Source organism: Gobio gobio (assembly GCF_949357685.1).
Source record: "Gobio gobio genome assembly, chromosome: 20".
NCBI lineage: Eukaryota > Metazoa > Chordata > Actinopteri > Cypriniformes > Gobionidae > Gobio > Gobio gobio.
The window spans coordinates 44,009,853-44,154,031 of record NC_137113.1 but is presented as its reverse complement, the minus strand read 5'-3'; the positions used below and the strand labels follow the sequence as shown (position 1 = coordinate 44,154,031).

Here is a 144,179-nt window from a genome sequence, read left to right as displayed (position 1 = left end):
TGTTTGACGTCAGATTGTGCGCCGTTATATCTTTTATTTACATGAGTGGAGTCTATGCAATGGCGGACGTAGCTTTTAACTCTGCTAACAGCGCTTATCATGTACAGATACATGCGCAGTTATCTCATTGTATTGCAGAACAGAGGCGCCAGAATTCATTACAAAATAGTAAGGCAAGTGTGTGAAGCTTCAGTCCACTTGGGCCCTGCCTCTGTGTAGTTACCTGTCACTGAGTCCAGTAAAGGAACTTGTAGAAGGGTTTCACTGAGCCCATGGCATCCCTCAGTGCATCAGTGCCATGGATGGGACCCATGTGGAAATCAGGCAGCCAATCCTAGCGTGGTGTTGCGTTTTCATGTGGACAGAGATTTTTTTAAAACCGTGCTTGTGTGGACACGATTGTTTTTTAAAACAGAGGAGGAAAAACTCTGGTTATAAAAATACCCGTGTACGTGTGGACTAGGCCTAAGTTCTTGTCGATGAAGACGGCGCTCTTGATTGCTTTGGCCTCCATCAAGAGGGTAGGGGACCTGCAGGAATTTTCGGTTGAGGAAGCGTGCATGGAATTTGGGACGGCTAACTCTCACTTGATCCTGAGACCCCGGCCTGGAGGCATGCCCAATGTTCCCACCACTCCTTTTAGGGACCAGGTGGTGAACCTGTAGCGCTGCCCCTGGAGGAGGCAGACCCAGCCTTGGCACTGCTCTGTCCAGTACGCGCTCTTCGCGCGTGCGTAGACAAGACACAGTGTTTCAGGACCTCAGACCAGCTCTCTGTCTTTTACGGAGAGCAGCAGAAAGGGAAGGCTCTCTCCAAGCAGAGGTTGTCTCACTGGATCGTGGCATACCATGTTCAGGGACTGCCATGCCCCCTAGGGGTAAGAGCACTCTCCACCAGGAGTGTGGCTTCTTTTTGGGCTTTAGCGCATGCCGTTCCTCCAGCACTGTTGCCCTCTCGGTCAGCCCTCATGTTAGGCTAGATGCCTCCATGTGCATGGTTCCCCCATTGGGAACCTAACTCGTAGTGGACTGACTGAAAGGAAACGTCTCGGTTACGTGTGTAATCGTCTTTCCTTAAAGGAAGGGAGTGGAGACGTTACGTCCCCATGCTGTGGCTCCTCAGCAGGTAACATAATGCGGGATTGCTGTGTGGCTCCTTTTATACCCAAAAGGTGGGGCGGAGTCGCGCTATGCAAATTCCGCAGACCCATGGGATTCTCATGCCATTGGCTCGTTTTGTAGAACTCGAAGGCGATTGGCTTCTAAGCAAAACCCCCATTCCATCAGTCACTGACGTAACGTCTCTATTCCCTTCCTTCAGGGAACGAGGGTTACATATGTAACGTTCTGTGTAGGGGAAACATTTGAGTTCTTAAAGGGTTGTTGTCATTTTTTATTTTTCTTTCCTCTGGGAAGCTTTCTTCAGACAACATGTGTTCCAAATAGCTTATGTGGTATCTTTCAAAATAATATTTTATATGAATTCATGAATGAGTTCCTTTCTTTCATTTTTTAGGGAGATTCTGGGGGTCCATTACAGTGTAAACAGGGTTCTGTGTGGATCTTAGCTGGTGTCACTAATTTTGGGGTTCCTTGTGGCACTGGAATTACGCCTGACGGCTATGCTAGAGTATCCGAATTCCAAAAATGGATCTTGGAAAATGTTAATGGACCAGACATTGGATTTGTGACTTTCCAATCTGAAGGTGAAGACAAGGACAGCAGCTTTCTTTGCAATGGAGAAGATACAGGTAGGAGTGGAAAGGGGGAACAAAACGGATCCTGTATGTAATAGCTAGCATGAAATAAAAATCAACAATGCTTTTACAGCATTTATTAAACTTGGGAAGTGTTTATTTTACATATACATTTGTAATGTTAAAAGTTGTGTGGATTAAAGAGAAAGTTCACCCAAAATTGTGGAGTAAGCAGTTAACAGATGGAAATTTCAGTCAGTTCATGCCATTTTTGAGTGTATATGCATCATGCTGTCAGAGGCTGTAAGTGACACCTAACAATTTGGGACATTACATTTGCTACATAATAATCATCTGAATTTTGTTGTAAATTGTAGTTAATATGCTGTAAAAACTGTAGTTATACAATTTATACATATATTTATTTGATAGTTTCAGGCCTTTTCTACCCATTTGGAAATGGAGACATAGAGAATCCCTCTGAAGATGATGGAAGCTCTCCAATAGTATTCTTGGAAAAGCCCTTTATATATTTTGGACATGTTTATCGACAGACTTATGTAAGCACTTTGTCTGCATAAATTGTGTGTATGTAGTGCATTCAGAAGGTATTCAAAATTCACTCCATAACACAATGACAAAGCAAAAACCAGATTTGAGATTAAAAAAATCTATGTTAACAAATTGCAAAATATATACTCATATAAAATAATTTTGAAATAAAACAATTGAAATAAATCAACTTTAGCTTTTTAAGAGTTTCAGTCTCTATTTTGTACTGCCAAATTGCTTTTATAATAGTGTTTTATCTCTGCTTCAGGTTAACAACAATGGGCATTTGACATTTGATGATCCTCTTTCAGAGCCAGTACCCAATTATTTACTGTCGCAAATCAACAGAGACATCATTGCTCCACTTTGGACAAACATCGACAACACTGTCAATGGAACCATCTCCTACCGTCAGGTCACCAGAGGCGGACTCTTACTAGCAGCCTCAAACAACATAAACCGGTATTTTCCCAATCTGAACTTCACTGCCTCATGGCTGTTCATTGCTACTTGGGATAAAGTACCATACTTTAACAACTCACAATCGGTAAGCTAGCCTATATGTTAATGGTAAAAGTCTTTTTTGAATTTTTGTGTTTCAAGCATTCAATTAATTTGGGGTATATCAATTTAATTCCAATATCTTTTGGTGTCTCTAAGCAGATGACGTTGATCAGAATGATCAAGGTTCAGTTTCTCTTACATGTTTTTATTCCTCAAAGAATGCAGGTAAACCCATGTTAGGCCAACATAACTATACAAATTGTTCCAAATGAAGATAACTTTTAACTATAGTTGTAAAATGAGTAACACTGTGTCTACACCGGATGCGACCATTGATGCGTTGCGTTGCGGCAAAACAGCTAGAAGCTGTCAACGCAGGACAAGACAAAGCGACCGTAGCAAAGCATTTGTCCTTCATGTCAGTACGTTATGAATAGAACGAGGCATCAGTTTACTGTCAGGGATTTGTCGTTTTGCATCAAGGTAAAGTTGTGGTCACGTTTTGTCGTGTATTCCCAATATTGTTTAACCTTATGTTAAGTACTGTTACTTTCTTGGAGGCGGTCTTGGCCTAATGGTTAGAGAGTCTGACTTGTAACCCGAAGGTTTCCGGTTCGAATCTCAGGTCCGGCAGGAATACTACGACTGAGATGAGACCCTTGAGCAAGGCACCGAATCCCCAACTGCTCCCCGGGCGCCGCAGCAATATGGCTCTGGGTGTATGTGTTCACTACTGTGGGTGTGCACTTGGATGGGTTAAATGCAGAGCACAAATTTCACGTCCCTTCACTTCATGGTTCCTTGTGCTTTGTTTCTTGATTTCTGGTTCTTTGTTTTGTTTATTGATTTAGTAAACTCTACTGCATTTAGTAGCCCTCTTGCCCTCATTTCTGAGTTTCACCAACGTTACACGTTTACCATTGCTTGGCGAAATTTCACAGGCGAAATCCAGTCCAACAGAAATCTAGAGTGATTACGCTCATTTTCAAGTTGGTCACGCTGTCACGTTTTGAGTTTGTTTGTTCGTTTTTAAAGTATGTTTTTGATCTTTCTCTTTTTCTGTTCTGTTCGTGTCTGAGGCCCCGTCCACACGGAGACGCGTTTAGCTGTAAACGTTAAAATTTTCAACTCTTCTTCTCAGTTTTAGTAGGGATAGCTGACGCGAAACTGACGTTTCGGCGCTTTGTCGAGATCCCGAAGCGCAGATGTTTCGAAACACTGCTCCGAACTGAGCTTCGAAACACCCATGTCACGTGACTATGGCTAAATGAAGCTTCAAGTGTTTCATCAGGTGGCGCCTGCCGAAACTGCATTTGATTGAAAGGGACGCGAACAAACCACACAGTCACACATCTGTATGAACCTTAATCCATCTTCACCTCGTGGGTTTTTGTGAGAGGAGAGAGATTGTGTGATAGCAGTGATTTTGTGATCGCAGTAAATTTCCCTCATTTGTATGTACTTGCTAAAATATATTTGTGCATGCCAGCAACAAGTGTCCCTTGTGAGAATATTTTTTCAAAGACTGGAGAAGTTATATGTAAAAAAGAAGTCGGCTAAGTCCTTCAACAGCAGAGCAAATAATATTTTTGATTAAATATGTTATGTTATAAATGTGAAACATTGTGGCTTTATTTATTTTATTAAAATATAGTTATTCACAATGAGGAGGCTACAGGTTAGAAAACCAAGATCATGTAGTTGTCAGACAGATGTTAAAAACATTTTTTTTACATGGATCATTGTCACATGCAGGTGACCACTAGGTGTCTCCGTAGAGACGGGTGTCAGATTGATTCAAAGCTTCGAAACAATATGGCACATTTGCTTCAACTGTTTCAGTGCTTCACAAAGCCTCGGTCTGCCCATCACTAAGTTTTAGTGTATTTCTGTGGCCGAATTACAGTGCCACACATTGGCCTGGCATGTATACTACATAGTTTTGAGTCGTTTTCATTGCTCTCGTGTGTACGCAGATATTTCTTGAAACAAGGGGAAAAAAAGATTGGATAGGGAAAGCTCTGGCTTCGTGTGGACAGGGCCTGAGTTTCTTTGATAATATCTAGATTGTTAATTACAACCCCAAATCAGAAAAAGTTGGGACAGTATGGAAAACGCAAAAAAAAAAAAAAAAGAAGTGATTTCTAAATTTACTTTGACTTGTATTTCAATGCAGACAATATGAACAAAAAATATTGCATGTTTTGTCTGGTCCACTTTATGTCATTTGTAAATATGCATCCTTTCCTGTCATTCAGACCTGCAACACATTTAAAAAAAAAGTTGGGACAGGAGCAATTTAGGGCTAGAAATGAGGTAAAATGGTTAAATAATGATGTGATTTGAAACAGGTGATGTCAACAGGTGATTGTAATTATGATTTGGTACAAAAGCAGCATCCAAGAAAGGTCTAATCCTTTAGGAGCAAAGATGGGCTGAGGATCGCCAGTTTGCCAACAAATACGTGAGAAAATTATTGAAATGTTTAAAAACAATGTTCCTCAAAGAAAGATAGGAAGAGATTTGGATATTTCACATTCAACAGTGCATAACATAATTAAAAGATTCAAGGAATCTAGAGGAATTTCAGAGCGTAAAGGACAAGGGCGCAAGCCTAAGCTGAACAACCATGATCTCCGATCCCTCAGGCGGCACTGCATCAAGAATCGTCATTCATCTATAAGCGATATCACCACATAGGCTCAGGACTACTTTGGCAAACCTTTGTCAAGTACCACAATACATAGATACATCCACAAATGCCAGTTAAAACTGTACTGTGCCAAAAGGAAGCCCTATGTTAACAGTGTCCAGAAGCGCCGTCGACTTCTCTGGGCTCGGAGGCATCTGGGATGGACCATCACACAGTGGAAACGTGTACTGTGGTCAGATGAATTAGTATTTGAGGTATTTTTTGGGAGGAATGGACGCCATGTGCTCCGGACCAAAGAAGAAAAGGATCATCCAGACTGTTACCAGCAACAAGTCCAAAAGCCAGGGTCTGTCATGGTATGGGGTTGTGTCAGTGCCCTTGGCAAAGGTAACTTGCACTTCTGTGAAGGCACCATTAATGCTGAAAAGTACATAGAGATTTTGGAGCATAATATGCTGCCTTCAAGAAGACATCTTTTCCAGGGACGTCCATGCATATTTCAACAAGACAATGCAAAACCACATTCTGCACACATTACAAAGTCCTGGCTGCTTAGGAAGAGGGTACGGGTACTTGACTGGCCTGCCTGCAGTCCCGATCTGTCTCCAATAGAGAATGTGTGACAACGAAGACCCCGTACTGTTGCCCACCTTAAGACTTGTTTGCAGGAAGAATGGGGCAAAATTACACCTGAAACACTTCATCACTTGGTGTCTTCAGTCCCTAAACGTCTTTTAAGTGTTGTGAAAAGGAATGGCAACATTACAAAGTGGTAAATGCTTTACTGTCCCAACTTTTTTTGAAATGTGTTGCAGGTCTGAATGACAGGAAAGGATGCATATTTACAAATGACATGAAGTTGACCAGACAAAACATGAAATATTTTTTGTTCATATTGTCTGCAATGAAATACAAGTCAAAGTAAATTTAGAAATCCCTTTTTTTTTTTTTTGCGTTTTCCATACTGTCCCAACTTTTTCTGATTTGGGGTTGTAATTCAGTCTTCCTCATCCCCTGCTTGTTTGTCTCTATGGTTACTGATTGATTTAGTTCTGTTCAGGTGTGTCTAGTTAATTATCCCCCTCTTGTTTGCTGTGTATTTAAGCCCTGTGTTTCGTTCATTTCATTGTCAGTTCTATGTTGCGTTAGGTTAGGTTGTTAAGCTTGAGCTTGTATTGTGCCTGAATTTTGTGTAAATAAATACTAAAACTGCTTGCGTTTCATCCTTCATTGCAACCGACCGTGGCACAATCAACAGAAAGTTGGTTTGAAAATTACTTGAAATGACAAAATTAATCAGTATGGTATCAGTATGATTGAAAAATTAATGACATTCATTGAAAATTACGCTACTGATATTAGACAGTGAACCTTTTATGCCCACAAATTTCGCTGAAATGTTGCTGAAATTCAATAATTTGCGTAAAAGAAATGGGAAATCTGTTTATTTATATCAAAGCACAAGGTGGGAAGATAAATATCTTTTATTTAAGGCACTGCAGAATTAATCAAGCATAAAGGCATTACTCTCTGTCTGTGAGCCATTAGGATCATTTTCTTTTTCTGTTACAGAGTTCATCTTTTCAAGTTGTTTTGGTCTCTGGTGGCTCTCTGTCTTTTGTCATGATGAACTATGGAAATATCTCCTCTATGGATCAAAGCTTTCAGGTTAGAAAGAATCAGAAACGTATCTCTGAACTTTGCCACTAAAATAATATTAGAGAACTTTGTGCAGCAAAACTTTTTTGATGATGATGATGATGATGATGATGATGATGATGATGATGATGATGATGATGATGATGATGATGATGATGATGATGATGATTGTTTTTTCTACTCAGGCTGGCTATGGCACAATAAACTTAACAAATTATTCCTCAATCCCTGTGACTGATGAAAATAAGCTCTCCAATTACAGCAATGTCAATGTCCCGGGACGCTGGGCTTTCCGTGTTGATGGTGGACCCGAAGAGGGTAATACTTTACTCTGTGTAACAACTTTTTGAAACCATGTACCACTATTTGATAAAATCAGATCAATTACAACTTACAAAAGAAGTAGAAAATCTTTATGACAAGTGTAATAAGTATGAATTTAAATCGCTTTAAGAAGTTGGAGTACCATACATAAAATATCTGATACATTTTGTACAATTTTAATTTAGGGATTTGTGCAGTTGGGCTTTGTTAAAACCCTCAACCATTATAACCACTAAATAATTTACAATTTAATTTTACTTTTTTTCAATGGCAGGAATTTTTTACCCATATGGAGATGAGGATACAAAGAACCCTGCGGAGGATTTTGGAAGTTCTCCATTGATAACCCTGGTGCAGCCATTTGTCTACTTTGGGCTTGTTTATAATCAATTATACGTAAGCAGCATTGTCACATTCATGGAATTGGAAACTATCTCAGTTTTATCAAAACAAAATGAGTAGCTTTATATTCCACATTAAGAATGTTACTTGAAAGTCCAGATGACTGAGCTTTCACTGTTTTTTCTCATAAAAGATGAATAACAAGGGGTACCTGACTTTTGAAGGACCTTTTCATCAGTGGTATCCCTATCATTTTCCTGCATACTCGACTAGAGACATCATTGCTCCACTGTGGACATATATAGACATTACACGCAAAGGAACCATCTCTTACCGACAAGTAACAGATGGTCATCTCTTGAATCGGGCCTCTAGAGACATAAACCAATATTACCCCAACTTGAACTTTTCTGCCTCGTGGGTTTTCATTGCAACATGGGACAAAGTACGGTATTATGGATACAGGGGGACAGTAAGTCTCTTTTTGGTTAGATTGAAATAGCAGCAGTTTCTTTAGCACATACATTTGTGATAAGGAAACAGTATCCCATGTTCTCTGTATTTATGTAGTTATTCCCTTTATCTTCCAGGAGTCGACCTTTCAAGTGGTTTTGGTATCTGGCAAAAACATGTCATTCACACTTATGCATTATGGTAATATTGCCCCAGCCGTGTATCCTGTTACGGTAAAGTAATTTGAAAAATAATGTGAAATCTATTTTTTTTTTTTTTCATTATGATAAGTGTAACTGAACTTTTTGTCTTGTTATTTGATTGACAGTCTGGATATAACACAAGTGATTCAACTGATTTCTTTTCAATTCCTGTCTCTGATACCACAAACCTGCCATACACAAGCAATGTCAACGTCATGGGTCGATGGGTATTTCGAACTGACACTACATCAGAACATAATGGTACAGTATTTAAATAATTAAAAATACATGGCATTTATTTTATATAATTTTTTTATAGTTGTTTATTGTTTAAAACGTAGAACAATTAATTGGGCAATTAATATTTTGTGAACGGTTGATAAATTAAAATGCTGTGCTGAAAAATAAATGTTTTTGCTTTCAGGACTGTTTTATCCATTTAGGAATGGGCGCAAACCTCAACAGTATCCTGAATTTGGATTTCCGGTCAATTTGCAAAGACCATTTTCTTACCTCGGGCTCACATACAGCAATATCTATGTGAGGGCACTCATTAATGCAACTGTATTTTGACTTTCTTAAGCAATTTATCTCTTATACTAGCCATTGAAAGTATTTGTCTGTTTTATTATCTGTTATTTCAAACCCTTTTAGGTTTACAAAAATGGATTTCTTACTTTCAAACGGCCATTGTTTCCATCAAGTCCCCGAACTCTTCCTGCTTACACAGATGTAGACATCATTGCTCCACTATGGGCAGATGTTGACAACAGTGACTTTTACTTCCAAGAATTCAGTGGTGTCCGAGTACTACAGCGAGCTACAAATGATATACGTCAAAATTCTCCTCAAACAGATTTCACTGCAGACTCAGTTTTTGTTTGTACTTGGGATAATGTGAGATATTATAACACTTCAGCACAGGTAAGATTTGTTTCATTATTTGTTTTCAGTTGTCTAGTGACTGTGATGATTTGATGTTTTGTTGTTTTTTCTTCAGAATTCCTCTTTTCAAGTACTGCTGATCTCAGGTTCTGGTTTGTCATTTATTGTATTTAATTATGGCAAAATTCCACAAACTGAGCATATTGCAATGGTGAGAAAGCTCTGTATTATTTATTTTAAAATGTAATAACTTGCAGTGTTCTGGACAGTTCAAATGTATTTGTAGAGATAATTGATGTAATGTGAGATTATTTCATTGTAGAATTAGCTACAGCTCTTCTTATCCATAGACCTGTAACAATCATGTTTGTAATCATTATCTAGGCTGGATATGACACTATTGATTCAACCGGTTATTATACAATTCCTGTGTCTAACATCGCTAACCTGACCCACTCCACAAATGTCAATGTCATGGGCCGTTGGGCTTTTCGTGTCGACACTTTTTCAGCAAAACTTGGTAATACATTTGTTCTTTCTTCTCCTAAATGTACTTAAAGGTTAACCTTTGTACTAAGGCATGCAACAACATTTTTGTTCCAGGTTTGTTCTATCCGACTGGCTTTTCGGACTCTCCCTGTCAAAGTAATGCAATCTCATCACCTCTGCGCTTGCAGTATCCTTTCTTGTACTTTGGACGCAAATACCAGAACATATATGTAAGATGTTAAACACATTACATTTGAAGTACATTGATCATGTATTCTTTAGTTAAATCTTTTAGTTAAATCTTCATTTCTGTACTATAGGTCAACAATAATGGACATTTGACGTTTGATGAACCATTTTATGAAAGACTCCCCAAGGCTTTCCCTGCCAACTCTACTAGAGACATTATAGCTCCACTCTGGGCAATGTTTGACTGTAGTGCCAATGGAAACATCTTCTACCGCCTGATAACTCAAGGCCGAATTCTGGACTGGGCGAGAAATGATGTCAAACAGTATTTCCCTCAGTTTGGGTTCTCAGTACAAACAGTCCTCATTGCTACTTGGGATAAAGTGCCCTACTTGAACGGCTCCTTGACAGTGTGTTGATTGAATGGTTACACTAATCTTCTTTAACCTAAGTTTAATATAAATGTAGCCAGAGATTTAAATATTTTTAAAAGTATTGCATTTAGCATAATTTTGTTAAATGAGGTTTGTTTATAGATCATTTATAACTGTGTTTTCTCATTGAAACTCAATGTTTTTATTTGACTTCTCCTAGGAATCCTCCTTCCAAGTCATTCTAATTATTTGCAGGACTCTTTCCTTTGTCATAATGAACTATGGAAATATCTCTTCAACTGATCAAAGTTTTCAGGTTGGACAGAATAAGAATCTTTTTACAAATCTTTGAGGCTCAGACCTTAAATAAATGTCTTGGTCTACTGGCTGATTAATTATTATTATCATTATTATTATTATTGTTTTGTTTTGTTGTTTACTCAGGCTGGCTATGACACAGTAAACTCAACAAATTATTTTTCAATCCCTGTGGCTGATGAAAGTAAACTCTCCAACTCCAGCAATGTCAATGTCCCGGGACGATGGGCATTCCGAGTTGATGGCGGGTCTGAGGAGGGTAACGTCACTGTTTAATATAGAATATTAAATTTTTTGATAAATAGCATGAAATTAAATATTTAAACACTTATAATAATACTGTCAGAAATATTAGGAATTTTCTACCCATATGGAGATGCAGAGGATGAGAAAAACCCACAGTCGAATGATGGAAGTTCTCCACCGATCCCCTTGCGACAGCCATTTGTGTATTTTGGCCATGTATATGACAAAATATTTGTAAGAAGTATTCATTAATGACATTCATTAATATGTGTTCCACATAGAGGATAACATATCCAGATAACATATTTTGATCCTACAGGTGAATAATAACGGAGACCTAACCTTTGATGAGTCATTTTACCAGCGGCATCCCAATGATTTTCCTGCATACTCGACTAGAGACATCATCGCTCCACTGTGGACAGATATTGATAATAGTGAGAAAGGAACCATCTCTTACCGACAAGTAACAGATGGTCATCTCTTGAAACGGGCTTCAAGCGATATAAACCAATATTTTCCCAACTTGAACTTCTCTGCTTCATTGGTTTTTATTGCTACATGGGATAAAGTACCGTACAGTGGAAACAGTGAGGCAGTACGTATTTCTTTCAATTAGCATGCACTTTTATTGCATAGTGTTTTCATTTAACTGAGATTTATGGCATATCTAGAATGATGCTTGTATTAATGAGGAAATGCCTGTCTCTTCCAGGAGTCGACCTTCCAAGTGGTTTTGGTGTCTGGAAAAAACCTATCATTTACACTCATGCATTATGATCATATCACCTCCACCTATGATGTAGAGGTAAAGAAGTCTGGAAAATGCATTAATAGTTTATGATCTTTAGTAGTGTGACATGTTTTTGGATTTAATGGATTGTTTTCTTTGTGTTTTCTTTATTAACAGTCCGGCTACGACACAATTTACTCTACACATTTTTTTTCAATTCCTGTTTCTGACATCACAAACCTGCCGTACACAAGCAATGTCAACTTCACGGGTAGATGGGTATTTCGTGTTGACAATTCATCAGAAGGAAATGGTAAATATGTGTCTTAATGAAATGTGCCATTTACCTCAATTTCAGATGTCTAATATTATACTTAGTGTCTCAAAACATGCATTTGCTTGTTTCTTTAAATAGTGTTACAGAGTATAGGTATGTATGTAACATCTGCCTCTGATTTGTTTTGCAGGATTTTGTGACAGAACTAATCCTCAAGGTACAGAATCTATTAAAATAATTGATCCCTCTGCTTTTGGTAAAAACATGATGCAAAAAACATATCTATAGCATTCAATCTATACTGTCCCCTGAGATTTTTTAATGCAACTTCCATAACAACAATATATATTTTTTACCATTTGAATGATTATTGTTGGTGAACTATCAGTGCTGAAAACTCTCCACCATATAGTGAGATTTGCTGTTTTGAATCTTTTGATTTTACATGATTTGTGCAGAAGTCTTTGTTGGTGGGTATTTCCATCCAAAAAACAATCACTCTTAATCACTTTATGTACTTATCAATAACTTATAAATATGTATCATTTACTTGAGTTTTATTATTTATTGAGATATATAATAATCAAACCCTCAAAATCGAGAAGCTTGGTCCTGAAGTGGGGCCGTGTCCAGGACCCCTTCCGGTTTAAGATCGGTGAAGATACCATCCCAACAGTCACAGAGAAGCCGGTAAAGAGCTTAGGGAGGTGGTAGAGAGCCGATCTGACTGACAAAGCAAGCGTGAAGGAGATGCTCAACCAAGAAGAAGAATGGCTGAAAGCCCTGGAGAGGAGTGGCCTGCCCGGAAAGTACAAGGTATGGGGCTATCAACACGGTATCCTTCCAAGGCTCCTGTGGGCACTGCTTGTGTACGCGGTCCCATTGACAACAGTAGAGGCTTTGAAAAGGAGAATCAAAAACTTTCTCAGGAGGTGGCTGTCTGTCCCCAAAAGCTTTTGCTCTATAGGGATATACAGCTCCGGGAGCAAACTGCAATTGCCAATTATATCAGTCGTGGAGGAATTTAAGACAGCCAAAGTCCGGTTGGCCATGATGTTGTGCGACAGTGATGATCAGGCTGTGTGCGACAGACAAACATCGTAGTGAAGATCGGAAGGAAGTGGAAGGCTAGCGTAGCTCTGAGGGAAGCAGAGGAGCGCTTACAACATGCAGACATCATGGGCATGGCTGGGCCTTGGAGTCATCCCCTGAGCAAGCTGGAAGGAAGCAAGGGCAAAGGACTGGAAAGGGATGGTGCAGAAGGAGATTTGGGCTGTGGAGGAAGAGAGCAGACAAGCCAGGGCAGTAGCCATGAAACAGCAAGGCAGATGGACCCAGTGGGAAAGTGTCTGAGGAAGATCCCTCAGTTGGAAGGACATCTGGAACATGGAGGGGCATCGGATAAAGTTCCTCCTTAGCTCTGTGTACGATGTGCTGCCAACACCAACAAACCTCCAAAGATGGAGACTGACAGAGGGTCCCTCCTGTGCGCAGTGCAAGAGACCAACAAACCTGGAGCACATTCTGTCGTCCTGTTGGGCAGGCCTGACTGAAGGGAGGTTCAGGTGGCGCCATGACTAGGTGCTGGCACAACTGGTTGATGGACTTGAGAAGGAGAGGAAGCGGAAAAGGCCCAAGATAAAGGCTTCCTCAAGCCTGGGGAGAAGGCAGGCAAGGAGGAAAGATGTTTAGAGATCCTTGGTACGACAGAGGACAGGGAGATGAGAGTTGATCTCGGAAGGCAACTCAATTTTCCAGAGGAGATTGCCGTCACCAGCCTCCAACCAGATATCGTACTCTGGTCCCAAGCAACAAGGCAGGTGGCTCTAATAGAGCTGACGGTACCCTGAGAGGAAAGGATCGAAGAGGCACATGAACGCAAGCTAGGGAAGTATCAGTCCCTCTTCTCTGAGAGCCAGCAGAGGGGTTGGAGAGCCTGGAATTTACAGGTGGAGGTGGGTTGCTGGTGGTTCCCGGGACAGTCACTTTGGAGAGCATTGGGGATGCTTGGGGTTAGAGGGGCAACCCGCAAGAACCTGGTGAACAAGATATCAAAGCAGGCAGAGACCGCATCCAGATGGCTGTGGTTAAAGAGAAGCGAACGGTGGCTAAACCAGGCTGGCAGAGGGGGTGGGGGTCAGAGCTGAATGGTGAAGTCCTGAATAGCCGAGGGAGCAGTTCAAGGTGGTTCTGCTGCCAAGCCCAATTGAGGTGTCGTGGGCTAGTTGATGAAACACCGGTGAGGTGGGATGCCCACTTGAAAACCCAGTGAAGTCAACGGGTCTGAATCATTCAGCTCTGCCCTCAGTTGAAGACGTCTGAGGGGAGCGACTTCAATGCTAGCCACCCACATAAGGAGCAGGACATAACTCCTGCCAAGTGTGGTGGCTGCAATATACCGTATCATTTAAATACAGATTATATATATACACTGATCAGTAACCTAATATTGTGTTGGTCCCCCTTGTGCTGCCAAAACAGCCCTGACCTGCAGGACCCAAGGTTTCCCAGCAGAACATTGCCCAAAGCATCACTGCCTCCTCCGGCTTGCCTTCTTCCCATAGTGCATCCTGGTGCCATGTGTGTCCCAGGTAAGTGACGCACACTCACCTGGCCATCCACGTGATGTAAAAGAAAACGTGATTCATCAAACCAGGCCACCTTCTTCCATTGCTCCGTTGTCCAGTTCTGATGCTCACATGCCCACTGTTGGTGCTTTCGGCGGTGGACAGGGGTCAGCATGGGCACCCTGACTGGTCTGCGGCTATGCAGCCCCATATGCAACAAACTGCAATGCACGGTGTATTCCCATCAGGACCAGAATCAACTTCTTGAGCAATTTTACACCTGATCGGTGTATATGTATGTTTAAAGTCATCTTATGTGAAAAGAGCCTTTTGATTGGCAGATTGAATTGAAATATCAGTCATTTATCATATTTATCAATATTTTATGTGGGGTTGGAAATAATTATTTTTTCATCATGCTTTTTTGAGAATTTTATTTGAGTAATCACTATAATGTAGGCTACATATTGAATCAGAATTAAAAATGGGTCCCCTTCATCAAATGAGGTGCATGGTGTTGCTTGAAAAGCTCTTGGGTAAAACAACATTGTGTCTTTTGCATTTGCAGCTTCAGATGATCTTCCCAGCGCTCAAGTGTGTGGAAGAACCACATTTACCACCAGCAGCAGGATAGTAGGAGGTCAGAACGCTTTAGCTGGATACTGGCCGTGGCAGGCTAGCCTTCTTCTGAGCGGCGGACACATCTGTGGAGGTTCTCTCATTAACAAAGAGTGGGTGCTGACCGCTGCCCACTGTGTTGAGAGGTAAACTCATTCAACTAAATACTTCATATAATGTAGATGCTTTGAGTAGATTACATTTGAATTGTGGAATTGATTTAACCCTATTAAAGCCTATTGTATCATATATTGATATTCAAATTTCTAAGGCCAACATGATCAAAATGTTGCTTAAAAATCATTTGTACACAATCTACTACTTTTGCTGTGAAAGCTTTACTGGTTTTAGGAAAGTAACTGTAAGAATAACTTTGGTATTGTTAGTAATATTTCAAGATGAACATTTACTGGACTAAAGCTACACTATATTGCCAAAAGTTTTGGGAAGTCTGCCTTTACATGCACATGGACATTAATGACATTTGCAGTTATAACAGCTTCAACTCTTCTGGGAAAGCTATCCACAGGTTTAGGAGTGTGTTTATTGGAATTTTCTGCAGAGTACTGCTTCCTGGGGCTAGTCTAAAGCTTGAGGGCTATCTACATACCTCCCTGATAGATCAGTGATTTCTAGGGTCACTTTCTAGGGTCCTATGTAGAGTACCCAGCCTCCACAGTGCTTTGGTGCTCTGGGGAAACTCCTTCGGGGTGAGCATTGTAACTCCCCTTGGTTGCATGGGTCGGTATGCTGAGTCATACTCCCCAGGATACCCGTCTCCTTGTTGTGAGACTCTATTTAAGAAACAGACAGGTTGTTGGCTAGTTAGCCTCCCTGGTGACACTGGGGGTTGACGTATGTCCCCCTAATGGTGACTGGCCAGGGCCTTTCGACCCATGGCCGTTTTCTCTTAAAGGAACCTCTTCCCAAAGAGAGAATGAAGATTTTGGTACCAAGCCTTGAGCACCCTTGAACAAGTCCTTCTGTTTACCCTGTGAAGGTACTTTTTCATTGAGCCTTATAGCTCGGGCAGTTGCCGTAGGGAGTAATATCACTGACAGCCTGGTGAGGCCAGAAGGGGGAGTGGGTCTGGGACTTCAGTTGAAACTGCTAGTATTGGTGCCTTCTCACAGCCATTTCTTAGCATGCACTCCCCTCAGCATGGCAGTGTGGGTATTCCATTCCCTATAGCGCTCTGATGCAGTGCGAGTTCCCTTTCGAAAGGGAACATCGCAGGTTACGCATGTAACTATGGTTCCCTGAGAACAGGGAATGAGACACTGCGTCTCTTAGCCATGCCTCCGGGCTGCCTGCTGAACAGTCCCTTCAGACGAGGGGATGACATGTTCTCTAGGCGCTCCTTATATACTTCCTGGTCGCGCTAGTACTGACATCATGGGCTGTCGTCGGCCAATACGATTGCTGTGATTTGACAGGTACTTCAGACATCAGTCACGCTGAGGTGTTCCCCATAGCGCTCTGACGCAGTGTCTCGTTCCCTGTTCTCGGAGACGTTTTTCTTGAGATATTTTATCTAAAGGCTCAATAAACAGTTACATTTTTTTTTTTCAACGTTTTTTCTGACTTATTTTATATGTCAGGTTTTACAGGTTTAAAACTCTTCTTGACTGCTTTCTCTATCTTTTTATTTTTATTTCTATATTTCAGTTATTACATCTTTTCTTTAACTGTGGTTTTGGGGCGACAGACCCAGGAAGGCTTCAACCCCAATGAAGTGTTCAGAAATGTGAGGACAATCATCAAACATCACAGTTACAACAGTCTTACGGGAAACAATGATATCGCTCTGCTCAAATTGAGCTCTCCCGTCAACTTTACTGACTACATCAGACCCGTGTGTCTAGCAGCTGATCGCAGTGTGTTTAACAGCGGCACAGACAGCTGGATCACCGGATGGGGAAACATTGCTGAAGGAGGTGAGAATTAATTCCTGTTTAACTTATTAGTTACATTAATAATAATAATGATACATTTATTTTATATAGCGCCTTTAAAAGTAGCTTTCTCAAAGCACTTTACAAGCATACATAACAGAGAAAAACAACACACTTTAAATACAAATACAGCAATTAAAAAAAATAATCAAGTAAAAGCAATCCTAAAATAGAATGTTTTGAGAAGAGATTTAAAAGTCACTTATGTATTTGCTTCCCTGATATCGCCCGGGAGAGAATTCCAAAGCTTAGGAGCATAGGATGAAAATGCTCTATCACCCATAGAACGAAGCCGTGTCTTGGGAACAACCAAGTAACCACTCTGAGAGGAACGCAACATGAAAATAACTTCTTATGTCTTTCCTACAGTGTTCCTCCCGTCCCCTAATGTTCTACAGGAAGTCGAGGTTCCAGTAATTGGTAACAGACAGTGCAACTGTCTCTATGGAGTTGGAGAGATAACAGACAACATGATCTGTGCTGGCTTACTGGAGGGAGGCAAGGACTCATGTCAGGTACACAAACCCTGTTCAACTTTTGTTTACAAGGTAAACACTGCGTCTGATACTGAATACTTCCCTACTATGTAGCATGCGGACAAATTACGCCAGCAGAGTTGTCACATGTCTAGTCTGTTTTGGTTGTGTTTTTGATTTGTCACATGTTCCTTTGTTCTTTTTCCCGCCATTTCTGTGTTTCCCTGATTACTCTCATTAGTTCATTTATCCCAGCTGTGTCTTGTTAATTATCTAGTTTCTGTTCACTATTTAAGTTCCTCTTGTTCATTCACTCCTTGTCTGGTCACAGTTATGCAGTTATGTAATGCGTGTATGTCTTGTGTGGTTTACTTGTATTGTGAATCCTTCACCAGTAAACTTTGTTTGAATAACGGATTTACCTGTCATTGCCTTTCTGCCTGAGCGACTCGTAACAGTAGTATGTCCGAATACATAGTATTAGTAAAACAGTATGTAGCAGGGCGGTCTAGGTCCCGCCCTATTGAACATAGTTGTCACCTGAATGGTGGGTGTGACAGCCTATCACTGCCATTCCTGGCATATTTAAGGCGGAGTTTTGTCACCTGGGTGCGCATCATACCATCTTTGTCGTGTGTGGGTGTGTGTGTGCGCGCAGCTCTGCGGGAGCCAGGTTACAGCTGGTGTGACTTTGCCGATGGGTACAGGCTCTCTTTAACCCCAGCCTAGGTGTGTGCTCTTATGCAGCGTCTGCATATTTGCAGTTTCGTCTTCGTTAAATACCTACAGATAACGTTGTGAGTGATTGAACCCGTGTGCTTAGCAATCTACTTCTGGGAGCTGAAGGCCCCCAGTGAGGGAAGCTAGCTGCTTTTGCCCTGTGGTGGTGGTGTTTCTCACAGAGTGTTTGCCATTTTGACCCCTGCGTCTTCCTCACTTAGAGTGTGTGTGCAGTGTGAGTGGAGCATAATTGGGTGAGTGGTGTGTCGTAAGATGCTCACTGTCCAGCTAGCTGCCCACTGGTAAGCCTCAGCCTGAAGGTTCTTTTGTTTTTCTTTTACTATTATTATTCTCTTTTCTTTGGTCAATAGTTTTCTACATTTTATGTGAAATAAAATCATTTTTGTATTTATATCTACGTCTCGTGTCGGTAGTGGTGACGAACCTGTGTGCCCTATATTGGGTTTGAATTTCCCCGTTTATAGAATCGGGGTGGCGTAGTCGTGCATTAGTGTAAACGATTTTTGCTTCCTTCTCCATACTCTGGCGTAGTTATACTTCGGGTAAATTTGTGTCTGCCCATCACAGGCCCGCCACAAGTAGGTGAAAAGTCCCTAGGCGATCTACTACTTCCGGCAAGATTCTGAAATGCGCATACGATGGACACTTTACTATCCCATGAGGCCATTTGAGAATTTGTGAATGGAGGTGAAGCGTAGGGGTGAGCAGGGCACAACCTAATGCGGGGCTAGTTGTACCAAACATGGTTTAAAACTTTACACTTAAAACTTTGCTATTCTATACTTTAATTCTATTGAGAAACCATGAGCAAAATATGAATAAGACTAAGAGCCAATGTTCAGAAATTATTAATTTTTATGTTTTTAACTGCGGTATAGCTGTGTTTTGCAGTGTTGTCAAACTCAAAAATTTGTTTATTTATAATAAAATAATGTAATTATTTTATTTGATAAAGTTACTGATTGTATTTTATTGACAATATATTTTAGTTTGTCATGGATATTTTTTGATTATATCAGATAACATTTTAAGCTGTCATGTGGTCATATTAAAACGTTGCCCTCACGTGTTACAATGTACCCCACCTATGGGGCATGTTTTCACATTTCACTTCCCTTCTTTCAGGGTATATCAAGAAAAAAAGATACACGAAGCAAACAGATGAGGGAGGGAGGGAGGGTGGGGGCTTTGAAGGAGGGTGAGAAGTTGGCGAAGGGCTGATAAGAGGAGCAGGCGATGGGATGGTGAGAGCAGGCAGCAGAAACCAGGGAGGAGCAGATGGTGGGAGCATCCATAGTGATAATGGGAGTGGCCAGATGTTGCAGACCCAGAGCTCAGCAAGGATGACAGCCCACAGTGGAGTTGATGGAGGGAGGAGCCATGATGGTAACTTGGCTGACGACATCCGGGGGATGACCGACGAAAGTGAACCCAATGGAAATGGAGCCCTAAGCACAGATGGAAGGCAGAGGGAGTGATGGGATGCCGATGAGCTGAGTGAGCCTGAGATGGGAATGGGGATTCGGAGGGCTGAGGTTGAGCTGGAGTGACTGAGGGCGCAGGTTGAGCCAGAGAGCAGCGAACAGCCCGTCAAGTCCGCAGCAGAGGCATGCGGCATGCCGATATCCAACCCAGGTGGAGCTAACGTTCCGAGGTGACTCTGAGGGACCTATGGGAGATGATGACGACTGGGTGGCAGGAGTGGCAGGAGTGGCTGAGGGCGGATGAGAATGGATATCAGCACAAAAACCGACAAAAAACAAAGTGTTCCTGATGGCATGTCTGAAGAGGTGGTGGTAGAGGGAGCCTGGGTGGGGTCAATGGAAGAAGACACATATACACATTCTGGGAAGATCAAGGGACATAAGGAATTCATCTTTCCGCACACACATAAACTGTCCAGTAAGTCCAGCCGGTAATCACTCTCAGTGGCGGGAGTGTGGGCGGCGCTTGCTTCCATACCCTCAAACTCCTGCGCTCCTTCCTCTCTCAATTTTTGCAGTGACCATCAGACTTTCGGCCACGCCGGGCTCCCTCGGACTGTTGGCTTCACCTGGGTCAGACATCACCACGCTCCACTGTGGACTTGCAGGCCATTTGCAGCTCTCCAACTAAAGTCGCGTTTCCACCGCAGGAACTTTCCCTAGGAACTAGGGACTTTGGGGTGGTACTCACTGTGTTTCAACCGCAGGAACCAGGGTCTAAATGAAGTTCCGGGTAAATATTACCCCCTCCAAACGGCCCTGCTCGCGAGGTAGTACTTTTTCAAAGTTCCCGAACTTTCGGGGGTGGGACTTGGGCGCTGAACATGCTGATCGGTTGAGCTCACGCAGCATTTTATTTCAACCGGCATTTTTTAAAGTCTTGCGAGGTTCGTTCTGCGTTCAGTAAATATCAGTCTTGCTCTTTCTGTCCGATGGCGCGCGTTCGCCTCAGCCATCTCACAGTCAATGTCCGTAATAGCTGATTATATCATACGTTGTCTTATTTTAAATCTAGCTTTACGAGCTTTCAGAATACGCTTTAGTACCAGTGCTCGTCTCTTTTCCGCCGTTTTGTTAATGACCTCTTTAGTAAACCAATACATAACCAGTAAAAGCGGTGCTGCTTGAATCTCATCCATACTTGTTATTGTTGCAGACAGTATCGCACAAAAATGATTATTGTCCGTCGGTGACTGGGAGGAGCAGCCACGCGCAGTCTCTGGACTAATTTGCCTAATCTTCACGGTACTTTAGACCGCAGTGGAAACGCAGACAGTAGCAGGTCTGGGGGGAAAAAGTTCCCGTAAAAAAAGTTCCTGGTACAAATTGTTCCGGGTAATTTCGGTGGAAACGGGGCTTAAGAGCCCCTTTGCCTTCAGCCAGCTCTGCCCACCCTCAGGTCCCGTCCTCAGGTACTCCAGCTCAACCTCAGCCCTCTGGATCCCTGCAACCTTTTGGGGGATCGTCGTTGCGGCTCTGTCGCGGCGGCCTTGGTCATCGGAGCCCCTTCGCTATATTGCCTCTTGGGCTTTGTGGTGGGTTCCCTCCACATCACTGTCAACTACGGTCGTCCCCAAGGTGGCGTCAGCCTCTTAACCTCCATGGTTCCTCCCTCCTGTGCCACCGCCGTAGGGCGCAGTCTTGGCTGTGGCCTGGATCATCACAGACGCAAAGCTGAATTTTCAGCATCATTACTCCAGTCTTCAGTGTCACAGGATCCTTCAGAAATCATTCTAATATGATGATTTGCTGATAAAAGTGTAACTACTTATTATCAATTTCAATGTTGCTTCATATTTTTGTGGAAACATTATCAAAAATGTCCAGGATTTCTTGATGGACAGAAAGTTCAAAAGAACCATATTTAATTGAAATAGAAATCATCTTTACTGTGCCCTTTTGATAAATTTAATACGTCCTTGCTGAATGAAAGTATCAATTTCTTTAAATAAATCTTACTGACCCCAGACTCTTGAACAGTGTATGTCTTTTTCTACAATGATTGCATTGATTTGTATTTTCAGGGGGATTCAGGAGGTCCGATGGTGAGCAGGCAGAGCTCTGTATGGGTCCAGTCCGGGATCGTTAGCTTTGGGATTGGCTGTGCTCGACCTGAATATCCTGGAGTTTACACAAGAGTATCCCGCTATCAGGAATGGATCACCTCCTTTATGTGTAGCGATCCTCCAGGTTTTGTGCAGTTTACATCTGCTGGAAGCGATTCTGACAACAGCTACACCTGTGCTGGTCTTCCTCTTCCTACTTCTCGTCCTACTTCTCGTCCTTCTTCTTTCCCTTCTCTTCCTCCTTCCGCAACAATAAGTAAAGAAACTAAAATCCCATCTTCTGCAGCAACTCTTCCACAAAACTCTTTGCTACCATTTTTTCTATTGCGTATAGCAATACCTTTCCTATTTTATATGTAAAGATACACTACTAGAGATAAGCTCAAATATTTGGGGTCAGTAATTTTTTTTTATTATTATTATTATTATTTGATGCATTCTAACATAAGTGGGTTTGTGCTCAGTCAATTTTACAATTACACTGTTTTGATCTTACAACATTTTGTTGTTTTCTTGAGTAATCTTACACAATGTTAATCATTCCCTGACTTTTAAATAGTTCTAAATAATTCATTTCTTCCATATCCTGTGTCATATCAACGTCTATATACTGGTTATGATAATTTGTTATCTTTTACTGCTATATATATATATATATATATATATATATATATATATATGCATGTTATATGCAGATGCATGTTGTTTCACAAATCACAAACAAATATTTGTTTTACTGGGTATTCATGTAGCAACATAATTTGTCACAATCAGTTTTGTATTATGTTGATGTTTTTCCACATATGACATCACACATCTGTCATTTCAGTTGATTAAGTCTTTTTGTCTATTTTTAAAAAAAGAAATTGTTGTACTGTTTGAGTTCTGTGCGGGCTGATATTATCATTATTCTCTTTCTCTTTAGTCTGTATCTGGGTGAAATACACAGAATAAAAATAAATGTAATATTCAATTTAAATTTATTTGTATTGCACTTTTCACAATACATAATTTCAAAGCAGCTTTACAGAAAATGCATTAGTCTACATTACAATTTAGAGTGATCTGTTATCAGAGGTGACTGTGTCTAAGTAATAGATTTCAGAAATGTACATATATCACACAGTTATCAATGTATTAATTCACGGTAGAAACAATGAACACATTAAGTCAATATTATAAGTTGGGAACAATGATTACAATATATGGAACATTTAGCATTGAGGCATGTTGATTCAGAATTTGCTTCATCTGAAGCCCTCGCAGGAATTGGAGTCTATAATATGAAAATTATGGAATTTATAATTTGTATTTCATTTATTGTCCACGAGGTGGAAATTTGTCTTTGGCTCACCAACACATAAAATAATTAGACATGCAATATTGAGAAAAACATCTGAAATCTTCATAAGAGGCTGGATCCAGACTGGAGCTGATGTACTGTCTTGAATCAAAACAAAAATAATTAATTACAACTAAATCCATAAAATGATCCCATGATGGGAATCCCTAGAAGGTTCTATATAACCTAATTTAAAGGTTTTCCATCTTAAATGCCACAGATTAATTCATTAACTACCCTAATTTATTTATTTAAAATACTTTTTATATTACTTTACTTAAATACATGTTCTTATGTTATTTGATCAGTTCTATTATTATATTATTTGACTTTTACTAGCCCCTAGCACTCCCTTGTGGCCCCCTGGGGGCCTAATGATAATGCCTGTTTTTTTATTATTTGAAAATATTTATTTATTTAAAGTTCAAAACTAGAGAACAAAAATGTTTGAATATTAGTCGGAACAGATTAAAGCATTACAGCAGGATAGACTACAAAAAATAAGTATAGCCTGCCCTAAACTGGTCCACACATATATATGTATATGTAGATGCCTCATTTGACCACTCCAAGCGCGTCGATGCGCCCGCCATTTTGGAACGGTCAACACGCGTCTGACGTCACTCACAGTAAAAAAAAAAGCCCTGGAGAATACACGATGCCACAACACTGCGCAGCCTCTGGTTGTAAAACACGCCGCGATTTAAATTCCCGAAGAAATGTGATAACCTTTCACAGGTGAGAATGTGTTGGTTTGTGTTTTTATAGCTTATGTATTAACTCAATAGTACAGGTTTTTAACTACTGTTACTTTTTAATGTCATGTTAGCTAACACGTTCTTCGTGTATTGTGTTAGTTAAGCAATTATAATGCAAAATAGGATAATTTTTGAGAATTTAAGCTTTCAAAGTTCAAACCTAGTTTATGATGATTACGTAAACATGGTCTGAATAAATAGGCTACATTGCTGTTTATTAAACACATCACTAATTTATTTCTATATTTTTTAAATAATTTATTTTGATGGCTGATTGGTTGAACTTCCTTTCGAATGTTCACAAAAGCGCGTTCACGACAGTCGCCAATGAGGCATCTACGTGTATACATCTATGGTTACACAACTGAACTTGTGTGCAGGAGAAAATTATGTCAAGGCGACCTGCGCAAATGAGGCGCAGCATTGACGCGTAAAGTGACCACGCGTTACGTCACAACACATCGCTTCAAACATGGCAGACAAGAGTAGTCAAGGGGACGCCAAACCTGAAGCCCAGTTTGCCAAGAGAATAGACCCTTTAAACGACAAGCTGACCGGGGGACAGTTGCAGTTCATCCGACAAGTGGAGCTGGCGCAGTGGAAGAAGAAAACAGACAAGCTCCGGGGTCGAAACGTTGCGACAGGACTCGCCATTGGCGCTGTGGTGCTCGGCATCTGTATCCTTTACAACTCTGTTACACAAGGTTATGTCACTGACAGACTCCTAAAGTGCGTTATCTATCTGATGAGCTAGCCGATTATGTTGGTGTAATGAATGATAGTAATATTAAGTAATAAATTACAACATGTGGGTGCACTACATGATCAAACAATGTGACATAAGTGCTGATGTCATGATGGGAAATGCTTCTCCACATTACACCAGTTACTTAAATATGTTAATAACCTGACAGTGCTTTCAGCCAGTCAAAACAGACCGAACAACATATGTGTAATGAAATTAAATTAATGTTCAAAGTGTGAACTATATGTATTTATGTGTATAATTTAACTTATTTTTTTACTAAGTTAAAGCAAATGTTGTTATAACTTATTGATAATATTTTTTTACAGTGTATATTTGTTTTGCATAATATTTTTACTTTAATAATTAGTATTTTGTGCCGATTTCATAAACAATATTTAGCTACCTCTAAATTATGCTCTACGTATTTCAGTTTAAAATAATACAAATAATAGAAAAGGCTATTTTTGATACTAATGTTTGATTAATGCTGTGTTTAAGTTAAACCTAGAGCAAACAAAATTGAAAGCATTTTGTTAATTTTATTTAATCATAATTGAATTGAAAAAATCCTGAATTGTGGCTGATTTGTAGATCGTGTCTTAGTGCTGTCAAATCGATTCATCGCGATTAATCGCATCTAACGTAAAAGTTTGCATAACTGCATGTTTACATGGTAACACTTTACAATAAGGTTGCATTAGTTAACATGAACTAACCATGAACAACACCTCCGTTCAGCATCAGTTAATCTTTGTTAATGTTAGTTCATAAAAATCCAACTGTTCATGTTAGTTCACAGTGCATGAACTAATGTTAGCAAGATTTTAATAATGCTTTAGTAAATGTTGAAATTTACATTAACAAAGATAAATAAACGCTTTATAAGTGCGGGTCATTATTAGTTCATGTTAACTAATGCAGTTAACTAATGAACCTTATTGTAAAGGGTTACCATTTACATAAAATGTTTATATATATATTACTCTACACTCACACATTTATTTATATATTATTCATACATTATATTTATATATATATATATATATATATATATGTGTGTGTGTGTGTGTATATATACACACACACACACACACACACACACACACGTGTGTTTATATATACACAGACATGTTTAATATATATATATAGATATATAGATATAGATATACACACACACATTATGTAAACAAAAATTTTTATGTTAGATGTGATTAATTGCGATTAGTTGATTTGACAGCACTAATATAAATAGTGATGCCAGTATGACATCATTTTGTAGGCCAAAATTCAGAAGTAAGTTGGCATTTTAGCACTTCTGGTTCCATTGTCCCAAAGTCAATAGGTTTTTTGAATGGGGTTTTGGTTAAAGCTGCACTATGTAACTTTTCCGTCCACTAGAGGTCGCCTGTTCAAAACAAAGGCGTAGTTTGATGACGCCACGTTTGAGCGCAGAATCTTGGGACATGCGGTCTTCACCTCACAGCCGGTGGGAAAGAGTCGGGATAGGACTCGGGCAGAAATCATGTTGATGGATGAGATTATTAACGTTACTGTAGTGAAGCAGAGCAGGACCGAGTGTTGTGGAGCTGAGGAACCGCTGGAGCGATTGTTAATTAGATGAACGCAACACACGCCTCGCGAGCAGCGGGACTTTTATTATGGCATAGTCGTCATTTCCTCTTTTCCGGTCATGAGTATGAGGTAACGCAGCTCTGTTTATCATATCAGACACATCTGAGTGTGTTAATGATGTTATGACGTTACTCTGTGCCAGGGCCGGCCCAAGCCTTTATTGGGCCCTAAGCAGAATTTTATTTGGGGGGCCCCTCGGTGCCACCAATACGATACTATTGTCAGTTTTTGATAATTCGCAAACCCATTATCAATGTTATTAGATGTAGCTGTGCTGCTTACATCATGTCTGGCTGTCATGTTTTTACCCTTATATGGTTTTTAATTGTAACAGTAGCAAACCCACAAGAGTGGTCAGATGTTAACTTGCACTTTAATATTCTTGCACTTACAGTACTACAGTTCAGACTGGCATATGTATACTTAAAAAAAAAAAAAAAAAGTCTCTTATGCTGAATATGTTCACAATTTCCCCCCCAGAATTATTTGATGAATAGAAAGTTCAAAATAACAGCATTTATCTGAAATAGAAAGCTTTCAAAGAATCCTAAAAAATTAAAAATGTACACAACTGTTTTCAACAATAATCATAAATGTTTCTTGATCATCAAATCCTCATATCAGAATGATTTGTGAAGGATCATGTGACACTGAAGACTGGAGTAATGATGATACAATTGTTACTGTATTTTTGGTCAAATAAATGCAGCCTTGGTGAGCAGAAGAGACTTCTTTTAAAAACAAGAAATGTTGATGGATTTCTTTAAAACGTTAAACAGCTTTTATTTTGGTAGAAACACACGTTGCGTGTTGCGGTCCCAAATTATAATTTTGAGCGACTCAAAACATATAGTAGGCTACTTGCAGAGAAGCATTTACTGCGAAGAAAACTGAAAGCTATGCTGTACTCCGTCCAGAACATGCAGCACGTCAGAAAAGATATTCCATAAACCATATCACATTATCAAATCCATCCATTCATAAAAAGGTTACCGGGCAACTAACAATCGTAGCAGTGCTGATTTTTCCTCGCACTTTGGACTTTGAACCCTGGCTAACAAGCGAATAGTGTCCAGTAGGGCTGTAATCAACCAAAGAAAATCTTGGTCGACTGAAGTCCTGAAATTGTCGACTAAAAATCGACTAAAATAACGAAGAAAAAAAAATGAATAAGCTGCACACTGTGCGCAGTACTTGGTAGCCTTGTTGTCTCCCTAAATTATTTATAAATAAACATTAAAAACTAGTAGGCTATTTGCAGTATATTAAATAGTTTTTGAGCTGATTATTTTGCACTGAAATGAGTCTGACACACGAGTCTGTCGGCTCTGACAGCGTCGCATCGCATGCACCTGCGCAATATCATAGACTATGACTTCCGAAAATATAGCACTATGTGTTGTCAACTAGATATCATCACAAGAACTTTTGAGGAATATGCAACATAATTTAGACAATTGTTTTTGTCATATGTATTATAATAACTGACAGACACTCATTTCAGCCGCTCTGTGCAGCTCAAACATATGAGCTCAGCTTCGCGGCTGAGACACGAATAGACTATTAACTTAAAGCTTTTACTCTTAAACACAAAAGGCACGTCCTCTTTAATAAAAAAGGAATATTTATTAAACAAGCCAGATCAAGAGCAGAAAAAACGCTCTCACAATTAAATAAATAATATACAAGAAAACTAGCCTTCTTCAAGTCTCTCTCGCCAGCGGGTTGGGCTAATCCAAAATAAGTGAAACAATGGGGGTGTTCTGAAGACAGACTGTTACCTGTGAAACAGGGGTGCTCTGAAAACACCCCCATTAGCAATTAGTGCTTTCCACCTGATGAAATGAACGCGGCACGGCAAAACTGATGAAATGAACGCGGCAAAACTGACAGTACAGATCCACTTATAGCGCGGTGTTGTGACGCTTCCCCTCATGTGTATGTTGATGGGCGTTCCTCAAGTTTACCACTTTGGGTGTACGTTTGAGCCAGCGGCCCAGCGGGGAATGAAACACAAAGGACCCGCGAGAGACTTCGCTTCTCCAGCGGGTTGGGCTAATCCAAAAGAAGTGAAAACAATGGGGGTGTTCTGAAGGCAGACTGTTACCTGTGAAACAGGGGTGCTCTCAAAACACCCCCATTAGCAATTAGTGCTTTCCACCTGACGAAATGAACGCGGCGCGGCAAACCTGATTAAATGAACGCAGCAAAACTGATGAAATGAACGCGGCAAAAATTCGACCAATCAGAATTTTGGTCGAGCCAGAACGTATCGACCAATTATCGACTAATCGACTGGGAGATTACAGCCCTAGTGTCCAGTCAATGGCGCTGCGAGCTCGTGCGGCGCTGTCAGAATCAATCCGTGCATATATTAGAAAACTTTGTTCAAAAAAAGTGCAGTTTATCTAGTAATTGTTTAAGGCCATTTCGCGATTTCAATAAAGCAACATGCAGCAAGTAATTTCATATTCTCTTGGGGGCCCTAAGCAGCCGCTTGGTTCGCTTATGCCTTGGGCCGTCTCTGCTCTGTGCGTTCTCTCGGCGGCTGCTATGACACTTGTTCACACTGCAATGAGAGTAAAGCGTTTCTGCAAAATAAAACCAGAAACCGAGGGTAACGCAGATATGACGCCATCGACAGGCGACGCCCTCACACGTCCCGGTTCCTTGGGTAAAATAGCAATTTTCTCACGATTTACAAATAGTTGGAAACATGTGGGATATTGTAAGTACTCAACTGAACAAAATATATAACACTGGCCTAGTGGTTTTGGGATATTTTACTGAAACAATGTTACATAGTGCACCTTTAAATGGCTGAAATAAGGTCTGTGGTCAACACAAGCTCAAGACACTTTCACGTTTTATTCTACGACATAAAATACATCAGTATTACCCCACTCATGATTTGTTGAAGCTGTTATGTGTCTTGAAAAAGGCGGTTGCTAATGGGACTACAGAAGCTGTCGGGGAGATTAAACGTCATCACGCCGAGCAGGTGACCTCAGTCCGTTTTTACACATTATGCTCATAATTGTGCTCTTATAAACTAGTCTAACTCAAAGGGAATATGTTTTGCAAGAAAATCTGAAAGAGTTGTGGGAAGCTTAGCGATGTGACGTTGAAGTCGAGCGACCGTGGTGTAGTCCGTTTATAGCCTAGCTTTAGCTATTTACTTCTGGCGACTGCATTTAGGCTTCAAAATTAATAAAACTTGTGTTCATCTGTGATAATTATCTTGATGGACAAAACATGTTGGGAAGGGAACCAGTGCGATTGTGAACTGTGACGTCACACCTGAACCCCTCGTTACGTCATACCAAGTATGAACTCTCAAAATCTCCATGTACTATTTGCCTTCACCAGCCGTTTGCAGATGGCTACACTTTCTACTCAGTATCCCAAGAAAAAGTCATGGATGAAATAGATGCAGAAGCAAAAGCACGTGCTCCGAAGACAGGGGCCAACTGAGTGAACCTGAATCTCCAGGAACTGTCTGCACTGACACCGATGAGCCGAGGGCCAGCAGAGGGCGCCACATCCATTCAAATCACAGTCTCGACCCGGAGGAGTCCTTCCTTTGCCAAGGCAGTTCCTCATCATCTATATAAAGACCTGCTTCTGAGATGCTGCTCGTGGAAATAATATTCCCTGTTATATACAGTAATTCTACTGTTCATCTTTGAGTGCAACTACATTCATAATCACAGTGAGATTAATTTAAATAATGGCCATGCTTTTTGTTTGTCTTTTTTTAAATAAAGAATAAATGTCTCCTAAATAAGAGCAGTGTCTAAAATGAATACTCGACCAACAGTCAGCTTTATTTATAGCTATTTATTGACTTTAAATGTACAAATATGATTTAGAATATAATAACATAATACTCATAAGATAGAGAAGGCACAGCATGGCAGTGTTGCATTGCACATCGAAGCGATCAATATAACAGAGCATGAAGTCACATTTATCTCCGTCTAAAACACATGGGCTGTGTTTGTGTCTGTAGCTGATTTGCTGCACATATAAAGGCATCCATACAATTGTTCACAGTTTTTAATGAGCCATGAACTAGGGTTGTCATATGAAAGATCTTGTTGGCATGTGTTTGAAACGGAAACTGGAAAAGTGCAATACATCATGACAGAAACCCACCCGAATGTATGAAGACCCATCTTTATACATTATAAACTTGACTATTTGGGAACGTTTATATTCCCTCTTTACATCATGCAAGCTCTCATAAGTTAATTAGAAAATAAAAACTGATTTCACCATATATTGTTTAAACGCTACGACTACAGAAAGCATAAATGTGAGAAACTGCGTTAATATCAATGAATGCACTTTAATTTACTGCTCTTTGTAAACATCAAAAATCAATCATTTATTAATGACTCTATTGGACAGTCCCACATGGGACTTTGAGACTTATGCCAAAGTGCAGTGTGCAAATCATTTTAATTGTATGGCCGACACTTACTTTGATTTTTGGTCAGTCATAGACTGGTAAAAGACATTCATATATATATATATATGTACATAAACATAGACTTCAGCGAATCTCAAAGCTGGAATAATCAATGCAAAAATATATATATTTAGCCCACCCACCATCAATCTGTTTTTATATCATATTTCACATTTTAACCTATTATCATAAAGCAGACCGTATAGCAGAAATATCTCCAGACCGGATCTACTGAGTTCAAGCGATTCTTGCGTGATGATTTGGTGTTTCTACAGCGCAAACACAGGCAGTAGAACAGAAACGGCAGGACATCTGTTGATCCAGATGTTTGCCCGTTCAGCAGGTTTTCAGAAAAAAGTGCAAAAGAGACGGTTAGGAATCATCCTCAGTGCCGAGCCTTCAGAGAGAACGTCACAGCATCGTATAACAGCAGAGTCCCGCCAAACCATTGGCTCTTCACAGAAATGAGTGGACCTGTTAATGCATCTGCACTAGAAACATCCCTTGCGTCAAACAGCATGTTCTGCTTCAGAAACTGTACATTATATTTTACAAAGCACGTCTGTCCAGTTCATGCGTTCAGTATGTGACTGACTGGTGGATGAAGGTTTGCTGTGGTGAGAGCAGTCACAGATGGATGAGGTAGTCTGATAAAGTCCCGCCAGGATTCTTCTTACTGATGGGAAAACAGAAAAGATATTCAGATTTGAATGCATGAGAGAGAACATGCTATCAGTGTTTGTTTGGTGCATTTACGCCTAGATCAGCTTTAAAGGGTTAGTTCACCCAAGAATGAAAATTCTGTCATTAATTACGTGCCTTCATGTCGTTCGACACCCGTAAGACCTCCGTTCATCTTCGGAAAACAAGTGAAGATATTTTAGTTGAAATCCGATGGCTCAGAAAGGCCTCCATTGGCACAATGCACTTTACACTCTCAAGACCCATAAAAGGTACTAAAGACGTCCATCTCACTACAGTGGTTCTACAATAACTTTATGAAGCGACGAGAATAGTTTTTGTGCGCAAAACCCCCCCCAAAATAATGCCTTATATAGTGATGACCGATATCAAAACACTGCATCATGAAGCTTTGAAGCGTTATGAATCAGTGAGTGGAATTATGATTCAAATGTCAAACCATAGATATACATAATAAAGGCTAGATGTCTCGTCCGATGGCCAATGGAGGTTGACGTCCGCACCTGGCGGCCATCTTGTCACAGTCAGCTCGCTCACTCGTAACATTGTGTTTTAATGGCGCGTGTACTTTTTAAATAAGCATAACATGCTCAATTTTCAACCGATTTTCAAACTGTTTGGTTTGTTATAAACGTCAGAGATGTGGTTATGACACTGCATTATTATTCATATTCATAATTTGTTCAAGCATCCAGAATTACAGACACGTTTATAACTTTTGTAAGAAACCAAACCATTTGTAAATCCGTCAAGATTTCAGTGATATAAGAGTATTTGTGTTCATGCAGATCATCAGGTACCACAGAGCCCACCAGAAAGCTTGCCTGTGACAAGATGGCCGCCGGTGATGACGTTAGAGACTCCGCCGTAAGACATCTAGCCTTTATTATGTATATCTATGTGTCAAACCGCCAAACTGCTGAAATCGCGTGACTTTGGCGATCCAAACTGCTGAATCGACTCACTGATTCATAACGTTTCGAAGCTTCATGATGCAGTGTTTTGAAATCGTCATCACTATATAAGTTGTTATTTAGGGGTTTTTTTGCACACAAAAACTATTCTCGTCGCTTCATAAAGTTATTTTAGAACCACTGTAGTGAGATGGACTTTGTAGCGACGTCTTTAGTACCTTTTATGGGTCTTGAGAGTGTAAAGTGCATTGTGCCAATGGAGGCCTTTCTGAGCCATCGGATTTCAACTTAAATATCTTCATTTGTGTTCCGAAGATGAACGGAGGTCTGACGGGTGTCGAACCACATGAGGGTAAGTAATTAATGACAGAATTTTCTCAACCTCTTCCACCCAGACAGCCTTAACAAAATAAAAAATAATTAAAAATAAAACACACGGCTCAAGAGCTTTTATTATGGCACAGTCGCTTCCGCTCATGTGTGTGAGAGGTAACGCAGCGATGTTTTATCATATTAGATACATCTGAGTATGTTGAAAGTTATGTTATAATGCTACTCAGTGCGTTCACTAGGTGGCTACTATGAGACACTTGTTCACACTGCAGTGAGCTAGATTGATATTATCCATGGTAAAACACGGTAGTCGCGGTAAATCAAGAACATCAGATTCAGACAATAAGACTAACTGTTGAGCTGGAGAACAATGATTAGTTTTCTGTGGATGAATGATCCAAACAGTTGCTCTCCTGTCTAATAAAACACATCATATATTAAAGTGTCTTTGGTGTTTCCATGGTTTCTACAAAATAAAACCGGAAATCGAGGGTAACGCGGGTATGATGTCATTGATAGGCGACGCACGGATACAGCCCGTGTCCTGGTTAAAATTGCTTATTTCTCTGGATTTAAACATTCTTGGAAACATTTGGGATAATGTAAGTACACAAGTCAACAAAATATATAACATTGTTCTAGTGGTTTTTGGATATTTGAATACAAAAATCTTACAGATTGTGCCTTTAAGCATCATAAGATCATGTGCTACTAATTAATCCTGGGCGATATATATTGAATATTCACAATATATGATTTTGCTGCTGAATATGTGCACGTTATGTTTCTACATCAACAGCAGAAATGCTGCTAAATCTTTTTAAGTTTGATCCATTTCTGTTTCGAATCAAATTCAATTAATTCACTCCTTGTAGCTTTTCTCTTGTTTTACTAAATATTGCATTGTTATATTGGTGCATATAAATGGTAATACTTTAGTGAAAGACAATAAGAAAAACATGTCTTAATCAAATCTAACAATCTTGAATCTAAATTAGATCTGGTCGAAATGACGGCTCCTCTTTAACAAAGACATAAAAATCTAGGATTTATATTCAATATTATTAAAATGTTCTCAAATGAAAATTAATGTTGTGTTATTACTGTCCAAAAAGGTTGAAGATTTTAGTTTCCAAAGATTATATTATTTGATTTGAATTCTAAATTGAATGTAAATGTTTATTTTATGTTTGTCTGAATAGAGTCAACGCTGTGTAAAGTAGCAATGTAAAACCGCTTCTTCCATTAAAGATGATGGTAATGGAGGGAAACCCTGTGCTGAATCTGATGCGTCATACCATTCTCGTAAAATCAGCGGCGAAAGTCACTCCTTTAGTCGGCCGGGAATCTTCCTGGGAACTGCTGCTACTGCTGCCGCTCAGGGAGTTCTTCCTCATGATCCCTGTGGGCCAATCACAGCACAGGAAGACGTTAAACATTTCATTTGCTCATTTACAGTTTTCATGTAATTAAACAATTGCTTACTCAGCCCCACTTAAAACCACTAATATGGCTCTGTACTAAAAGCCAGTGCCCAAAGGCCGCATTTTAAGGCATCATAGGCTGTTCCAAAATGGTACTTTCTTTTGACTGAACTCTACTATGGAAGTAATACAATATTTTTTGAATATTTACCATGTTTTTGGACATTGAAGATAGTATTACAATGGTTTTTGGACGTGTACCATTGAATTACCATGGGTTTTTTTTACATTTACAATGTTAATACTATATTTTTGGACATTCACAGTAGTATTACAATGGGTTTTGGACATGTACCATTGAATTAGCATTTTTTTTTTTTACATTTACTATGGTAATACCATTTTTTATATATATACCATGTTAATACCAATATTAATATGTCAGAATGACTCATGACGTGTTATTATACTGATAAATATGTGATTTCATTTAAAGGAATAGTTAAGTTTTTGTCGTCTTTTTTTATTTTGTAGCATCACTGGACGTATTGCTCCAAGACATTAACATTTTATTTTGGGGTGAACAAAAAACATAATCAATATGTGACATGGTTCTCAATGAATAGAATATTCATATGCCAAAATACATGGTAATACTATGATACATGTCCAAAAACAATCAGAGTGCTATGGCGAATGTCCAAAAACCAATTGTTTTGGGTTTTTTTGTGAAAATTTGTGAGTTATTCATACATGCTATGTCCTCATAAGTGGACACCAGGAATTGTATTATTGTTTAAAAAATACAATTTAATGTATAGGTAAAACCAATGGGATTTAATTTTTTATTCACCAATCAGTTTTCAAGTTGCAGGATTTTTTTTAACCAAACGTATAAAGATGATTCTCAACTATGTTATGAAAGATATAACGGAATTAAAATGGGTTTTCCCATTAAATGCAATGCATCTATACATTGCATCTAATTTGAATATTAATGTGTTCTTGGAGCAACATGTAATGAAAAAAGAAGTGTAATAATGGGAGTAATAGTTGGCAACATTTTCATAATAATGTAATATTTTATAGGAACATAGATATGTAATTTCTTTCCAATTCACCAAAATGCCTGTTTTGTAACACAACGTCATATTTTGATTAGAAACCCCATAACATTTTCCTGAGATGTTTATTTATAACAATAAGTTTCGTATTTCACCCAGAATTTCTGTGTGATGCTGTCATTTTATGCTCGAGTGTTGGTGTAGTAGAAACACTAACTGCTGCCCGTGTAGAGCGTTGCTATCTCAGTAAAAGCGCTTCCTTAAAAGGCCTGTGTAGGTGGTAAACAGCAAGTTTTTGGAAAAGAGCCTAATGATTTGCTATGATGATTATGGTTAAAATCTGGATATATAAAAGGCTGAAACATTGTTGAACCTGCTAAAGGGAGAATGTCGACTCTCTGGAGGCTGTTTCTGCGAGACGACGGGAAGTTTCCTCCTTTGGACATGCGGCGTTGGCGGCTGGAGAGCATTGCTGCAGGAGACACGATACAGGGGGGAGGAACCTTCCCCATCTTAGCGTAAAGCTCCTCAATCTCTCGCTTCTGCACCGCCTGCAGAGACTGAACCTCACACAGATGCCTGAGACGCACAGAGGAGGGTTTCAGAGGAATTAGCAAACATCATAATCACGATTACTTTGTTCAGGACTGCAATCAATGATGATCAAAATGAATCAATAAATCTACAAATAAATACATGTGGGAATAAATAAATATAAAAATAAATGAATGCATAAATATAAAAATCTATTTATAAATAAAAGTAAAAAATATTTTTTTAAATGTATAAAAGCAGAAAATAATAAATTAAGGGAAAGATAATACAAAATTTAATTTGATTAAAAATGTATCATATTTATTTTATCAAGTCGTTTACTCTGTTATTTATTTCCCTATTATCACATTTATTTATCTATTTATTCATTTACATATTTATTTATTCATTCATTCATTTATTTATTTTTAATTTCTGCAGGTTTGGTCCTGCATAATTATAATGCATTGTATGATCTTAGGAATAATTGTAACCACAGTTACTGGTAATACTTAAAGTATAACACATTAAAACACAACAAACCACAAATTTCAGATAAAATAATATTAATTATATAATTAAAATAATTATAAACAATAAATGGCAAATGGTATAATAATAATAATGGTTACTAAAGTGGTATAATATGGCCGATAACCAATTAATCGGCTGATAGCTTTAAAAATATATGGAGAAAGAAAAATTATTTCTCATAATATTAGCTAATATTTAACTATATTTAGGCTGTTTTGTAATACAAAAAAACTACTGAACACTGACTATTTTATTATTTTTATTTTTGTCACACAAAATATATTGAGCTAATGTACACGCAAGGGTGAAAAATGTGCTAGCAATAAAATCTGATACTGATCATTACGATTAGAAAATAATGTAAAATCAAAATTATGAACGTAACCTTTCCACTTCATGTAAAATAGTTCTGAATTTTATTTGAAAATTAACAGTAACTTAACGTTTTGTTTTTATTAACTAAATTAAATTGTAGCATGTTTCGCAGTTATTGATCTGATCTGTGTTATTTAATCTATTTGCAATTATTTGAGAACTGCAATAATTGAGCAGTTTAAATTTCAGTCACATTTTACCATCCAAATAAGGCAAATTATATGATAAATAACTGTATAAATATGATTCATTTCACACCATTAAAGTAAATCATATTGGACAATTTTTTTCTGCAAATATTATATTATAATGCATTTAAACTTTGGATACAGTTATGCATTATACATAAAGGCTTTAAGTAAAATGTTACCAAGTATACTTATATACTTGGTATATAATACCTATATATATATATATATATATATATATATATATATATATATATATATATATATATATATATATATATATATATATATATATATATATATATATATATATATATATATATATATATATATATATATACTGCTTTAAAGGAAAGGATCTGAATGTGGCACAATAAACTCAATTATCGTGTTCATAATACTTGCAAGCCAAAATTGAAACGATTTGATTAACCGCACAGCCCTAAGAGAAATACAGTAAAAACACAGAAATGTAAAAGTCTCTTACTTCTCCCTCATCTCCTGTAGCTCCCCCCACATCTCCTCATCCTCGCTCTCTGATTCGTCGCTGCTCATGTAGGAGGAGCTCCGCGTGTAGCTCATCCACAGGTTGTGGAAAGGGGTGGCATACGGAGGGCTGGCCGTGTTTCCATCCCACACCCTTCCCTCGGTCTCCAGGGCCACAGAAAAACCACTGTCCACCGATGTTCCCATGAGACAATCCACTCTGCGTCCCTTCTTCCTCCTGTGCTTCTTATCCACAGCGCTCTCATAATCATCATTATCCTGCTCTTGCTCATCAATCTGTCCCACTCGCCGCTCTTTTTGATTGCTCCCCGCCTCCGGCTGGACAGCAGGACTCAAATCTCGCCGAGCCTCATGGGAAAGGTGAACGGAGAGGTTTTTGGCTGGACTTTGAGCTAAAAAAGAGCATGTGGGCTGATCCAGCGACCTGAGGAGGTTATCCGGAGGGGCGACAGGCGGGGTTCCCGTGGGTGGATTTTGACTTTCTGTGTGTCTGGCGGGAGCAGGAATCTCTTTACTGGGGGACACTTGAAAACGGCCCACAGTCACAGTAGACTTCGGCTCTGTTAGAAAGACAGAGTGGAAAGAGTTGTAAAAGACTGCAAACAAAAGCATGATAATGTTAACAGTTTTATGTTACACTGCTGTCACTTGACCTCATCACACTGCATTTGAGTGACGTCCAGTTATCATCATAAAATGATGTGTGTTGCCTTTTCAATCCTTTTAGTCATTTTAGACAGAAATTTTTTTTTTAAATATGGTTTTACTTCATCTGAACGGTACGAAATCTGGTGACTTTTGTGACACCTGCTATATGAACACCAAAAAAATTGTGGGTATAATTAGAAAAGGCAAAATGGTCATAAAAATGGTCAGTTACTACCATAATAAATGAATGGGAAATACAAAAATACAGTAAAATCTACAAACTAACCATGATAAAGTAGTCTTTATCTATCTATCTATCTATCTATCTATCTATCTATCTATCTATCTATCTATCTATCTATCTATCTATCTATCTATCTATCTATCTATCTATCTATCTATCTATCTATCTATCTATCTATCTATCTATCTATCTATCTATCTATCTATCTATCTATCTATCTATCTATCTATCTATCTATCTATCTATCTATCTATATATATATATATATATATATATATATATATATATATATATATATATATATATATATATATATATATATATATATATATATATATATATATATAATGAATATTATTATTAGGAAAACCTAATAAAAGAAAGCAATGTTTGAAAATTATAAGCTTATAAGCATATATATTTAATATATAATCTTTTATATAAAATATAAAGACTACTTTATCATGGCTAGTTTGTAGATTTGACTGTATTTTTGTAAAATCATTTTTATATACTATATTTTACATGAAACGTATACAAGATATCATTAATTTAATAAAATGTTAATTCATTTTATTTAATTAATATTAATTGATTGAAAAAATGCGATTATTTTTTTTTTTTTTTTACAGTATTTGGATTATTAAATTATTATCATAATTTAGAGATGAATATTGTCTAGTGTCATGAAATACCCTCGAAATACAAAATATTAAAGAATAAAACACAATATAGTACACCATTTCACTGAAAAAATAAACACTTATTGTCTTTGGTTTTGACCGCCGAGCATCACAAGTGAAGGTTCATTTCAATTTTGTATAAAAATCTCCAGTAATGAGTCAAAGAAAGAGATTACAGCTGTAATATTTTGTCACACAGGAAATGAACGACCCAGTCGAGAGCATTGCATTGTGGGATATAGTATTCTGCAGTGTGGTCCTGCTCTTCTTGTCAAATGTAGTGGGTCATCAAACTCTATGCATTTAAATGTGCATACTATGAACAGTATAGTTTACATACAGTATTTATAGTTACATAGCAATACAGTATAACAGTATTTAGTGTACACTGTAATATCCAGTAAGTATTATGTTTATATTCCATTCTGAACACAGCCAATATTGCTCCGGTTTTAGGAACACTGTGCACCGAGCAACACAAAACCACTTTGGTTGCGCAAGAACCCCACAGGCATTTTAATAGACGTCCACAAACCCTCTGTGAGTGCGAGACCATTGAATCATGTATTTAGTGCTGCTACATTATAAAACCACATTCAGTAAGAAGAAAGCCCTAAGTGTGCCAGGTAGTGCGTAACTGTGTTTGTGTTTAGGGGTCAGTATCTTACCAGATGGTGAAGAGATTTCTTGGCACTGTGAGGTTCTGGTAGTGTCTGGTGCGGCCAGAGGGGACAATGATCTGGGACTGGATGACGACACCTTGAAGAGAAACACTGTTTCATTCAGGCATATTTCCACATCTGGGTTTCATAACCGAGGATGAGCACATTCGAAGGTACATTAGCAATGTTAGCTATTGACATTCAATCATATAAAATATGTTCAGAACAACAGCCAACACTATGGGAACAAACACGGCAATAACACAGAAACGCACAACAGTTACTCAATGTTAAGAGCAGAGGTCACCAATTTGTGTACCATGATCCAGATCCGGACCCATCATTGATTCCACCCAGGCATACAGTGAGGAAAATAAGTATTTGAACACCTGCTATTATGCAAGTTCTCCCACTTGGAGATCATGGAGGGGTCTGAAATTGTCATCGTAGGTGCAAGTCCACTGTGAGAGACAGAATCTAAAAAAAAAATCCAGAAATCAAAATATATGATTTTTTAACTATTTATTTGTATGATACAGCTGCAAATAAGTATTTGAACACCTGTCTATCATCTAGAATTCTGGCCCTCAAAGACCTGTTAGTCTGCCTTTAAAATGTCCACCTCCACTCCATTTATTATCCTAAATTAGATGCACCTGTTTGAGGCCGTTAGCTGCATAAAGACACCTGTCCACCCCATACAACCAGTAAGAATCCAACTACTAACCAAGACCAAAGAGCTGTCCAAAGACACTAGAGACAAAATTGTACACCTCCACAAGGCTGGAAAGGGCTAGGAGGAAATTGCCAAGCAGCTTGGTGAAAAAAGGTCCACTGTTGGAGCAATCATTAGAAAATGGAAGAAGCTAAACATGACTGTCAATCTCCCTCGGACTGGGGCTCCATGCAAGATCTCACCTCGTGGGGTCTCAATGATCCTAAGAAAGGTGAGAAATCAGCCCAGAACTACACGAGAGGAGCTGGTCAATGACCTGAAAAGAGCTGGGACCACCGTTTCCAAGGTTACTGTTGGTAATACACTAAGACGTCATGGTTTGAAATCATGCATGGCACGGAAGGTTCCCCTGCTTAAACCAGCACATGTCCAGGCCCGTCTTAAGTTTGCCAATGACCATTTGGATGATCCAGAACTTTAGAACTTTTTGGTCATAATTCCACTAAATGTGTTTGGAGGAAGAAGAATGATGAGTACCATCCCAAGAACACCATCCCTACTGTGAAGCATGGGGGTGGAAGCATCATGCTTTGGGGGTGTTTTTCTGCACATGGGACAAGACGACTGCACTGTATTAAGGAGAGGATGACCGGGGCCATGTATTGCGAGATTTTGGGGAACAACCTCCTTCCCTCAGTTAGAGCATTGAAGATGGGTCGAGGCTGGGTCTTCCAACATGACAATGACCCGAAGCACACAGCCAGGATAACCAAGGAGTGGCTCTGTAAGAAGCATATCAAGGTTCTGGCGTGGCCTAGCCAGTCTCCAGACCTAAACCCAATAGAGAATCTTTGGAGGGAGCTCAAACTCTGTGTTTCTCAGCGACAGGCCAGAAATCCCTCCTGCAGTGCAAACCTGGTGAAAAACTACAGGAAACGTTTGACCTCTGTAATTGCAAACAAAGGCTACTGTACCAAATATTAACATTGCTTTTCTCAGGTGTTCAAATACTTATTTGCAGCTGTATCATACAAATAAATAGTTAAAAAATCATACATTGTGATTTCTGGATTTTTTTGTTTAGATGATGTCTCTCACAGTGGACATGCACCTACGATGACAATTTCAGACCCCTCCATGATTTCTAAGTGGGAGAACTTGCAAAATAGCAGGGTGTTCAAATACTTATTTTCCTCACTGTATATGCACACACACATATATATATATATATATATAAAACATTATACATTTGATTATATATTAAATATAATTATAGTTGCATTAATTAATTGAATAATAATTGAAATATTTTTAATAAGTATATAATTAATTCAATTGCATTTTAAATAAATACATAACTACAATAAATTATGTATTTTTTTATATGTTTATTATTTTATTTTTAATTTATTTGATCATTTATTATACTTTCATAAGGTGTTGCCAAAAAGTATGAATTTTCCTGATTTATTAACTGAAAGTTATTTTGGGACCACTGATTGATAAAAATTTAGCTGGGAAGGAAATAAATATAAATTTTTCTGATAAAATTAAAAGAAGATAAATCAATTTGGCCACAAAAATGTGTGATTATGTATCAATACGACAATACGAACATAAAATAATAATAATAACAATAATTTATATTTGGACTATAATAACATATTCATAATATATAATAATAATAATAATAATAATATTTATAATAATAATAATAATTATTATTATTATTAATTAAACATATACAAATTATAATACAAATGAAGACATACATTAACATAAACTAATAACAAAAATAAATTATTATTATACTTTTCTTCATTTTTATTTTACAGTAAAATATTACAATAGTAATAATTCTTATAGAAATTAATTCTATAGTATAATTATATATATTGTAATTATTGTCTATTTACATTGCCCTAACATCTTTTATTTTGTAGACAAATGCCAGAGTTATAACTATATATTCAGAATTACATTTATATATTCAGAGTTATAACTATATATTCAGAATTACATTTATATATTCAGAGTTATAACTATATATTCAGAATTACATTTATATATTCAGAGTTAAACTACATATTCAGATTTACATTTATATATTCAGAGTTATAACTATATATTCAGATTTACATTTATATATTCAGAGTTATAACTATATATATTCAGAATTACATTTATATATTCAGAGTTAAACTACATATTCAGATTTACATTTATATATTCAGAGTTATAACTATATATTCAGATTTACATTTATATATTCAGAGTTATAACTATATATTCAGATTTACATTTATATATTCAGAGTTATAACTATATATATTCAGAATTACATTTATATATTCAGAGTTAAACTACATATTCAGATTTACATTTATATATTCAGAGTTATAACTATATATATTCAGAGTTATAACTATATATTCAGATTAACATTTATATATTCAGAGTTATAACTATATATTCAGATTAACATTTAAATATTCAGAGTTATAACTATATATTCAGATTTACATTTATATATTCAGAGTTAAAACTATATATTCAGATTTACATTTATATATTCAGAGTTATAACTATATATATTCAGAATTACATTTATATATTCAGAGTTATAACTATATATTCAGATTTACATTTATATATTCAGAGTTATAACTATATATTCAGATTTACATTTATAAAGTCAGTTATAACTATATATTCAGATTTACATTTATATATTCAGAGTTATAACTATATATTCAGATTTACATTTATATATTCAGAGTTATAACTATATATTCAGATTTACATTTATATATTCAGAGTTATAACTATATATTCAGAGTAACATTTATATATTCAAAGTTATAACTATATATTCAGATTTACATTTATATATTCAGAGTTATAACTATATATTCAGATTTACATTTATATATTCAGAGTTATAACTATATATTCAGAGTAACATTTATATATTCAAAGTTATAACTATAAATTCAGATTTACATTTATATATTCAGAGTTATAACTATAGATTCAGGATTTACATTTATATATTCAGATTTACATCTACCGGTATATATTCAGATTTATATTTATATATTCAGAGTTATAACTATATATTCGGATGTACATTTATATATTCAGAGTTATAACTATATATTCGGATTTACATTTATATATTTCAGAGTTATAACTATATATTCGGATTTACATTTATATATTCAGAGTTATAACTATATATTCAGATTTATATTATATTATATATATATATATATATATATATATATATATATATATATATATATATATATATATATATATATATATATATATATATATATATATATATATATATATATATATATATATATATATATATATATATATATATATTATTTAAAAAAAAAATTTAATCACAACCCTTGCTATTCAATTATTGCACTAAGCCATATCGCAATTTGAGTTTTATTTCAATGAATTGTGCATCCCTAGAAGGAGATGTTCAGACTGGAGCTCTTTAATTGAATAGCACTGGTGAAGAGGTTAATGGCTTACTCTGCTATCTGGGCTCGCTCGTGGAGAAGACGACAGTCCAGATGAAGACCCGGGGCTGCCCCGCTGGTCCAGTAAGTGCCTGGGGAAAGCGGGTCTGTATCCGTGAGGATATTCCTTAGGGGATTCCTGTGCATACTGCATTCCCTCTTGAGACGCTGTCTGCTGGGCGGATATGGAAACGCCACTGGGTGAAGTAGATGTTGGAAATGTTTGGGAAGGTGGCGGCATCATAGTGTCTCGAAACTGAGAATCCATAGTCTGGTAATACTCAGCCATCCCCGGAGATGGAGGATACTGTGGCGCATACATCGCGGGATAACCAGGCTGGAAACCCGGCATGGCCTGTCCCAGGTTCTGTGCGGGCATGAAGGAATGTGCCATGCTCATTGCCATAGACAGCACATTAGCCAGGGAAAACAGAGGCTGACTGTGTGGTGGCCACATGGCCGGAGACATCAGGTTGACGTCGGAGAGGGGACTGGAGACGTCTGAGCTGAGTGGGCTAGGGGAGCCGGATGCAGGGGACGAGAGGGAGTATGACGGACTGCTGTGTATACGGGACAGAGGAGCATGGTTGGGTTTGGGGGAGCCTGGGTGAGGCGGGTACGGGAAGGGGAAGTGTGTGGCGTTGTTCATGTACGAGGGTATATACTGCTGCACGTGAGGTAGTGTGGAATGAGGCATTCTGGGATCAGACGGGTAGGCTGAAGCCGAAGGAACGTGATGAGGATGAGGAGAACCTGGGAAATGACAAAGATATTAGTCAGATAGTAGAGTGAGAGTTTCTACGTTATATATTTATCCACATAAGAGCAGTCTTAAATGAGTTAAATAACTTCTTAAATTAATTTAAAGAGAAAATGAGATGCGTGTGACAGGGTCAGATCCACGTCATGTTCGCCAGCGGCAGATCTTAAAGTGACAGCGGCCTAATAAACCAGCTGCTGTGATGTCTTTCATTAATGTGAATCAAAAAACAGCAAAGATAACAGAGAAAATTGTAGTTTTAATGTAGATTCATCTGTATTTAATTTATAATTTATGCAGTTAAGACTGTAAAGTGTTTGATAACTTTATTTAATTTATTTAATATAGGGCACAGGTAAATATGACATGTATTACAATGGGTTTATGTGAAGATTGTTTTAAGTTCACTTAAATTAAAGGTTTAAAATAAATGTTGAAATTGATATAGCTTTCAATTATACTGTAATGTTGAGTGTCTATCATTAATGTAAAAAAATAAGAGACATCAGTATCAGTATTAGTATCAGTGACACTGGCCTTCATTCATAAAAAGATGCCATTACAGCAAATATTTAAAATATACTGTCTCTAATGGCACTTTTCCACTGCATGGTACAGTTCGGTATGGCTCACTTTTTGGCGCTTTTCCACTGCATGGTGCGATTTGGTATGGTTTGCTTAAATAGTACCACCTCGGTTTAGGTTGTTTCTACATTAATTTGGAGAGTAACTGTAAAATTATTACAATATCAAAATATTAAAAACTGATGTTTTTAATCACGATTAATTACAGAACAAATGTGTGATTAATTCATTTTATTTTTTTAAATCGATTGACCGAATGAATGAAATAAAATGAAATATTTACCTTTCATTTTTTTTTAAGACAGTGAGTGATGTTTGCCCTGTGCAAAACCTGCCAGAACTTGCCTTGTTCATTTTTAAAAACACACAATTCAAAGCCATTCTTAAATGTAATCGTGCCGTAAAAAAAGTGTTTCAACTTTAAAAATAAGTGTTTGTGCTGATTTAAAATGTTAAGTTTAGTCAACTCAAATATCAGAGTTGTCACTTAGTACAATTTCACATTTAGAGTTGAATAAACGTAAAAGTTTAAGGCAGCATGAACACTTGTTTAAGTTGAAAATTTTTTTTTACAGAGCGATTGATTTTAGTGTTTTGTGTTTTATTTTGAATTAATTTAGACTAAATGGTATAAAGTTTTAATATTTGCCATGTATCATTTATCAAAACCCTAAATGTCACTCCTCAAAAAGCTGCACGAGGTACAGTATCATTCACGTCTGCAGCACAAATGAGGGCGAGTCACATGACAAAGTTGATATTATGTTAGCAAGCAGCCCTTAAACCAACATCTAAAGAGTTGCTCATATACATTATGCATCTGAAACTGTTCAATATAAGCTGGTAAGGACTGTAGATCTGTTGAGGCACACCAACCTATTATAGCTGGATGTCTAGCTAGAAGGCTTTCCAGAAAACAACAAAAGCTACTGTTGCAAAGGATCTTATCATACTCAGATTCATTAGCAGTAACCAAACCACGATCGCAATACTCATGTGAATACTGCAATGATAAATATCCAAAACAGGTTCCTCTGCTGAAAGCCTTTTGTGCGAGTGAGATGCCACCCTCGCTCTATTTCACACACCCTCTGTATGGGCTTGTCCCATCATCTCTCTTTGTGAATCTGTCAATACCAAATTGAAATGTCTCTATACAATCACACCTTTCACACAGCACCATCTCCATAGCAATACACATAATACACAAAGTGTTGTCTCTGATGGGTCCATTACGTCAACGGACCGGCCCCGGTGAATGATCATGCCTGAAGTTTAACATCGATGAAGCGAGCGAGCCAAAGTCTCTCTGACATTAACGAAAATAAAAACCATCTGTGCATTCGCTTGTAAAGCTCCCATTGTAGCGGAGGCTGAACGTAATTGCTGCAGACATCATAAACAGTGGCTCTTTGGTTATATCTGGATATTCTTTAAAAAAAAAACGACTATGCAAGATGTCTCATCGAGGCATGAAGCCAGAAGGCAGCAGAACAAAATGTTCTGTAGGCGGGACAGAAAAGCACCAACAGTAGTGGAGAGAGATAAACTCTGGGAGGGGGACATGCGGGAGTTGTGGGTCTTAGTGCTTAATTTACGACGAAACTCAGAGAGTAAAATAACTTGCAAACAGATGTGGAGACCAAAGGTTGCACTACAAACAACATTATCTGTCACTTTGACGGACAGAGTTGTAAATATTCCACAAACTAAAAAAGTTGTACTCATAGTTGTAAAGCTATGAAATCATATACCTTGTGAATTGAGTACATGTAAGCAGATCAAACTGAATAGACCCAACAAGTTAATGTAAGCCAATTTAAAAAACAGTTATGTGATCTTTCTTTTATTTGAATCCTCTAAAAATAGCTGCTAGCAATAGTGCACACACATTAGTGGCCAAAATTGACATCTTTACAAAATATTATACAAAATTTGTAACAATTTTGTAAGCATATTGCATAGTTGTGCTTGGAGTCATTCGCTTTATTTGTGATAACGCAATGACACGTTAAATTGTGTGGGCATCATTTTTAGCCAGGATGTCATACAAAGAAATTATGAACTTGCAAAAACAAGAAAGAACTAACAAAATATTGATAACTGATTATGTTGTTGCCAATGTATGTTTTAACTGTCAGCTTTTTACATAGTAAAATAAAACATGTAGCTGTAGTTTTGTCAGATAAATACCTCAACCAAATTTAGTGTTTAATTCTTCCCTCATGTGTGACCCTGGAGCACAAAACCAGTCATAAATCACACGGGTATATTTGTGGCAATAGCCATCAATACATTGTGTGGGTCAAAATTATCGATTTTTCTTTTATGCCGAAAATCTTTAGGATTTTAAGTAAAGATCATGTTCCATGAAGATATTTTGTACATTTCCTACCGTAAATTTATAAAAAATGTATTATTAGTAGTAATATGCGTTGCTAAGGACTTCATTTGGACCATTTTAAAGGCGTTTTTCTCAATATTTTCAGATCATATATATATTTTGTCTGGCTATTACCAGACCAAGCTCGATTTAAGATTGAATCAAATCGCCGGCAGATCAGACTGGGTTTACACAGTCAAATATATATTCTCAATTTCCAAAAATTGACCCTTATGACTGGTTTTGTGGTCCAGGGTCACAAAAATGTTTAAATATATAAAATATTTTCCTCATATTTTGATGGATTAATTGAATTTGTAGAGTCATTAAAAACAAATATCCCCTTCGGACATCACTTTTGGCCACTATTGTACGCCACAATAGTGAAGAAAAGATTATCACAACTTCTGTTTAATGCCAACTCTGGGCCAGATTAACTAAACAGGGCAAATTAGAGTGAGAGCGCAATTCCAAAAAAGCATCGATGGGAGTGGACAGTTCTGCGTGTGATCTACTGACGCGCAAATCAAAAAACACAGACGCAGCCGGATCATTTCCATAATGACCAACGCAATCTACCAGTTAGCGTCTGGTTTAAGACGCGTTTTTTTGGGGTGGTAAATATTGTCTCAAATACCAGTGAATTGACGAGTGCAAACCTTTGTAAATCACCACGCGTGATTCATTTAAATACTCTGCTCCCATATATTTTGCGACTCCTACAAATGCATATGTAATAAGATCAGCCGCAAAAATAACCCTGCCCACGCCTTTTCAGAGCTAATTTATCACTGCGTGTCTTTAGTAAATCCTGACAGTAGTTTTTAATGGGTTTACTGCCGCAGGCCGTTAGTAAATCTGTCCCTTCAAATGTTATGTTAGGTTAAAACAAACTGCATTGTTGGGACCCTGAAGACAGCATTCACAGCCTTCCTCCAGCTAAAGCAGTTACCCAAGAGTCCCTGGAGCCAGGCTGAATCAAACTGCAGCTTTGATGTGCTGTATATATTGAAGGCGCTGACTAAAGTCGGATGACATTTAAAGAGCGGCCAGCTTTCATTCCCACTCACAGTGAGGTAGGAATAGGAAAGTTACATTGGAGAGAAGTGGTCTCTTACCTGGGGCATTATGGAAAGACTGTGAGCGTAAGAGTGGACGTGTGGATGAGGTAATGTCTCCACCGGCTCCCAGAGGAGAGGCTCTTGCCCCGGCGCCCAGACCAAACTCCGCTAAAAAGCCATATGTATATGTGTGAAAAAGGTGCTGATTTGAAAGAGCTACTTCATTTTGACATCATCAATACTCAATGGCAAAGTTTATGCAAGCTTACCTGGTAGAGAGGAAGAGGAATGAGCTCGTGCCAGATTGTGGAGGTTTGGCTGGAAGGGAAAAACAGTTTGTAATGTATTATAAATGTACTTTCTTATATAGTATAGGCTTCATTTACAGTGGGGGATATATTATGAAAAAGCCTAGTGTTTTTGAAAGAAGTCTCTTGTGCTCACAGAGGCTGCATTTATTCGATAAAAAATTCAGTAAAAACAGTAAGTAATATTGTGAAATATTAGTTAGTTCACCCAAAAATGACAATTAGCCCATGATTTACTCACCCTCAAGTCATTCTAGGTGTATATGACATTCTTCTTTCAGATGAAAAAAATCTGATTTATATTAAAAAGTCCTGGCTCTTTCAAGCTTTATAATGGCAGTGACTGTTGGGTCGTTTTTGAAGTCCATAAAAGTGCATCCATCCATCATGTAATGTTCCACACGGCTCCGGGGGTTAATAAAGTCCTGAAGCAAAGTGATGTGTTTGTGTAACACAAATATCCATATTTAATTTCCGGCGGTCAGCTATACGCAAGTGAAAAAGTTAAAAGTTACGGTGAAAGAGTAACCCTTGAACCCTGGACGCATGCGTATTGACGAACGCAGAAGCGCAGAGGATAAAGCAAAACAAAACACAGGTTATGAATAAGAGTCTAAAATGAGAATTTTTAAAGAGAAATGGCGGAGGATTTCGATATAAGAGAAGAGGGGCTTGCAATGCTCCTGTACATCGCGTCAGGGGTTACTCTTCCACCGTAAAATCGACTTGTGTACCGCTGACCGCCGGAAGCTAATTATTATTTTTATATAAAGTTTTAAATATGGATATTTTTACACAAACACACCACTTCGCTTCAAAAAGCCTTTATTAACCCCCTGGAGCCGTGTGGAGCAGTTATATGATGGATAGATGCACTCTTATGGCCTTCAGTCACTGCCATTTTTAAGCTTGGATTAGCCAGGACATTTTTTAATATAACTTTGATTGTATTCGTCTGAAAGAAGAATGTCATATACACCTAGGATGACTTGAGGGGGATTAAATCATGGGCTAATTTTCATTTTTGGGTGAACTAACCCTTTAAAACAGCTGTTTTCTATGTGAATATATTTTAAAATGTAATTTATTCCTGTGATCAAAGCTGAACTTTCAGCATCATTACTCCAGTCTTCAGTGTCATCCTTCAGAAATCATTCTAATATGATGACTTGCAGCTCAAGAAACATTTATGATTATTATCAATGCTGAATTATCAGAAAAACCATGATACATTTCTTTGATGAACAGAATTTATTTGAAATAGAAATCTTTTATAACATTATAAATGTATTTACTGCCACTTGTCACAATTTAATGCATCCTTGCTGAATAAAAGTATGAATTATATTGAGGAAACATCATATGATGAAAATGTAATTACAATAATCTTTTATTCATGTTTAACCACATTGGAAGTAAACACAATCCTGTAAAACATTTAATAAAATACCTAACCCTGTCATTTATTTTCTTATTGCATAATGCTCAAATTTTAAATGCTCTAGAACTGAAAGGAGTAACAGAATTGACTTCAGCCTGAGGTTTTATTTATTCGTGTAATATTCTTTAATGACAGAGTGCTTAAGTTTAATTAAGGTTAAGAGCAGTCGCAGTCTAATTGCTGTAGCTCTCTCAGCTCAGTCATTTTGTACACTACTTACACAATAATTAACATGACAAGCACTCTCTATGGCATTGCAACAGGACAAAACAGCTCATGCGCACATAAACGCCGCTTCTTCTGCTGTGTCAACTCCACAGCTGCGCTGGTTACAGGAAAAGAGGCCTGTGGTTTGTGTACGAGGGTTACATTCTGTCATATTCTAAGCCTTTACAGTCCTGCTTTGAGCCTGTTGAGTGAATGACGCTGGAGACTCTAGAGACGAGCAGCTAATGATAGGGAAGACGCCTGCAGGGAGTAGGTCTGGGACGCAGCTACTCTCGCACGGCTGGTTGTAATCAGAAACTGGTCCAGGTCCAGCGGACTTCTCTCGAGTGGTGGTTTCGCAACCCTCAGGGTACCACGCATGATTGTGTGGGTGTGTGTGCCTCTATTATGCTGTTATAAATCTCTAAATCCAAATAAAACAGCCATTGTTCTGCTTCTCTGTACTAATTAAGACGTATCTTCAGATCAGTTGACCGGCAGGCTGGAGTAAACCGAGACTGCAGTTTGTTCGACAGGGTTTGGACATGAAGTGAAGTTTTTATTGCAAAGAGCAGCTAAAAATACCATAATGTTCATGTTACTGTTTCTCAGATATATGGACACATATTCACTAGATTTTTATAGCAGCATGACTAGTTATAAGCAGCCATATTATTATTATTATGGTTTTTAAAGTCACCAAGGCTACACTTATTTGATCCAAAAAAAATATTCCTGCTGCAGAGCAAGTATGGACATGCTACTGCCAGTAGATACACAGACACGCTGCTGTGAGCATGTAAGATATTCTGCTGCTGCATAAATAGATATTCATAAATCCCGTAGCAGATCTAGGCAGGTGGAGCTGAGGGAGGTGGAGGGGTTCAGAGGATCTCTGATAGCGCGCTGCAGGACTAGCTTACAACAAACACTGAACCAGAACATTTAAATGTAGAACAAGCAATCTAATTGGATGCAGGATCAGCAGAGGCCAATCAGATTGTGCCATGCGGTAATGATGTGATGATTGCGTGCAGATTGCATGGAAAGGACCTATTAGCCGGCGCCCTCTAGAGTTTCATGACTGAACTATATATATATATATGTATATGAGCAACTACGTTAAATTATATTGATCAACATCCATAGCTAGGACTATCCAATATACACCGATCAGGCATAACATTATGACCTTATATTGTGCCAAAACAGCCCTGACCCGTTGAGGCATGGACTCCACTAGACCCCTGAAGGTAAGCCGTGGTATCTGGCACCAAGATGTTAGCAGCATATCCTTTAAGTTGTGAGGTGGGTCCTCCATGGATCGGACTTGTTTGTTCAGCACATCCCACAGATGCTTGATTGAATTGAGATCTGGGGAATTTGAAGGCCAAGTCAACACCTCAAATTCGTTGTTGTGCTCCTCAAACCATTTCTGCTTTTTTTGCTTTGTGTCAGGTGCATTATCTGCTGAAAGAGCCACAGCCACCAGGGAATATCGTTTCCATGAATGGGTGTACATGGTCTGCAACAATCCTTAGGTAGGTGGAACGTGTCAAAGTAACATCCACATGGATGGCAGGACCCAAGGTTTCCCAGCAGAACATTGCCCAAAGCATCACTGCCTCCGCTGGCTTGCCTTCTTCCCATAGTGCATCTTGGTGCCATGTGTTCCACAGGTAATGTGTTCCAAGTCTCATGCACCCGGCCAGCCATGTGATGTAAAAGAAAAATGATTCATCAGACCAGGCCACGTTCTTCCATTGCTCCGTGGTCCAGTTCTGATGCTCACGTGCCCCATACACAACAAACTGCGATGTACTGTGTATTCTGACACCTTTCTATCAGAACCAGCTTTAACTTCTTGAGCAGTTTGAGCTCCAGTAGCTCGTCTGTTTGATCGGACCACACGGGCCAGTCTTCGCTCCCCACGTGCATCAATGAGCCTCGGCCGCCCATGACCCTGTCGCCGGTTCTCCACTGTTCCTTCCTCGGATCACTTTTGATAGAGACTGACCACTGCAGACCGGGAACAGCCCATAAGAGCTGCAGTTTTGGAGATGCTCTGACCCAGTCGTCTAGCCATCACAATTTGGCCCTTGTCAAACTCGCTCGCATTTTTCCTGCTTCTAACACATCAACTTTGAGGACAAAATGTTCACTTGCTGCCTGATATATTCCACAGACTAACAGATGTCGTGATGAAGAGATCAGTTACTCACTATCAATGTTATGCCTGATCGGTGAAGTCTTCATTGCCAGTATAACTTTATTGTTGTCTCTAATGAGGTAGGTTTGAAGAAAAAGATCTGTGATTACGCAGGTTCTGTTAAAGGTTCATTTACACTGTAAATGGCAGAGGAAATCAGAGGAAATTGAAAGGCACAAGCTGTACACAGATCTAAAGCAGGCGCTCATTGTTAAACTGTCTTCTTTTGTGCTGCCCAGAACAGGAAAAAATAGTACAGAACACGCCTCAAGATTATGAGTTAAATCTGAAACCGATCATTTTCAGACAACTCAAGATAGTGGTTGTGTAAACTCCTCACTAACAGATATAGCCGAGAACATGATTCATCTTCTTCCTCAAATTACACAGACCTCTTTGAAAAACCTCATGAAATGATCTGCTACTAGTGCATATATCTTGTGCTACAAAAAAAGTGGAAAATGAAAGTTGTTGTACAGAGCAAATAATTGATTTTACGAGAAAAGTAGGCATTCAAATAATTATCATACTGTACAATATGCACATTATACATTTAAGTCATTATTTTATTGATTGATTTAAGTATATACACTACCGATGATTAAGATTTGTATTGTTTTTAAAGTCTCAACAAGGCTGCATTTATTTATTGTGTAATATTGTGAAAAATCTTTACAATTTAAAAGAACGCTTTTCTATTTTAATATATTTCAAATGTTCTTTATTCCTGTGAATTTTCAGCATCATTTCTCCAGTCTTCAGTGGCACATGATCCTTCAGAAATCATTCTAATATGGGGATTTGTGGCTCATTAAATATATATTTTATTATTACCAATGTTGAAATTTTGAAGGATAAATTTATTAAGTTTCATCATTATGCTAGACTATATAGTCCCTGTAATAATGCAACCGATATTGAGTAATGACAGCTAAAATACAGACTTTTTGAGTGTCTTATAACAGAATAGATTATGTATTTATTGTTTTATTTCAGATTTGTTAAACAATAAAATAATATTTCGAATAACAATAACTAAAATTATAATATTAATAATAATAATAATAAAATGTGTGCTATGATCATTTAAGTAATAAATACTTTTTATTATGCGTGTCATGTAAAGTATTTTTATGTAAAAAATCAACAAAACAATATTTATAACATGCTTTTTGTTGTTGTTTTCACACTTTTTTTCTAAAATAAACCTTTAACAGAACCTGCACAATCACAGATCTTTTTCTTCAAACCTACAGCATTAGAAACAATATCGTCAATAAAGTGAATGAAGACCAACTATCCACTGTAGTTCTTCATTGTGAACCTAACTTTATCGACAATGTTGTCTCTAATGAGGGAGGTTTGAAGAAAAAGATCTGTGATTGCGCAGGTTCTGTTAAAGGTTCATTTACACTGTAAATGGCAGAGGAAATCAGAGGAAATTGAAATGCACAAGCTGTACACAGATCTAAAGCAGTCGCTCATTGTTAAACCGTCCTCTTTTGTGCTGCCCAGAACAGGACAAAATAGTACAGAACACGCCTCAAGATTATGAGTTAAATCTGAAACCGATCATTTTCAGACAACTCAAGATAGTGGTTGTGTAAAAAATGCCATAGCCTATTAGTAGTGATCATGTTGCAATGGATTATGGAGATGCGTGGACTGGACGGTTTCTTCCCTTGCGGACTCACCTGAGAACCAGACAGTGAGTTGACGGCATTAAGATAAGAGGGACGGGCGGCTGCGTAGGTTTCATGGTGACCCGACGACTCCTTCATCATAGACTCTGCTCTCTTAATGATGTCACCGATGCGATGAATGAAACCTTCCTTCTCTGAGGGCAAGATGAACTCATTATGCACCTTGAGGGGGCGAGAAAAAAGAAATAAACAAAACCAAATGAGCAAGCATGACTTGGGAAGCGGCATCAATTCTGAACGCCGAGGGCACACGTAGCGCACGTAGACCATGCAGGGATCAAGGGGGCTCTCTGTGCGATGCAAACTATCCCTTGACAACTTAAAAATGAAACGTGCTTAAATTGAGCATGTGCGCACACTCTTTTAATTCAAGGGAGCTTTAATTAAAGTTTGTCCACAAGCTGAGCTTTTACACACCACTAATAGCAGTGGGTGTTCACCCTTCGACCAATAACACACCAGGAGCGACTCCGGTTCTGCCAGGACTCTGAGACCAAACAAAGAGCTTCTGTATCTGGGAAAAGGAGCTGCACTCAGTCACACAGTCATGTCATCGAACACACACACAAACACACACACACACACACTTACAATAGGCGTCCGTCCACCCACTCCTACATATTCAGCACTACAATCAAAGCCTCATATTTACGGAAAACGACAGGAATACATTCATATTCTATTTATACTTTGATATGAACTTGGAAAAGCACAATTTTATTGTTATTCTTAGATTTTGCCCATTCATCCTTCAACTCAAATTCATTAAAGAGAACCCGTTTTCAAAGTCTTGATTTCGTTTTTTTGGCTCTACTAGAATTGAACATGTTCTCCATTGTTGCAGCTCCTCTCTTCCCAGTCTGTCATTAACACTGTTTAGTTCCTGTCTCTATGAAGCCCCTCCTTCTAAAAAGCACAATGTGCTCTGATTGGTCGGCTGGATTAGTGTGTTGTGATTGGTCAATCACTTCCAGCGTATTTGGGATAATACCCGCCCCTTATAATAACACACTACTAACTAACTTAACCAGGCCCCACCCCTTTATTTTGCATATGCCTTGAGCGGGAATTATTTAAATGAGGAATATTGTGACGTGTTCGTTATAAGTACTAAAAGTAACTTTGCAACTACATGTCAACTAACTTATTATAACTCATTATAATGTTAGTAGACTGTTCAGGTTAGTGGAATAAGTAGACATGAACTTGCAAACTTACTTACAGTATAGTAGAATTAATGTTGTGGAGCATCAAAATAAAGTGTTAGCAGATATTAAGCAGATTAATACTCTAATGAGAGGTAGTTGACATGTAGTTGCAAAGTTACTTATAGTTAGTAGAATGTCTAAAGTGGACCATCGAAATAAAGTGTTACCCGATTTACAGTGTATTATTGTTTCTTTAGAAGGCTTTTGTCTTTCAAACACAATAAAATGCACAGATTCATGTCACTTCATGTTTACATGTAATTGCCAAACTGTTTTGTCAGCCAAACCTCTTTTGACCTAATATATTTAATAATTAAGTCAATAATTTAACAAGACAGATTCATTTTTAGCTTTTTATTCACAAACCCCACACTGTAAAATAAATATTGTTGGTTTAACTTAAAAAAGTAAGTTACCTGGTTGCCTTGCAATTCTGAGTTAATACAGTGAAGGAGATTGTTTTAATGAACAGAAACTCAAAATATTTGTTATCTGAACCACATAAAATATCTAAGTTGATTTGACAAAATATAAAAAGTTCATGAAAATAATTTTTACAGTGCACCTCACAATGCACTTCATGTAATTGATAGCAAAGAATATAATAATTATTTTCTTTCTCTTTGTATTTTACTGTATATCGTACAAGATTATCCTATTCAAGTTAACATGATAAAAAAGTTATGCAAAGTCAAAAAGTAATCAAAAAGCAGATTATATGTTATATCTGTATTTGATTACATAACTAATCACAATTTTCGTCATACAATTTGCAATTAGTAACAACCTACAATTTGTAAGTAGCTAATCTACCCAGAACTGTCCTTCTTTACAATCTCATGTAAATCTTGAGTACCTATAGAGTAGTATTGCATCCATCATATCTCCGAAAAGTCTTTAGTTTTATTATATTTATAAAAGAAAGATACACTGTAACGAGTCTTTCCGAAAAAAACGAGCGGCTGGAGGCGTGTCGTGTGGGCAGAGCTAAAGAGTCACGCGCGTGCAGCGATTTGCGTTGAGAGCGTCTGAAAGCTGTGACATCCTTAAAGGGTTAGTTCATCCAAAAATGAAAATTCTGTCATTAATTACTCACCCTCATGTCGTTGGACACCCGTAAGACCTCCGTTCATCTTCGGAACACAAATGAAGATATTTTTGTTGAAAGCTGATGGCTGAGAAAGGCTTCAGATAGGCCTCCATTATTCAGTACATTTACACTCCCAAGACCCATAAAAGGCACTTAAAACGTTGATACAAAGTCCATCTCACCACAGTGACTCTACAATAATCTTACGATGCAACGACAATAGTTTTTGTGCGCAAAAAAAATCAAAATAACACCTTTATCCAGCGTGTTCTTGTCTTCCGCGTGTGCCTCCACGACGCATGCGCGAGAATATGACGTAGCGCCGGGGCTACGTCATATTCAATATTCAGGGACAAACAGAATCAGATCTAGAGGCTGAAATTGAACAGGAGAAGCAGCAACGACGACTACAGCTGGATGTCTCAATGGTATGTAACTTACTGTAACTTATACACTTGCTTAGCGGCTTGTCATGCGCGAGTTTTACAACATTTGTGTGCCTTTACTCGTGGTTTATGAGGATATAATTTGGTTTATGGACTATTAAATGTGATTTAATGTTAGCAGTAGCAAGCGGTTTTGCACGTCAGGCTAGTGCGTGTTTACATATAAAAACAATGGAATAGTAGCGCATTTGAATGAACGAGTCGATAGCTAACAACACAAAGACATTTGAAATGCAGGGAACAAACAAAACACTACAACTCCGTTGCTGCTCCGGAAAAACAAACTCTATCTCTCGCTCTGGTCTATGGGTGCACGCGCGCCCTTCCGGGAGAAGTACCCTTAGGACCTGTATAAGGAAATTCCACCCCATTTGACGTCACACATACCCATACTCGAAAAAAAACTTGTGAGAAACCGGAAGGAGTATTTTTGGCACAGAAATACCATCAAACGTCCAACTTAATTTTTGAAACTTTGTCCATGTTTAGCATAGGAATCCAAGTCTTTAACAGTGTAAAAAACTCAGTATGCATGAAACAGCATTTCACCCCCCCTTTAACAGGAACATTTGTAGCCCTCCGATGCAATGCAAGAATTATTAAATCACTTCATTTTATATTATGAATTCTATGTATATTATATTAGTCTTCAGATAGTATCAGTGTCTGAGGTGTGCATTTGCACAGGCAACTTTCTATCACCACAGATGTATTACTTGTCTATATCTTGGTTAGGCCAACTAGGTGCTTCACCACTATGTGTAATTTGTGCCAGGTTGAGTTCAAATGGCTTTCAAAAATCTGGTGGGACACCATACATTAGACGACATTAATCAACAAATAAAGCAGGTGCTCTCCAGCATCTTATTATGAAACTTATAGACGGAATTATTCACAATGAGAGCAATAACATGCATTTAGAAAATAGATATTTTACTTACAAAGTATAAACAGCCCATGACTTTTTGTGTAAAACATGGGACATTTTAAACGTTTTGGGGGTGAACATTCAATCAGAAAGAAAGGGAAAAAAAGAGAGAAAAAAGAAAAGAAATGCAACATCGCTCTTCCGCGTCTTATAATGAGGGACAAACAGAACCAGATGTCTGAAACAGTGGGTGATCTGGGGCTTGTGTTAGTCAGCTTATGACAAAATATCTCTGAAATGTACAGCAATGTGAGTAAAATGCCTGTCTGTGCACGTGTATCATGTATTGTGCTCTACTATATTAAAGAATCATTTAGAAAATGTGGTAACACTTTACACTAAAGTTTCACTTGGTAACACCTGCATTTTTCAAGGATAAAATGAAAAGCAGAGCCTCTGCTTTTAAACAAACAAACAACCAAACAAATATATTCAAGCTTATTCATTCTTTTTTTATCAACACAAAATATTTTTTTTTTTTACAAAAAGCTGAGAAAATCGTGTGTTTGACAAAGTGTTTGTCCGGATCGGATTCAGAACGATGATCACACACAGATGGAGTAGATCGAGTCCATCAACACCCCCAAAGCTTCACAGCTTCCTCTTCATGCGTTCGACATTTCATTCAGTAACTAATCTGAAAATTGGGGTTACTCTGATATTTTTAGCCTGAGGTTGGAAATTATGAATAGTCTAAAACAGGGGTGTCCAATCCTGCTCCTGGAGGGCCACTGTCCTGCAGAGTTTAGCTCCAACCCCTGAACTAGCTAATCAAGGTCTTATTAGGCATACTAGAAACTTCCAGGCAGGTGTTTTGAGGCAAGTTGGAGTTAAACTCTGCAGGACAGTGGCCACCCCTGGACACCCCTGGTCTAAAAGATCAGCAGTAACTTTTTTAAATGAAATTCAACAAATATACAGTGGTACTTTTCCTGAGTATGACGCAAGCACATGCAGTTCAGTCCAGCTGTAGGTTCTTATGCAGTGACACGGTAAAGGGAAAAATGTGTCAATGTGATCATTTAAGATGTCAGGCACCTACCATCACCGCAGCGATGTCCTCAGGGTTGTCGCCATCCAGGTCGAATTTGAAGGTGACCATCTTATCGTTGTGGGTCTGTAGCTGACACTCAACCACCCGATCTACTTTATCAGACAGCTGTGGGGAACAACACACACATCAGTCACGGAAAATACTCTGTGTCTGTGTGCATGTGCTTATTACCAGACATTTATGGTATTGATATAGCCACGGTGGGTTTCTAGACGCCCCCAAACGTATCATATATATTTGTCATCAAATGAAAAGACTCATACGGTACATTTTTTAAATGTATGCATTTAGCATAAATAACCTACAGTAGAAACTGTTTCAAAGCAGCTTCACATTAATAAGTAACAGAATTATGAATCATGCAAACTTCATCAAACATGAGACAAATTCAAATTCAAAGCAGCTGTAGCCAGATAATAGTGTCAACATTCAGTTCAATAACTGTGCCAATAAGATTATTCAAATGATTTATGCTTAATAGCATAAATAAAGAGCATTTGGGCTTAAGTGCCCTAATTCTCTTTGTGCGTGTGCAAGTGTGCATTGGTCATTGGTCATGGTCTGAGCTAATTGTGTTTACTGTTTATCTCTCTGGCCCTTTGAACGCTAATCAATGCAAGCCCAACGGGTTCCTCGTGAAACAAACGACTGAGGACATACCGTACCCTCACAGAGAATGATCACGCATGGACAACCGCTAAACATCTTCAATTCACATGCAATATCCTTCCAAGTATCACCATTTGCCTTGCTAACACTATTTATTGATCATCTGATGGATTTACAGAAGTGCAGAAATGGACTGGTCAGTGATTTGGAGTAGTAGTTGACCGATATATCACCTTTATTTAACATTTTTTAAATATCAGCTTATGACATTTTTCTGCTTGGCTGATAACTGTCGGAAACTTTTATTTTGACAGTCAAAATTGTATTAAAAGTTTTACTATATTTCAAATAAATTAAACTTGTTTAATATATAATTATATTTTGTATAAATTAAATTATTAAAATAAATTAATGATAAAATAATTTATTAGTAATAGAAAGGCAAATGCTATATTTCCTCATTTGTATTTTTTCCTATTTTGTCACTATTTAACAGTAAATATAATGTCAAATTAATTTAAATATTGAAGCATTTACAGTCTTTACAAATTAAATAGTCAAACTTGCATTATAAATATATTATAATATTATTTTAAATTAATATACTGTATTTATATATATATATATATATATATATATATATATATATATATATATATATATATATATATATATATATATATATATATATATATATATATATATATATTAATATATTTTTTAATTAAGTTATTATAATACATTTATAACAAAATAAGTTTTTAGTAATGCTATGCTTCCTCAAGTTTTTTCATTATTTAATTCAATAAATATAATGTAAATTAATATAAATATTAGAGCAGCATTTACTATCTTTACAAATTAAATATTCAAAATCATATTATAATTATATTATAATTTTTTATTAATAATTGCTTTAACAAATATATATATATATACTTTTTAAGTTGTTATAATACATTTAATTTGGTAAATATAATATCACATAAATATTATTGCAGCATTTACTATCTTTAAAGGGGTCATGGACTGCGTTGTTTTATTGTTTTATCATGTTTCCTGGGGTGCACTTATAATGTTAGAATGCTTTTTACATCAAATATTGTCACAATTTATAAATAAAAGGCATTTTTCCTGTCCTGATTTTAAGGGGCGTGTCCGCTGTGAGACTTCAGTGTAAACGCCCACTGCTGTGATTGGCTAACGTCTTTGCATTTGAAATAGTATTACTGTCTCTTTTAGCGCATTTTTACTATTACAGCTCTCAAGGTTAACTAATCGTGAAAAGTGTTGCATTACATTTAGAGCTATGGCATTACATTTAGAACTATAGCATTACATTTAGATCTATGGCATTATATTTAGATCTATGGCATTACATTTAGAGCTATAAAATTATATTTAGATTTATGGCATTACATTTAGATCTATGGCATTATATTTAGCTCTATGGCATTACATTTAGAGCTATAAAATTATATTTAGATTTATGGCATTACATTTAGATCTATGGCATTATATTTAGAGCTATAGCATTATATTTAGAGCTATAAAATTATATTTAGATTTATGGCATTACATTTAGATCTATGGCATTATATTTAGAGCTATAGCATTATATTTAGATCTATGGCATTACATTTAGAGCTATACAATTATATTTAGATTTATGGCATTACATTTAGATATATGGCATTATATTTAGCTCTATGGCATTACATTTAGATCTATGGCATTATATTTAGCTCTATGGCATTACATTTAGTTCTATGGCATTACATTTAGAGCTATAGCATTACATTTAGAGCTATAGCATTACATTTAGTCTATGGCATTATATTAAGCTCTATGGCATTATATTTAGATCTATGGCATTATATTTAGAGCTATGGCATTACATTTAGAGCTATAGCATTACATTTAGTCTATGGCATTATATTAAGCTCTATGGCATTACATTTAGATCTATGGCATTATATTTAGATCTATGGCATTATATTTAGATCTATGGCATTACATTTAGAGCTATAGTATTATATTTAGCTCTATGGCATTACATTTAGAGCTATAGCATTATATTTAGATCTATGGCTTTATATTTAGCTCTATGGCTTTACATTTAGCTCTATGGCATTACATTTAGCTCTATGGCATTACATTTAGCTCTATGGCATTACATTTAGTTCTATGGCATTACATTTAGATCTATGGCATTACATTTAGAGCTATAGCATTATATTTAGATCTATGGCATTACATTTAGAGCTATAGCATTATATTTAGATCTATGGCATTATATTTAGAGCTATAGCATTATATTTAGCTCTATGGCATTACATTTAGTTCTATGGCATTACATTTAGATCTATGGCATTATATTTAGATCTATGGCATTACATTTAGATCTATGGCATTATATTTAGCTCTATGGCATTACATTTAGAGCTATAGCATTATATTTAGATCTATGGCATTATATTTAGCTCTATGGCATTACATTTAGATCTATGGCATTATATTTAGATCTATGGCATTACATTTAGATCTATGGCATTATATTTAGCTCTATGGCATTACATTTAGAGCTATAGCATTATATTTAGATCTATGGCATTACATTAAGATCTATGGCATTACATTTAGCTCTATGGCATTATATTTAGATCTATGGCATTGCATTTAGATCTATGGCATTATATTTAGAGCTATGGCATTACATTTAGATCTATGGCATTATATTTAGATCTATGGCATATGGTAGTATGTATACGTGACCGGATGAAATGCAGAATTTTTCTCACCCCTGTAATTCGTAGACGGGACCGCGTTCTCCTCCTAAACAGTTTCCCTGCTGTCCGTCTGCTCGCTGTCTTACTCCCCCTCTCCGATTGTCCCTCGTAGCCATCGCTCAAGCCTGAGGTCACATCTGAAGCATAACTGCGACATAATCAGAATAATTACATGACAGATCATGGACAAAACATTATATTTTGCATTCTACGACAGACTAGACTGAAGGAAAATACCTGTGTATCATTACTAGCTGTTTGCTAATGCACACAGTACTATTGCTCACAGTTCGGATAAAGGGGTTTAAACAAACACCACAGTGTGCAACTCGCCCAACACCATTTGCTAAAATCAGGTTTGTTATGCTAACTGTCACATCAACATGATTAGCACATTGCACAACCTAGCAAACCAATAAAAGTGCAAATGTGAACATCATGTTAAGTAAACGGGTGTTTGGAAGACCTGAAGTTAAACCGAGCCTGTAAAAACGATTCAATAAGCACAAAATGAAGAAAACCACGGAGGAATTTCCCTCTCTCATCATCTCAACACCCTTATTTGTTTAATATTAGGTTTTTAGGAGAACATGGTGCATTTAATGAGTGCTATGTTCCCTTTTATTGAGTTTACAAGTCTGAAGTAAACAAACTTTATGCATGTCTTATAGTTGTTGGCCTTGGACCCCACAGCTTGCATTGTGTCAGTAATGTCCAGCACAGAGGACCCTTGTAAAAAAAGAAGTGTGCTCAATTGTATTGAGTGTCCGTGAATGTTGTGTACTTCTAACCGTGTATTTTTCACTGCCCTGTTTCCTGGAAACCCAATATAACAGCTACAGAGAAAGAACAAGACAGACGTAGTATTTGAATTGGCTTTATCTCCGCCGAAGTGTTTGACTTTGGCCCGTTGGGACGTGGGGTCCATTCGGAGCCTGTTTCTGTGAGCTAATTGTGTCTCGCAGGTCTTTTACCAACACAAGCCTCTGTTTAATCCAAACACTGGGTTTCCTACGAGGCCCACAAAACCGTTTATAGCCAGCCTACTGCTTGGCAGACTCTGGCTCTTTTGAAAGATCTCTGCCTGCTGAGGAACGTGAAGTTCTTATGAGTGGAAAACTATGTTGTAATGGCCGGTATTTGCTAGGGACGGCATCCAAGAGCCCTGTGGTGTATAAACAGTATCCTATAGGATCTGGAGCATGTGCACTGTTACGAAAGATGAGAGACTCCAGATGAAAACATGGACCCTACTGAGCACAAAGCCATCTGTACATCTGGCACTAAAGTAAAACAAAAGCCTCGAAGTTCTGTGTGTGTCTAATGGATGCCTTTAATATGGCACAGATGTTATTGAAGATCTGAGGGATGAAGAAAGCAGGTCTTTACCTGTCCACAGGTGAGGAGAAAGGGCTAGGTGGTCCTCTCTCGGTTTTAGTCGACACGGCAATACTCTGAGAGGAGATTAAGGAAAAGGCTTTCATGAAGTACTTAACAACGAACATCAAAGAAGCAAGTTCAGTATGACTTCCTGTGATGGTAAATTGAGTTTAAATGGTTTAACTCGTCATTAAGTCAGCCCAATTTTGTCATTATGAACTCACTGAGGGGAAACGGAGAGCTGGGATGGGTGGGGTGGAGATGGGCGTGGTCTCTGTGGGTGTGGCCGGTGGGGGGAGGGAGACTGGAGAGGAGCTGATGTTGCCGTTTGAAGCCTCGGTGCCATCCTGTAAACCAGACGGGCTGAGATATCCATCAGTCTCACAGTCAGCTGGAGAAACACAGAGAATCGGTTAATCTGGCTTTTTTTATGTATTCTTTAATCATTTGTATTTTGAGAGGATTTCATGGTCAGGGATGCAAACGGGTGAGGGGTAAAAAAGGTCAGAACATTGCGTGGATAGAGAAAACATTCTCAGAGGTCAGGAAACTTTTTTAAAAGTGTCAGGATTTACTTTTCATGCTTATTTCTAGACACTATTAACTATATTTGCATCTGCCTGAAAACTAATTCTAACAGGTAAGAGGTTAAAAAAAAAAGTGTTTTATGTAGGGCATAACAACCCTTTATAAAACACAAAAAAAGGATTCAATAGATGTGGGAGCTGAATACATAAACAAAACAAAAACAAGAAGACAACAACCAGATAAAATGTGGGTCAATGACATGACACGTATTTTTTGTATGTTCCTAAAAAAAATAAAAAATAAATACATGTCACATATCAAATTGATCTACAATATTTCCTTTATAAGATACTCATTTAATATTTTTGAAATTCAATTGACTTTTTGAGTTGTGGTGTTTCAAAGACCTAAAATGTCAGGTGGTGCAACCAGCAAATTTACATTTAAAAGTATCAATTCCCACTGCAATTGCAAAATTAAGTAAGAAATATAAATGTAAACCATTATATAATGTATACAAATAAAAATAAATTTTAAAAAAGCATAAAAACTCCTTATGTAAAATTGTGTTCTAAACACATAAAAAAGTGTCAGTTTATATGAATTGGACTAAAAGGGGAATTTACAATGTGATATGCATTTTACAATAATTCAAATGTATATTGTATATGTATATTATTTTAAATTAATATATGGTCGCACCACCTGACATTTTCTGGGTGGTAAAATCTGAATCTGAATCTGTCTTAAAAGCTGTAAAACCAATATGAATCAACACCATACATTTTTTGGACATAAAAATGCATCTTAAAACTCTTTTGCCTAAAATTATTATTTTTTTATCTTACTTTTTTTTTTTTTTTTCTTATTTGTCATTGACCCATGTATGCTGGAAATCATCTTAGCTTCTTTATTAACAATCAAAACTGAAAACTGAAGATCCCACTGGTTACAAATGCATCAATATGGGATACTTTGTATGCCACCTCCTAAGTTAAACCCTATTTCTTCTGACGTTTAGCCACCAGAATTTCAAGGGCCCGCTTCCTTTGTTTTGCTGCATGTCTCCCGTTTTTCTTCGACACATTTTCATTTTTTTTTTTTATTTATTCATTTTTTTTATTACCTTGTAATGTCAGTCTTCACAAAACAAGAGAAAAAAGCCAGAGACCTAAAGGTGAGGAGTTTGCATCTATGCATGGTAGAAGACAATATTTACTTCTAAATAATACACTATTTATTTCTACATAAAATAATACAATTATTATAAAGAATATCAAAAACAACATGACAAACGTCAGTGCCTAACTCACGCAAGTGCTATTTTAGACATTTTTAAAAATAGCTAAAGGCTATAAATATGTCTAAATACATTTTTATTCATTTTATTTCAGTTTATACAGAGCCCATGATATGCGGACAAAAAAATCTACAGTATATTGTATCACAAATTAAGCTTTCTTTTCTTGTTTTAGTAAATAGTGGCCATGATTTACTAATTCATTCCAACGTTGTAAGCAAATCGTGGGCATGATATAATAACTCGTTCTCTCATTTCACTAATTCGCACACAATGTCACAATATAACTCGTTCCCTCCTTAGTACATCATGGCCACATTGTACTAATTCATTCCTTCTTTTTGAATGGAACGAATGAGTAAAACGTGCTGACAATTTGTTAATTCGTGGCCACGATATAAATATTTTTTCCCGCATGTCATGTCCAGGGATCCATAGGTTTTAGTTAAGTAAATCAAGTCAAACTGATTTGAAAATGAAAATAAGAAATGCTAATTTTAGTTAGTTTGGTCAGACTTTAGTTTAGGGTCCAATTCTCACTTTTAACTTACTATTAACTATGACTTTTGCCTCAATAAACTTCTAATTACTGCTTATTAATAATTAGTAAGGTAGTTGTTAAGTTTAGGTATTGGGTGATTATGGGATGTAGAATATGGTCATGCAGAATAAGGCATTAATATGTGCTTTTTAAGTACTAATAAACAGCCAATATCTTAGTAATATGCATGCTAATAAGCAGCTAGTTAAGAGTGAGAATTGAACCCTAAACTAAAGTGGTACTGTTTATTCGTTTTATTTCACAAACGTAGAAAAAATGACACAACTAAATTAAAATGAAAACAGAAAATGTAATAAAAGTTCAAAATGCAATAAAACCTCGACACTAAAATAACACTGCAGTGGATTTCTAGCCGAAATAAAACAAATATATAATAATAAACTATAATAACCATGGCTCACTATTAACATGTCATCACAGAGAAGACAAACACATGATGTAGGAACATTACAGTTAATAATGCAGTAAATCTACTGCTTCGTATTACAGTGCCCTTCTTCTATAGTTTCCACTCCAAAAGTGTGTCAAACTGCATAAGTTACTAACTGTAAGCGACCCCCTCACCCTCCCCGATAAGCATACACACACACTGGCTATTAAAAAGAGTTTATTTGTGGAGTCAGTTGACTGTGCCATGCTGTTCTCGGGTCTAGGAGAGCTACCGCTCTTAACACGCCGTGAAAGAAACATTGAGGAGAATTTAGGGCACTGCACAATGTAGTTTATGTGAGGCTTTTTGGACGTTTTGAACCTGTAGTGACATCTAAAATAGTGGTCTACCAATCTGGGGTTTTCAATGGCCAATAATGAACCAAATCTGACTGATGTATCGGCCTATAACTACTCCGATCAATAACAATAGCGTTACTGTAATCACACAAACAAGATAAAACAAAGATGTAGTGCTTACAGGTTGCTGAGGAGCCGCTTGTGTGGCGGATGTGGAAGTGTTGATCGGCCTCTGGTTCCTCTGGCTCTAGTGGGAAGCTCCCAGAATCCGATGAGCCGCTAACAGGTTCAGGGATTAGAGGAGTGGGCGGGGCTTGAACAGGAGAAGGGGCGGGGTTCTCATACGTTTGAATGGTGGATTTGGGTGATAACAGCTCAGGCTCTTCCTCAATAATTTCCTTCTTCTTCTTCTTCTGCTGCTCCTCTGCTAGCCGGCGATGTTTTTCCCGCTGGCGTTTGATGGCCGTCACGCGGTCTCGCATGGCCTTGGCCACCAGCTTGTAGTCCACCTCGCATACAAACCCCAGCACAACCTGGGAAAGACAAGCGATTGATAAAAGTTTATTAGGAAATGCAAAACTTTATGAGAAAGTGCAACACAATATATGTTTTGTTTTTTTCATTTGCATCAAATTAAATATGTTTTATAGAAAGATCCCACAAGTAACAACATCATCTGAGAATCCAGCAAGATACCACATGTGAATAGGATCAAATTTCAACTAATATACACTATATTTCCGGAAATTTTGACCATTCTTCTAGAAGCGCATTTGTGAGGTCAGGCACTGATGTTGGACGAGAAGGCCTGGCTCTCAGTCTCCGCTCTAATTCATCCCAAAGGTGTTCTATCGGGTTGAGGTCAGGACTCTGTGCAGGCCAGTCAAGTTCCTCCACACCAAACTCGCTCATCCATGTCTTTATGGAGCGACGCTTTGTGCACTGGTGCGCAGTCATGTTGGGACAGGAAGGGGGCATCCCCAAACTGTTCCCACAAAATTGGGAGCATGAAATTGTCCAAATTGTCTTGATATGCTGAAGCATTAAGAGTTCCTTTCAATGGAACTAAGGGGCCAAGCCCAACCCCTGAAAAACACCCCCACACCAAAAACCCCCCTCCACCAAACTTTACACTTGGCACAATGCAGTCAGGCAAGTACCGTTCTCCTGGCAACCGCCAAACCCAGACTCGTCCATCGGATTGCCAGTCAGAGAAGCGTGATTGGTCACTCCAGAGAAGTGACCAATCACTTCAAGCGTTATCCCACGGTTTGCATTGCACTTGGTGATTTGCATTGGCTTGGATGAGCTGCTCAGCCATGAAAACCCATCCCATGAATCTCTACACACTGTTCTTGAGCTAATCTGAAGGCCACATGCACTTTGGAGGTCTGTAGCTATTGACTCTACAGAAAGTTGGCAACTTCTGCGCACTGTGACCCTCAGCATGCGCTGACCCCGCTCTGTGATTTTACATGGCCTACCACTTCGTGGCTGAGATGCTGTTGTTGCCAATCTCTTCAACTTTGTTAAAACACCACTAACAGTTGAGCGTAGAATATTTATTAGCTAGTTTCATTTTGCTGACAGTATAAAGGTTTTTATAGAGAGGTATCTTTTATCATTTTGCAAACATTAACTGAAATAAAAGTATATATTAACAATCCAATCTCTAAAATAATTATAATAATTATAATAATAATTTGTTACATTTATATAGCGCTTTTCTAGGCACTCAAAGCGCTTTACATATAGAAGGGGGAATCTCCTCAACCACCACCAATGTGCAGCATCCACCTGGATGATGCGACGGCAGCCATATTGCGCTAGAACACCCACCACACACCAGCTGATTGGTGGAGGAGACAGAGTGATGAAGCCAATCTGTATATGTGGATGATTAGGAGGCCATGATGGAGAGGGGCCAATGGGCAAATTTGGCCAGGATGCCGGGGTTACACCCCTACTCTTTATCAGAGGACATCCTGGGATTTTTAATGACCACAGAGAGTCAGGACCTCGGTTTAACGTCTCATCCGAAGGACGGAAAAGCCTCCCGAATAAAGATGGGGATAAAGCTGTAGGTGTGTGTAAAGCTGCTGAAGTGGAGATTTGTGACTGAAAACAGACCTTACAGATATGTATACAGACACAAATAGATAAAGTGTAATAAAATAAACACTTAAATATGTATTTTGGCTGTTTTATTTTCACTAGTCTGAAATGCGTGGTATGGAGTTGGAAATGGATGCCAACAAATTCTGCATTCTTTGCCAATCTAAAGCAAAATTTAGCTTGGCATAAAGTTGATGAAAATGGCTCTTCAATGGAGATCTCAATAACCTTTCACCCAACTTTGGAACAGTGTGTTTTCACTGAAAAAATGTTGGCTAACGCGCTGAAGTCTCTATCACCACATCAGCTAGTCAAATTACATGATAACCCTCCGTCGATGTGATTTGTTGATAAATTTGTTCTTGATGAAAAGCAGACATGATGAGAGATAAAAGAGGGATTGTGAAGGTCCAGCCTAATAAAACGTCAGGACAAGAGAAAGGCTCCAGTTTCACAACACAAGCTCGAAGCCGTTCTATCACCGGTCACGTGACCCTCTTCCTCCTTTGGCCCCGCTCTCACATTTCCACGCCGATGATTAAAAAGTTCTGCCCTTGAAACTGTTATGCAACACAGAGCAGGGTTACACACAGGCCTCGTCTTTAAGCTGAAGTGAATGGTGAGGGGCAGGTCCTACTGTGTCAAGAAGAAGCCTGCCAGCAGAGACATACTCAGGTGTGTTTGAAACGTTGTGCTTTATGAAGGTCAAGAGTTCAGTGACGCCACCACGTTACTGACACAGGAAGAGTAAAGCAATCGACACTGAGTGACGACAGATTGTTGGAAATTACAAACATTGTGAAGGTCACACAGAAAATTCTGGAAAGTCAAAACAGTAAAAAGAATGATACGGAAGACCAAACCTGCAGAAATTATAAGTCAAGTAAATAAATAAATGCAAGTGAGCTCTCAACCCCTCCCTCAATTACATGTTGCACACCTAAAAGTACAAATAAATAAATATAAAATGAACGCATAAATAGATAAATATTACAAAAAATAAATGAAAGACTAAATAAATAAAAGTTTTAAAGAATACAAAAACAGAAATTGAAGTTTTTTAGATGATTTTGTTAGCCTTAGGGTTATGAATAAGCTGGTGTGTACCAAAACAATGACAAAATTTGCATTTAGAAGATACAAGCGTTCAAAACGTAGTCTCTCACTTCCGTTAAAATGAATCACAGATTTTTATTGCATCACCGCAGACTTCAGCTTCTCATCACATCTTCTGTCCAATCAAATGCTCTCTAGAATCTGAAGCCCCGCCCCCTACACTATAAATAGATGCTGAAGCAGCGGCTGAAATCGGTCAGTTGTTCACACATTTACTATTCTCTACATGGTGAACGGCACATGGCGCACTATACATGCGATAGGAACCGATTCAGACAGTGTGAATATGCTTTCAGTTGAGGCGAATGAAGTCTGGGTTCACGTTAGTTTCACGTGCACCGCCGCAGCACACACACATACACACACACACACACTAACGGCTCTGGTTTAGACTAGAGACACGAGAGCGCAGAGCGGATCATATGCGCGAGTCGGCGCAAAGCACAAACCACAAAACATATCGGACCCGTTTAAATTCTGCACATGTATTTCAAAGCGATATGGAGGAGATTATGATGATAAACGGTTCGAGATTAGGAGGAAACTCTGGCTTTACCAAACAGAAAGGCTCTAGTCAAACTGTGATATTAACGAAACGCTATTGGCTGTTTTAAAAAAGGGGAGGAGCTGCTAACAGCTGGAGACGTTTCAGGGGAAATTACGTCAATACATTCAAGGCACTTCAGTGGGACTTTAATAAATGAATGAAAAAGTCATACAAATGGGATGGAAATTTAATTTTAAATGATTTATATCTGTTTAATGAAGTTCTATCTATCTATCTATCTATCTATCTATCTATCTATCTATCTATCTATCTATCTATCTATCTATCTATCTATCTATCTATCTATCTATCTATCTATGTAATTTCTGCAGGTTTGGTCATTCAAGATGGAAATTTAATTTTAAATGATTTATTTCTGTTTAATGAAGTTCTATCTATCTATCTATCTATTTATTGTTCTATCTATCGTTCTATCTATCTATCTATCTATCTATCTATCTATCTATCTATCTATCTATCTATCTATCTATCTATCTATCTATCTATCTATCTATCTATCTATCTATCTATCTATCTATCTATCTATCTATCTATCTATCTATCTATCTATGTAATTTCTGCAGGTTTGGTCATTCAAGATGTGAATCTTATGAAAGCTGTCAAGAACATTTCTGCTTCATATTTGACTCAAAAATAAAAATAAAATAATATTTTGCTTAAAAGAAATAAATCAATATAAGTGTGTAAAACTTGCCACCTGCTCGATTACATGTAATGTGTTTATTTTTCACTAACTTTTCATTTGGTCATTTGAATGCAAAATGTACTTATATTTGAAGGCTATATGCTGTTTCAATGTATTATTAATTAATTATTAAATTATAATTGAATTTATTTAATTATTGAAATGTATTTTTTTTATTTAATATTGAATTTGTATTTTCAAATAGCTACCTAAATAATATAATATAGTTTGGTTACACTTTATTTTGAGGTGTCATTGTTCAATTATAAAGTAATATAAAGTACTGAGTAATATAGTTTAAACAACATGTACTTGCTCTAGGGTTTTTTTAGGGTTAGTTGCATGTAATTATGAATACTGTACAGTTATTACTAAAGTAAGTACATGTAACAATGTAAAATAAAGTGTTACCAATAGTTCTAATAGTTTTTGGTAGTTTATGTACCAATGGTATTAAAATGGGTACAGAGAACAGTGACATTTTCTGGTATTGGTCCCGACTACTGCCTTTTTGATATTGTGACAACACTATTAATGACCATTAATGTGTTTACATGTTGACAATATTTTCATTCAGCACATTCCCTCAGTTTCATTACCAATTATCAGGAAAAATTACTTAAAATGTTGTCTTACAGTAATGAGAATTGGCATTGAGAATTAGGGTGTAGGCAAAAACTCAAAAGTTTTCTGAAATGAAAAACTAATGCTTAGTTTTCTGAATGAAATGTGATCAATAGAGTTTTGCTTTATAACAAACACCTGTTAAATGACAGGTATAGGTTACTAAGATACACATATTTCCTTAATAGCTCTGTGAATATCAAAGCTTCAGGACAATTGTTGCAGATCTCAAACCCCATATTTACGAACATCTATGAACACATACGCTTTGTTGATCCCTGAGGGGAAAATCTGGGTTTAGGGTTTAAAGTGACAGTAAACCACTGAGTCAGAGTAGCTGAGAAATGTAACCACACCTAGAATCCTTCAATAAGCACGTTAAGCTGACAGTAAGACACCATAGTGGGACATGAGATCCGGTTAGCATGAGGTTATGTGGGAAGCTCACCATCTCCTGCGCCACCTCCTCTGGCACGTCTTTGTAAAGCTCAAACAGGAACTCGATGGCGTTGTTGTCCTTGTACTTTCCGTGGAGCTTCTTGGTGTCGTCCATGCGAAGCCAGAGCTTCAGGCTGGATTTGATCATATCGTCTTCCTCGGCCAATTCAACGTGAACGCCGTTGTGCTCCTGGAAGAACGTGTGCTCCAGCAGGTCTTGGATGGTGTATCTAGCCAAAGAGATTGATATAAATCCACACAAACTCAATGTATGAAATTACGTACAAAACGCAGTTTTGTGAAAAATATTGCATTTGAAAATATAGTTTATGTGCACCTGTTTTCAATTAGTACAATTATTTAAGCATAATTGATTTTGGGATAAAGCTAGACTTCATGCTTCACAATTCATTCGCAGGTGAAAGTGTGAAAATGCATGCAAAAATATTTGTTTCGCTTCACTGCAAAAATGTATATGATCAATAAGTTATGACACCATGTTTTTACTCTAAAAAATGCTGGGTTAAAAAACAACCCAAGTTGTGTTGAAAGTGGACTCAGCAATTGGGTTGTTTTAACCCAGCGATTGGGTTGTTTTAAGCAAACATTTAACCCAACCGCTGGGTTTAAACGACCCATTCACTGGGTTAAAACAACCCAATTGCTGGGTTAGTCCATTTTCAACCCAACTTGGGTTTGTTTTTAACCCAGCAGTTTTTAGAGTGTGCATTAACACATCAAAACAAGTTAAGCAATTTTCTAAATAAATTATGTTATATAACTATTTGTTTAAGTCAGTTTAATGTCATTTAAGTTGAAATTACTTAAACATCCAAGTTGATTGTACTTAAAAATGTAAGGCAGCAACTGTTCCGGGTCAGTTTCTGTGATACATGACTTTTATACACACTGAAAAAGTTTTCACTCAGAAACTGCTAGTAAATTGTAATAATTATTACAAAATAATTACAAAAAATTCCTGAATTAAATGTAAAATTTTAAAGTAGAAAAACTGGAATAGTGTTTTCTTGTAAAACATACTCCAAATAATCTTATCTTTTATTTACAGTGTAGTTATGTTCATATTTTCCTTTTAAATTATATTTAAATGTTTGTTATTTTGTGATTTTATCTTTTTTTAAACTACTATTTAGGTTTGTTTATTTATTTTTTTAGATCAGTTTTAGTTTTATTTACAGTTAGTAATTTTAGTGCTTTAACTTATAACTTATTTCAGTTAGTTGCCAAATTTTTTTTGTTTTTGTAACATTATATTTTGTTATTATTATTTTAGCTTTATTTTAAATTATTTTTATAATAGTTCTAGCTTATTAATAACCCTGATGCAGCATGCCTTGTAAATTCATACAAACAAAAATACGTTTAAATGATTTTAAACATTGAAATGTCATATAATGATCACATATTACATATTATAATAAATACAAAGAATACAAGTTTCAAAAGCAAAGCTGCATGGTTTGCCAAGTTGCTGGAAAGTAGAGTAGATTAATATTTTATCGCTGTGGATATATTATTATTTATAATATATTTTGAGTTGTATTCTTGGTTTGTTTTGCACTGTTTGCATTAGTTTCTAAGGTGATTTATTGTTTTAATTCATTCATAACTCCAGTTTCTCGGTTCCTTTCATTGGTCTGTGTTTGTACATATAGCCCTGAGTTTGCAGTGTCCTTTGTCCGATCTTGTCCATATAAAGTGGTTGTTTTGTTTGCCGAGTTTTGGCATCTTGAAAATTCAGAGATTGTTATTTTAAGTTTGTTTTCATTCAAATCACAGTTGCACCTTTATTTTCATCCTTGCTGCAACCCTTTATGACATTAAGATTTGCATAATGATTTGCAGCATATATATTTTGCATGACTTAGCAGAATAATTCCATATAAGCGTGAGAATCGGTGAATATATATAACATTACTGTTTCAATACCAGATTGGGATCACAGAACATTTTCAAATCAAGTGTAAAATCAAATCAATAGGCTGAGCTGCAGTCAAGTACCTTTCATCTTTGTTAGTGCGGATACAGCCTTCAATGATTTCCTTTAACTCGGGAACTTTCACCTTGTAGAAACTGTCTGGCTTTATACCCTGAAAACAGCGGAAATGTCAAAAGTTTGAGAAAAACATCAGTCAAAGAGGCTTAACAAGTTTGAATAATGCCATTCATTAATCTAATGTTCAAATGTTAATCAGATGATTCCCTTTCAGAAATCTAATCACAACGAGTTACATGAGAACTACAGGCAAAGAGTTTTGGACAAGTTCATTTGCACAAATGCAATGTTGATTTTTTTTAATAGCAATAGCTAGGTTTCCATCCACCTATTTTTATGGGAATTTTGGGATATCGCATAAAAAATACTGGATGGAAACGCCAAGATGCATATAAAGATGCAAATAAAAACATATGCAATCAGTTGAGACGGATAAATTAAGTAATGCACATAAAACTATGATTTACAGAATATATACTATTACCGAATAAATCCCTTAATGCACAACTCACATGACTTCCTCAACAGAGGATGTGATTGGATAACTGGACAAACCAGTGGACCAATCGCATCGCACACCATCTGAAATGTTGATTTGATCATTCTGAAATAACTGAGCCAAAGTCTGTCATCAAAATGATTCAGTAAAATGAAACTTCGACAAACTTCGTCTTTGCGCTCTGTGGGCCCTATTTTAACGATCTAAGCGCATGGTCTAAAGCGCACGACACATGTTCACTTAGGGCGTGTACGAATCCACTTTTGCTAGTTTAACGATGGGAATAATGGTCGGCGCGCCCGGCGCATGGTCCAAAAGGGTTGTACCTAGTCTCTTAATGAGTCATGGGTGTGTTTTGGGGCGTAACGTGCAATAAACCAATCAGAGTCTCATCTCCCATTCCCTTTAAAAGCCAGTTGCACTTGTACCATGGCGGATTTGCTATTTACATGGAGGAAAGACTGAATGCTTCTCCAGAGAGGAAACCTTTTATTTTTAATATTTAAAAATGTGTGTGTGCTGCTGCGCGTCCCTGTGTGTGTAATAAGCAGAGTGTACACGTGTTGTGGACCTGCTTATAGGCGCACATTACTAACACATCCTTTAAATCACACACAAAAATACTGCTTTAGGAACAGATGGGCGCCAGTGCATTTACTATTTAAACAACCCTGGACGTGAAAATGATAATTGTGTCGGGCTGAAATAGCAAAAAACACTTGCGGGCCTGGCGCCGCATCGCACCAGGTGTATAATAGAGCCCTGTATGATAAAAAAAGAGTCACAGTGGCTTCCCTGATTGCAGAAACTTCCATTTTTGTTGCAGATATTTTGTGCCAATTTCCCAGGAAGTGATGATTTTGTTCTTTTGAACACATGGATGCAAACGGTGCTTTTCAATCCAATTTTGCGCATAAGTTAAATTAGCATCTTTGGATGGAAACATAGCTATTGAGACTGTTGTGCCCTTGAGCAAAGCACATGATTTTTTGAACTTTCAGTACAATAAGACAGTATGAAAACATCTGTTCTTAACTCCTTGAACCCACTTAAACATTTAATGAAGCCATGACATATTATAGTCTTCTCTTCACAACTCTTACACATGCACGGTTTAATCATTTTAAGATCTACAACAGTTCACGCCTGTCATTTGTCACATTTGAGTTACTTCGACTATACAAAATGTGAAGTTAAACTGTGATTTCGAAGAATTACAGCTTCGGGATGAATTTCAGCTGGAGTAGGTCACTTTCCCTGTGGACTCGTGTAATATTTGTGGAGCATGAGCTTAATAAAGCATGGAGTTCACGGGAGTATTGGATGACTGCCCGTTGCGTTTACACTTTGGTGAGCTCCTTGGCTTTGTCATTAACACTCAACAACCTTTTCAGAGCAGGCTTTGTTTCGCTCTTTCAAGACGCGTTATTTAACAAACCTATAAACCAAGAACACTGGCGTCATCCGCATAAAGTGCGTGTCAGGTTTAATTATTAGTCTCAAAACATCATAAACTTGTTTTCTGACATGCAAAATCAAAACGTTACTAGAAGTTTATTGTAATTCATGGCGTACATGTTTCAATAAAGGTCGTTGTTGTTGAAGGTAAAAAATACTTTTAACTACAGACTAAAAAAAGTTTCCCTTCAGCATTTGAATTGATATACTTAGAAACACTCTTTGATGTAAAGGTTTTCTATTGAATAAATTGGTTTACATTTAACAGATCTATCTGAAGACGACATCTGAGCCATGCCGTAAACATGCTGATGTAATTTAGAGGTAAAGTTTTCCAAATGCAATAAGAGGCAGACAAGTTAATATAATGTCAACAAGTTATATAATCGAAGTCGACCTCTTTGTGTCCACATGTGACCTGTGGGGCCTTTCTCAAATTATACCGAATGAGACGAGCCCTGGGCTTTAACAAACAGGATACAGAACAGGGGGTATTCCAAACTCTGCCCGAAGCTCCAATCAAACCGAAGCACAAGTCTTAAACCGCTGCTGAAAGACGACTCACAGCAAGCTCTTTAGAAAACGAGGACATGCAGGAAGAGAAGGAAAGAAGGGAATAGCAAGAGGATGTTTATGGCACTTGTCATGCTGGGTTAAAGTTCTCAGAACTGTCTATGTGAGAGTTTAAACTAGGACATACTAAATGGATGGACATATGCTTATGCAAAAGATTAGCAAAAAGCACAGTTGCATGATAATAAGACCTTGTTTATCTCACAATCTCACAATTAATTAATGTGTGACCCTGGAGCACAAAACCAATCATAAGTCTCACGGGTATATTTGTGGCAATAGCCAACAATACATTGTATGGGTCAAAATTTTGCCAAAAATCATTAGGATATTAAGTAAAGATCATGTTCCATGAAGATATTTTGTACATTTCCTACCGTAAATATATCAAAAATGTATTATTGGTAGTAACATGCATTGGTAAGGACTTCATTTGGACAACTTTAAAGGTGATTTTCTCAATATTAATTCTTTTTTGCACCCTCAGATTCCAGAATCTCAGCTAAATATTGTCCTATAACAAACCATACATCAATGGAAAGTTTATTTATTCAGCTTTCAGATGATGTATAAATCTCAATTTCAAAAAATGACTGGTTTTGTGCTCCAGGGTCACATTTACACTACCGTTCAAAAGTTTGTGGTAGGTTTTTTAATGTTGACCAAAGTTGCATTTATTTGATCATGAATACAGTAAAAACAGTGATATTCTGAAATATTATTACAAATTTAAATAACTGTTTCCTGTTCTAATATATTGTGAAATGTAATTTATTCCTGTGATCAAAGCTGAATTTTCAGCATCATTACTCCAGTCTTCAGTGTCACATGATCCTTCAGAATTCACTCTAATATGATGATTTGCTCAAGAAACATTTATGATTATCAATATTGAAAACAGTACTGCTTAATAATTTTGTGGAAAGTGTGATATATTTGTTTCAGGATTCTTTGATGAACATAAAGTTCAAAAACAGCATTTATTTGAAATAGAAATATTTTGCAACATTATACATTTCTTTATTGTCCCTTTTAATGCATCCTTGCTGAATAAAAGTATTAATTTATTTCATTAAAAACCATTGTACTCGCCTCAAACTTTTGAACAGGAGTGTATCAATATTTTCTGAAACAAACCCCCAAATCATGAAATTATTGCGTAATTAAATCACACTAAATGAAAGCATTAAATATATCAATCATTCAAGCAGGTTGAAACTCACGCTGGTAACTTTGCGGTAAATCTGGGCAGCGTTTTGGCACTCTGAGTATGGGTATTCTGATGTGGTCATCTCCAAGATGCACATGCCAAATGCGTAGACGTCCACCGCCTCGTCGTACTTCTCCTCATACATTTCTGGAGCCATAAACTCTGGAGTTCCTGTTAAACACAATATGAGGACGCTCAGATGACGCTAACAAAAAGGTACCATAGTAATTCTGTGTTTTAGGGCATGGTACACCAAAATACCACGGTTATCATGTGAATACAATACCACCATATGTAATCACTCAGAACCCTTGTGAAAAAGAAGTGTGCTTAATTGTATTGAATGTGCACTTGAAGTATACTAAAAGTATATTAAAGTATATGACTGACTCTAGTGGCTATGCGGTCTTTAGCGTCCTTGTCCGCCTCCCACTCCAGAGACCCCGTTTCGAATCCCGCTCTGAGAGAGTCGAGTAGGACCGGTTACATATGTGCAACTAAAATAATAATAATTAATTAAAAGGTCACTTAAAGAGAGCACATTTTCATAACTATGTTTCTTAAAGGGTTAGTTCACCCAAAAATTTAAATTCAGTCATTAATTACTTACCCTCATGTCGTTTGATACCCGTAAGACCTCCGTTGAACTTCGGAACACAAATGAAGATATTTAAGTTGAAATCTGATGGCTCTGAAAGGCCTTCATTGGCACAATGGCACGGTTCACTCTCAAGACCCTTAAAAGGTACTAAAGACGTCGTTACAAAGTCCATCTCAATACAGTGGTTCTTCAATAACTTAATGAATCGGCGAGAATAGTTTTTGTGCGCAAAAAAACCCTAAATAACGACTTATATAGTGATGACGATTTCAAAACACGGAATCATGAAGCTTCGAAGCGTTATGAATCAGTGAGTCGAATCATGATTCGGATCGCATGTCAAACTGCTGAAATTTGGAGATCCAAACTGCTGAATCGACTCACTGATTCATAATGCTTCGAAGCTTCATGATTCCGTGTTTTGAAATCGTCATCACTATATAAGTCGTTATTTGGGTTTTTTTGCACACAAAAACTATTCTCGGCGATTCATAAAGTTATTGAAGAACCACTGTAGTGAGATGGACTTTTGTAACGATGTCTTTAGTACCTTTTAAGGGTCTTGAGAGTGAACCGTGCCATTGTGCCAATGGAGGCCTTTCAGAGCCATCAGATTTCAACTAAAATATCTTCATTTGTGTTCTGAAGATGAACGGAGGTCTTACGGGTGTCAAACGACATGAGGGTAAGTAATTAATGACAGAATTTTCATTTTTGGGTGAACTAACCCTTTAACACACTTTTAAAAAGTGCACTTTGTAATTGCCTTTATTTGATAGGACAATTCAAGTTCCTATAGTGGCTAAAGGTGAAAGCTTCAAATATAAAATGTAATGTTTAATTTGAAACTTGAAACATAATGAGGTTGAAGATCTTTACTGAGAAACTACAGTAGTTTGCAATGACTCACCTATTACGCTCTTTGCAAAACTTGCCCTCTTGAGTGTGGCCAGTCCAAGGTCCCCGATCTTCACACTTCCTGTGGGCCCTGTGATGAAGATATTGTCACACTTCAAGTCCCTGTGAATGATGGGAGGGGTGCGCGTGTGCAGGAAGTGAAGCCCTTTCAGGATCTGACGACTCCACCTCTGTAGGAGCTTCGGTTTCATCTCTTTAAAGCGCTTTAGATACCTAGGAAATTGGGAAGTATATCAAAGTTCACCTCAGCAGCAAAAAAGAGGCATTAATATGACATGAGATTCTGAGATGAAGGACAAACTCACGTTTTGAGAGTGCCAGAAGTCATGAGCTCAGTGACCAGCAGGACGCACTTGTGACCTTTCACGGTGGACTTCCAGGAGTCATAAAAGCGCACAATGTTTGGGTGCTGAAGACCCTTGAGCATATCAACCTCTTCACTGAAGCGCTGCCGCTCCATTTTGGTCAGTTTGCGAGTCTGAAAAGAGTAGAAAAACACAGATTTTGAACGAAAACGAATAGAATATAAAGCCTGCAACAAGTGGACACTTCACGGAAAGTTTAAATTAAAAACTACTGACTTAAAAGTTCTTAAAGAGGAGCTAATATGCCCTTTTACAAAGTCTTTATTTTGTTTTTGGGCTCTACTAGAATAGGTTTTCATGCTTGAATGTCCAAAAAACCCTTTATTTTCCACTGTTATTCTCCATTGTTGCAGCTCCTCTCTTCCCAGTCTGTCAGTAACACTCTGTTTAGTTCCTGCCTCTATGAAGCCCCTCCTTCCCAAAAGCACAGTGTGCTCTGATTGGTCGGCTGGATCAGTGTGATGTGATTGGTCAACTGCTTTGAGCGTGTCTAGGGAATGCCCTGCACCTTACATTTACACAACACACTACTAACTAACTCAACCAGGCCGCTTTATAGAGTAAGTTCACCCAAAAATGAAAATTATCCCATGATTTACTCATCCTCAAGTCATCCTAGATGTATATTACATTCTTCTTTCAGACGAATACAATCAGAGTTATATTAAAAAATGTCCTGGCTAATCCAACCTTTACAATGGCAGTGAATTGTTGCTCCGTTTTTGAAGTCCACAAAAGTGCATCTATCCATCATAAAACTGCTCCACACGGCTCCGGGGGGTTCATAAAGGCATTCTGAGGCAAAGTGGTGCGTTTGTGTGAGAAAAATATCCATATTTAAAACTTTATAGACTAAAATAACTAACTTCCGGCGGTCAGCTGTATGCGGGTCGCTAAAAGAGTAACCCCTGACGCGATGTACAAGAGCATCTCAAGCTTTGACGGCTCTCACGGATAGAGCTGGGCAACAAACTCAAGCTCCTCTTCTCTTATATTGAAATTCTCCGTCGGAAGTTAGTTATCTTAGTCTATAAAGTTTTAAATATGGATATTTTTCTTATACAAACGCACCACTTTGCTTCAGAATGCCTTTATTAACCCCCCGGAGCCGTGTGGAGCAGTTATATGATGGATAGATGCACTTTTATGGACTTCAAAAACCAATCAGCTATTCACTGCCATTATAATGTTTGGGAGAGCCAGGACATTTTTAATATAACTCAGATTGTATTCGTCTGAAAGAAGAAAGTCATATACACCTAGGATGACTAGAGGGTGAGTAAATCATGGAGTAATTTTCATTTTTGGGCGAAGTAACCCTTTAACTCTTCCCGCCGTTTTATTTTGCGTATGCCTTGAGCGGAAATGATTTAAATGAACATGTTCGTTCCCAGAGGAAAACTCAAGACTACAATGGAGGCGTTTCAGGGAGTTATGACGTACATAAGAATGATTCACTGCATATTCTGGCAGATAACAACATGCAATTAGTGTTTAAAAAACCATTAAACAGATAAGAACCTGCAAGACGGTTGCAACCGCAAGAAATTTCACCATTTACATGAAGCACCCTGTGTAACATAATCATATTTTTCCCTTGTCACATAATTAGATCCCATTCTAAACATAGGTTTTGCGAAAAACTTTAGCAACTGTACTACAAACAAGCAATTACTTGGCAACAAGGCCATTTCTGTCCTCTGGTGGGTATGAAAGGCTTGATTTAGCTGGCCTGGGCCTCTCAGCCGTGTGAGGAGGATGGAAAACTCCTCAGAGACACCAGCTCAAGCACCATGAATCCGACATTCAATGAGTTCTGGGAAAAGTAGTGTGTGTTTACATCTCGACTGACCACTGCAGAGAAGAAAACATACGGGAGAGGGGCAGAGGGAGGCCGCGCTACATTTAACTCTGTATTTAAAGATGTTTCTCTTTAGATTCCTAACAATAGACACACATGAGACAATGTCAAGTCAAGTCAACTTTATTTATATAGCGCTTTTAACAATGTAGTGTTAAACAGGAAAATAATGCAGCATCATTTTATTCAGCCGTCTAGCCATTCTAGAGAAAACGGTGATGTCATCAGTTCATTTCCATTATCATACAGTGACAATGTGGACTTTAGATCAGTAATTAGACCAGTAATTTAGTTTATATGGTTCATTTAGTTTAATAATTAGATTTATTTGGATATTTAGTTGAGTGTGATGAACGAAATATGAGTGTCCAAGAAAAGGAGAAAAAATACTTTATAATCTATCTTGTACTGTATACTCTGAAAAGTTCTTAGACACATGCTCTGTATTTGGTTTAAAAAATATTTATACAATTTGTAAGAAATTATTAAAGTGAATACCTCTAAAATGAGTAATTATTGTTTTAATACATAACTAATAATTGTGAGGTTTTTAAATGTATTTATCAAGATTAAAAGACTTATCTTAATTTCTTAAATCACAAATAAATTTTTGGGGGAATTGTACCACATGCTATTTTACAGCCAGAACTTTCCGTACCTTGTCATAAAAAGGTCAAATTATTTGACATTTTAAGAGACTTATTGACCTTGGCATGCAGTCATGAGAACCGACAGAGGTCTTCCCCATGATATCATTTCCTGCTATATTTCATGCATGTTCCTGCATGTCGGTTAAACCACATGACTTTGATATGGCAGCTAATTTCTGTAATATGTTAACACAACTGTTTAATAGCTTAGGAATGATTATTAAAGATTATGCCAAACTATTTATGGTTTTCTGTTCAATGTTCTTTTATTGAGTCTTTTTTCTTCATGACATCAGGACAGTTGTTTCACCCTGACATATTTGATTTTATGCCCCCAAAAATATAAAAATATTGTGAGTTAAATATAACAACATGCATATCATAGAAGAAGTGTATTTAAGCCATTGTACAGTATATTGCCACAAGTTTTGGGACGCCTTCCGTTACATGCACATGAACTTTAATGACATCCCATTCTTAATCCGTAGGGTTTAATATGGAGTTGGCCCACCCTTTACAGCTCTAACAGCTTCAGCTCTTCTGGGAAGGCTTTCCACAAGGTTTAGGAGTGTGTTTATGGGAATTTTTGACCATTCTTCTAGAAGCGCATTTGTGAGGTTGGACAAGAAGGCCTGGCTCGCAGTCTCCGCTCTAATTCATCCCAAAGGTGTTCTATCGGGTTGAGGTCAGGACTCTGTGCAGGCCAGTCAAGTTCCTCCACACCAAACTCGCTCATCCATGTCTTTATGGAGCGACGCTTTGTGCACTGGTCAGTCATGTTGGAACAGGAAGAGGCCATCCCCAAACTGTTCCCACATTGTTAGGAGCATGAAATTGTCCAGAATGTCTTGGTATGCTGAAGCTTTAAGAGTTCCTTTTACTGGAACTAAGAGGCCAAGCCCAACCCATGAAAAACAACCCCCACACCATAATCCCCCCTCCACCAAACTTTACACTTGACACAATGCAGTCAGGCAAGTCCCGTTCTCTTGGCAACCGCCAAAAAACCAGGCTCATCCATCGGATTGCCGGGCAGAGAAGCGTGATTGGTCACTCCAGAGAACACGTCTCCACTCCTCTAGAGTCCAGTGGCGGTGTGCTTATTTCAAAGAAATAAGTGAAATAAACTTATTTTATTTCAGCTAGTTGCTATTTCTCATTTTCATTCAATTTAACAAGGTACTAAAAATGAAATAAAAATGTATGAAAATAATAAGTGACAAAAATACACAACATTATTAAACCTTTAACCAAGTAAAATTAAAAAGAAAACTGAATATATAAAAACTAATAATAGTATCTCAATGATACCAAATTATTGAGCATAATTTGAGACAATGCTGAGATCTTATCTGAAACTCTATAAGACTTGTGCGTCCTCCCACAGGGAAGATTAAAGAAAAAATGGACGCAACTTTAGCCTCTTGGGAAAATGAATTATTGATTCCTGTTCAAACTTGTATCACTCCCAACCCAACATAACTAGCGCTTCCCCAAACTAGGCCCAAGGCTTTGTGACACCAAATGATTGACAAGCATTGTTGGTCTTACGCACACATTGAGGCCCTCAGTGAACTCACTCACGCTATATGTCAGTCCACCTGAAGCATAGCCCTATCCCCAACAACCACTGCAAAAATACGGGCAAACATACACACTTGATACATATACACGACACTAATCTTATTAGCGACTCCAAACATAAGTTCTGCATTTTCAGTCAACATAGGATTGCCTTTCAGACTTGAGTATGTGTACAATCAACACTGAGCTTCTGTCCCCATAACCTGCCTCGTATTAGTGACGCAACGAGACCTTCTCATACACACAGGCACGTTTTTAGCACAGCTAATGTCATTATCTCCTCAAATACACTCTGTAGGACTATATCTGTGCTGGGAAAACAAACTGACGGAGGTGCAGGGGTGTCGGGTGCGTCTCACTGTCACCAGCGGAGCCTATACGAAGAAGTGCATGAACGCGTATTTAGGTAACCAGGACCTTTTTCCAGGATGTAAATATCATAAAGATGCATTTGACTTTCCAGGGCCTCCTAAAAGCAGAGACGCTTTTCCTATAAGCCAGAGTAAGCAACACTAACACAGGAGTTTTCCATTAAAATATTGCATTTGACAAGCTGTAAGTTCAACCACTGGTACACAAACAAGAAGGTAATATTGAGTAATTGACATTTTAGACACAATATTGCCAATTGCTCTGCTAATGAAAATGGTTCTGAGCGAAGTCAGAAAAATCAACCATGGCACCCCTTTGTGAAAAAGAAGTGCACTTGTACTTGTAATCTTAAAAGTATATTTTAAAAAAAACTGTACTTGCAGATAATATAACCTAAATAAAAGGAAGACTACACTTTCATGAATGTTGTTTAACACACTTAAGTACACTTTTAAGAGGTCCACTTGGTAATAAAGTTGTATTTTAAATCATCATGTTTTAATGATCTTTTGTCGTCCTTTAAAAGAAGTACATTTATTTTGATGTGTTGACTAACATACTAAAACACATGTACGTAAAGTATTTGATTATAAGTTAAGGTCACACTTTAGTTTAGGTTCCAACTCTCACTATTAACTAACTATTAACTACGACTTTTGCCAAATTACAGCTTATTAATATTTAGTAAGGTAGTTGTTAAGTTTAGGTATTGGGTGATTATGGGATGTAGAATATGGTCATGCAGAATGAGGCATTAATTTGTGCTAATAAACAGTCAATATCCTTGTAATATGCATGCTAATAAGCAACTAGTTAATAGTGAGAAGTGGACCCTAAACTAAAGTTTCACCAATTTGAACTGTAGTGTGTTATTCAATATTACATTTAGGCCTGGTTTCACAGACATGGCTTATATTATTAAGCCAGGATTAGACTTTAGTTCAATTAGGACATAATTCAAGTAGATTTTATAAACATGCCTTAGAAAAAAACCCAGAGTGTGCATCTTGAGACAAAACAATAGCACGGACATGTTTTAAGATACTGTATGTCAGTGCAAGTTGCTTTCAGTTAACATGCGTTTTAGTCTGGGAATAGACTTAAACCATGTCTGTGAAAACAGGCATTAAAGTTTACTTATTTACTAAATGTACTAAATTGCAAATTCATCATTATAAATGTCTAATTACAGTTATAATTAAATACAAGACATACAAGCTTAATTAGAAATGACATTAAAGTATATTTAAGTATACCATAAATGCTTGTCATTACATTCAGCAGTACTTCAACCATTATTTCAACAACAATAAAAGTACACATAAATATATACTTAAAACTACAATATGTCGTTTTTTGCCATTGATAGGTGACACATTTATGGTTAAAATGGCTTATTTCTCACATTCTTAAACATTCTTGGAAACATTTGGAAACATTCAACAAAATAAATAAAACTGTTCTAGTGGTTTTTGGATATTTTAACCTAAAAATCTTACATATTGTGCCTTTAATTCATACTTAAGTGCGTCAAAAAAGCACTGTATGTGGAAAGCGACATTCTGTACACGTCCAATGGACATGAGAGAGGATTTGTGAATGGCATTGAATCAACACAACTGAGTCTGGTAGGTCCCATAACAATGGCAACCGTTAGCAAAATAAGTACCTATTCAGACCTATTCCATTTGGGACGCAGCCACTGCTTTTGCTCCTGAATTACTCCGTGTTTTGAATGAACTGATTGAATGAATTATCACTTTTGCCCCAGTAAAACCCCCACCACATAAGGATGGTCTGTCTGGGACATGGGAATTACATATTCATAGATTATGCTGTAAAAAAGTTGAATAGTAAACTGTAGTCACTCAGTGGTGAAATCTCGATAAGGCACAGACTCTTGTGGCTCATTGCTTAATTTGAACAGCTAGTTTGTAAAACAGTCATTTATTTCATGAATTGGTGATTTAATCAAGGGGCAGGGTTGTACTAAAGGGGTAGGGTTGTACTAAAAGGGCAGGGTTGTACTAAAGGGTTGTTAAAATTAACATCCTGGGACATCCTGCACAGTTAAAACATGTTAGAACAGCATGATTGATACATGGTGGGCTTAACCAGGAGCAATCCTGGAGGATTATACCGGCCTAGAAACAGCAGCTTGAGTTAGGGACAGCCTAAGGCACAGCGAGGTAGAGATTACAAACCTTAAAACAACCTCTACAGGCTTATCATGAGTGAAAGAAGGAACCTAAAGGCTTTTCAGCCATATGGTAGCGCTTTTGTTCTTGAAGTATGTGTGGGACAAAAAGAAAGTATACGCATATGGGACATTGTGAAAAAAGACTTGCTGTGTGTTTTTTGTTATTGCCACATTGAACGCATCATTGTTGAGCATTACTGTGAAGATTTACAGGACAGAACCTGATTTTAGTTGCCACATCGACCAAACTGTACGTAACATACCTAATATTTTGCATGTTACTTAATATGAAGTTTATAAATACTTACACTAAATGCAATATTAGAATTAGAATAATAATTCTGGGGAGGGATTTACGAAAATCTTTTAGTCCAAGTGCAATTCTTGGAAAATAAACCTTAAGACGCTCTCAAATATTTTCTAACATTTGAATTTTGAAGAATAAAATGACAGGTGTTGGTGTTATTTAAAAAATTGTGGACAATATTTTTGTTGCTTCCGGCTTGACCAGACTTCAGCAAACAGGTTCGCATTTTTAATGCAGTTAAAAATAATTATTTTAAAAATAATTGTCTTAAAATGGACAGTATTTTGCAATATGCAGTTTATATAATGAAAAATTAATACACCAAACACAACATTTGAATTAGATTAATAACTTCCAATCTGGGGCCCGGATACACAAAGATCTTCTGAAGAAAAAAGTTAAGAAATTTCGTAAGATAATTTCTAAGACGTTTGTAAGAATATTCATAAGTGCAATTCTTGAGGAAAAAAATTCTTATGAATGAAATAACAGGTGTTGCATTATATGTATTATATGCAGGAAGCGTTATGTTGTAATGCTTAATTACAGCAATTAATTCGATACAACCCAATAAGTACATTATACATCTTACTTTTGGGGATTTAAGACAGATTGGAGCTTGTTCTATGTACAATGATTTTTAAGAACATTCTTCTGAAGAATATCAATTCTTCTTAAAGGAACACGCCACTATTTTTGAAAATAGGCTCATTTTCGAATTCCCCTAGAGTTAAACAGTTGAGTTTTAACGTTTTCGAATCCATTCAGCCGATCTCCGGGTCTGGCGGTAGCACTTTTAGCATAGCTTAGCATAGATCATTGAATATGATTAGACCGTTAGCATGTGTAATAATCAAGGAACTTTGCTGCCGTACCATGAGTGCAGCGGCGCAATGATATTACGCAGCGGCTGAAAATAGTCCCCAGCACACTCCCTGTGCAAGCAGGTTGTCACGTTGGTTATGTTGACGAAAGTTAGCCTATTTTCAGGCACTGTGTAATATCATTGCGCCGCTGCACTCATGGGACGGCTCAAAGTTCCTTGATTATTACGTAGGAACGAGCGTATAGTTCCTAGCCATATCGGCCTAGAAAATCGCAACTTTTCATTTTCCATCGGTCTTAGTTCACGATGTAACTACAGAAGAGTCAAGTTTTAAATAGAAACTCTTTGGTCATTTTTTGAGTGAGATGCTAACGGTCTAATCCGATTCAATGACCTATGCTAAGCTATGCTAGTGCTACTGCCAGACCCGGAGATCAGCTGAATGGATTCGAAAACAGTAAAACTCGACTGTTTAACTCTAGGGGAGTTGGAAAATGAACCTATTTCCAAAAATAGTGGCGTGTTCCTTTAAGACTTGTCTTGTTGTAGAATAAGAAGATTGTTATTTTTAAGAATGTTTCGTAAATCCAGCCCCTGGTTATCATATGCAAATGCCTTTGGCGTTCATGCGAATCGAAAGTGGTTTTATTTTCATAATCTTACTATTTTTTCCATTTTAATTTTATTATATAAACGGTTACTATCAATTTAAAAGATCTTAGTTTAGTTCTCGCTTGTGCTTGTATTTCTGTTTGTTATTAAAAGATATGCTGATGTAAGTTCTTGGATAGCATTTTATTATAAATTCCTCATTGTGTTATTATATCCCTGAATGTTCAGAAGAACACATGTACAGAAACACATGTGCGTTCAATCAGAGCACACCGCTGGGGGTTGAGAGCAGGACGAGCCAGCAGTTCCACAGCTCTGGTTAACTCCTAACTGCCCAGACCAGAATGCATCAGCCTCGTGCCAAACCACATCCATTAATTCAATAGACCTCTACGCCAGTGACAAATCCAGTGTAACATTAGAAGAAGAGTTAGAGACCGTATTCTCGGAAATTACTGTCGTTTTTTAAACGTCAAATCTTAAAACCTTTTAGAAAAGCTCCAAGTTATTAGTGAAGCTTGCAAAGAAAAGCCTTACTAGGGGAAGAATGGCAATCAGATTATATAAAAATGATGATAATTAATTGATTGCTTGAGTCCATGACAGTAATATGGATTACTATTATTATTTTTGTCTGGTTATCCAGTAAAAATATCTCAACTTTCTTAAATCAGGTTACATTTACTTGAGAATCAACCTGGTTTCACAGACAAGGCTTAAGCCTATAGTCCCAGTCTAAAATATGCTGTTTTAACAGAAAGCATATCTTAAAATATGTCAGTGCCATTGTTTTGTCTCAAGATGCACAGCAGTAATGTTATTTCTACACAGAGAAAAAGGGTGTCAAAATTGTACCTTTAGGTGTACAACAGCTTGTCGCTGGGGCAGTACTCTTAAAAGGACATATTTGTACCTTTTTTTTACCACAAAAAGGTTCATAGTAGTATTGTGGCGAGGTTGGCGAGCGAGAGACGTGGGAGGAGCGAGCGTGACCGGTGCATGATTGAGAATGAGCGTCACCTCCGAGAACCCGGAGGCATTTAAGGACAAGCGATACCAGTGAAGGACGAGAGGGGACCTGGACTTTACATTGTGTTTTGTTTACGTTTTGTTATGTGTGTGTGCGCGGCAGTCGTTCGTGAGAGGCTGCCGCTTTTACTTTCATTTTGTTCATTTATTTATTCGAGTCTTTAAATGTTCATCGGTTCCCGACTCATTCTTCCCATAACAACGAACCGTGTTACAACCTTAAGGTAAGTATTTGTACTCTAAAGTACTAATATGCACCTTTAGGAGTAAAAAAGGTACAAAGATGTTCTTTTAAAGGGATAGTTCCCCCAAAAATGAAAATTAGCCCATGATTTACTCAACCTCAAGTCATCCTAGGTGTATATGACATTCTTCTTTCAGACGAATAAACTCTGAGTTATATTAAAAATGTTCTGGCTAATCCAAGCATTATAGTGGCAGTAATAGTTGCTCTGTTTTTGAAGTCCATAAAAAATGCATCTGTCCGTCAAATAACGTGCTCCACGAGGCTCCGGGATGTTAATAAAGGCCTTCTGAAGCGAATCAATGCGTTTGTGTAAGAAAAATATGTCACTAGATGACATTCGTCTGATAAGAGGTAAAAAAAGAACATAAATACTGTTTGGTTTCTCGCAAAAAACGATCGTTTCGTGTCTTCAGACATCAATGTGTCGCCACGAGCCGCATGGTTTAATCAGGATTCGTATGTCTATGTGTTTTTACTCTCATACTCTTAAATATCCCCATTGACATGCATTATACGACCATCACACTGCAACGGTTGGAGTTAAAAATCTTCATTTGTGTTCTACTGAAGAAACAAAGACACCTACATCTGGATGCTCTGGGGGAAAGCAGATAAACATCAAAGTATTGTTTTTGGGTGAACTATCCCTTTAACGGTACTGCCCCAGCGACAGGCTGTTGTATACCTAAAGGCACAATTTTGACACCCTTTTTCTCTGTGTGAAGACACATTTATAAAAGCTACTTAAATGCTCTAATTGAACTAAATCCTGTCTTGATCTAAGCCCTGTCTGTGAAACCAGGCCTTAAAGGGATAGTTCACTCGAAAATGAAAATTGTGTTATTATTTACTCAACCTCAAGTTGTTCCAAACCTGTATGACTTTCTTTCTTCTGCTGAACACAAAAGAAGATATTTTAAAGAATGTCGGTTACCAAACAATTGATCGGCCCCATTGACATCCATAGTTTTGTTTTGTTTTACATACTATGCAAGTCAATAGGGCCCAAACTAATTTTTAATTTTGCTTGATCTAAGAAATCTTTAGATATATGTACCTGAAAATAAGACACGAATACTGAGTAAGAAAGTCATTTTTGCAGTGTACCATTACTACTACTGCATTAATTACCTAACTCTTTGCTATTAAACACACGATGAGGTGTCTCTGGCCTCCACCTGCAAATGGAATAAACAGATCAGACTTATAACAATCAACACATGCATATTGCATCAGGTTTGTAAACAACACCGAGCACATTTGTAGACAATGAAAGTCTCTCTGTTGAGACCTTTGACGTAAAGTACAAACCTCAAGTTACGTAATATTACGCCTGGATTCAGAGTACTGAAACATCAACAAAAAATCATTCATTCCAGCAAGTAAACAGCACTGGAAGAAGACGATGACGATGCAGGGAGATCAGAATGAAAATGAATATAAACGCTCCGGGGCTCCAATTTTCTGTTGAAATACATGGCACAAAGTGTAATCCTCAGACACCATGCTTCATGTTCCTGACATTTCAAGTTGAAAGGAACATTATGTATAATTTGTTGAAAGGTAGTTAGTCTAAAATACTGTTATGTAAATATTAAAGAAGAAATTATGCTTGTTGCTGGTCCTTTCTGGAAAATATTTCTCACCCTGCCCTTAAGCTGTCATAAGTTTAGGTGTAATATGCTCTGACATGTTGCAGGATATCCGTTACACAAGTGTGGATGATAGTGTTTATTATAATAGAACAATAATAACTGAACACTGTGCACTCCTAATTAAAACATGTGCAAATGTCAGTCAGCAAAATCAAAATAATAGTAATTCAGACGTTGTGTAATATTTTAAAATGGATAGTTTTTATTTAGACCCTTTTCAGAGACTGTGATGACGCGTTAGCGTTTTAACGTAAATCCTGCAAAGTTTTTTGCATTTTCATTTTTTTAATATGAAATATTTCGTATTTTTAATCTTACTTTTGCATCAAATTACAAAAAAACAAGTTACCGCTACTGTGAGGGTGTTTCTAATACAGCGTCTTTGGGAGTGATGATAAATTCACTCTATTTTATCCCTCTTTTTGAAAGTTGTGAAATCACTATTGTGGAGTTTTTCTTTTGCTATTTGAGCAAATGGGGACACAAAAAATGTATTTCATGTATTCTCTCATTCACAGCTGTAAAAGTTAACCCAACTATGACGACTTCCGCTCTGAGAAACCCGGAAATGTGAAATATTATGTCAATGACATAATATCATTTAATAATACTATTAAATGTAATAATACTATTACTAATAAATATCATGAATTAATTCAATTTCTTCTGCACTATTATCTCAGGACAGCTTAAAGGTGCTTTATGTAAGTTTTTGACTGTACTAAAGCATAAAAAAACCATCATCTGTTTGCAGATATTTAGGAAACGTGCTGAGTTCACCTACTTGTTTCTATTACAGCCAGTTATTCTACTTTGAAATGTGCGTTTCATGTCGGAATGTCTGTTTTTGTTTTGGTCTGAGCGATAACACACGTTGCCAGTTTACCCAATAGTATTGCACCACCCCAGGTTGCCAGTTGGCATAAAGCACAGCATATTGCAGCCATGGAAGCCAGCGAACAAACTGGGTCAGAAGTCGCTGATTCTACCCGACCTAAAAAGCCACGGCATCCATCTAAAAATCTCTATGAACGGAAAATCAACTCATCAACTTACATTGTGTAAGTCTCCGTGCCTTCCTTAGTCAATTGCGCTCGTTCCTGCTGTGTGTCCTCAAGCTGGCAACCCGTGTGAGCGTTGAGTCTGAGGAGGAGGGGACGGGGCAAACAATATTTTGAATTTGGACTGCAGTACCCATTTCAACCACAAGTAATTCTTACATACAGCACCTTTAACCACCCTGCCATTTTTGACTATATGCCATTGATAATAATTTAATTCATTTAATTTAATTGTAATTAATTTAAATATTTATATATAAATTCTAGGGCTGGGCAAATTAACGCGTTAACGCGGGCGATTCATTTTTTCAGCTTAACGCATTAAAAATATTTAACGCAAATAACGCAGCGCCCGTTTTTATATCCATTTTTGCCTAGCGTTACATGATCATGCTCCTATTCATGTAAATGCTTCCAAGCGCGTCAAGACACAAGAGAACGCGCTGTATGTCAAAGCCCTGTCTGTCTGTCTGTGTGTGTGTGTGTGTGTGTGTGTGTGTGTGTGTGTGTGTGTGTGTGTGTGTGTGTGTGTGTGTGTGTGTGTGTGTGTGTGTGTGTCAGTGTCCTGTCTGTGTGGCTGCGTCTCATGTCAGCTAATCGAGGGACACTGACACACACACTCGACGCACAGACAGAATCGCGTCAGTCTCCTGCTCACATCGAGTTCTCTTTTGCTCTTGAAAAAAACAATAACAACAACACAGAGAATTTTGAGTATTCTCATATTAGGAGTCTTAAATGAGTTAAATAACGTCTTAAATGAACTTAAAGAGTTGTGAGGAAATGAGATGTGCGGGACAGTGCGTGAGATCCGCTTCATGTTTGTCAGCGGCTGTTCTTAAAGTGACAGGAGCACTGATGATGCCTGTCATTAATATTCATCAAATAACAACGGGAACAGAGAAAATTGTAGCTTTAATGATAATTAATCTATATTTCATTTATTATTTATGCAGTTAAGAAAGGTGTATGATAACTATTACATTTCTATGTCTAACAGGGAAGGCCACAGGTAAAAATAACATTTATTATAATGGGTTTATGTAAAGATTGTTTTAAGTTCACTTAAATTAAAAGTTGTTTTTTAAAAGCCTAATAAATGTTGAAATTGGGAGCTTTCAGTTATACTGTAATGTAACATCATTAATGTGTCATAGAGACATTAGTATCAGTGATAGTGGCCTTTATTCAAAGATGCCATTACAACACATTTTTAAAATATACTGTCTTTAAATTGTTTCTACATTAATTTGGAGAGTAACTGAAATTATTACAATATCAAAATATTAAAAACTTAAAATATTAAAAACTTGCGATTAATTGCGATTAATTACAGAAAAAAAATTATTAATTAGTTAATTTTTTTAACTGATTCCCAGCACTAATAAATTCATTTAAATTTGGAAATTAAACACATGCTCATCATAAAAGAGGTATTATGCATGTATGAAATGCATTTTTTATAAAAAATTAGTGTGATGCCATTGGCCCTCTTGTCATCACTACCAGGGAATTTGCATGCCATCATTGCGCCGGTTGCATGTTGTTCATTCATCAAATATCTCTGAAAAGTCTGAAAAAAATCCTCAGGCTGCATCTGATGGCATGGTCTGTTGATGGCATGATGCTTTTGTTGTAGTTTCAGCTCTGCACAACTGGTAGGTCGCACATTGCTCACGCTTTTGGGACCTCTCAACCCTTCTGTGAAAATTATATTGTGGTCTGGTCATGGGGGTCTGCAGAAGTGTGTGTGATTAAATCCAGGCTGAAAATGTTTTGGCCCAGCTCCACATGGGTGTTACATAAAAAGTGTTGATGTTTAAGAGCTCCACATGGGTAGGGATCACCGGTCAGCACCTTCATTACGATGAACACAAGCCATGCAGGAATATGCCAGCGTCACGGACCGCCAGCATACATGCACTATAAAGGCCCTGCAATGCTATTATATCAAAGAACAAAGTGGTGAGACATGATTTTGAACAAAATCCTGCTTGTTTCGGGAGTTTGAAACAACTTGTTCATGCAAACTTTCCGAAAAAGTTGGCTCCGACTGGTAAACACCTTCAAACTGCCATTGGTCCTTGTTGATAACATAATAAGTGGGTGTGGCTTTGAGGCTCCGCCTTCTTTGATATGAAAATCTTCTCTGGTTAACTTCTTCTGTTAAGTCCCTCGAGGACAGGCGCGAGTAAAAACACGAACACACTGGAGAGAGCGACTTTATAGTTGTAATTGTAATTGATAGAGACACTCTGTTTTTTATGTTAAAGGGCCAGATTTACTAAACAGGGCAAATTAGCGTGAGAGCGCAATTCCAAAAAAGCGCAGATGGGAGTGGACAGTTCTGCATGTGAGCTACTGACGACGCGCAAATCAAAAAACACAGACGCAGCCGGATCATTTCCATAATGACCAACGCAATCTACCTGTTAGCGTCTGGTTTAAGACTTGCTTTTTTGGGCGGTAAATAATGGTGCAAACACAGTAAATTGACGAGCTCAAGCCTTAGTAAATCACCTCACATGATTAATTTAAATACTCTCCTCCCATAAAATTTGCACCTGAAAGGGAAACTCCTACAAATGCATATGCAATAAGGTCAGCCACAAAAATAACCCTGTCCACGGCTTTTCAGCTCTAATTTATCACTGCGTGTCTCTAATAAATCCTGACAGTAGAGGGTTTTTGGGCTGACGCGGCTGTTAGTAAATCTGGCCCTAATATTGTAAAGATGCTCGCTTTAAAGCAATCTATTGTATTAAAATGATAAACGTGACTTGACTTGGAGTGCTGAATTGCAGAACTGGTGTAAACAAATGCACATCACTATGATCAGAATCTATTGATTTGTCCCCGTATTTTGTTGATAAAAGGAAAGCGCGCAGCACGTATTCACATATTCATCTCAATGCCACTCTCATCAGTGGGTGGTGTCAGGATGTTCGCAAACAGTATTCTGCAGCAAATATATTTTAAACTTCTTTTTACCCCTAAGAAAAGAACGAAAAATAACTTGTGAAATGTCACCAGGACGTGTTTTCATAATATTCACCCTATTATAGCGATCATAGAGTTTATTTATTCTTCAGCTGGGGTCCGCTTCGGTGTATTTATTGACAGCCGTGCTGTACAGTATTCATCAAGTGGATCTAGGCTGTACAAAATGTTCCTTCTAATCTGTGTGTGTGTGTGTGTGTGTGTGTGTGTGTGTGTGTGTGTGTGTGTGTGTGTGTGTGTGTGTGTGTGTGTGTGTGTGTGTGTGTGTGTGTGTGTGTGTGTGTGTGTGTGTGTGTGTGTGTGTGTGTGTGTGTGTGCGTGCGTGCGTGCGTGTTTGTGTGTGCAGGAATCTTTAACCTTTCTTTAACAGGAACCTTTGTGTGTGCAGGAGTCTTTAAATGAAGGTTAGTTTGACTACTCTCATCTACAGAGCACAACAGTGACCGCCAACTTTATAGACCTTGGTTCCGGAAATTATTTTCTCAATCATTTTCTATATATCAAAACATTCTTCAACAAGTACTTCCAAGGCATGTACCAAATCGATTAGCAGTGAAATAAAACATAACCGTACAAACTTTGATTCAAAGAAAATAACAAAAGGTACAAAACTGAGTCTTTTATAGGTGAATCAACACTTTCCATGTAGCATTGTGAATGACTTCATTGAAAAATGTAACTGAAAAACTATTGCATTTTAAAAGAAGTCATTTCTGATTATTGCAACTCAAAATCATCATATTAGAATGATTTCTGAAGGATCATGAGACACTGAAGACTGGAGTAATGATGCTGAAAAATCAGTTTGCACCACAAAAAATTGTTTACAAAATATTACTGTATCAAATAAATGTAAGAACCTTCATTCAAAAACATACTTAATCTTAATTATTCAAAACTTTTCAGTGTATTTTAAGTTTATTCTAAGATATTGATATATTGAGCACTATCACCAATATTAAATGCGGTCATCAGAACAACATTTATTCAGTTCCATAACTTATATCAGCACTTATTATGACTGTAGCTTGTTCTGGAAACACACTGGCAAATGACTGGCATTGTGCTCTCATACAAGAGCTGATAGTGTTACTATTTATAAAAGCAGAGGCAGGGACACATACTGTGAGAGAAACTGATAGTGCACAAAGAGAGAGGTGAGGCTGAACAGACTGAGAGGAAGAGACAGAAAAATAGGTTAACGCAATATGGATATAAGCCTTCATGTCACAGTAAGGGATGGTTGTCCAAGTGAGACATTTCAGTCATACTGAGAAGAAGCAGTTTCACAATCGATTAGGAAGGCTTGACATTCAGACGAATTATGAAGGAAAAAAGAAATCCAGAAACTGAAAACTCAACAAAGTCAACTCAAAGTGCACTACAGTTTGAACTCTAAGGCTGCTTACACCTGGTATTAAGATGCGTTTTGGTCAATCGGATCACAGGTAGACACATTCTCGTTTACACCTGATGATATAATCTGTCTCTTTTGTCCACTTTCAACCACTTCTGTCCAGGTAAATGTATGGACTTTTTCAGATCTTTCGATCTAATGGACGGAGTAAACTCACACAATTTACATATGAATGCGCCCAGAGAAAACAGAAAAACATACAGAGAGTGGCAGCTTTCGTTTCTGCTCTGACAGCCTCAAGATCACGCCGAACGCTGTGAGTGTGTGTTAGAAATCAGGAATGGTGAGAAAACATTGAGCTTGGTATGTTTTTCCTCTTCAAACTAAACTTGGGCCTTCAGCCAACAATGTTTAAATCCTGTCTGGTAAGCGCGCTTCTCATAATGTTCTCTCATTAGGTCAGTAGGCGGAGAGAAGGCGGTCTTTTGTAACTGTTTCGAACACATTCGACCACATGAGCGTTTACACTATGAAAGCAATCCGGTCAAATGTGTTTTCAACTAGGGTGAATTCAGGATGAATGGGACACTTTTTCCAAGTCATTTCAATGGCAAAAAGTGTCCCAATCACCCTGGATTCACCCTACTTCTGGAAGTGGTCGAAAGTGGACAAGCTCAAAGTGTTTTAGACCCCATTTACACCTGTATTTAGAGTCGTACACTTGTGATCCGATCGCCCAAAACACATCTCAATACCAGGAGTAAACAGGGCCTAAGTTTTGCAGTGCAGTTTTTGTTGTCGTACATAGACCACGTTCATGGTGTGTTTTTTTGTTGTTGTTGTCATTTTTTGAGCTTAATATCCTTTCTTTATCTGTTCAAGAAAGTAAGTAAAAAATTATGACAGAATTTCCATTTTTTGGATGGGTAACCCTTTAACCCCCTCGAGGCGATCGGCTCGCTTTTTTTCTTATCAGTGCCAAAGAGACTCAAATAACTTTTTATCATTCAGGCAAGTGTTATAAATCATTATAATCTGTTAAGTTTCTATTTTTTTGTGTACAGTCACAATAAAAACAAAATGTTTTGCTTTTTGCAAAATAAAGGAAACAAACATGATGCGCGATCTGCAGCCTCTCTCTCAAAGACGTTCATTCAGATCTTCAGAAAAGGAACTCTAGCTTAGTGAATACACTCTAAAAAAAAAAAAGTTTCTATATAGCACCAGAAATGGTTCTTGGCTCGTAATCATAGGGGAACCTTTTTTAGTGCTATATAGCACCAATTTTGGTTCTTCAGTGGTTCTTCAAAGGTTCTACACCGGTTCTTTGACTAAGGTGTTATATAGCCGATGAAGAACCACTGAAGCACCAAAATTGGTGCTCTATATAGCACTAAAAAAGGTTCCCCTATGATTACGAGCCAAGAACCATTTTTGGTGCCATATAGAACCTTTTTTTTTAGAGTATACTTGTCTCACAAACATGAGACATATGTCTAAAGAAACGTTGACATGTCAGGTTTTAAAGAGTGTAAATTCACACCAGTCAGAGGATATAGGCAAAGAATGGAGTTGTAGCATTTATTTCAACAAATAAAGGTACGGATCCCCTAAAGGGACATGGTGAAGGAAAATATGACATTGAGAAGAAAAAAAATTGTTAATGCTTCTGTTCTCTCGAGAACGCAAAGAGCTCAAAACATTTTGCAAGCGAACGCAAAAGCATTGACTTATTATTTATTACTTCGTATAAAGCTTTTAATTGCTCTTAATTGTTAAATTGTTGAAATTTTAACATAAGAAAATATTTTGGCAGCACATTGGGGTGGGGTTTCAAGTCTTCTCTATCTAGTCTGATCTGCTCATCTTCAGCATGTTAGCGTATTATTTTAATGACCAAATAGTGTCCTAGAAGATTTTAGCATTTTATGTCATGGATATTTGTTAAACACACACACACACACACACACACACACACACACACACACACACACACACACACACACACACACACACACAAACACATCCTGTATTAGCAGAGACCAAAAGACTTTACAGAGCATTTTACTAGTTTACTGGTTTGTTATAATGTCTATGCAAACTCTGCATTGTGAAGTATTGTTAGAGAAAGAGTTCATGCCTTTTTGTTCATTTAGCCTTGATGTTTATCATATCACAACTATCTGCAGTGTGATTTATTGAACAAATTGTGTGTTTCGGCATTGCTTTTAATTACATGTTTTTTGTGATTTTGTGCAGACCACACAGCACGTGAACTTTGTTATCGCACTGTACACTCGACTCACATGTGACATTTCTAAAAAGTTCTCTTTCTGTGGTCCATACAAGAAAGAAGGGCATACCGCATTACAACACCAGCGAGGTGAGTAAATGATGACTTCATTTTCATTTTAGGGTACACTTTGCCTTTAATGTCCCCAGTACAGGACGCACTGTTGGGCTCGATTACCGGCCGTAGAGTAACTATCACCACAGGTTTGTTCTTGTACAGTGTTGCCGTAAGAAAGCGTCCGCTTTAAGTGTAGATGGTTAGTTCTGACATTTCCTTTTCGAGGCTTGCGAGAAGGTCAGGACTGCACATTTAGCCATCTCTTCAGAACATGCAGCTACTCAGAGTACGTGTTGTTCACAAAAACGTATGATGTACACAACCCTAGGGTTAGCAACTCGCATTAAATATAGAAGGTGATTTAAAAAGGCCAGAGCAGCAAAAGGTAACTGACGTCACGAAGCATAGATTCATGCCTCTTGGTTCATGGGCTGAATTTTCACAGCTGGAGATTTTGTATATTATTATCTTTGACCTGTTCTTGAATAACCCCCTTATCATTAGGGGACAATCTCTCTGACTATCATTAAACTTTACAGTTATTAAAATTGCTGCAATCCCTCAAATGGGGTCAAAGAGTCTCGATGCAGGTAAGCTGTCTCTTCTCAATCATTTTTATGGATTTTTAATCAAATGGATATTTGATAGTCATTCACAAGCATTTCCTTTTATTTAACTACATATATACCAATCAGTCATAACATTATGACTAATAATCCTAATATTGTGTTGGTCTCCCTTTTGCTGCCAAAACAGCCCTGACCCTTTACAATTATAAACAATGTTTGGAAAATCATACACTGAAAAAAGTGGGTGCAGAAACCATTTTAACTCAGAAATCGTTAGTAAATGAACCGTAATTACAAAGAAACGGCAAGTACACACTGTACTAAATATTACATTTTGAATTTTAAAGACTGAAATACTATTTTCTTGTAAATGTATAGTGTATTCACTTACAGTAAGTGCTGTCTTCAATCAAATGTACTCTAAAGATTTATTTCTACTTTTGTTAGCGTGACCTAATTAGTCAGATTAAATACTTATTGTGACTTGAATAAAACTAGTTAATTCAGATGTTACCACTCTACTGTGTAGTGGTTATATACAGTCTGAGACCACTAGTGAAAATGCTTCAATTGAGTCAAATCCATTGAGAAACACAGCCAAAATGAAGAAATTTCATCCAAATGGGGGATAAAATAGAATAAGAACAGTTTTCTTATTCGTGCTATTTGCCTCCATTATGTGGTCTGGAAAAAACTGATGCTTTTTGCCAATCTTTTTGGTCTATTTCCATTCAGATTTATTGATTTTCTGGGTATTGGGTGTTTTCATTAGTCAGAATGACTCAATGTTTTCCTCAAGCTGCGAAGGACATAATGAAAGCACAATGAAGTGATAGTTAGATCGCTGGCAGTGTTCGTTCTGAGGAAAACGGCTTGGAAACTGACGAGGCTTTTTCTTTGTTCTCTGTTTGAAGGTTGTGCTCTGATACTCTTACTTTCTCCCTCCCTCGCGCGCTCTCTTTCTAACAGACATCTCCTGTTAAGGAAAAAATCTTTAAAATATTGTGTTTTCAATTGACTGGAAACACAAAATGCACTGCATTAGATCACTTTCTCCATCTTCTCGCTTGTGCAGACCCCATCAACACCGAAACCAATCGAGTTGGGGACATTCAAGTCCAAATGAGTCATTCTTATGGAAATGTGCGGCAACAAAGATTATTTGTTTCCTAAAATTCCTCACCAGGCAAATGACAACAGCAGGTTTGTGAATGTTGATGGTGTTGGTCGTAGACAGTATATAAGATGTCTATATGTCACTTTATTTCAAAGTCCACTTTCGACATTCTACTAACTATAAGTAACTTTGCAACTACGTGTCAACTAACTCTCAGAGTATTAGTAGATTCTTCGGTTAGGGTTCGGGTGGAATAAGTTGACAGTTACTAGTCAGTAGAAAGTCTGTTGGGGAGCATCAAAATAAAGTGTTAGCAGATATTATGCAGACAGTCTACTTATACTCTAATGATGCGAGTTGAAATGTAGTTGCAAAGCTACTTATAGTTAGTATAATGTCTAAAGTGGACCTGAAACTCCCAACACTGATTCTAAGAAAGAATTAAGATAACATACTGTATATTTGTCATCATTTTTGGGCTGACGTCAAAGACTCGTATCAGTGACCTCTAGCTTAGAGTTATGTCCATTCAGCAAATCTCGGATGCATCAATAAGGGTTTACAGTTAGTTTAATGAGGCAAGTTGCATAGATGTAGGTCAAATTTTTTTTGTTGCTGTTCCCTTGTGAAAAAGAAGTGCACTTAAAGGAACACGCCACTATTTTTGAAAATAGGCTCATTTTCCAACTCCCCTAGAGTTAAACAGTTGAGTATTACCGTTTTCGAATCCATTCAGCCGATCTCCGGGTCGAAACTCTTTGGTCGTTTTTTGAGCGAGATGCTAACGGTCAAATCAGATTCAATGATCTATGCTAAGCTATGCTAAAAGTGCTACCGCCAGACCCGGAGATCAGCTGTATGGATTCGAAAACGGTAAAACTCAACTGTTTAAAGGTCCTGTTCTTCGTGATCCCATTTTTCAAACTTTAGTTAGTGTGTAATGTTGCTGTTAGAGCATAAATAATACCTGTAAAATGATAAAGCTCAAAGTTCAATGCCAAGCGAGATATTTTATTTAACAGAAGTTCCCTTTCAAAGCCTACAGCGAAAGGCCGGTTTGGACTACATCCCTGTACTTCCTGCTTTAATGACGTCAGTAGAACAGTTTGTCGACTAACCTCCGCCCACAAGAATACGCAAAAAAGGGGGCGTGGTCTTGTTGCTCTCCCACGTGGAGAAGAGGAAGTGTTGCGTTCGTAGAGTGTGTTTGTCGCCATGTCGTCGAGACCAGTCGAGACGCTGTTATTTTCATCCCGGAGTCAAAACACCTTTGTTTGGCTTTCCCATGTATGCTGTACTTTGAGCACATGCATCTCCCCGCTATGGTAAGAGGCGTGACCTTTCCGGGTAACGAATCACAACACGGGAACCGCTGGCATAATCAGAACTCATTATGTATTTCTGAAGGAGGGATTTCATAGAACAAGGAAATCCTCAAGCCGTTTTTAGGACAGTGAAAACAGCGGTATACAGATAAGTAAATTGTGTGAAAAATACTGTGTTTTTTTACACGCAAAACATGAACACGTGTTATATTGCACACTGTAAACACAATCAAAGCTTCAAAAAAACTGAAAAAACGTTGGAAAATTAGCCTATATTCAAAAATAGTGGCGTGTTCCTTTAATGCACTTAGTGTACTTCAAATCATAAAAGTGCGTTTATAAAATACTTTTAATAAATAGAATTAATGAAATAAATGATCACTTAAAAGACAGTTCATGACATTTTTAATACTTTTTAATTGTCAAATAAAAGTTTTTTGTTGTTCTAATCGTCTTTGTCATGCTTTAAAGCAGCACTAGGTAGTTTTTGCTCTCGGGGTCCCCCTACAGTTGAGAAACAGTATTGTCCTCTACTACTGTCGTAAACTGTCATTCTACATCAGGGGATGCATCGCACGTGCATTTGTTGACATGACAACTATGATAGCCCTGAACACTGCAGGAGGAGTTCACATGTCTATGGAGTTCACATGCAGGTGTTCTGCTTGCGTCGCGTGTGAAATGTCTTCATCCCAGGTACAGTGGCATATGTTTCAGCATGTCAAATGAATATAATTTCATGGGTTTTATTTTTTTCAAACGCCAAATGATCGCGATGCTCACGTTTACAAGCCAGCGTCATTATAGTAGCCTAGTCTATTGGTTCCCGTTTTACAGAATCTATTTGATACTTCAATTCAATGTTTGAGTGGTAGATAATAACCATATATCGTCAATATTATAATATCAAGCTACCATAGATGAATCTGCAAATTTGAAAAATCGATTTGCATTTTAGCTTGAGGCAAGACAAATAAACCAATATCACAGACATGTTAGGTATCCTAAAATATGATTTTATACGTCTTATGTATTTACTTGCAAGAATGTATTCCCTCCTCCTTCAGCTCACGCCAACGAGCAAACGCTGCCCAATGTTGATCCTCGTCCTGCCTTTAATCCGATCACTTTCTCGTTTCCTCTTTTTGTTTTCCTCCGACAAAACCTTTGCTTTCTTATTTTTCTGTGCTGCTTCGGCCATGATTATAACATTCGGCAAACAAATTATAGTTTTTCTCGCACGTCCGAATTTAAGGAAGTGGGGGTGGTGGTGGAAGTGACGTATATGCCGTAAAGCAGTCGAATTTTGTAGTTCTTTTTTTTCTCGGGTTACTACCCGAAACCCGAAGTTTAAAAGTACGATTAAAAACGATACAGACCCCGTCAGGCTATGGCAGGCGTGTCATTCAACCTATTGTAAGTCAACGTATCATCACAAGAGGTTTGAAAAATATATTATAAAGGTTGAAAAGTTACCTAGTGCTGCTTTAAAGTACACTTATTTTGTTGACTAACATACTAAAGCATGTAAAGCTTAATTTTGTTACACTATAATTTTAACTGCCGTGTGTTATTCGATATTACATTTAAAGCAAATATATTTTATATGTACCAAATTGCAACTTCATCATTACAAATGTGTAATTATAAATATATTTAAATACATGTCATACAAGTTTTGTTGAAATATATAGTATAGTTTACCATAAATGCTTGTATATTCCTTAAATGTCAGTATATTCGGCAGTACACTTTAACCATATTTCAAAGACACTAGCAGTAATTATGAAATTACTTATACAAATGTACTTTTTTTCAACCAACTGCATGTCATATCAATTTAAAATTGTAAATAACATGCAATAAAGTGCCTGAAAACAATACATTCAGTTCAGACTTAAGTATATCTTTTAAAGTATATTATTTCAATAAGTACTTGCTTTAAAAGTGTGTTAAAGTGTACTTTTTACAAGGTTTGAAATGGTTAATAGGTTTAAACGGGATGGTTTTCTTGAAAATGATTCACACACCCTTATAGGAAATTTTATTCAATACTCATTGAATTCTGTTGTATATTTTTACGGATATTCAAACTTTTAAAACAACATAAACATTAGTACATTTAGACATTTTGGGTAAACTATAACTTTAATAATGTTTCAGATCAAATTTATAGAATATAGTATTTTCCTTTCTTGTTGCATAATTGCACTGCATCATCAGCACGCAAATGCTCCACACACACACACACACACACACACACACACACACACACACACACACACACACACTTGCAGCTTTTTCACTAGAAACAGCTGTAATCTCCCTATATCAGTTGCCACAGAACGTCCAGTCATACATAAACATATGTACAGCAGCTTTACGTGACGGGTACGGGCGTTTTAACATCACTGCAGACCTATATTTGTCCAGCAGGAAGATGCTGATAAGATACTGGCAGCCATTTTGAAAGACCCCTTTTCTTGCACTGCTTACATAAAACCCAAGCTGAAAAAGTCAGATAAACAGCAGCCACTTGTCACTTAAAAAAAAAAAAAAAAACAAGAGTACATACTCACACGTGCTCACGTGGATGCCAAGATCAACATGTTGAGGGCTGTTATAACTACAAGAAAGAATATATAATAATGCAGCCATAAAGGGACAGGGCACTTTGACAGAAAAATCATATTTTGATAACCAAGGCCATAGGTGAATCTCGTTAAAGAAATATTATTATATAATATATCAGTAGTTAATTGTTTATATAGCATGGTAGTATTTGATGTATAGGACCTCTTTTTTAAACCTTATTTTCATGTTTTTACTTTTGAAATATGAATAAATAACTATAGAAACAAGTTGTTCAGATTCCAAATACCCATAGTTTTGTGTCACCACAACTTTTAGTTTCAGGTCAGAGTCAATGTATTTCTACTTTACATTACTAACTGGAACTAGATTCTCCTGGTAAGAGAAAATGCAACTTAGTTTGCTTGTAATTCAGTAGATTCACCAACACACAATCAAAGAGGTTAAAGTGTGTCAAAAACTGATGCATATATCAGACAGGCGACAATGTTCAACCTCTTTATGAGCATGACTGCTTGCATACTGAGAAACTATTGATTATGAACGGGGTTCAATTACATAAAATCTTTAACCCCAATAAAATGGTTGATCTGCCACCATATTGTATGTTTAAAATGGTTTGAGTGCCTGTCTATGCATTAGGTTCAAGTTAAGCATTTGTGGATAATACCTATTTTTCTTATATACTTTATAAGAATAAGTGCGAATTTAATGTTTTTTAAGACTTAATTGCATGTTATTTACAAATAAATGGAAATAAATGGTTAAAGTGTACTGTTGAATGTACTGACAAGTGCTCATGATAAACTAAAATATACTTTCATGTCATTTCTATTAAAACTTAATAGAAATTAAAATTAAAATTAAAATTAATTTCTTCAACCAATTCAATCTTTCAGTCAACACATCAAAATAAGTGTACTTCTTTAAAGCATGACAAAAGATTTTAAAGTAAAATGTTTAATTTGACATTATTACCAAGTGCACTTTTTAAAAGTGTGTTAAGAAACATTGTCATGAAAATTGACTCTCTTTAAGTGACCTTTAATTTCATTAATATTATATTATTAATATCATATAATATTACATATATTATAATATACAATGTAAAGTTTTTTACATGTACTTTTAAGACTAAAAATGCACATTCAATACAATTAAGCACACTTCTTTTTCATCTTAGGCTATAGTTTCATGCACTCATTAAACATGTATATGTACACTGTAAACATTTTTTTGTTAACTGGACAATTAAATGCAAAAATAGTTGGCTTAACCAGTGAAAAGAAGTTGGTTCAACAAGCGTTGGACCAACCTAGTATTAAAAGTAAATTTGATTTGTAAATGCAAGTTAACAAGCATACAAAGTAACAATGCAACAAGTTAACAATGCATTCTGGGTGCATCATGCAAAACTCATCCATGGCTCCCAGAATACATTGCGGCATGAAGCATGTTACCATTGTTGAGATTCATAGGCTGATTCTTGATGTCTGTGTGTGAGTAAAATGTCAAAGTGCTTATAGTGTGCAATCTGTTTTAAACCTTATTCAGCTTTTCTGATTAAAACCGTGCTGGATCTTTTCTACAATCACAATAAAGCAAAGTTAATAGTAAATAGCTCATATAAAACTCAGTCATAAAATCAGTGAATTAAGCTACTACACAATGATTATATTCTTATCATCGAGCAACCTACAGCATCTGATTGTGTTTTCTCTTGCTTTTCTTGCCATAGCAAACTCAGTTACCGCAGCCAGAGAAACACTAACATTAAAAAGTCTTCAAACTGCCCAACTAAAGAAAACACTGATCGCCATGACGGTGACATACAAAAATAAACAATTTTCAACACAAAATCTAAAAACTATAAAAACTCAATCAGCTGAACAAAAGATCTTAAATTGGTTAGACATGTGACCTTACTCAGTTAATTGAGTTAAGATAACTACTTTGTTTAAAAGTTGAGTAAACTCAAAAAAGTTGCCATACATTTTTAAGTTATGTCAACTTTTCTTTTTTTACAGTGTAGTATGAAGCAACACACACACACACACACACACACACACACACACACACACACACACACACACACACACACACACACACACACACACACACACACACACACACACACACACACACACACACACACACACACACACACACACACACACACACACACACACACACACACACACACACACACACACCTCACAGTGAAAGTACTAACTCTCTCTCTTTAGTCTGAGAGCAAAGCAAAGGAAAATCCCACAGCAGAGCTTCTGAATACCAGCTGTCATCTATTCTCTGAACTACAGCACTGCGGTTTTACTGACACACACTTTTCATTGCATTACCCAGCAAAGCTTTCGACCCACAGGAAGTGAATGGACAAGGTCCAAGCGCTGGGTAACTGCACGAGACGTCTGACTGGAAATTTACAGAGGTCCAGACACATACTCTAGGCTGCAAATCAAGGCAAACATTAGATTTGTCTCTCAGAAATGACACAGCAGAAAAACTCTTTTTGCTTGGAATAAAAGAATAACATGCTGTCCTTCCCATGAGGCATTGATAGCAATGGCATCTATATCTTGTTCACATGTGCAACACTTAGTACTGAATGCTTTGATGTGGATTGTTCTCTTGGCCATATTCCCTGTATAGTCTGCCCTATTTGGGAAAGCTCTGATAGGAGCGCGGTTGCGGGGTAACTATGTGTTGCTAAATCCACAACACTGTCATGCTGTTCCCATGCAAGATGTTCGCATCTCATGTGTTTGAAATCATCATATTGTGAGTGCCAATACATGCAAAATGATCTTACGCTGCTTTCTGCACATTTCACAACACTTTCAAAAGTGAAATGTCCGGTGAGTGGCGCTAAAAGCAGGGTTATCCGTAATAAATGAACATTTCATTATGTTGGCTGTTGTACGTATTGTGGCAGTTCAGAAATGAAATGTCCACTGAGTGGGGCTAAAAGGTTAATGCTCAAATGTGTTTGAAAATAACGTACCATCTACACTAAACCTAACTTAACAAACGGGGGATACAACGGCATTTTCTGAAGTAGCTATTTTAGCTGGCTCTACAAGTCTTTTATCGCGATTCGTGTTTCATGGGACTCATAACCAAACGCTCTTCATTGCAAGTGCAATGCTATACCAGGTGAGCGAGCAAGTTTACAATGTCAGAAAAGCCAAACATCAAAATATATTAGTTTACAAATCATGCACTCTCAGGGCTTGACATTAACTTTTATGCTCACTAGCCCCTCTGCATTTTCACTGGTGACAAATTTGACATTGATACCATTGGGAAAAAAACTGCCATATAGATATTTTTAATACTATCTCATAATTTGGCAGCAGGTATATTAGGCTGCTGTCAATTTAAGACCTGACGCACGGATCCATTACACTGTTACACACACGTTTTCTTTCTCAACTGTTAACATTCCCTTAAAGGGTTAGTTCACCCAAAAATGAAAATTCTGTCATTAATTCCTCACCCTCATGTCGTTCCAAACCCGTAAAACCTGCGCATGCATCGTGGTGCTCACGTGAACAGCGTTGGCCAATGGTAAGCCGGCGTTCTGGAAGCGCCCCACTGTTTACACTACGTCTACAGCGTAAGACTCTGACATAGACTAGAACAAATTGTTGAAGAAATTCGTTATTTTTGTTTGTTTTTCCGCACAAAAGTATTCTCAACAATTCATGAAATTAAGATTGAACCAATGGAGTCACATGGGCTATTTTAACAATGTCTTTCCTACCTTTCTGGACCTTGAAAGTGTTAATTATATTGCTATTTATGGGAGGTCAGAGTTCTCGGATTTCATCAAAAAAATCTTCATTTGTGTTGCGAAGATGAACAAATGTCTTACAGGTTTGGAACGACATAAGGGTGGGTAAATGTCAGAATTTTTGTTTTTGGGTTAACTGTCCCTTAAAATCATAACAAATGCGTTTACGTGCAAATTATTTGACATTGGTATGTGTGTATTTGAATGTTTAAGCGCAATCCGCAACAAAAAAGAGTTCAATTTAGTGCTGAGAGGCGGCTTTATGTGCGTGCACTTAGGGTGTGAGCACAAAATCTGTGGGAATGAGTAAAATTATGCACAATACGTGCAATCCCACGCCAAAATTCTAGCTCTGTAACAGCAAAAATATTCATTAGGAGCAAATGAAGCGAGTGAGAGAGGGGAGGCGGGTTTGTGTGTAACTCGCTGTCGGAGAAATTAGAGAGAGAAAGAGACGCTGGTATTGTGTATCTATATTGCGGAAAATGAGAACTGGAAGAGTTTCAGGTATTTCCGTATAGATATGTAGCGAAAAAAACATATTTTTGACAACACTACATTACACTTAATTTATTATTTCAGATGCCTTTTTAAAAGACCACAAATGAAAAATGTATATATACACGTATATATAAAATTCATGCCACCAAAGTGGCTAGTAGGAGTGACTGTGTTACACACCACTGCTGAAATGCGCACGCATTTGGCAGGTTGGCGGGTGTTAATGTCAAACTCTGTGCACTATGATAATAGTGTTCAGTGGTTATAACATAAGGGGCTTTCGCACCAGAGGAACCTTTTCATAGTTCCTAGAACTATTAGTGGAAGTACCCGGATTTTGCCATGTTCAAACTGCAGGAACTTGGAACGATTTTTTGGCGGACTAATTTAGCTCCTACTTCAGAGTAGGGTCTAACCCATCCCAATAGGAACTACCAGTGATGTAAGTGTATGCTGATTGGCCAAAAACACATGAAGCACCATTATTAAAAAAAGCTGTCTACACACACAGATTATAGCCTATATATTTATAACTCGATGAACATGGAAAACAGTGGACCTCTTAACCTTTACGCCAAAGAGAAAATCCAACGCGACTTTGAAGGGACCAAGAGAAATATGATTATGTATTTCTGCTCAGCCATCGACATTGGGCATCAACCACACGGCAAACGCTAATACTTTTTCACATACTGTCTACTTTGTATAAAGGTTCTAATAACGTATTAGACATGACTGTTAAAAAGATCGTAAACTACTGAAGACGGAGAATGTGTGCTCAGGCTGTGGCGTTCTCAGCGTCGTCATAATAAAGGTACAAGAACAAATGTGGTCACTTCAGAGTTCCTAGTGGAGGTGCGAATGCAACCAGGAAAATGGCCTGAGGGGAACATTTAGTTCTCGGGGAACCGGCCCGGTGGCAAGTTCCCTAGAACTAAGTTCCTAGAACTACCCATTGCGAAAGCCCCTATAGTATTGTGCAAGAAATCACATGAAAATAAATAATCGTGTAATCATGATTTGTGTGAAAAGGAACAAAAGTTGGTGTTTATATTGCCACTAGTGTTCAACTGTAGTAAATTGTATCTATAAGCAAGTTTAAAAAAAAATTATGTAGAGGCATGTTTTTCTAGTAAACCTATGAACACTTCATTAATAATAATAATAATAATTAATTACATTTATATTGCGCTTTTCTAGGCACTCACTCAAAGCGCTTTTACATAGAAGGGGGGAATCTCCTCAACCACCACCAATTAAGGGACAAGCTCAATGAAAAAAAAACCTATAACGGTGGATGAGGTGAGAACATACACAAAACGGATTGGCTCTTATGACAAACAGCTTGTAATCTTCCTCATTTGTAGGTCACTTTGGGTAAAGGTGCAGTGAAAACCAGCCTGTGGTCTGTTGTTGTTTGGGTATCATGGACACTGTGTCTGCGGCACCAAATGAGGAGAATTGATCTGGAAGGTCAGATTAGAAAAGGTCAGACCACCGGCTGCTGGCGGTCAGCTCAAGATGATGTAATCGTGACCGAGCAGAGACGGCAGCACGAGTGACAGCAGCAGCCATGTGAAATCCCATCAGAGCTGATTAAGACCTGCAGAGGGACTCGCTCTTCTACACGCTCACACCAGGACTGATTTAGCTTGACCTGCTTTAACAAGCGTCAGCGAGCAGCAGGAAAGAGTTCAATGCTTTATCAAGTGTTTTAAAAGAGCAACAGTTGCTCACTAACTACTGAGAATGCAAAAACATATTCATCAGTTCCACGCAAACTTGCCGACATTCAATCCCCAGCCTGAAGCTCACTTTGATCCCGTTAGTTGCTATTCAGGTTTACTATCGTTAACTAAAACCATAAAAACATTTTCGATACTTGAAATAAAAACACAAAACCAGTCATGAGGGTACATTTTTTGAAATTGAGATTTATAAATCATCTGAAAGCTGAATAAATAAGCTTTCAGATGATGTATGGTTTGTTAGGACAATATTTGGCCGAGATACAACTATTTGAAAATCTGGAATCTGAGGGTGCAAAAAAATCGAAATATTGAGAAAATATCCTTTAAAGTTGTCCAAATGAAATCCTTATCAATGCATACTACTAATAATAATACATTTTTTTTTTTTTTATGGTAGGAAATGTACAAAATATCTTAATGGAACATAATCTTTACTTATGATTTTTGCATAATAGATAATTTTGACCCATACAATGTATTGTTGACTATTGCCACAAATATACCCGAGTGACTTATGACTGGTTTTGTGCTCCAGGGTCACAAAAAAACAACTGAAACAAAATTAGGCAACATATCTCCGTTTCATTTAGTTGAAGTACTAAAATAACTACTAAATAAACTACTAAATAAAATAAAACTTCAGACATTTATAAGAAATAATAATACAAAAGTTAAAAGAACACAAAACAAAATTAGAGCAATTAAATATTATAGCAATTAAAGCGATTGTTCACCCAAAAATGTCATTTTTTTTACAAATCCTCATGTAATTCTGAACCCATATATCTTCAGAACTTGACGTATCATGTTTGAAAAATGTCAGTCATAATTGCATGAAATATGGACTACTTTTATGATGTGTTTATGGTGTATTGAGGGTTTTTTTTTTACTTAACAGGCCCATTATTTGTTGTTGTATGGAAAAAGAGAAGAGTGAACATTCTTCAAAACATCTCCTTTTGTGCTCAATGGAGGAAAGAAAAGTCATACAGGTTTGAAATGACATTGAATAAATAGGTAGGTAGAACTAAATATAGAACTAAATAATGACAGAATTTTCATTTTTGAGTCAACTAATCCTTTAAAGATCCCTTCTGTGCTTCAATCTCAAGCCCAAAGCTCACTTTTATCCCTTAATTTAGTTCAAGTTGATATTACAGCAATTCCCTCGTGCCCTTCAGGCATTTGGAGTGTTTTGGATTGTAGGCCACCTGCATATCAGCATGTCCTGATTCACACCTGTTCCATCAATCCCAGCTCCGGGTTTAATAGAGCCGTATTCCCGGCCTCACGTTCCCCTGAGAAACCCCCATCATCACAGGACGACATGATTGCTAGAAAGCAACAGGTGCAAAGAATTCACCTCACGTGCACATTTAATCCCTGTTTACACTTCTGAATAACTCTGCCAACTCAGCCTTGTTCCACTCGTATCAGTCCTATCAAAACAAAACATGTTTTCCAAAAGCCATCATAGTATTAAATGGATCCAAACCATTAACTCTTTCCCCGCCAAACATGGAATTTTCCGGTATTTGTGAGAAAACAAGGGATTTTCTGGGTTCCCATGTTTTTAGTGTTATACGCTAAGGGGCGCTATTACATATCTTCTGAAGGAGTACAGAATCTCCTGATCAAAACACAGGCGAAGAAGACGCAAAAAAAACAAGCGATCGTATGTAATCATGCATATGGAAAATAACGTGATCATCAACATTAAACAGCATATAAATCAAAACTGCCTAATGTTACTGAATGAAATGTTGACCCAGGACGAGCTACAGGACTGTGTAAGCATTAGGGGTGTTGTTGAACTCGATCTACTCCATCTGTGTTTGATCATCGCTCTGAATCTGATCTGATGCAGTCTTTGACAAAAACATGATTCTCTCAGCTTTTGGTCAAAATGTTGCTTTTTTATGAAACTTACCCATATTTAAGTGTTGATAAAAAAGGAATGCATGAAGCTAGTGTTTAAAAGCAGAGGCTAAGCTCTTTCTTCAGATATATTGCATGTTCAGATATTCATACAACAAAATATTCTATGGGCCATTACATTTTTATGAAAATGATCAAAAACCCTGGCGTTGACTGGCAACTTATTTAAAAAAACGCTGGCGGGGAAAGAGTCAGGGATAGTTTTATTTTATAGTTTAATTCATCTTCAAAAATCAAATAAAGCTATTTTTAATATTCTCACATTATTTTTGTCCACCCATTGAAAGTACATAAAGACATCACTTCTATGCAATGTTACTTCAGTTTGATAAAAAAATGCAATCATTTAATAAATGTCTTACTTTGAAATTTCACAGCATTTTAAAAGTATATAATCTAAAATGTTATCTTAAAAATACTATATTTAGAAAAATATCCAAACTGGCCTATAGGTAATTATTTGTTTAATATATATTAAAATTATTAGCTAATTAATATTTTAACTGTTTCTCCTCGACAACAATTTTAAGATCGAGGGCCCTATTTTAACAATCTGAGTGCTTGGTCTAAAGCTCACGGCACAGGTGCACTTATGTTGTGTCCGAATCCACTTTTGCTAGTTAAATGACGGAAAAAAACTGTGGATGCAGCACATGGTCCAAAATGGTTGTACCTAGTCTCTTAAGGAGTCATGGGTGTGTTTTGGGCATAACATGCAATAAACAAATCAGAGTCTCAGCTCCCATTCCCTTTAAAAGCCAGTTGTGCTCACGCCATGGCGGTTTCGCTGTTTACATGGCAGAATTTGTGAGCGGAAAGACTGAATGCTTCTCCAGAGAGGAAACGTTTTATTTTTAATATTTAAAAATGTTTGTGTGCTGCTGCGCGTCCCTGTGTGTGTAATAAGCAGAGTGTACACGCGTTATGCACCCGCCCATTGGCTCATATTATTAACACGCCCTTTAAATAACACAAAAAATACTGCTCTATTGACTTTAGACCAGGTTATTGTTGGTCAATGGCGCAGTCGTTTTCTGTTGCCTCAAAATAGCAACGCGCCTGAACACACCTCGTTTTCAGACCATCAGCCCATGGGTGAAAAGTGGCGCTGGACGTGAAAATGAGAACTGCGTCAGGCTGAAACTAGCAAAAAACCCTGCGTCACACCTGGCGTCGCATTGCGCTGGGTGTATGATAGGGCCCTAAACGGAGAGCAAACACTTTTCCTAAAGTGTCCATGTTTTCTGATTCAAAAATCTAAATAATATCTCAGATTTGCCAAAAAATACTGCAATCAAAAGTCAATCTCATCAAATTCTTCCAAAACCAAATAATCCATACTATGCAATCGGCATTCATTTTACATGCAGCTCTGTATCATTTGTTTTTAAGGCATTTTAGGAAAACACCTGAAACAAAGTTGATATCAGTGTTGGGGGTAACGCATTACAAGTAACTTGAGTTACGTAATAATATTACTTTTTCCAAGTAACTAGTAAAGTAACGCATTACTTTTCACATTTGCAACTAAATATCTGAGTTACTTTTTCAAAAAAGTAACACAAGTTACTTTTTCACATTAATTTGACTGACAGCTCTCCTGCCCCCATGTTGAGAAAAATAAGTGCAGAGGCGTTGTGAACATGATGGTTATTGTAGTTCCAGACTAAATGTGAGCATTTATTTATCTCACTTGCACAATAAAGATTCTGTACTCCTCAAAATGAATAAAATCATTCAAATGCAAAATCAGAATACTATGCAAACCTCCAATAATTAAATGTTAAATAAAACAACTATTTCTATGCATAATCTACCTTTATATTTAATTTACCAATGTCTTGCTGCTGACCTTTGATGATGAAAATTATAATAATTTGTAATTTGCATTTTTACCTCAGCCTGGGGCGTATTATTTCAATTTTGGTATGAAGAGGTCTTTACCATTGCACAAAAATATAACTTTTTTGTTATAAACAAAAACAAAAACAAGCCCAGCCAAGGTGAGAAAAAGTAACGCAAAAGTAACGTAATGCATTACTTTTCTTAAAAAGTAACTCAATTAGTTACTTTTTAAGGGAATAACGCAATATTGTAATGCATTACTTTTCAAAGTAACTTTCCCCAACACTGGATGATATTAAAATAAAACACTAGAGAAATCTCCACTAAGTCTCCTGAGCTCTAAAAGAGCAACCCCGAACAGTGATCCTCAGATGGACTGTGAGAGAAAACTAGTACCTGTACATGAGGCTGTGAGAGAATGAACGTAGAGACGTGTGGAAGGCATGTACTAACACAGTTAAGTGTGGAAAGAGTGACCGCCTGGCTGCCTGACTCTGACGTGCAGGATCGCTGCTGGTCGACAGAAGGTCAAAGAGAAACAGGAGAAAATAGGCAAACCTGGACAAGTGATTCGACAAATCCCTCTACAGCTTCAGGTACAACATCAAAAATAAAAAAAACACTTTGCCCGCCACAGAAACAGTGCAAAGACTGGCTTTTGCACATGGATGAGAGCGTCTTGTTCAGTGGGACAGTCGCTGCACCTGATCCCACATAGATTGTAGATACAAATATACAGCCTGACTGAACCAGCAGGGCTCCGGAAGTATAAACCCCATTGATTTTCTCCATCAAGATATTGATTTGTCTGGGATTAACATTTATAGTTTGGGTATAGACACTGATGTCTTCGGTAGTGATCAAAATAAGAGTGTCGATCAGATCACAAGTGGATGACTCTAAATACAGGTGTAACCGCAGTCTAAAACTTTTTGAGCTTTCGACCATTTCTAGAAGTACTGGAAAACGCATTCAACCGGATTGCTTTCCTAGTGTAGTGGTTTTAATGGTTACAAAAGACTCCGCCTACTGACCTAATGAGTGACCATTGTGGGAAGACGAAAGACTCTGTTCTCTCACCATTCCTGATTTCTAACACACACAGGTTTTGCGGCTGTCAGAGCAGAAACAAAAGCTGATGCTCTCGTGTTCATATGTACATTGCACAAGCTTATTTTGTCCATTAGATCAAAAGATCTGAAAAAACACATACATTTACCCGCCAATAGACCCTCCCCTCAAAGAAATCAGGACAGAAGTGGTTGAAAGTGGACAAAAGAGACGGATTAAACGGGAATGTGTCTCCCTCGTCTACTTGTGATCCGATCGACCAAAACGCATCTCAATACCAGGTGTACAAAGAAGTGTTTGTCATTGAATCATTCATTTAAAAGATGTATTCACAAATGCTGATTCGTCCAATAACGAAACAGGTCTTTATGAATGAGACATCGACTCAAATAATTCAAATTGATATCTTTTTCAAATAGATTAAAGCAATGAACATTGTAGTTTGCATGTTGTAGTTGTCTAATGTTTGTCAGAATCGTGGGAGAATCGCACTCTCCATTTTACACCAAAAAATCATGATTCTCAATGTATCCAGAATTGTGCGGCTCTAATTTGAATGAAACAATAAACCTTCCATGAGCTCTGAGATTGTTTCGTGATAGTAATCACTTCTGCACAAGGCACAATTCAACATGATTACAACTTGATGAAAATAAAAAAACATTTAACTGGCAAATTCCCAGTTAAAAATGACCCACAAATCAGAAAATGCACCATTACCATCGAAGTGAAATTCACAGCACAAGAGAAAAGGGCAACGCTTTACCAAAAATTCCCATTTGTCAACATAAGTTAATGCACTAACTAACAATGAACAATGCATTTGTTAAAGTATGTATTTATTGAACATTAGCAAATACAAATCTGCTCGTTGTTAATGTTAACTCAGATCCGTTACATAATATTAACTGATGCAAATTTTAAATTTATTAACGCATTAATAGATTAAGATTAATAAATACTTTAGAACTTCCTGTAAAGTGTTTCTGAGAAAAGTAGATCTTGCAATATGTCGATATGTTTTATACTTATAATAAAGGACTATATGTTTAATAAACCATTTATATTGTATTGTAGATTATGTCTTTGCAATGCTTTATGGGATGAGTGTTTCAAATCAAATGTTACAAGATCATCTCGAAGTGGGTTGGTTTGGTTCCTGGCTCTTATTTTAAGATTTCTGTTTAGTAAATGAAGACAAAAACACACAAGGCAGCTAAAACATCCACATGTGCTTTTCCAGGCCTCCATGCTGAGGTCAAATACAGAAGAATGGTCTGGAATTTGCTTTAAATAAAGTATATGGATAGTTTGTGCATCAGGTCTAAAAATCATTAGACCCGCCAACACTGATATATGACTATTCATAAACGAAACACTGCCATACCTTTTAAGAAAGAGGCCTTACCTGTAACTCGCACCATGCCACTTCCACCGTGGTCTCTGTGTCCAGCCCCTTGTAGACCGTCTTGAACGACCCTCTCCCAATTTCGATGTTGAACTTTAGATACCTTCCATCCGGCGAGGTGGCCACCGCTTTGGTCTCGATGTCCTCCTTCTCATCCTGTTCCAGTCTGCTCACAAATGGGCGCCGTGGTACCACATGCTCGACCTTGGAGCCCTCAATGTCCGAGTCAGAACTGGCATCCTGGGCAGGGGACAGAGGCGTCTGGACGGAGCTTCTCCAGTCCCCTGGAGCTTCTGAATTGGCGCTGGGGGTAGAAGACTCTGGGCTGGAGACCACAGGTGGCGAACTTGGAGATGGAGGGTCTGTTTTATCTTCTGCGGTTCTTCTCTCTGGAGATAATAAGATGTCTTCAGAAGACCATGACAGAGCTTTGGACAGTGTCTCAGTGTATATTTGCGGGTCAATATCCACACTGAGTTTATGAAGCACGTATGAGTTCCTCCTCGCGCTCAAGGAGTGCGTTCGCAGCATTGGCACTCTGGGGAGACAGTCCTCCTCTAACTCAACAGGTAAACCTGGAAAAGCACGTCCAGCGAACTCAACTTCGGCGTGAGACATGATGAAGACTGCTCAAAGCATCACAAACTGCATGGAAAAGAGAAATAAACAAGCGCGCGCGTTAAACGCAATGCATCAAGAACATTATGTGCCGGATTGCGTCTTTTCTCCACTTTTAGGAGACAACTGCAAATTATGATAACAACAACAACATAAAAGAGATAGTTCTTTATGTGGAATATAGCACACACAACGGGCTAGTAAACTTAGATTTACCTTATTTAGAGCAGTCTGAATTTATTCCAGAATCGAAACGGCACATGACACTCGAGTCGCTCCACACACGCGCGCGGCTTCTGCGCATTCTGCAGAGGCGCGCGTGCACTACAGCTCTTCACAGTGAGTGAGCGGCTGACTCCGCCCCCTTCACCTGAGTCCCGCAGCGTTGGGTTTCACTGAAGGCTTGAGTTCGTCAGTGACTAGGGCTGAATCCGAAATCGCCTCCTAAACCCTCATTCACTATTCCCTACGTTAGTCCACTAATATAGTTCACTTGAAGGTGTGAATGAAAACGAGTGCGTGAAGTCGGACAGCCGTTGTGTGCATCAGTTGTACACTCGTTATTGCAGTGCAATGTGGGATTGTATGAGTGCACTCAATAATGTCCACTATGGTTTCGGACACCACTACCAGTCCCAAGGGGGGGGGGGGGGGGGGGGGGTGCATTTTGTGGTGCATTTTCTAGTGGTGCACCCCTGAGCACTTGGTGCCCTACGCGCGGCGCGTGATGCGCGTAATGGGAGCGGCGGCACAAATTACATTTTTAGGGGCCGCCCAAATATGATCATTGTCGCGACGGAACCCCCATCATAAAATTTGAATGGCAGCTGTACCTATATCAGGCCTGGTTCTAGGATTGCGTGACTTGGGGTGCATTTCTAAAACTTGGTGGGGCAGCATTATTTTGTAGTGTTGGTTGGTCTTCATTTCATTCGATTTATAGTCATATGTTTTTGGTAAAAAAAAAAAAAAAAAAAAAAAAAATTTAATATATAATATATAATATAATATATATAATAATATAATAAAAAAATTATTTATATATATATATATATATATATAAAAGAAAAAAACGTTTATTCACTAATTCAGAATGATTCACTTCACTCTAAAAAAACAACACTGGGTTAAAAACAACCCAATTTTGGGTTGTTTTCAACCAAAGGGCTGCATTGTAAACATAGGACAGAACACATGTTGGGTTAATTTTACCCAGCAAATTGGGTTTACCCGCCATAATGGGTTGATTTAACCCAATATAGTTGATACAATTTTACTATAATACTAGCTTTTTATATTTATACATTCATTAATGTCTACGGATTAACTTAAATCCTCTAAACTAAAAAAAAAAAAAACTCGACAACCACTGACTTGCCTGATAATTCCTTTATTTTCAATAATATTTTACAATATAGCATATTTTACATTGTTTTTAATATAACATTTAACGATTTAAAGCACATTAACGAATTTATAGATTAAATAAAATGTACACAAACCTGTATTTTACTGAAGACATGCACCAATTTGACACCATGCACTGCTCTCTCCTGAAGAGGGCGAAAAAAACCTGCGATAAATAACTCAATCCCTGGGTTGTTACGTCAGACCGAGGATCTGGGTTACACAAAAACTACTCAAACACTGGGTTGTTACGTCTGACCCAGGATCTGTGTAACACAAAAACTACTCAAACACTGGGTTGTTACGTCTGACCCAGGATCTGTGTAACACAAAAACTACTCAAACACTGGGTTGTTACGTCTGACCCAGGATCTGTGTAACACAAAAACTACTCAAACACTGGGTTGTTACGTCTGACCCAGCATCTGTGTTATACAAAAACTACCCAAACACTGGGTTGTTACGTCTGACCCAGGATCTGTGTTACACAAAAACTACCCAAACACTGGGTTGTTACGTCTGACCCAGGATCAGGGTTATACAAAAACTACCCAAACACTGGGTTGTTACGTCTGACCCAGCATCTGTGTTACACAAAAACTACCCAAACACTGGGTTGTTACATCTGACCCAGGATCTGTGTAACACAAAAACTACCCAAACACTGGGTTGTTACGTCTGACCCAGGATCTGTGTAACACAAAAACTACTCAAACACTGGGTTGTTACGTCTGACCCAGGATCTGTGTAACACAAAAACTACTCAAACACTGGGTTGTTACGTCTGACCCAGGATCTGTGTAACACAAAAACTACTCAAACACTGGGTTGTTACGTCTGACCCAGGATCTGTGTAACACAAAAACTACTCAAACACTGGGTTGTTACGTCTGACCCAGGATCTGTGTAACACAAAAACTACTCAAACACTGGGTTGTTACGTCTGACCCAGGATCTGTGTAACACAAAAACTACTCAAACACTGGGTTGTTACGTCTGACCCAGGATCTGTGTAACACAAAAACTACTCAAACACTGGGTTGTTACGTCTGACCCAGGATCTGTGTAACACAAAAACTACTCAAACACTGGGTTGTTACGTCTGACCCAGGATCTGTGTAACACAAAAACTACTCAAACACTGGGTTGTTACGTCTGACCCAGCATCTGTGTTATACAAAAACTACCCAAACACTGGGTTGTTACAGCATCAGAACACGCACCAGCCGACTCCAGAACAGCTTCTTCCCACAAGCAATTAGACTCCTGAACTCTTGATCCATCAGGATCATAACACACACTGGACAGAATATCACTCAGCACAACCCACTGTCGATACACACACATTATATACACATTTATATAATTTATTATTTATCATATAGCAACTATTGCACATTGGATCTCTACTGTGAATAATAATGTATACTGTACATTGTATATTATTATTATTATTATAGCGTAATGTATATTGTTTAATGTATGTTTTAGTGTGTATATTGTTTAAAGTATATTGTTTAAAGTATATTGTTTAAAGTATATGTATATTGTAAGTATGTGTATATTGGTTAAAGCTGTGAGAACCACACTCACATTGTGTAAATTATTTATTGTTTATTGTAGAGTTTACTGTGCTGTGAGTAATTGTGGGCGCATCAGTGTAATCTGATGCTGCTCTAAATGTTGTACATGTCATGTCGTGACTACTATGTTGCTCGGAACTGCACCAAGAATTTCACCTGCTGTTGCACTTGTGTACATGGCTGTGTGACAATAAAGTGATTTGATTTGATTTGATTTGATTACGTCTGACCCAGCATCTGTGTTATACAAAAACTACCCAAACACTGGGTTGTTACGTCTGACCCAGCATCTGTGTTATACAAAAACTACCTAAACACTGGGTTGTTACGTCTGACCCAGCATCTGTGTTATACAAAAACTACCCAAACACTGGGTTGTTACGTCTGACCCAGGATCTGTGTTACACAAAAACTACCCAAACACTGGGTTGTTACGTCAGACCGAGGATCTGGGTTACACAAAAACTACCCAAACACTGGGTTGTTACGTCTGACCCAGGATCTGTGTAACACAAAAACTACTCAAACACTGGGTTGTTACGTCTGACCCAGGATCTGTGTAACACAAAAACTACTCAAACACTGGGTTGTTACGTCTGACCCAGGATCTGTGTAACACAAAAACTACTCAAACACTGGGTTCTTACGTCTGACCCAGCATCTGTGTTATACAAAAACTACCCAAACACTGGGTTGTTACGTCTGACCCAGCATCTGTGTTATACAAAAACTACCCAAACACTGGGTTGTTACGTCTGACCCAGGATCTGTGTTACACAAAAACTACCCAAACACTGGGTTGTTACGTCTGACCCAGGATCAGGGTTATACAAAAACTACCCAAACACTGGGTTGTTACGTCTGACCCAGCATCTGTGTTACACAAAAACTACCCAAACACTGGGTTGTTACATCTGACCCAGGATCTGTGTAACACAAAAACTACCCAAACACTGGGTTGTTACGTCTGACCCAGGATCTGTGTAACACAAAAACTACTCAAACACTGGGTTGTTACGTCTGACCCAGGATCTGTGTAACACAAAAACTACTCAAACACTGGGTTGTTACGTCTGACCCAGGATCTGTGTAACACAAAAACTACTCAAACACTGGGTTGTTACGTCTGACCCAGGATCTGTGTAACACAAAAACTACTCAAACACTGGGTTGTTACGTCTGACCCAGCATCTGTGTTATACAAAAACTACCCAAACACTGGGTTGTTACGTCTGACCCAGCATCTGTGTTATACAAAAACTACCCAAACACTGGGTTGTTACGTCTGACCCAGGATCTGTGTTACACAAAAACTACCCAAACACTGGGTTGTTACGTCTGACCCAGGATCAGGGTTATACAAAAACTACCCAAACACTGGGTTGTTACGTCTGACCCAGCATCTGTGTTACACAAAAACTACCCAAACACTGGGTTGTTACATCTGACCCAGGATCTGTGTAACACAAAAACTACCCAAACACTGGGTTGTTACGTCTGACCCAGGATCTGTGTAACACAAAAACTACTCAAACACTGGGTTGTTACGTCAGACCGAGGATCTGGGTTACACAAAAACTACCCAAACACTGGGTTGTTACGTCTGACCCAGGATCTGTGTAACACAAAAACTACTCAAACACTGGGTTCTTACGTCTGACCCAGGATCTGTGTAACACAAAAACTACTCCAACACTGGGTTGTTACGTCTGACCCAGGATCTGTGTAACACAAAAACTACTCAAACATTGGGTTGTTACGTCTAACCCAGGATCTGTGTAACACAAAAACTACTCAAACACTGGGTTGTTACGTCTGACCCAGCATCTGTGTTATACAAAAACTACCCAAACACTGGGTTGTTACGTCTGACCCAGGATCTGTGTTACACAAAAACTACCCAAACACTGGGTTGTTACGTCTGACCCAGGATCAGGGTTATACAAAAACTACCCAAACACTGGGTTGTTACGTCTGACCCAGCATCTGTGTTACACAAAAACTACCCAAACACTGGGTTGTTACATCTGACCCAGGATCTGTGTAACACAAAAACTACCCAAACACTGGGTTGTTACGTCTGACCCAGGATCTGTGTAACACAAAAACTACTCAAACACTGGGTTGTTACGTCTGACCCAGGATCTGTGTAACACAAAAACTACTCAAACACTGGGTTGTTACGTCTGACCCAGGATCTGTGTAACACAAAAACTACTCAAACACTGGGTTGTTACGTCTGACCCAGGATCTGTGTAACACAAAAACTACTCAAACACTGGGTTGTTACGTCTGACCCAGCATCTGTTATACAAAAACTACCCAAACACTGGGTTGTTACGTCTGACCCAGCATCTGTGTTATACAAAAACTACCCAAACACTGGGTTGTTACGTCTGACCCAGCATCTGTGTTATACAAAAACTACCTAAACACTGGGTTGTTACGTCTGACCCAGCATCTGTGTTATACAAAAACTACCCAAACACTGGGTTGTTACGTCTGACCCAGGATCTGTGTTACACAAAAACTACCCAAACACTGGGTTGTTACGTCAGACCGAGGATCTGGGTTACACAAAAACTACCCAAACACTGGGTTGTTACGTCTGACCCAGGATCTGTGTAACACAAAAACTACTCAAACACTGGGTTGTTACGTCTGACCCAGGATCTGTGTAACACAAAAACTACTCAAACACTGGGTTGTTACGTCTGACCCAGGATCTGTGTAACACAAAAACTACTCAAACACTGGGTTCTTACGTCTGACCCAGCATCTGTGTTATACAAAAACTACCCAAACACTGGGTTGTTACGTCTGACCCAGCATCTGTGTTATACAAAAACTACCCAAACACTGGGTTGTTACGTCTGACCCAGGATCTGTGTTACACAAAAACTACCCAAACACTGGGTTGTTACGTCTGACCCAGGATCAGGGTTATACAAAAACTACCCAAACACTGGGTTGTTACGTCTGACCCAGCATCTGTGTTACACAAAAACTACCCAAACACTGGGTTGTTACATCTGACCCAGGATCTGTGTAACACAAAAACTACCCAAACACTGGGTTGTTACGTCTGACCCAGGATCTGTGTAACACAAAAACTACTCAAACACTGGGTTGTTACGTCTGACCCAGGATCTGTGTAACACAAAAACTACTCAAACACTGGGTTGTTACGTCTGACCCAGGATCTGTGTAACACAAAAACTACCCAAACACTGGGTTGTTACGTCTGACCCAGGATCTGTGTAACACAAAAACTACTCAAACACTGGGTTGTTACATCTGACCCAGGATCTGTGTAACACAAAAACTACCCAAACACTGGGTTGTTACGTCTGACCCAGGATCTGTGTAACACAAAAACTACTCAAACACTGGGTTGTTACGTCTGACCCAGCATCTGTGTTATACAAAAACTACCCAAACACTGGGTTGTTACGTCTGACCCAGCATCTGTGTTACACAAAAACTACCCAAACACTGGGTTGTTACGTCTGACCCAGGATCTGGGTTACACAAAAACTACTCAAACACTGGGTTGTTACGTCTGACCCAGGATCAGGGTTATACAAACACTACCCAAAGACTGGGTTGTTACGTCTGACCCAGGATCTGGGTTACACAAAAACTACTCAAACACTGGGTTGTTACGTCTGACCCAGGATCAGGGTTATACAAACACTACCCAAAGACTGGGTTGTTACGTCTGACCCAGGATCAGGGTTATACAAACACTACCCAAAGACTGGGTTGTTACGTCTGACCCAGGATCTGGGTTACACAAAAACTACCCAAACACTGAATTGTTACGTCTGACCCAGGATCTGTGTTACACGTAAACTACCCAAACACTGGGTTGTTACGTCTGACCCAGGATCAGGGTTACACAAAAACTACCCAAACACTGGGTTGTTACGTCTGACCCAGGATCTGTGTAACATAAAAACTACCCAAACACTGGGTTGTTATGTCTGACCCAGGATCAGGGTTACACAAAAACTACTCAAACACTGGGTTGTTATGTCTGACCCAGGATCAGGGTTACACAAAAACTACTCAAACACTGGGTTGTTATGTCTGACCCAGGATCAGGGTTACACAAAAACTACTCAAACACTGGGTTGTTACGTCAGACCGATGATCTGCGTTACACAAAAACTACTCAAACACTGGGTTGTTACGTCTGACCCAGGATCTGTGTAACACAAAAACTACTCAAACACTGGGTTGTTACGTCAGACCGATAATCTGCGTTACACAAAAACTACTCAAACACTGGGTTGTTACGTCAGACCGATGATCTGCGTTACACAAAAACTACTCAAACACTGGGTTGTTACGTCAGACCCAGGATCTGTGTTACACAAAAACTACCCAAACACTGGGTTGTTACATCTGACCCAGGATCTGTGTTACACAAAAACTACCTAAACACTGGGTTGTTACGTCTGACCCAGGATCTGTGTAACACAAAAACTACTCAAACACTGGGTTGTTACGTCTGACCCAGGATCTGTGTTACACAAAAACTACTCAAACCCTGGGTTGTTACGTCTGACCCAGGATCAGGGTTATACAAAAACTACCCAAACACTGGGTTGTTACGTCTGACCCAGGATCAGGGTTACACAAAAACTACCCAAACACTGGGTTGTTACGTCTGACCCAGGATCTGTGTAACACAAAAACTACCCAAACACTGGGTTGTTACGTCTGACCCAGGATCAGGGTTACACAAAAACTACTCAAACCCTGGGTTGTTACGTCTGACCCAGGATCAGGGTTATACAAAAACTACCCAAACACTGGGTTGTTATGTCTGACCCAGGATCTGTGTAACACAAAAACTACCCAAACACTGGGTTGTTACGTCTGACCCAGGATCAGGGTTACACAAAAACTACACAAACACTGGGTTGTTACGTCAGACCCAGGATCTGTGTTACACAAAAACTACCCAAACACTGGGTTGTTACATCTGACCCAGGATCTGTGTTACACAAAAACTACCCAAACACTGGGTTGTTAAATCTGACCCAGGATCTGTGTTACACAAAAACTACCTAAACACTGGGTTGTTACGTCTGACCCAGGATCTAGGTTACACAAAAACTACTCAAACACTGGGTTGTTACGTCTGACCCAGGATCTGTGTTACACAAAAACTACCTAAACACTGGGTTGTTACGTCTGACCCAGGATCTGTGTAACACAAAAACTACCTAAACACTGGGTTGTTACGTCTGACCCAGGATCTGTGTTACACAAAAACTACTCAAACACTGGGTTGTTACGTCTGACCCAGGATCTGGGTTACAAATAAACTACCCAAACACTGGGTTGTTACGTCTGACCCAGCATCTGTGTTATACAAAAACTACTCAAACACTGGGTTGTTACGTCAGACCCAGGATCTGTGTTACACAAAAACTACCCAAACACTGGGTTGTTACGTCTGACCCAGGATCTGTGTAACACAAAAACTACTCAAACACTGGGTTGTTACGTCTGACCCAGGATCTAGGTTACACAAAAACTACTCAAACACTGGGTTGTTACGTCTGACCCAGGATCTGTGTTACACAAAAACTACCTAAACACTGGGTTGTTACGTCTGACCCAGGATCTGTGTAACACAAAAACTACTCAAACACTGGGTTGTTACGTCTGACCCAGGATCTAGGTTACACAAAAACTACTCAAACACTGGGTTGTTACGTCTGACCCAGGATCTGTGTTACACAAAAACTACCTAAACACTGGGTTGTTACGTCTGACCCAGGATCTGTGTAACACAAAAACTACCTAAACACTGGGTTGTTACGTCTGACCTAGGATCTGTGTAACACATAAACTACCCAAACACTGGGTTGTTACGTCTGACCCAGGATCTGTGTTACACAAAAACTACTCAAACACTGGGTTGTTACGTCTGACCCAGGATCTGTGTAACACATAAACTACCCAAACACTGGGTTGTTACGTCTGACCCAGGATCTGTGTTACACAAAAACTACTCAAACACTGGGTTGTTACGTCTGACCCAGGATCTGTGTTACACAAAAACTACTCAAATACTGGGTTGTTACGTCTGACCCAGGATCTGGGTTACACAAAAACTACCCAAACACTGGGTTGTTACGTCTGACCCAGGATCTGGGTTACACAAAAACTACTCAAACACTGGGTTGTTACGTCTGACCCAGGATCTGTGTTACACAAAAACTACCCAAACACTGGGTTGTTACGTCTGACCCAGGATCAGGGTTACACAAAAAATATATTTTATTGCATGTTATGGAGGGGCACAAGGAGAATCTGAGACTTTCTCAAGCCAACTTCAAAGTTTGTTTATCTAGTTATAATTGATATGTGTATTTATCATGTAATATATAATGCGATTTGATAACTTACAACTTGAGATGTAGCTCAAAAATTAATTTAAAAAAAATCCTTATGGAACCAGCGGCTCTGAAAAAGGGGGCGGGACTAATGCACTCTATTATAAGCTTGCATGTTTACAACTGATAACCCTTAAATACATCAAGAAATAGACATACAAGCCTTAAATATTTTGCATTTCTCGTTAAAATTAAAGCTGCTGTCCGTAACTTTTTTTGTGTTCAAGATTTACAAAAATTATATAACGAGAATGTACAACATGAATCCATTTCCCAAAACGTCTTACCCTAAATCATTATGGTACACTTATAATAAGCGTTTATATTGGGACTATTTCAGGCCAGACTGGTAGGAACGGCTGCGGAGGAACATTGTCCCTTGCGTGACTCGCCATAGACATAAACAGAGAGAAGTAGCTCCGGCTGCAATGTTCTTCCGCAAGACGCATGCAGTTCTGTTTATTAACCGCTAGAGCGCAAAAAGTCGCGGACTGTAGCTTTAAATAACTCCATAATTATAACATTTATAATCCAAAAAAATTTTCTCATGACCCTGATAATGATTTTTATCGTCACAGAGCTTCATATCTAATAATATCTATCAAATCCATAATCAACAAAGCACACCGATATGAATATTAATTGTAAAATCATTGTCTCTTACATTGAGAGCGTTCTGTTGTCTGTCTCTCAGAACAAAACCCTTCTGCAAACCATAGTAAACATCCACTGGATCGAGACCAGAAAAGGCCCAGGACCTGAGAGACAGCTCACGTTCCCCAGCACAAGCCGTTTCCTCTCCTGGTCTCATGTGCCAGAAACTTCCACCAACCAGTACAAAGCATCATTCATCCCGGAGGCTTCCTTTACTCAGAGCACAGAACTGTACTTCTCATAATTGTGCAGTATATTTATATTTTATTCAACTTACATAATTGTGTTTAATACATGAACTGTATATTCCATAGCATACAGTGGCTGCAAAATACATTTGATTAAGTCAAACTTAAAAATGTATTATTGTTAGTTAGTAAGTACACTTGTATCTCTGTCTGTCTGTTCCATTATGTGTGGTCAACACTAAACTGGCCCTCAGGGATGATTAATAAAGAGGCATTGCATTATTTAGTAAACTGATGTTCAGCAGAGGGCGCTGTTTCATGATACTTTGGCATGCACGTGAGCGTCTCTCTCTTTTACTGACTGTCACATATATAAAAACAGAAAGTCTGATTAAAAAAATATATATAAGTATGTAATCTAGATTACATAATCAGAATCCAAAAATGAAATACTTGTAATGAGAAAATACTTTTTTTATTGATTAGGCTACATGATTCCTTAATATTCACAAAATGGCAGTAAATTATTCAGAATTCATTGATTCCCACCAATTCTTTTTTTAAATCTTTTAAATATTCCTTTTTCTAAAGTTTTATGGCATTGCATACACAGCCTCGCCACTAGCCAGGACACTATAATTACGTGGAAAAAATTGAGGCCATACAGCATTTTTTGTTAGTTTTTATTTTTGCTTGGTTTTATTTTCAAAGTATTTATTTATTTTATAAATGTCAAATGTATGATCAAAATCAAGTCCCGCCCTCCATTTTTTTCTTGTCCGAGAAGCCGTTTCCCTCAGATATACGTCACAATTGTGAAGAAAAGTCTAAATCACAACTTAAATTTCAAGCCACCTTTAACTATCAGCTACTTTTTTCACAAAATGTTATTTTATTCTATTAATATGTAATATTCTATTTTGTATGCATTGTATATAACAGATTTTAACTTTTAAACATTTCTGTACATATCCAAAACTAATCATAATAAGCAATAAAATAGGCAAAATAAGAAATAATAAGCATTAGTAATAAGCAAACATAAAATCATAAGCATTAGTAATAATTACAGCATAGAGCAGATGAAGTTAAGTAACGTGTGGCCAATGGTGACCCATATTTGGAATTTGTGCTCTGCATTTAACCCATTTAAGTGCAAACACACACACACACACACACACACACACACACACCAGTTGGGTGGCTTGCTCAAGGGTCTCACCTCAGTCGTGGTATTGAGGGTGGAGGAGAGGCTGGTTATTCACTCCCCCACTGACTATTCCTGCCGGACATGACACTCGAAACCACAACCTTCGGCTTGCAAGTCCGTCTCTCTAGCCCACGACTGCCCCCAGGTGACTTTGTGCTGTAAACCGTGGTTCAATATTTCCACAGGCACATGAGATTCGCATCTGAAAACCATACATTCAGGCCAAGAGCTCTTCAGTCAAACCAAACGCTGAGCAATATCAAGGGGTTTGCAGGAGAGAACTGAAAACGTCTCCATCATTTATTTGTACAGTATTACATTGGTATAAAAGGTGGTAAGATACAGTGAGAGTCGGGGGGGGGGGGGAGTCAAAGCGACCAGATTTCAGCATAATGTTGATATGAATTCCACCGCCATCAGAAACAAGAACATTTTATCTTCTTAGCCAGGAAGCATTGCAGGATTCACAAAAGCCGCGTCTGAGATTAGGCTTTATGGTTCTACACAGAACAAAGATTCAAGTAGAACACGAGTCTTTCAGGATAGACAGCAATAAAGGGAGTGAAATAAAAACATATGTACACAAAAGAAATGGATTTAGTCTCATTCTCCATTAAGATATTAATATTCCTTAGTTTTGGTCTGACATTTCGCTTTGTATGCATAATGGTTAAGAACAAAATGGTGGTTTCTTTACTCGGCTCCAGTTTTGACAGGTGTAAAACCACCAATTTAAACATGTTCCGACAAGGAAGACCCTTACATTTAGCTTTGGGCTCATGTGCCAAATAATAACTTATTGATTTAGTGGTGGAGTGTAATATACAGTCCAAACAAGATCCCAAGTGGACTTAGACAAAAGACCATGCTGGGCTGACAGAAACCCAACACCTCATCCCAAAGTCTGACTTGAGAAAACCTGATTCAAAAGAACTTGACTCCTTTTCCATCATCCATAGAGATGATTTCTGCCTTCCCGTCAGCCTGCAGGGCCTGCAGTGAACGCAGCAACATCCAATCCTCCAATCCGTGGAACTCTGAAAGATCAGAAACAGATCAGAGCAAACCACGGCTGCTTCGGTAGTGTTGTCAAAAGTACCGACTTCGCTACTGACATTTCTAAATTGTGATCCCTCTAGCATTTAAAGTGTGGTTGAATGGATTCTTAAACGCCTCTGATTGGCCATTGTGTTCACGCGCTCAACATATATGTCTGTGATTGGCTAACATGTTGTAAATAGACATCTGTAAAGCTCTTCACAGCTTGCACTGACCCACACGGTCGGTTTGAACGCAGGCATCTTTCAGCGGATCCGTCTATCAGCGGATATATTAGGGATCCGCTGCAAGCCTCCTGCGTTCAAACCAAGCGGCAACCTCCCGCAGTTTCTCTTGAAGCCAATACGGAAGTGACATAAACTGCAATTCATCGACTGGCCACTAGGGACAGGCTCCAGAAGGAGCAGAATCTCATGTTAAAATGCCCAACTTTACAGCAGAATAAAACATGTTTACAGTCTGGTGCAAATTGTGGTTTTGGTCTATACGGCTAATTTTGCCCTTCATGACGACTGTGAGGGGGGTGAATTTTTTTTATAACTCATTCGTTTACATTATATAAAGCCTTAAAGTGTTGCATAATTAAGGGCGTGGCCACTTTGAGTGACAGGTGGATTGTCATTTGTCTGCTGTCTGTTAGTCATTGTGTTACTTCAGTTCCGCCCACGTCCCGCCTTTTTGCCCATTTTCTTTTATCCGGGAGTGACGCGAGATGATCTTGGCAACGGCCAGCTCGTCCCTACTTTACGCTTCAAAATTGCTCAGAATCCTATGTGTGATGTCAGGGACACTACGTCCATATTTTTTTACAGTCTATAGAGACAGAGTATTTAGGCCACGCCCACACCGGGGGGGAAACAATCCAACGCTCTCCATTGACTTTGCATTGCGTGAGGCTGCATCCTTGTCATTTCGGACTTATAACAAAAAAACAGAACAATGTCTAAAAGCTGATATGTGACAAAGTGTACAGCAAACAAGCTAAAAAACACAGAAATAAGTTTTTATAAGCTGTCGACCCAAAAAAACGAGAGTTTAAGGAGACAAAAGTGGATAAAGGCAGTAAAACGTGACGCTTCAGCAGGAAGAATGGGTACATTTTGGGATCCTGACACTCAGTATGCCTCAGTATGCGTATGTGTGCAGTAAATATGTTGTCACTGTTAAGTCAAATATCCAAATGTCAGGTTTATATGTTATATTTCCTGTCGCTGATCACGTTCCCCTCTAGTGTGTATAGTTCTCAGTGTATGCGCAATGCAAAGTCAATGGAGAGCGTTCGATTGTTTCCCCCCCCGGTGGGCGTGGTCTTCAGATTATGATGCGTGTCGCTCTGTCTCTATGGTTCAAATGCTCCCATGTTTAACAATGTTTAACAGCGCTCAAAATGCTAGAGGGAAATGCTGGTATCGTCACATTTTTAAAATGTCAGTACCGACTTGGTAGACTACTTCATAGAGATCTGTGCACGGTACACAGTTACACAGTAAATCACAACCAGGCAAGTTATATATACAAATATATATAATACTATTTTACTGATGTGGTGCATAATCGTATACCTTCTTTTTCTGTGTCATCCCCATTAGAGAGTTCATAAAGTGTAAACACTGAGTTGACCATGCCATTTTTGGAAACCTACATTGAGGGGAAAAGAAAGTGCACGTAAAAAAACACCTCGACTTAACAGATCACTAGCTGGACAAAATAAAGGGTTAGTTCACCCAAAAATGAAAATTCTGTCATTAATGACTTTCCCTCATGTCGTTCCACACCCGTAAGACCTCCGTTCATCTTCGGAACACAAATGAAGATATTTTAGTTGAAATCCGATGGCTCTGAAAGGCCTCCATTGGCACAATGCACTTTACACTCTCAAGACCCATAAAAGGTACTAAAGACGTCGTTACAAAGTCCATCTCACTACAGTGGTTCTACAATTACTTTATAAAGTGACAAGAATAGTTTTTGTGCACAAAAAAATTTTTGTCATAACGACTTTATTCAATAAGTTTCTGTCTTCCACCTGGGCCTTTGACGTGAACTCATGAAGCACCACGACGCATGTGCGAGAATATGACTTTCATTTTGCGGCTTCGATAAGGCACTTTTACATGCACTTGTTCGTTTCTCACGGTGTGGGCATCCAGGAAATGCACACTTTAGCCCCATTTTGAGCACTGCGCCAAGACCTAAACAGCCGTTCAGAAAGCATCTGATCTTTCACCGTAAGGTCGACTCGCATATCGCTGGCCCTTGAAAGTTAGTTATTTGGTCTATAAAGTTTTAAATATGGATATGTTTCTTGCACAAACACACCACTTTGCTTGAGAAGGCCTTTATTAACCCCTGGAGCCGTGTGGAGCAGTTATATGATGATAGATGCACTTTCAACTTCAAAAACGAAACAACAAGTCACTGTCATTATAAAGCTTGGACTTTTATAATATAACTCTGATTGTATTCGTCTGAAAGAAGAATGTCATATACACATTGGATGACTTAGATTTCATATAAACATTTAGGATGGCTAATTTTCATCTTTGGGTGAACTATCCCTTTAAAGGCACCGTTCTAAGATGTAAAAGAGATGTTGGTCTGTACACAGTGACATTGTGTTTGATAATGCACAGGATATTCTCACCCACTGATAAATGATTTTGCCCCACTCTTCTGGTCTCCTCCACATTATAAGACATCGTGATTTATTTTTATCCAACCATTCCAGGTTTCCTGTGCCAAAGCAAAGAACAAAAAATTGTAAAACTCATTTAACAAACTGGGTACCTGTGTCTAGTAAATGCTTATTTCGTCGCACCTTTTTTTCTCAATTCTTCAAAAACTACTTGTATGGCTTCAACTGAAAGTTTTCCTGAACAACACAAGTTATGGGAAATATACATGGCAGAAAAAGAACAGCCTTAATCCACAACATCACCATATATATCTATCATACATAATTAAGAAGGATACTCTCAATTTTCTTGTTGTTGAACATAGGGCTTTCCTGCGCCTCCAGCACGTCCAGTGTGAAGATCTTGCGTTGACGGCAGTAAGACAGCACGAGTGAACACCATGCCGCCAACTGCTTCTGTCTCGTGTCAACATTTGGCTGCAATCTGCAAAACATAATAAAACATTAGGGTGCCACTTTAAGTGTCTTTAACCACCATATTTAACTCAATCATTTGATACAATAGAGTAGTGCAAATATGACATCACTTTGTGAAGTGAGTTAGCATTTTAGCACTTCCTTGTCCTGAAGTCAGTCTCTGCGTCCCAATTCGCATACTATCCGTACTAAATAGTATTTGAAAAAATAATTAGTATGTCCCAAATCGTAGTATGTTGAAAAGAGTATTCCAAAGATTCCCGGATGGTCTACTATTTCCGGTCAGAATTCGAAGTGCAGATCGATAACGGCTGATATTGCCCCATTGTGAGAACTACAAACGCGGATAAAAAGTGTTAAAAAACTACAAACATGACGGTTACGCAAGTCTGACGGTTAAGTGGAGAGGATTAGATAAAGTGGTTTGAGTGAGCAAATATCAGTATTTAACCTGACGAAAAGATATTTATTCAATATTATCCACATTATATTTCTCCTTCAGCAGCATTGAGAACTTTTGTAATGACACGTTTGGCCATTAACTTTGCAAACACATGAGAGGAGTCTCTGCATTAAAGACCCACGAAAGGCAGATCAACGAGCGACTACATTTCTCTCCGATACGGTAGGAAATTAAATTGAATGTGGAGGATTTGAACTGTGACGATGATTGACAGGGCAGTTTAAACGGTGACAGGACGCACGTAACAGAGTCCGTTAAAGATAACAAAGTAGTATGTCCCAAAGCTTGCATACTCTTCTGCTATACACTCAAAAGTATGTACTTTTTCTTCACAAAAAGAGTACATATTTTTAGGACGTAGTATAAGTAGGCAAATTGGGACGCAGCCAAATTAAAGACCCACGAATGGCAGATCAACGTGCTACTATATTTCTCTCCGATACGGTAGGAAATTAAATTGAATGTGGAGGATTTGAACTGTGACGATGATTGACAGGGTAGTTTAAACGGTGACAGGACGCACGTAACTAAGCAACAGAGTCCGTGGAAGATGACGAAGTAGTATGTCCCAAAGCTTGCATACTTTTCTGCTACACACTCAAAAGTATGTACTTTTTCTTCACAAAAAGAGAACATACTTTTAGGACGTAGTATAAGTAGGCGAATTGGGACGCAGCAAATGTTTTTTTTTTAATGGGAGTTTGGTTAAATGGCTGAAATAATATTAATATTACCCCAGTCATGATTTGTTGAAGCTGTTACGTGTCTTGAAAAAGGCGGTTGCTAACAGGTGGCTAATGGGACTACAGAAGCTGTCGGGGAGATTAAACGTTAGGGCTGGGCGATATGGCCCAAAAAAATGATCACGATATAATTTTCCATATCAGTCGATATCGATAATTACCACGATATTTGTCAAATCTTTATTTATTTAAAGTTTAAAGGCATATTTTTGCTCCTGAGTGATAGATGTAGGAAACAGACAGTTAACTGTGGTTTAAACTATCCTCAAAACATGACAAACACTTCCCAAACAGGCGAACAACTGATCAAAACTGAGGTAGATTTATTTATTACTAATAAAATCAACATTAATAAATCAATCATTACCTGCTTGGCGTGATGACGTTTATAATATTCTACTATATTATAAACATCATCACGCCGAGCAAATAACCTCAGTCCGCTTTTACACATTATGCTCATAATTGTGCTCTTATAAACTAGTCAAACTCAAAGGGAATATGTTTTGGGAGTTGTGGGAAGCTTAGTGATGTGACGTTGAAGTCGAGCGACCGTGGTGTAGTCCGTTTATAGCCTAGCTTTAACTTTTTACTTCTGGCGACTGCATTTAGGCTTCAAGATTAATCAAACTTGTGTTCATCAGTGATAATTATTATCTTGATGGACAAAACATGCAAGTATCATAAACTTTTGATGATCACAGAGTGTGGTTTTTTTTTTTGCGATAATACAAAAGCCTATGGGACAATCCTATTGGGTTTTTCTCGAGGGAACCAGTGCGATGCGAACTGCTGGTGGCCTACAAAGTGACGTCATTACTTCGGCACTCTATAGAGACAGAGCAAATTTAGGCCACGCCCACACCGGGGGGGGGAAACAATCCATCCGTCTCCATTGACTTTGTATTGGTGAGGCTGCCTCTTTGTCATTTCTGACTTATAACAAAAAAACAGACCAATGTCTAAAAGCTGATATGAGACAGGGTGTCCTTACTAATGACAATGAAGCAGCTTCACACAATACAAAGTCAATGGAGACGGATGGATTGATCAACCCCACCCCTGTGGACGGGGTTTTCTATGCACTTACGGTGTACATGCAGGGTTTTTTCAAAACAATAGGAGCACAATAAGTACATTACACAAAGAATGACCAACATTAGACTGACGGTCCCATCTCAATAACAATTCAAAGCCAATTTGAAAGAACGTCACACCTATTGATGTAATCGAATTCCAACAAAATTATCGTCTACATAATAATATAACTATTATATTGTGATAAATTATTAATGAACATGTACGCATTAGTGCTATCAAATCGATTAATCACATCCAAAATAAAAGTTTGCGTTTACATAATGTGTGTGTGTATTGTGTATAATTGTGTATATATACATATGCGCTCATTTGTGTATATATTTAAGAAATATTTGCATGTGTATATTATATATATATATATATATATATATATATATATATATATATATATATATATATATATATATATATATATATATATATATATTAGGGCTGTCAAAAGATTAATCGCGATTAATCGTATCCAAAATAAAAGTTTGTGTTTACATAATATATGTGTGTGTACTCTGTTAATTATTATTTATATATAAATACACACACATTCATGTATATATTTAAGAAATATTTGCATGTATATACATTTATATAATCTATAATATATATAAATATCAATGTTTTATATATAAAAAGAATATTTTTTTCTTAAATATATACATGCTTGTGTGTGTGTTTATATATAAATAATAATTAACAGAGTACACACACATATATAACATAAACACAACCTTTATTTTGGATGCGATTAATCATTCAGAGTATTTTTAAGAATCATCTTTTAGAAATACTTATATTCCCATGGGTTCATTTCCTTTTTATCATGAGATGTCTCAATTGTATTAGTAGCTTTTCCAGGCCTGGAACGTCAAAATGTCCTAATATTTCCAGGTTTCCACTAAGCATGACACTGATTAATCTTTATATAATGCAATTTTAACTTTATTAAAATGTCTTCTTGTTCCAAAGATCCCAGAAGCATGGCTATTCTGGTCGTACTAGCATGCCTTCACCTTTCTTAGTATCTATTGTCATATAGCAATTAAAAGGCTATATGACATACTGCAATGGTAAGTATTGTAACGCATAATTATATTTAATTTGATCCCTCGCGAGGCTGAACTGTGCGTGAAGTGTCAGCTGGGGTGATTTGATTACTTCCGTAGCGGAATGCAAACAGCAGCTTTATTCACGCTCCAAATGTATATATTTTTACAATTAAACAAAGTATTCAGACAATATTGTAGATATGATACTAATGGCTCCATCTGCGGTCGCTGACAATTGGATTTACTTACGTAAAAAATGGAGGAAAGTTATACTGCCAGGGCCACTCAAAACTCATCGCAGATTTGTAGTAGTTCTGTTGATGGTTGATGTGCGGCTCCGAGTCCGCTTCAATCTACTTCCGCTCTGCTGGAATTATGGGAAACACCCGCCAAATTAAAAGTCTTTTCAAAACAACCCTGACTCTTTTATCCAAAGCGAAAATAAAATAGGCAGAAAAAATACAACATTTAATTTCATCACAGGAATAGTTTAGTATGTTTTGACATCTAGTAAAATTAAATAGTTAATTAATTAATTAATTAATCGATTTTTTATGTATATAAAATAACACAGTATAACAAAATAGCATTTTAAAAAAAAGAAAAGAAAAAAGAAATTCGGGAAAAAATCGCGATTTGTTAACCGATTCGTTACATGTCATTGATGTTAAATGTCATTATTACTATGGGTAACAAAAATGTGTTTACAGTCTATGGTAAATATCATATGCAAAAAAGCAAGTGGAGTATCAGTAAACCCTCTTTAACTTGTTTTAAAAATGAATGTAAAAATTATTTAGCATCCATAAAATACTTCATAACCAATTCAATAACCAATCCCTTGGTGAATTATATGAAGTCATATATGAGTCTCTTTCCTTCTAAGATTGTGTACATGCTTCATTTTATTTAGTTTTTTTAATGATTAAATTATTATATGATTATATATTTTCCCTCAATGCAGCCCCTTAAGTGTTTGAATATTATGCTTTTGTTTGTTGTACTAAATATGCTGTTGTTTTTACACATGAACCTATCTAAGCACAGGTTTATATGCACAGATATTTATTTATCACATGTTATTTGTGTATATAGTTTCATATGCATATTCCCTATTTGAGTTTGTAAATTGATATTGTTCAATTAAAAAAATGAAATGCAGTCTATCTATCTATCTATCTATCTATCTATCTATCTATCTATCTATCTATCTATCTATCTATCTATCTATCTATCTATCTATCTATCTATCTATCTATCTATCTATCTATCTATCTATCTATCTATCTATCTATCTATCTATCTATCTATCTATCTATCTAAACAGGAAGGTGTGTAACGGTCATTCGAGCGCGCGGTGGCGCTGTGGGCGGATCCTCTCATCCGGGACATGAGACGAATGACGTCAAGGCGCCGAAATAAACAGTGCCATGAAAACTAATGCAGTATTATTTTCTGAAATTATAGCACATTAATGCGTTCTACTATTCCGCACAGCTGTTACTAACAGAGTTGGGAAAACAACTGTAAGTTTGCCTCCGCCTCTTTATTTTTGTGCAGTATAAATCATTATATTGAATGTTTCTGAATGATGCTCAGCGAACCCTGTCGCGGAACTAACGTTAACTGTTACTAACGTTAGTCAGAAAATGATGTATCGACCCAGAACCATGCGTTTGTTGAAATATGAAATCATTATTTTGCTTTTCCGCAGGTGTGCAGAAAGATGCAGGCGGCAGAGGAGGCGCAGTCCTCTCTAGCGGAGCGGGTCGAGTCTATGGGAGTGAGTGAACAGGACAAAACTGCAGGAAAAGAGGAAGAAAAGGATAAAGAACGAGACGAGGAGACAACTGAGACCGCCAAGGATACTATCACGGAGGATGACACAAGTATGGGCTTCACATTTGCCTCCCAGAGGGTTTCAAAGTGTCTGGGAGTGCGTGGAAAAGTTTAGAGAAAAACCGTGTAAAAAAAAAAAATAATATGATTAAAATAAATAAATTAATAATACATCTAGCAGTACAGTACTGGAAGCTTAATAATGTATGGAAGCTTGTTTATGCCATGGAATAAAAAAAAGAAATTTAAAAAAAGTAGTGCTGTCAAATTGATTAATCGCATCCAAATTAAAAGTTTGTTTTCATAATATATGTTTGTGTACTGTGTATTATTATGATGCGTAGATATAAACACACACACATGCATGCATGCATGTTTATATTTAAGAAGAAAATGCTATATTTATATATAAAACATTTATGTATAATATAAATATACAGTATATACATGCAAATATTTCTTGAATATATACATGTATGTGTGTGTATTTATATATACATAATTAAAAATATATATTATGTAAACACAAACTTTTATTTTGAATTTGACAGCACACAAAAAAAAGCGAAATGTGGCTCAAAATTCAGAAAATTTTGCTCACAATTGGGTCATTCTGTGTCAACTCAACCAGAGGTCCCCGGCTCAAATTTTTTCTTTTTCTTTCTAAGGAAAGACATACATAAATAGCGATGAAAGCTAAAATATTAAATGTTGGGGATGTATATTTACTGTCAAAATTACAGTTTTCACATTTGGAGCCAAATTACAGGGGGGGTAAAAATGACTTTAGAAAGATGGCAGCTTCATTATTTTATTTTCACACAGATTGGTAGGTCTATTAGTAAAATTTGTTGACTTTATTTATGTATTGCGTTAGATAATGCGTTATAAAAAGCACTTCATGTTTGCATGCCTGTAGCGCAAGAAGTATTGAAGGTATCGCAATATCCTTTTAGATTCTGGTTCTTCACTAACTTTCCTTAATATCTTAATTTTTAAGGTCCTCAGTGGTTCAATCCCAGAGATATGGAGATCCTAATGCGGCTCCATCAGTAAATTGGTCAATTGTACACATTGTACAATTGTGGGTCACTTTTCATACAGCTGATACTTTTTTTCCTTTTCAAGAGGAATATCTAGAAACTATAAATGTATCTTTGTTTTCTGTCAACACAATTGCATAGATCATACCTGTCTGAGTGCCATAAATATTGTTTTTCCAAAGTTTGCATGCCAGCCGGGGAAGTTTCCGAAATTTGGTTGATTTGACACGAAATGACCTATACGAGTAGTTTTTTTCTTTTTGTTTATCAGAATTGAGAGATTAAAAAGTCATTATTAAATTTTTATGTGGTGGAAACAAGCTTCCATGATAAATAATGAGTAGGAAGCTAAATAGTACAAAACTAAATATTTTCCAAATAATATTTTAGACATTTGATCATATTCGGGGGTCCACCTATGGCATCTGAAACATTGAAATCCCCCGCTATATATCATGCTTTTTATATTCCGTACTCATTGTACCTTGGAAAGGCTGAATATTAAAGTACCATGGCATCACCACACTACTTTATGTAAGGTGTGCGAGTGTGTTCTGTGAGATACTGTTTGTCATAATACATTTCTGAACACTGATGGCTTCTCTGTAGAAGGAGACAAAGAAGCCATGGATGTAGAGGAGCAGAAAGAGGGAATAACCACGGCTGGAGAAATGAATGGAGGCGGTGAAGGGAAGCTGCAGCAGACTGAGGACGACTGGGAGATCCCGTACAGTGATGAGGAGATGGAGGACCCCAAGAACTGGATGCCTCCACCCGAGGAGATCAAGCGGCTGTATGAGCTCCTGGCTAAAGGAGAAGCGCTCGAGCTGAAGTGGGTCCCTCTTCCACGCAGACCTCCGACGCCTCCACGCACGCCCTCGCCTGAGAGAGATGGAGAAGACTCGCAGGAGGCCAAACAAGAGGATAGTGAGCGCAAGTGAGTCAGAATATAATACAAATGGAAAAATGTGTATATCAGTGGCGAGCGGTGACTTCTTTAACCGGGTATGCTGGGTAAACCCAGCCTGATCTGCCGGCGATTTGATTTCGCCCTGTAGCTCAGGCTGGAAACCTGTACATTCATTTCTACTGCTTCTGTCACACTTTTGCGGGAACCAATCACAGACTGGCTTATCCACCTGGTGCGCAATTGGCGGGTTTAACACGATGACGGATAGAGAAACGATCAAAGGTTTCGAATAATTACGTTTTTGAAGGCTGCATTTATTTGATCTAAAACAGTAATACTGTGAAATATTATTACAATAAAAAAAAACTGCTTTCTATTTTAATATATTTTAAAATGTAATTTTCAGCATCATTACTCCTGTCTTAAGTGTCACATGATCCTTCAGAAATCATTCTATAATTCTAATATGCCGATTTACTGCTCAATGAACATTTCTGATTATTATCAATGTTGAAAACAGATTCTTTGATTAATAGAAATTTCAAAGAACAGCATTTATTTGAAATAGAATATTTGATAACATTATTAATGTCTTTACTGTTACTTTTGATCAATTTAATGCATTCTTGATGAGTAAAAGTATTATTTTATTTCTTTCCAAAAAAAAAAAAATAATCTTACGGTCCCCAAACTTTTAAACAGTAGTGTATAATGTTACAAAAGCTTTCGATTTCAGAGAAATGCTGTTCTTTTGAACTTTCTATTACATTTTATAATATAATATATTTAAATGGAAAAGCTATTATATTGTGATAATACTTCACAATATTACTGTTTTTTTGTATTTTAAGGTTTCAAAGTAGAACAATTTTTTTAAGTTTTTTTGTTCAAGGCTGCATTTATTCGATCAAAAACAGTAATATTGTGAAATATTATTACTATTTTAAGACAATGTTTCAATTTCCATATATTTTAAAATGTAATTTATTCCTGTGATCAAAGCTGCATTTTCAGCATCATTACTCCAGTCTTCAGTGTCACATGACCCTTCAGAAATCATTCTGATATGATAATTTACTGCTCACGTACTCAGTCATTATTGCTGCTAAATTATTAATAATGCTTCTAGTATTTCAGGTTTTTCAGAATTCTTTGATGAATAGAAAGTTAAAAAAGAACAGCATTTATTTGAAATATAAATCTTTTGTGACCATATGTCTTTACTGTCACCTTTGACCAATTTAATGCACCCTTGCTTTAAATTTCTTTCTTTTTTTTGTAATCTTACCCTAAACTTTTGAACGGTAGTGTTTCCACAACACAAATCCTCATATTAGAATGATTTCTGAAGGATCATGTGACACTGAAGACTAGAGAAATGATGCTGAAAATTCAGCTGTGATCACAGGAATAAATTACACTTCAAAGTATATTCAGAAATAAAATTATTTTAAATTGTAATAATATTTCACAATATTGCTGTATTTTATATACACCGTAAGCAAGGCCATTTTTAAACAAGAGAAATGTATTGATCTATTTCGATGTCCCTCAGGGCCCTCACACCAACTGAATTTGATTTTGATGAAGAGCAGAATATGGCAACCCCCAGGAACTCTTTCCTCAATCGCCGCAGGACACCAGGTATGATAAAATGTATGGATTCGGTAATATTGGCAAACACAATATAAATGATGAGTTGACTTCATCCTTTTCTCTCATTCCCAGGTTCCTCTGCCCGCTCTTCGGTCAGACGTGAGGCCCGGCTGGACAAAGTGTTGTCGGACATGAAGCGTCACAGAAAGATTGAGGAGCATATTCTAAGGACTGGTCGTGATCTTTTTAAAACCGATAAAGCGCGGCCAGGGCCAGCCGTCGAGCCGCCTTTATCGCCGAACAGTCAGCGCGAGCGGGAAAAAGAGCGTGAAAGAGACAGCGACCCCAGCACTGTCTTCAGTCCCAGACAGAGGAGATACTGAGGGAAACTACAGACTGCTTGAACCAATCCCAGGTTTTCTAGGGTTTATACCCTAACTCAACACAATTCATTATTTTGCATTGGACAATGAGATGTTCATATTTTACTGGTGCTGTCTTTTTTATTCAAAGTTTTTTTATAATGTGAATAAATGTATTGGCCAGATTCTGGTGTTTTGCCATTTCTTTTTATTATTAATCTCTTTGTAACACTTTTCAATAATGTTCCATTTATTGTTGGTTAATGCAATATATTTGTCACTGTATTTATTAATATTTGTTAAAGGGATAATTCCCCCAAAAATGAAAACTAGCCCATCATTTACTCACCCTCACGTCATCCTAGGTGTATACACTCACCTAAAGGATTATTAGGTGTTTGACCCCCTATTGCCTTCAGAACTGCCTTAATTCTACGTGGCATTGATTCAACAAGGTGCTGAAAGCATTCTTTAGAAATGTTGGCCCATATTGATAGGATAGCATCTTGCAGTTGATGGAGATCAATCCGAAAAGATGCTCTATTGGGTTGAGATCTGGTGACTGTGGGGGCCATTTTAGTACAGTGAACTCATTATCATGTTCAAGAAACCAATTTGAAATGATTCGAGCTTTGTGACATAGTGCATTATCCTGCTGGAAGTAGCCATCAGAGGATGGGCACATGGTGGTCATAAAGGGATGGACATGGTCAGAAACAATGCTCAGGTAGGCCGTAGCATTTAAACGATGCCCAATTGACACTAAGGGGCCTAAAGTGTGCCAAGAAAACATCCCCCACACCATTACACCACCACCACCAGCCTGCACAGTGGTAACAAGGCATGATGGATCCATGTTCTCATTCTGTTTACGCCAAATTCTGACTCTACCATCTGAATGTCTCAACAGAAATCCAGACTCATCAGACCAGGCAACATTTTTCCAGTCTTCAACTGTCCAATTTTGGTGAGCTCGTGCAAATTGTAGCCTCTTTTTCCTATTTGTAGTGGAGATCAGTGGTACCCGGTGGGGTCTTCTGCTGTTGTAGCCCATCCGCCTCAAGGTTGTGCGTGTTGTGGCTTCACAAATGCTTTGCTGCATACCTCGGTTGTAACGAGTGGTTATTTCAGTCAAAGTTGCTCTTCTATCAGCTTGAATCAGTCGGCCCATTCTCCTCTGACCTCTAGCATCAACAAGGCATTTTCTCCCACAGGACTGCCGCATACTGGATGTTTTTCCCTTTTCACACCATTCTTTGTAAACCCTAGAAATGGTTGTGTGTGAAAATCCCAGTAACTGAGCAGATTGTGAAATACTCAGACCGGCCCGTCTGGCACCAACAACCATGCCACACTCAAAATTGCTTAAATCTCCTTTCTTTCCCATTCTGACATTCAGTTTGGAGTTCAGGAGATTGTCTTGACCAGGACCACACCCCTAAATGCATTGAATCAACTGCCATGTGATTGGTTGATTAGATAATTGCATTAATGAGAAATTGAACAGGTGTTCCTAATAATCCTTTAGGTGAGTG

General features: G+C 37.7%; 4 protein-coding genes and 1 long non-coding RNA gene across 8 annotated transcripts; 3 read left to right on the top strand and 2 right to left on the bottom strand.

The window, feature by feature from the left end:
* Positions 1-24,362: 24,362 nt before the first annotated feature.
* coa3a (cytochrome C oxidase assembly factor 3a) lies at positions 24,363-30,063 on the top strand. The gene is made up of 2 exons (XM_079801648.1): positions 24,363-24,581; positions 29,664-30,063. Exons 1-2 carry the CDS (start codon positions 24,377-24,379, stop codon positions 29,756-29,758), a joined length of 300 nt encoding a protein of 99 aa, XP_079657774.1. The 5' UTR covers positions 24,363-24,376; the 3' UTR covers positions 29,759-30,063.
* Positions 30,064-30,106: 43 nt separating this feature from the next.
* wnk4a (WNK lysine deficient protein kinase 4a) lies at positions 30,107-118,241 on the bottom strand. 2 transcript variants are annotated; one of them, XM_079801621.1, is made up of 21 exons: positions 118,132-118,241; positions 117,298-117,942; positions 80,196-80,368; positions 79,883-80,103; positions 78,385-78,542; positions 74,637-74,725; positions 72,625-72,844; positions 67,250-67,601; positions 64,174-64,340; positions 63,959-64,023; positions 62,582-62,717; positions 59,160-59,276; positions 54,437-54,607; positions 48,847-48,895; positions 48,635-48,745; positions 43,802-44,541; positions 39,577-39,667; positions 37,314-37,893; positions 35,569-35,774; positions 34,006-34,109; positions 30,107-31,434 (listed from the first exon to the last, which is right to left on the bottom strand). In XM_079801621.1, the coding sequence occupies exons 2-21, from the start codon at positions 117,913-117,915 to the stop codon at positions 31,432-31,434; spliced, it is 4,371 nt and encodes a 1,456-aa protein (XP_079657747.1). In that variant the 5' UTR covers positions 117,916-117,942; positions 118,132-118,241; the 3' UTR covers positions 30,107-31,431. The 2 variants fall into 2 exon arrangements, with proteins under 2 accessions (XP_079657747.1, XP_079657748.1); XM_079801622.1 differs by lacking the exon at positions 118,132-118,241 and having other exon boundaries at positions 117,298-118,033.
* Positions 96,800-128,466, top strand: LOC307117007. Its single transcript, XR_013815395.1, has 3 exons — positions 96,800-98,027; positions 99,276-99,399; positions 128,016-128,466. It is a non-coding gene; the product is annotated as an uncharacterized lncRNA (long non-coding RNA).
* Positions 128,467-128,748: 282 nt separating this feature from the next.
* On the bottom strand, positions 128,749-137,260 carry vps25 (vacuolar protein sorting 25 homolog). Its single transcript, XM_079801646.1, has 6 exons — positions 137,144-137,260; positions 133,406-133,551; positions 133,251-133,304; positions 133,077-133,165; positions 131,995-132,070; positions 128,749-130,410 (listed from the first exon to the last, which is right to left on the bottom strand). The coding sequence occupies exons 1-6, from the start codon at positions 137,188-137,190 to the stop codon at positions 130,298-130,300; spliced, it is 525 nt and encodes a 174-aa protein (XP_079657772.1). The 5' UTR covers positions 137,191-137,260; the 3' UTR covers positions 128,749-130,297.
* A 1,005-nt stretch (positions 137,261-138,265) lies between these two features.
* pagr1 (PAXIP1 associated glutamate-rich protein 1) lies at positions 138,266-142,828 on the top strand. 3 transcript variants are annotated; one of them, XM_079801643.1, is made up of 5 exons: positions 138,266-138,420; positions 138,609-138,783; positions 140,386-140,713; positions 142,242-142,342; positions 142,415-142,828. In XM_079801643.1, exons 2-5 carry the CDS (start codon positions 138,621-138,623, stop codon positions 142,663-142,665), a joined length of 843 nt encoding a protein of 280 aa, XP_079657769.1. In that variant the 5' UTR covers positions 138,266-138,420; positions 138,609-138,620; the 3' UTR covers positions 142,666-142,828. The 3 variants fall into 3 exon arrangements, with proteins under 3 accessions (XP_079657769.1, XP_079657770.1, XP_079657771.1); XM_079801644.1 differs by having other exon boundaries at positions 138,282-138,420; positions 142,242-142,330; XM_079801645.1 differs by having other exon boundaries at positions 138,291-138,420; positions 140,389-140,713; positions 142,242-142,330; positions 142,415-142,771.
* Positions 142,829-144,179: the final 1,351 nt, after the last annotated feature.

What these genes read in the sequence shown, in the direction of transcription:
- coa3a (XM_079801648.1), top strand. Translation starts at nt 24,377, where the DNA reads ATGGCAGACAAGAGTAGTCAAGGGGACGCCAAACCTGAAGCCCAGTTT. An exon ending in CGCTGTGGTGCTCGGCATCT is followed by an intron (nt 24,582 to 29,663) that starts GTATCCTTTACA and finishes AGCCGTTTGCAG; the next exon opens with ATGGCTACACTTTCTACTCA.
- wnk4a (XM_079801621.1), bottom strand. Translation starts at nt 117,915, where the DNA reads ATGTCTCACGCCGAAGTTGAGTTCGCTGGACGTGCTTTTCCAGGTTTA. An exon ending in AAGCGGCTCCTCAGCAACCT is followed by an intron (nt 64,341 to 67,249) that starts GTAAGCACTACA and finishes GTGTTTCTCCAG; the next exon opens with CTGACTGTGAGACTGATGGA. An exon ending in TTCTCCTCACCTGTGGACAG is followed by an intron (nt 62,718 to 63,958) that starts GTAAAGACCTGC and finishes ATTATGTCGCAG; the next exon opens with TTATGCTTCAGATGTGACCT.
- vps25 (XM_079801646.1), bottom strand. Translation starts at nt 137,190, where the DNA reads ATGAGTTTTGAGTGGCCCTGGCAGTATAACTTTCCTCCATTTTTTAC. An exon ending in AACTTTCCTCCATTTTTTAC is followed by an intron (nt 133,552 to 137,143) that starts GTAAGTAAATCC and finishes TATGTTTTGCAG; the next exon opens with ATTGCAGCCAAATGTTGACA. An exon ending in GGATGACACAGAAAAAGAAG is followed by an intron (nt 130,411 to 131,994) that starts GTATACGATTAT and finishes CTGATCTTTCAG; the next exon opens with AGTTCCACGGATTGGAGGAT.
- pagr1 (XM_079801643.1), top strand. Translation starts at nt 138,621, where the DNA reads ATGCAGGCGGCAGAGGAGGCGCAGTCCTCTCTAGCGGAGCGGGTCGAG. An exon ending in CAAGAGGATAGTGAGCGCAA is followed by an intron (nt 140,714 to 142,241) that starts GTGAGTCAGAAT and finishes GATGTCCCTCAG; the next exon opens with GGCCCTCACACCAACTGAAT. An exon ending in GACACCAGGTATGATAAAAT is followed by an intron (nt 142,343 to 142,414) that starts GTATGGATTCGG and finishes TCTCATTCCCAG; the next exon opens with GTTCCTCTGCCCGCTCTTCG.